This window comes from Megascapheus bottae, chromosome 24, assembly GCF_031878675.1.
Source record: "Megascapheus bottae isolate mThoBot1 chromosome 24, mThoBot2.hap1, whole genome shotgun sequence".
In the NCBI taxonomy this organism is placed as follows: Eukaryota; Metazoa; Chordata; class Mammalia; order Rodentia; family Geomyidae; genus Megascapheus; species Megascapheus bottae.
Window position 1 is genome coordinate 19,262,261 of NC_143532.1, and position 138,205 is coordinate 19,400,465.

Here is a 138,205-nt window from a genome sequence, read left to right on the forward strand (position 1 = left end):
TCTCAGTCTCCTGAATAGCTAGGATTACAGACAGCTACCAGTGTTTGGCTCAGCAAATAGAGATTCTTATTTAGAAATCCTAACAGACTCTTAGTTTGAAATCTCAAGTAATTTTGCTTGCATACAGCCTTGCAGGCCTGTTGGGGAATGGATTGGTTTCTAGAGGGAGACTTTGATATGGCTTTTCTCCCCCACAGAGAGGGCACCCTATCCATAGCCTGAGCTAGAACTCTCCAGGGGCCAAATTCCATGAAAGTCGAATTTCCAGTCTATTAGCCTTAGGAATCTCAGAAAATAGCACAGGGCAGCTGGGGAATCCTGACTGACCTGCTCTGGCATCCGGGACAATGATGCCCAAGCCCTTGGTTCTTCTCTGGTGCAGATTCTCCACCACCAGCTGAATGTTGGGCAGCCAGTAGAAGTCAGGCCCACCTGGTGGTGTCGTGCCTTCCAGGGCCTCCTGCTTCTGGGCCCCATCCTCTGCCAAGCAGGAAGGGGCAGGCTCAGCCCCCCCCCCCAATCCACTTATCTGGGGATCATCAAATTGAGCTGTGCTGGCTGTAGAGTTATTTCTTTCCCCTCCTTCCGCTCGCTAGAGGGGACAGACCCAGGCTGACTCAGTGCAGAACTAAATGCCTCCTCTGTTCAGGAGACAAAGAACAGAGTGGCTCCTCTTGGTCAGCTGTCTCTCTTGGCTGGCTGGGCCTGCTCTCCCCCGTGCCTCTTCTGAGCCACGTGAGGAGGTTTTTAAAGATGGGCTGGGAGCTGCTGCAATCCAGCCGTGTTCTCACCTTACCCCAATCCCAGCTCTGGAAGGTGTTCATTGGCTGGGGGTGGGGGTGGGCAGGCCCTGGGTGCCGCGGGGAGTGGGCACCTGTGTGTGTGCATGGCATAGCAGTGGGAGCCCTGTGCCCTGGAGCTTGTGACAGCGCCAGCACGTGGCGGTGTGCACCGGGCGTGCAAGCCAGTGTGTGCTTAGAATGGGAAGAAGGCATGGAGTCTGTGAGCTGCGTGCCAAGAGCCGGCCGAGTGCGCGAAAGTTTCGTGCTTGGGTTTACGGCGGCGCACGCGTGGGTGCACAGCGTTTCCCAGTGGATCGGCCCGGGTGGGAACCAGGGGGCCTGGCCGACAGCGGGCTCGAGGACGCGTGTGCAGGGGTGCGCCGCGCAGCCGGGTTGCACTGTGCGGGTCTAGGTTTCCGCGCCGGGCGTAGCTCGGGAGGCCGGCAGCGTGGCCGGCGCGCCCCCGCGAGTGCGCGCGCCCCGTGCTCCACTCGGTTGCCATGGGAACGCGCCGCGGCTGGAGTTAATCATTTCCTGTGGAAAGTGTGCGGGAGGGGCGGGGAGCGGGGCGGGAAGCGGGGCGGGGCGGGCGAGGCGGGCGAGGCGGAGGCGGAGGAGGCGTGGAGCGGCCTCCCGCCAGGCGGGCTGGGCCGGGCCGAACCCCGGGCGCAGCGGGGACGCCGAGATCCTGCCTCCAACGGGTGGTGAGTCGAGCCTGGGGCCCCCCGGGGGCCAGCTGGGCAGCCGGGCTCCGCTGGGCCTGCTGTTCCCTGCCCCCGCGCGCGCGCCTCGTCCAGGATGGCGCTGCCCGCAGGACCCCACTGCCGGGACCGGCGAGGGGCACGATCGGGCTGGGACCCCCAGCCCCTGCCCCTGGGCGCCGTCCAGCCCAAGCCATGGACTAGGCTGGGAGCTGGTTGTCGGGGCGGCGCGTCCCCTGCGATGGATCGCGGGAGCAGCGGAAGACCGGGGTTTGGCTCCTCCGGAGGGGGAGGGGAGGGGAGCCCTTACCTGGGGGGCTGCCAGTCCTGGGCACCGCCCGCACACCCCCTCTGCTGGGTGTCTCGCTGGGAGGCTCACCAGGCTACTCGGGGGGTCATTTGGCCCCTGCAGTCCAGGGCTGGGGTATGCCAGCTCCAAGGTGAGGAGGGAGGGCCTGGGCCCCACAGCCAGGAATTGAGCGTTGACAGCTGTAGCTGGGGGTCCCTTCAGGGGGCCCTGCTCGGTAGCCACCCCCTTTAGTCCCCTGGTGTGAGTTGGGGCTGAACTTGGGCTGGCCTTGTGAAGGCCCTGGCCTGGGAGATTTTAAGGAGCCAGCTACAGTCTTTTAAATTCTCAAGCACTCTGCCACCTCCCCCCACCCCCTTCCACCTCTCAATAAAGCATCTGAAGCTTGGGATTGTGACCACGGCTGGTCTGGTACCTTCCCTGGCTTTTCCTCTGCCCTGGGGCTGGGTAAGAACCTTGCTGGGACTGCTGCATTGCCCCTGTCCTTGATGAAGTAGTCTCTCCTTGGCCAGGAATGCAGCCCAGAACCAACGCTGGGCAGCCGCAGTGTTTGGACCATAGGGGACATGGGGTGGTGAGTTGTGCTTGTATGGTCACCAGAGGTCAGCGGGGCTTGAAATGGGGGTGGCCTGCAAAAGCTAGAACGTGTGACTGCATGCCGGCAAAGTCTCAGCCCATGCTGTCTAGTCCCCCCCCCCCCCCTACACACACACAGTGCTGTCCCCAGCAGCAGGCTTTGGGTGACTTATCTGTTCTCCACTTTTTGCAATGTCTCTAGTCTTGGGTGCTTGGGTGCAGTGTTGACTGTAGCTTGGCCACCCTCCCCTGAACCCCTGAAGGCATCGGCCCTCTGTATCCCACCAGCATTAGAGTAGAGGCACCAGCTGAGTTTCTTGCATATCCCAGCATTGTTGAGAACGGAACATGCGTTGCCTAACCTTGTATCAGCCTTGTCAGGTGGAGTTTTTCCCATTTTATAGATAGACATAATAAGACTCAGAGCAGCAAAGGAATTTTCCCAAAGCTCACACTGGGACTTAGCAACAGAGCCAGATTCTAGACAGGTCCCCTGAATCCTAGGTTGGTAAAAGTCCTAGGATACCAGCCTGGCGTCAAAACACTAATGCAAATGAGGAGGAGAGGGTGTCCTCACTCTCTTGGCCTAGAACCCTGGACTTGAGATCCCGTGACACTTGACCTTCGCACCCTCCCAGTAGCCAAATTTAGCAACTTTTTCCTTTCAGGGTTTCTTACACACCCTTCCTCTTTCTTCTGGACATCTTCCTGACTGTGTCTCCAATTTCCGTTTCTGATAGCATAGAAGCATGGTCACCCCCTGCTCCTGTCCACCCACTGGATTGAGCTGATTTTACCTGACATCTTCTCTGTCAGCCATTGAACAGCCCTGCCAAGGAGCTGGGCTTGCAGGGGCCCTGTCTTTCTTGTGTTTTTCCTTTGATCTGAAAGGTTGGTTCTCCATTCAGCTCTGTGTCTAAAGCCTTAGGGGTTCCTTCTATCCCCCTCCATTTTTTCACTCTACCCTGCTCCATTTCTGGGTGTTGGTGGTACTGGGGCACGTATTTGTATTAGCCAATATCCTTTAGCTCATATTCCTGTCCCCTTTCCCACCTCCTCCAAGCTGCTCTTCCTCAGTTAAGGAAGAGACTCTGACCCCGTTCTCCCAGGCTCAGCCCTACAAGCACCAGACTGCACAGCTTCAGGCTTCCTGACCCAGACTTGGACTTCCTTGCCTCCCCATGCTTCATTCATTCGTGTCCCTCTGCCCATTAGGTTGCTTCTACTTGTTCTAAATAGCAGATCCTCCACCTTCTTCCCCTCTCCTTCCCATGCTAGCCAAACTTCCCCAAAGAGAAGGAAATCATTGTTTCCTCTGGCTCTCACCCCACTTTTCAGCCTTCCTGAACCTTCCTGAAGCAAGAAGTCTTGCTTGGAATCCTTCACGTGTGTGTGTGTGTGTGTGTGTGTGTGTGTGTGTGTGTGTGTGTGTGCGCGGGCGCGCGTGCGCATGTGCTGTTACTGGTGTTTGAATTCAGAACCAGGGCGCTGACCCTGAGTTATTTTACTCAAGGATGGTGCTCTTTGAGTCATAGCTCCCTTTCCAACTTTTTGGGAGTTCATTGCCCTGGCTAGCTTTGAACCACAAGTCTCAGATCTCAGCCTCCTGTGCAGCTAGAATTATAGGCATGAGCCACTTGTACCTGGCTTTCTGCCTGTTATACACTTGGATATGACCATCTGACCATCTCCTCTTTTCCACTTGCACTCTGGTGACTTCTGAGGACTCGGTATGTACCTGGGCACCTGCCACCTTCTTGACCTTCCTTCTCCAGCATCTTCCCACACAGGACAGTGGGCCCTCCTCTAGTGCTTCTCTTCTTGCTCAACCTTTGGCAATTGCATTCTTAACCTTTGACAGTGCTTTTGTTCCCAGCCTTTAGCTCCGAGTCTTGATGTGTAACCCTGACCTCTCCTCTAGCCCTGACCTCTTTTGTATATATAGTTCAGGACTTTCCTCTGCTAAGCCTCTGGTGTGGGTGTAGCTACAGGCTGTGGGGCTAGGGGGCTTCAGAAATAGGTGTGGTAAGCCTCGTTCTCAGGAGCCTAAGCAGGTCAGGGAAGGTAAGTCCTGTTCAAGGACATGTTTTTGCTGGCAGACAGGAAGTACTTGCCTCAAGAGCAATGAGGAGAGTGGTCCACAACCCAGATAGCTCCAGAGGAAGTATTTGGCTGCCCGCAATTTGGTCTTTTCTGTTGTTGTCTCACCATATAGCGCAGGCTCACCTTGAACCCATTGTGTATAGGCTAGGTTGATCTCAAACTCATGATCTTCTTGGTCCAGCTTTCTGAGTGCTCAGATTATAAACATGTGCTCCAAGTCAGTATGAAAGCAAAAGTCCATGTTGCCTCTCCGACCTGACTTCAGTTCTGTTGTTGGCACCACTGGCTGGTATAGGAGTATAGCTCAGTTCATTTGAATGCCCTCAGAGCTGCTCTGCACACAGTTGGTGCTCAACAAAGACTTGAACTACAGAAGAGGATTGTGATTTGACGCCAGCCTGGACTATATAGTGAATCCCTGTCTCACAAAACAAACCACAGAACCCTCCTCCCAATCCCCCCATGACCCCAAAATCTTGTGTGGTGAATGAAGCTCCGACAGGGCTTTTACTCCTAAACGTGCTTCCCACCTCACCTCCATTTCCACACCATCTGTTGGCGTCTGGCACACCCTTCAGTTTCCCTGCCTTCTACTCACATTGTGAGGTCTCTTACCTGTGTCTTCTTTTTTCTGACATGGAGCTTTGAAACCAGATTTCTCAGATTAAAAAGGATCCCTGGTGGGTTCCTAGAATGAGAGAATCTTTGCCTCTCACACCTGGCAGGGTGTCTGCGCCACCCGGGGTGCAGAGTGGTTATTCCAGTGTGTGACAGAGCTGCCTGTAAGAGAATTTGCTGTGTATAAACCCAGTTTATCACAGCCAGGGTCCCCAGGGAGCCCCTCTTCAGTGCAAGCTAATAGAGCGTTGTCCATTGGGCCACAGGCCTGGGTCAGAGGAGCATAGTGGCTGAGGGTTAATTTAGCATACCACAGAGTGCAATTAGAAAACGCCACGTCTTGCAGAAAAGGAATTTAAGACTTACCACTGGGGTGCTTCGGGCTCCTGGCGCTTCCTCTGTGTGAGGCTTTGGTCTGGCATGTGCCCCTTCGGGAGATAAGATGGAGATCTCCATAGCAATGGCAGGCCCTCCCTAAGTCCTGTTAGGACTTAGTCTGAGCACCATCAAAATGAAGAGTGAAGAGGGTCCCTTTCCCTCTCTGAACCCAGGGTTCCTGGGGGATGCTGGCCAGATCCTTGTCAAGCCCGTCTCCCTTTGCTCTGTTCCACAGGCTGCCCGGACCCCAGAGGAGGCCGCCGTGCCTCGGGCCATGGTCCCCTCCCGCAGGACGTGGAACCTGGGAGCCACGCCCTCACTGCGGGCCCTGTGGAGAGTGGGCCGAGCCCCGGAGCCCGAGCTGGGGATGGCTCGCCCCGCCCCAGCCAGCCCAGCCTCCCGCCCTTTCCCACACACCGGCCCGGGGAGGTTGAAAACTGGTGAGTCCGCATTTTTAAAATGCCTCTTTATTTCCCTTCCTTCCTCCAGATCCCTGAGATGAGACTGAGGTTTCTTGGTTCCTAAACTCAGAGCTGTCAGGTAATTACAGGGTAGCCGGCAGCCGGGCCGGGCGGGCGTCAATCTCCAGAGCTCCTTCGCTGCGCCCTGCCCGGGAGGAGGGCAAGGGCTTGGAAGCGGGTTAAACTTTTTTAACAGTCTGCAGTGCCCGGGGAAGCAGCCACGTTCTCCCTGGCACAGCCAGGTCTAGGGGGGGGTCCTGGCGATCTTGCTGGGGGCTCACCGGTGTCTACCGGAGGCTGGTAAACAAGGTAGGTGAAGTGGCAGCCCGGCTGGGCGTCCTGTGTGGCACTGACACCTGATCCCGCCCAGGCTTGCCCCGTGTTGGTATGAGATGTGGGTGGACTCCGTCGGGATGGGGTTGCGCTGTGCTCTGGCTTAGTCCTGCGACAGCCCCTGGTGGCTTCTGTAGAGACCCGGACAGCAGGTGTTCAGGAAGAGCGTCCCCCTGGGTGTGGGCCCCTGCTGTCCTCTGGGGAGCTTTCAGTGCCAGCTCCCCTTTCTGGGTCATGTCCCAGGTGCTGTGAAGGGAGCAGCATCTCTGATTGGGGGTGAGGCCTGGATTGCCCTGAGACCCTCTCCTGCCTCTGCTAGCTTGGGTGGATGTCACTGGTTGTGTGGGGAGATGACTCTCCAAGCCAGCTAGACTTCCGGAGTTTGCTGACTTTGGCTTCTGAGCTGAAGGGAGAGGGTTCAGATTACTAGTCTGTCCCTCTGGGCCATCCTTAGGTCTAAAGCCATCAGGATACAGAAAGGGAAACTGAGGCATGGCATACTTTGTTTTCTTCCTCTACATTTGCTCCTTCAGTGGTGGCCACAGCAGTGCCTTACAAGGTCTCCCAGCTTCTGTACCTGTCTGAAGCAGACACTGGGTTCTCCTTAACATTAGACGCAGGCTGGGGGCGGTGGGGGTGGGTGGATGACCCTGGAAGCCTCCAGGAACAGCCTCAGGCTTGTGACTAGAGAGACCTGGTCATCTGAAAGAGGCAGATGGTTTCTCTTGCTCCCCATGAGCTATCCTAAGGAGTGCATAAATGTGATATGAATATGGCTTCTCTGGTTACAAAATAAAGCAATAACATTTCCTCTTGGAAAAAATTTAAAACCCTACAGAAAAATGTCACAGCATTTTACATATTTCTTTCCAGTTGTATTTATGTATATGTGTGCAAATACATGTGCATGTATAGATCTTTGAAAATCTGTATAATGGCACATAGACTTTTACTTTTTGGGTGGGTCAGTTGTGGAGCTTGAACTCGAGGCCTGGGTGCTGTCCCTGAACTTGTTTGCTCAGGGCTAGTGCTCTACCACTTTGAGCTACAGTGACAATTACAGTTTTCTGATGGTTAACTGGAGATGAGAGTCTCATGGGCTTTACTGTCCAGGCTGGGTTTGAACCTCGATCATTACATCTCAGCTTCGTAGGTAGCTAGGATTATAGGTTTGAGCCACCGCGCCTGGCTGACTTTTGACTCTGGCTGGCTTTTAGGCGAAGGCCAAATAAAATACCCCATATGAAATGCAAGCCTAGCACTGGGGAGGGGCTCAGCCCCTGAGCTCTGAGGTTTCCCCCCACCCCTCACCACCCACTTTCTCCCTTATTGCCATCTTGAGAGGGGTGATTACAAGAGTCGGTGCAGGGGATTTGTGTGCTGGCTCGGGCTGAGCACATCTTTGATCTTCTGGTTCTTTGCCTGTGAGACAGAGAACATTCTCCTCCCTCCTTGGTAGTCATTAGATTGTCACCCTGATGACCTGTGCTGACCACTTCCTGTGTGCTTGGCTTGGCATCAAGTAGGCACTTTGTCTTGGCACTGAGTAGGCACCTTCTGTGTTTGATCTTATTCAGGCCTCACCTGAGGGCTGTGTGGCTGGTTTGTTGTTCCCAGCTTCCAGATAAACACAGTGAGGATCCAGAAAGCATTGGGTCCAGTGCCTGGCCCTCAGAACCTCTGTCCACCCCGGGGCAGTAGTCCTGCAGTATGCCTTGTCTTGGCTGCCGTGGGAGTGTCAAGCCCATAAGCAGAGCCAGGTGCCAAGGCCCGAGGGAACTCAGTTTAGCTGGCTCTCTAAGTATGCTCTTTTGGTGAAAATGGGAACCAGGCCACCCAGTGTGGGTTTTGGTCTTAATAAAAGCTGGGCAGAAATTGCCACCTAGAGGCAGCTTGGGTAATGATGCCACAACCCTGGGGTGCACCTCACTGCTGGCATTGGCTTCTGGCTGCTTTCCACAGAGGCTTATAAGCAAGTGGGAGTCCCTAATGCTACTGTGTGGGAGGGGAATCCCTTAGAGGTATCTTAGCGCCCTCCAGAAACAAATCTCCAGGGGGGCATTTGGCAATGCCCAAGTGCCTTTGCGCGTAAGAGCATGTGAAGTGAGGGGGAGGGGGGACCTGATGGTCATGGTGCACAGTGGTCCGCAGCCAGCTGTCCCACTTACCTCTCTGTGCTGGGACAGGGCGTGGAAGAGACACCCCAGTCAGCAGTGACGAGGACCCCAGCACCCGGATTGCCGCTCGCCCTGCCCTGGCACAGTGCAGAGCCCTCAGTGTGGACTGGGCGGGCCCAGGGAGTCCCCACAGGCTCTACCTGACCGTGCAGGTAAGCTCAGAGGCCCTCTACAAGTGTGTGTGTGTGTGTGTGTGTGTGTGTGATTTTGGGGGTGTGAACTGGAAGGCGCTGGCTCCCCCGTTCCTCTGGCATGCCTGTGTGTGGTGGAACATTTGTCCCATCCTGCGTGCAGCAGTTGGCTTCCTCAGCTATCACTGGGCTGATCTTTGGGGAGGTGACCCGGTCTTCCAGCCACGCCCTGGCTGAGGTGTTGAAGTGGGAAGCTGAGATGGGCTGAGAGGAAGGAGGTGCCGGGAGAACAGGCTGGTGTGAGGTAGCTGTTCCTGTCTGCTCCAGCCTGTGAGTCTGGACCATTGATCCCATTTCCTTGTTTGAAGTGGGAATCACATCTAGACAGGGTCTTTATCAGAACTCCGGTTCCTTCCTCCTGCAGTTACCATTGACTTTCTGCCTGTATGTGCTGGTACAGGGGCTTGGTACTGGGCCTCTAGCTTGGTTTTTTTGTTCACAGCTGATGCTCTCCCATGTGAGACATGAGCCATGCCCCTGCTTCTATTGTTGTTGTTTTGGAGTTGTTTTTTTTTTTCTGCTAGTGAATTGGAGATAAGCATCTTTCCGATGTGTCTGTGCAGCTGGTTGTGAACTGTGATCCTTTGAGCTCAGCTTCCCGAGTAGCTACACTTTCAGGCATGAGCCCCCATGCCCGGCTTATCATTGACTTTTATAGGCACATCTTAGAGAGCTGTGTGTGCTTGGTGGTAGAAAACAGCAAATAAAGATAGGTGCTATCACGAAATACAGACATTGAACATCTGATTGGTTCTTTTAATCTAAATTTCAAGATAAAGGCACGATATTTTTCTGAATTGTGTGCGTGAAAGAAGGGAAACTCAAAAGTGAAGTCACTTGCTGCTGGTCACACAGTGAGCCCCAGAGCTAAACCCCTGAACACAACTAACTTTATAATCCATGGCATTAAATCACTGTGCAGAGATACAATCTTTACAAACTGAATGCCCTCAGTTATGGTCTTCTATCTTTGAAGGGTTTGGTGTTTATGTTTTCAAGACAACCTCTTTATTACATTTATATGACTTCTATCATTTCTACATACTATTCTGTGATTGGCTTTTCCCCCCAAGAGCCTATCCTATGGATATCAAGGTACAGAAAACTACCTCTTTTTTTCTATTTTTCCAGTCCTGGGGCTTGAATTTGGGGCCTGAGTCCTGTCCTTGGGCTTTCTCAAGTTTAGAGCTCTACCACTTTAGCCACAGCACCATTTCTGGCTTTATCTGTGTATGTGGTATTGAGGAATCGAACCCGGGACTTCACACATGCGAGGCAAGCATGATTCCACTAGGCCAAACTCCCAGTACCATCCTCATGCTTTTGAACTATTGTATAATATTCACTTGAGGATTAACCATAAATTACAGTTGGGTTGTATGTATGGAGCGTCTACCTAGCATTCTTGAGGCCCTGTGTTTGATCCTTAGCACTGCAAATATATATGTATTTTATTCCTGGTCCTCTGTGGTCTTCTGCCTGCAGAGAGCTCCTAAAACTTCACTGAGATGGCTTTGAATGTTTTTGGGGCATCCCATTTTTCACTAGTGCTCAGGAAGTACCAGTTGTGTGCCAGGCACAGCCAATACAGGGAAGGAGAGAAATGAGCGAGGCTATCTAGTGGGGGCGCCAGAGAGTCAGCCGAGAATCACAAATCAGTGGCAGACAATGAAGTACCAGGGTTAGTTGGGGTATTGCTCAGACACCCTGAGAAAGGTATGGCTGAGAGAGACCACCATCCCTCACAATCTTCCCATGTTCCCTGGGCACAGGTCTGGCAGGCAGGGCATTTACACATGGGCTCATGCACCTGACCGGGGCAAACCAAGGTCTTAGAGCCCCTGATGAGGGTAAGGTCACAGTTGATGTTTCTGGAGACCGTCTGGTGTTTCACAGCATTTCCTGGGCCTTCTACAAGAGGATCTTCCTCAGGATCTGAAAGGTCTGGGAAGAGAGCGGCTCTGGCAAGAGGAGGGTTAAAGAGCTGTTCCTAACCCTGACTGGCTAGAGCCACTGGTAGTTAAATCGGGAGGCTGTGGTCAGGAACCTCCAGCCCCCAGCTGGGTGGTGGCTCTGTTCTTGAGTTTTGATTATGGGGTGTTGGGCTGTGGTTGTAGCCAAACCCTGGGGTCAGCAGATCTGCTAAGGATTCATCTCAGAGGCTGCCTCCAGCTATGGCTTCCAAGTTCACATCCTTCCACGCCTCTGTTTATGAGTGTGGCAGGGCCAGGGATGTAGAGCCACTGAGGTGACCTGGGCTGGGAGTGGGGGGGGGGGAAAGAAGTTACACTTGGTGACCTCAGCCTCTGCTTCAGTAGCAAAAACCTATGGTGCTGCTCTGTCCCAAAGGCTCTGCAGAAATTCCCCACCTCCCAGGCCACCCACCCTTCCAGTCTCTCGGCGTGCAGCCCAGAAATAGTGTAACCTTTGCTCCGGCCAGTTAGCAAATGGAAACTTCCAGATGCTGCTGTCATTGCCACCTCCAGCCAGCATGGTCGTGATGGGGTGGCAGTTGGTCAAAGGGCAAGGACAAAAATAAAGTCAAAGGGAATTGTCTTTTAGGTACAAGAGGGGAAGGAGAGCTAGGGGTGGACTAAATGGCCCGCTCAGGCCACTTTTCAATTCTTTACAACTTTTGATTGGCCTTTTAATGTGCACAGATGGTGAGCACAGCCTCATGTCTCTTCGGTGTGAGGGCTAGTTCTTCAGTTCCTCTGCCCACTAGTGCAAAGAGGTGGGGGTTATTATTATTTCTAGATGAGCGAAGGAGCTGCAGGGGTGGTGCTTGTTCACAGCCACATCATACAGGTGACATGCCACCTCCCTGGTTCATCTCCCATTCCAAGCTGAGTTCTGTTGCTTCTTCCCTCCCCCCTGTACTGAGGGTTTGCTTGCTTGGCTGGTACCTTAACACTTGAGCCATGTCTCTCCTGAATAGCTACACTTAACAGACGTGAGCCACGGGTTGGGTGCCTTGGTTGAATGGTTTCTGTTTTTCTTATAATGTAAAGCTTCTTTGTTTTTGACTAGAGGATGCAAGGTTACTACAAAACAAAACAAAACAAAACAAAAAACTATCTTCTTTTTCCCCCCCCAGGCCTGGGGCTTGAACTCAGGACCTGGGTACTGTTCCTGATCTTTTTGTTCAAGGCTAGCACTTTGTCACTTGAGCCACAGCGCCATTTCTAGCTTTTTTGTGTATATGGTACTGAGGAATTGAACCCAGGGCTTCATGTATGCTAGGCAAGCACTCTACCACTAAGCCTTATTCCCAGTCCCTGTCTTCTGCCTCTTATTCCAGACATTTCCCAGGACTTTAAACAGTAAACTGAGATTGTTTTATAAGGAGAAATATTCAAATGCCGGAAGAGGCTGGTGTAGAGGGATGAGCTACCTTTTCTCTTCTCCCTTTCCTGTTTAGAAGTTTCTTTGTATTCTCTGAAGCTGAAATGTCTTATCACCCTAGCCCGTGCAGAACTTATTACTTTCTGGGTGACTTCCATGGGCCGCCCTTCCCAGGCCAAACCACTACTGTCAAGGCGTCGCCTTGGGTGAGCTGTGGTGATGTCTCTGGACAAAGCTCCCTGCCCTGTTTTCTGTCTATCTGCTTGGCAACAGCTCCCCAGCCTTCTTTGGTTCTGTCCCTCCTTGACTTGGAGTCCGATGCAGCATCTGGATAACCCCATGAGGTGGGGATTGAAGGAGGCAGGGCGAGCTGGGGCGGCCATCTGTAGGCTGGGCCATTTGCCAAGGGGTAGCAGCTACATCGGGAGTTGTCTTGTGATGGATGGGGGGTAGAGGGAGATATTGGACAAGTGCCTCTGGACAGTGGCTGGTAAGTGTGAAGACAAGCAGATTTCTGTATTGGTGTTTCCTGTTCCATGGAACCTAGGGACAGCTGAGGGTCCCTGGGGTTCTTTAGACTGTGCTGCCAGTGGCTTGCTGTGGGCTCTCGGACATGGGGCCCCATCTTCCCCTCCCCACACAGTGGAGGGCTTGGCCCAGTGGGTTCCTGCCCACTTGGGCTGCACCAGGGCCTCATCCCTCCTGGAGAGGGTCCCCTCTCTAGCTCTGTCCCCTTCATGTAAGGATTCTGATTGTGTCTTGGCAGCAGGCCCTGCAGGACAAGGGGTACGAGAGCAAGAGTCAGGGGACAAAAGAAGACAAACTCCTGAAGAGGCCAGCCCCCAGGCGGGACCGTGAGGCCCCGGAAGCTGGTGGCAGAATGAATATAGAGAAAACAGGTAAAGGAGGTCAGCCCATGGGCCTGGAACGCTCTGACCAAGCCAGCACAGCTCCCACAGCTCTCAGCTGTCCCTACGCCCTGCCTTTTCCACCTGGAGGTGGCCCAGCCAGACTACCTGACACGAACTCGAGGTCCCAGCTTCGGGCTCCCTGGTCCAGGGGCAGTGTTGTCTGTCCCTCATCCCTCTGCCCCTGCCAGGGCTACCAGGGCCCCACCCAGTGATAAGAGGCCTTAGCCAGCAGGGGCTGGGGTTGTATTTCCCTACTTTTTTTTTGTCTTTTCCGGGTGCCTGTCAAAAGCAGGGCATGGGTGGCAGCCTCCCAGACGCCACCACGGTCCGCAGAGAGACCTGGCTCACTTGCTGTCTCTGTGTCCTGGCCTCAGGGGAGGGGTCCAGAGGCTCCCCCTCTCCCAGGACAGGGCTTTGATTCTACTGCCTGAGCACTGAGGAGAAGGAGCTGGCAGCTCTGCTTTCCCTTGGCAGTACTGCACTGTTCTGGAAAAGCTTCCTTGGCTCCCAGAGGCTGCCTGTTTCTGGAGGATTCTGTGGACCCCTTTGTAATCTAGGGAATGTGTGCCAGGATTCCTCTAAGCCCAATGACCCCTGGAGGGACCATATTGGGGCACCTGGAAAGCTAGGAGTGCACGGAGGAAGGCACTGGTCTTGCGATTGCCTCCTGTTGACACGTGTGGGTGAATTTGCTGGCTGCTGGCTGTGGTCACTCAGTCCTCTAGGCTGACCCCCAGCTGTGTCCTCCAGCTTGGGCCCTCCTGTGTTCAGGCAGGTGTAGGAGTCTGGCTGAGGGACACCCCAAAGGGGAAGATCATCTCTCTTTCGCAGAGAGGCCGGGCCTCCCCACCCCTCCTGAGCCCCAGGTCCTGTGCTGGCTGGCACCTTAGAACACAGCCCTCAGGGGTGGTGTGTGGCACCTCTGCCTGAGTCCCTTGGGCCTCACTTTGTCGTCCTCCTCCCTTTCCCTTCCTAGATCTCCCTTAGCTGCTTCTGGATCCTTCTTCCCCTCCAGGGCCCACAAGCCCCTTTTAGCTCCTGGCATCTGTGCTGAGGTTCTGTTGAGGCTCACTGGGATGGGTGCAGGGTGGTCAGAGCCTCCTACGTCAGGAGCTGTGCCCTGAATGACGGGGCTCCTGAGGCTTGTGTGTCCCCCAGCTAACCACCTAGGCTCCTTTCCCAGCCCTGGCTTCAAATCAGATACACTGTCCCCATTTCCCATAGGAAGCCCCCAATGGGGCCCTGTATGGCCCTCTGAGGGACAGAGGTGGCTCTCTCGGGTAGAAGCCAGGGCATTCTGTATCACACTGCAGCAGTCTGTGGAGGGTCACACTGGTCACACTGTACCCGTGGCAGCCCCGTGTGTGGGTCTAGAAGCATCTGTCTGTCCTCACACTTTCTAGAACAGATCATAGGAGCTTGGCCAGTTGTGTGTGACTAGTGTGCTAGGTCACATGCAGGCCACACAGCCAGGATCACTGTCCAAGCAGAGGGCTCACTGGTCAGCAGAGTCCTCTCTACTCTTCACTCTGGGGAGCTTTGTGGGTTCAGCCCTCAGCTCTCTGGAAGAAACTGGCTCCTGGGTATTCTTCCTATCCCCAGCCCTCCCTCCAGCCCCCGCTGGGACTGTCCAGTGTGTCCCAGCTGCAGCCACTACTTCCATTGCCTTTTGCTGCTGGCCAGGGGGCTCTGTAGACCCAGGCCCCACTTGCTCCCTGCCATTAGATACAGGTAGTCTCTTTCCACCGCCGTGAAAACCAGGTAGGTAGGCTCATTGGCCAGCAGCTACCCTACCCCTGCACACTTTGCTCTGGGAAGCTTTGAGGGGCCACTGTGGGGAGGAGACAAATCTCTTCCTCTTCTTCCCTGCCACCCTCACCCAGCTCCCGTGAACTGCTACCAGCTCCCTCACCTGCAGGGGCCAGGCTCCTTCTTGGCACTCTAGGAGCAGGCTGTGACAAGTGCCCCAGGCCCCCCTAGCAGGTCATGGGCCTTGATTCCATGTCTTCGTCCATTGTCCATGTGTCTGTCTTCTCTCTTGCCCCTGGTGACAGGACAGTGGAAGGCGTGGGAGGAGGAGGACTCAGGCTGAGGCCCCACCTGGCTCCCCGGTATTTACCCCATTCCTTGTGCCTGTGTGGTCCCCACGTGCAGGCGTGTCACCCCCCCTCCCCCAGAGCTGGCCTGGCTGCTCCTGCCCCATGGGCTGGTCTGTCTGTCCTGGTCTGTCATGCTTGCACATGCTCCCCTTGTCCCCTCTCTCTGCACAGGTGACTACTTCCTGCAGGGGCCATCTGGGGAGCCCCTCCCCAAGCCTGTGTTTTCTGGGTGGAATGTCTTTGCCAGAGGCAATTGGCCTTGAGTCCATCCATGGCAGGGGGGCCTGGCCCCTAAGTCCTGGAACTCACTTTAAGAGGAATCAGTCTTGGTTTAGGGGCAGTTTTGTCTCCCCTGAAGGACTTCCTCTGAGGCGATAATGGAGGTCCCTGCTGACCCCCCCGTCCCGCTGCTGCCTCTAGCCCCTACTCCTGCTTGCATTTTCCCCAACCCCAACCGTCTGCCCTGCTGTGATGGGCCCTTGGCCCATGCAGGACCTGAGGCCCTGCTCATCGCAGCTCCTTTGCTCGTAGGTGGGCGGCTCTTTGGCAGCGGGAGGTGCTCCAGCCTGTCGGGGTCACCAGGTGCGGCCCCTGTGGTGCACAGGATGGTGGAGGCCATGTCCCAGCTCCAGGAGGAGAAATGCCAGCTTCAGGAGGAGCTGGTGGTCCTGCGGGAGAGGCTGGCCCTCCATGACAGTGACCAGCAAGCCACATCTATCCAGCTGCAGAACCAGGTACTGGGAGGCAGGGATGGGCAGGGCAGGTCAGAGGTGACCGCCTGGCCGCCTGGGCTGCACCAGGCCCTTGGAATGATAGAAGATAGATGGAGGCTCTTGTCCTCTTGGGAGGATGCAGGAGGGCGGGCCTCTGGTTCCTGCCATAGACCGCTCTCCCGTCCTGCCTCTCCTGCTCTGTTTCTTGGGCCTGTACCTGCCCCTCAGAAGTGCAGTCTCCTGGAATCTCCTGTCTCTCTGGCTGCCTGTGTCTCCTCCGTATGTCCGCATCCCCGACCCTGTCAGCCAAATCATCCTCATGTGGGCTCCGGTGCCATGGCCAGGTGACAGGATCCCTGAGCAGGGCCCTCTATTGACAGTGCTGCTGTGAGGTGGCCCCTCAGTCTTTTTCTGTCCCATGAGCCAGCAGAGGGACACCACTGGGTGCCATGGCTTGAACTCAACTCAGAGGAGGCAGAATATGCACATGCATTTCTCCTGGCTGGTCCTGGGCTTGAACTGGGGGCTTGGACACTATCCCTGAGCTAGTTTTTGCTCAGGGCTGGTTACTCTACCACTTGAGCCACAGAGCCACTTGTGTTTTTTTTTTTTTCTGTCATCGGAGATAAGAATCTCACAGACATTTCTGCCCAAACTGGCTTCAAACCACAATCCTCAGATTTCAGCCTCTGGGGTAGCTATGATTACAGGTATGAACCACCAGCTTCTTCTGGCTCTTCTCCAGAGCTACTCCTCATGTACCTCTCCTCTCGCCGTACTTGACTGACACCCCACTAATGGGCAGCTCGTGGACAGCTCTGTGTTCCTCCTACCTGCCTCGGGCCTACTTCTGGTTTGTGTAGCTCTAGATCAAGGCACGGGGCTGGGTACCAGGGACATCCAGGAGAACAGGTGGCTCCTGCTCTGGGGAGGCTCAAGTCTGGGGAGGATTGTGCACCTGTTGCAGACTTGTAAAGGGAGAGGGACAGGGCTCTGCAGAACGGGAATCTGCGTGCTTGGGGCTGCCACTGGGGAAGGTATTCTGAGCAGCCAGGGAACAGCCAGTGCGCAGGCCTGGTAGAAGTGGGAATGGTGGTTAATGCAGGCTCCGGGTGCTTCTCTGGGGGGCTGGGGTTGGTCCAGGGCCTGTCCTGCAGCACACACCCTTAGCCCAGGGCAGCTCTGCCCCTCCTAGGGTGGGCTTCCTAGATACTGTCTTTCACATGAGTGTGTGTCCATTGTTTCGAGACAAGGAAGGATTCACTGTGGATCCCAGGCTGGCTTCACACTCGGTGATTCCCCCTCCTGAGTGCTGGGATTACAGGAGTGCACCGCCATACTTGGCTCTAGTCTATTGCTGTTTTGAACAGCTTTGTTGAGGTAGAATTCACATGGCCAAAAAATTCATCTTTTTAAGGCAGATTAGTGGTCCTAAGTATATGAAAATCAGGAGTACCTTTGGCGTTATCGAATATTTGGCTGTTTTTTTAATCACCTTCATTTTTAATTTAGTTATTTAAAAGTTAAATAATTTTATTAGTATTTGAATTTTAAACCTGCAAGTCACTCTTCTGCTGACCCCTATCTCCAGCCCTGGGCATCTGATAATCTACTTTTTTTTTTAAAGCGGATTTCCTTCTGATGTTTCATATAAATCACTGGAACTTGTGAGTGGCCATTTACAACTTCCCCTCGGGGAGAAGTTCAGAAGGTCTTTGCTCAAGTTTTAGCCAGGAACTTTTCTGACTGCTAGCTCTCTTCTGGAAATTTCTCAGAATGGCTCCTGAAGCCACAGGTCTCTGAGCTGCTCTCTCTCAGGCCCTACCCTGTGGCTACTGCTCTGGGCCTCAGTTTCCTCATCTGTGCAGTGCTCAACTAGATGAGTCCCTGGTGCTACCCCGGAGCCTGTTACTATTCCCAGGAATTCTCTGGGATCTGAACATGGGAACAGTTTAGTCTTGCTGGGCCGCTGGCCAAAGACCCAGCCACAGGCCATCACCTCCAACCCTCATTTCCTAGTCGTTAATGCCATGGCTAGTGAGCCCGGCTTTGTGGTTGTTGGGGCGTGGCCAGGAACATGGATGACAAACTGCAAAGCACGGTGCCTCACCCGGTGGCACTTGCGGAGCCTCTGCTTTCCCAGAGCTTCATTGCTGCTTGACTCTGACGTTGACTTACTAGGTGTTAGGAATTTGCTTTGCTCAGGAGCCCCCATGCCAGGCATCTCCCATTTGGTGGTTGCGGTGCCTGGGTGCTGACCATTGCCAAACGTGTCTGCGTTCTGTGGCCACCTTCCTACCCCACGAGGCCAGGACTTGGGGAGGGGCAGTTAGACCCAGCGCCAGTTTGAGGCCTGCCACTCAGCAGTCAGGTGACTACAGGGAAGTTACTCATCTAAGACTTCCCCTGCAGAAACCCTGCCCAGTAAGGCCCGAGCACCCACCTCTTGGGACAAGGCTTAGGGAACTTGTGCAGGCATCTCACTAATGGCACAAGGGTCTGCAGTGTCCACCACCTGGTGGACCCATGCCACAAGAACAGGATGGACCCTGGTAGGTGAGGGAGCGTGAAGCCCTGGATTCAATTCTTCAGTACCTTATATACAGAAAAAGCTAGAAGTAGCACTGTGGCCCAAGTGGTAGAGCGCTAGCTCTGAGCACAGAGAAGCTTAGGGGCAATGCCCAGCCCCTGAGTTTAGGCCTCAGGACTGACAAAAAAACACAAAAACAAAAACAAAAAAAAGCAGCCTCAAAGACTTCTTAAATTGCAGCATATGACAAGATTTTCTTCTTTTGTTATTTTAAAGTGCTGGAGCTCAAACCCAGAGCCTTAGGAAAATTCTTGTACTGAACTGCATTTCAGCCTATTTATTATTTAGTTTTTTGAGATAAGTCTTTCTGTGTAATGCAAGCTGGCCTCTAGCGTATGATCTTCCTGCTTCTGCCTCCCAATACTGGGACTACAGGTGTAACCAACACACCTCACCTTTTATTTGTTTTTCTGTTTTGTCCATTCTAGGGCTAGAACTTGGCAAGGCACTGTCCCTGAGCTCTTTTGCTCAAGTCTTATCGTTCTACCACTTTGAGCCATAGCTCGGTTTCAATTTTTTAGAGATAAGAGTCTCGAGAGGACTTTTCAGTCTGGGTTAGCTTTGAGTTGTGATCCTCGGATCTCGGCCTCCTGAGGAGATATGATTATAGGCTTGAGCCACCGATGCCTGGCATTTGTTTCTTTTATTTATGTTTTGGAGATCATATCTGGGATATTGCTGCCAAATTCAGTGTTATAAAGATGTATTTTTTATGAGTTTGAGTTTTAGGTCTGTGATACAATTTGAGTAAATTTTGGTCTCTGGTATAAGGGTCTGCTGATTGCTTTGAGGCTATTTAGTTTTCCTGCACCACTGGTTGAAAAGACTAGTCTTTATCTGCAGATGATCTTGGTACCTTGGCAGGCCACCTGGATTTACTTATGGGATTTATGGGTGTTATGCCAGTACAGCAAAGCCTTGGTTACTGTAGCCTTGTATGTTGTGAAGTCAGAAGTGAGACTTCTCCAGCGTTCTTTCACAGAGTCATTTGTTCACTTAATATTCCTTGAGAGTTCGTATGAATTTTCAGTTTCTTCAGAAAATGTCAGTACTGGGGTCTGAGTTCAGAGTCTTGTACATGGTAGGCGGGCACTCTACTGCTTCGCCATACCCCAACCCCTTTTAGCTTTTAGGTTATGAATCTCAGAGTGTCTCCTTTTATGTGCTCAGGGTCAGGCTTAGATCATGACCTCCCCACCCCCCAACCTCTTGAGAATCTGAGTTCTCTTATGCATGCCGCCATGTCTGGCTTGTGTTTGTGAGATAGGCAACTTTGGACTGTGATTTTCCTGATCCACACACCTTCTGTGTAGATGAGCATGAGCCACCATTACTAGCTAGAAAAAAAGTGAGATTCTGATAGAGCTTTTGATTTTGAATCTGTAGATCATGTTGAGCATTATTGAAATCTTTGCACTGCTGTGAAGGTGCTGAGGTTGAAACGAGGGCTCTGTGCATGCTTGGCCAATGAGATACCACTGAGCCACACCCCAGCCCTGAAATCCTAACAGGAACTCTTCACCAATTGCCCACAGATGTCTCCCATTCAGTGGTGTTGCCTTGATCTTCCAGCCACACTGTCTAGTTGTCAATGTTTAAGTCTTTCACCTTCTTAGTTAAATTTATTCCTAAGCATTTTACTCTTTTGCATGCGATTGTAACTAGGATTATTTTATTATTATAAAAACAGCAGTTTTGTGTGGATCTAATGTCCTACAACTTATCTCAGAGCTAAGCTCAGTTTATTAGCTCTAACTAGTCTATCTTTTAAAGTCATATTTGGTGTGTGTGTGTGTGTGTGTGTGTGTGTGTGTGTGTGTATGTGTATGTGTCTATGTGTACTGGAGCTTGAACTCAGGAATTGGGTGCTCTCCCTTAGGTTTTTTTCTCCTTAAGGCTAATGCTCTACCACTAAAGCCAAAGCTCTACTGTAGATTTTTTTGGTGGTTAATTGGAGATAGAGTCTCAGGCTTCATAAATGGCTCACGCTTATTCAGGGGGCTGAGATCCTCAGATCATGGTTGAAAGCCAGCCCGATCAGGAAAGGCTGTAAGACTATCTCTAAACCACCCAGACACAGGAAGTGGTACCGTGACTCAAAGTGGTAGTGCTAGCCTTGAGCAAAAGAGCCCAGGGGCCATGCCTAGGCTGAGTTCAAGTCTCATGACTGACAAAAAAGTCTCAGATTTTCCTGCCCGGGCTGGGTTTTGAACTGGGATCCTCATATATCACCCTCATAAATAGCTAGGATTACAGATGTTGCCAACATTTGTGAAGTTCACATGAAAATCAGGATGATTTTTTTGTTACGAACAGTTGGGACATGTTGCCCCTTTGGCTGGCATTCCCACATGGCAGCCACCAGCTGGACTCGAGCGGGGTGAAGGTCATGACCGGGCACACTGCGGCCCGCACTCCTCCCTGCCTGTCATGCCCTGTGCCAGCCTCCTCCACAGACCCTGCCCTGCCTGCACCCTCAGCCATCAGCACTCATCCTACATGGACTAAGCCCTTCCCTGCGTAGGCACTGGGAACCCGGCACGGAGACTGCAGACAGAAACCCTGCCTGCGTGATCCTCTTATTCTAAGGCACACTGCAAGCCTGAATCCCAAATCCTAAACCATCACCACATTATGTGGCAGGTTAGACGGCTGAGGATGCACAGATTATCTCATGCACAAAATGGCTAAAGGATGGTAAAAAGTGACAATATTTTGACATTTAGCCCATGTGTGTGGTATGTATCTGTGCAAGGCAACTGTGAAACACAAATGAAATTTGTACTTAGGCTTGGCTCGTGTGTGTGTGTGTGTAGATATAAATATGTGTGAATATTCCAAAATCTGAAAAACAAAAGCATTGTCTGGTCCCAAGCACTTCAGATAAGGGAGACTTGGTATTTAATGGAACATACTAGAAATGCAGGACCCTCCAATACAATTTAGGCCTGTTAGTTCATTTGATCCTCAAGACACCTGGGGCAGATAGCCTCATTAGATGAGCGTTAGATGAGGAAATCAAAAGGCATGGAGAGGTGAAGAAACATGTCCATGGTTATGGGTGGGTAAACTGAGGCCGGGATTAACCTAGGCAGTCACCTTGCAAATTGGCAATCCTGTCATTAGTGTCAGAAGGACCCATGTGAATCCTTGGAGGTAGAGATGGCTGTGTGGCAGTGGCCAGACAGTCCAGGCTAGCAGCATGTGGGCAAGATCTGGCCTCCCTAGGGTGGGGTGAGTGGCTGTAAAAGGGGAGCTCTCCTACCCCCCCAAAGAGGGTTTCCTGTGGGCTGTTTTCCTGTGCTGGCTCAGCAGTGCTGTTCAGAGAGCCCACTCCCTCTTCCCCCTACCCCCCCACCCCGGCCCCCAGCTACTGACTGCACCTCCCTGCCCAGGCATGGTGGGAGGTTGGGAATAATAGGCAGGTTGGTTCAAGAGGCTGCCCGCCCTGGAGCAGACAAGCTCTGAAAGCACAGACCTGAGCGGGCGTGCCCCTTCTCCCTTTGCTGAGTCTGTTCCACTGGGGTGTATAAATATAAATGTAGGTTTGTGTCAGATCAGCAAACAGGCTGGCCTAGGCTACTTCTGCCCCCAGTAGGGCATGGCCTCACTTTCTTCAGCTTGAGCAGGGAGGCAAGGGGTCACCTCAGCCAAGGCCAGCAGCCTTCTCAGCTCTGGATTGTCCTCGGTGCTCTCCAGGGACAGGAGGCTGCTTGTCCCCTGCTTGCTGCTGCAGGAGCATGCATACTGCCCCTTGGTTGTCCCTATGATATGTATTAAGCATCTACTGGCCACAGGCTGTGGCCGGTTCAGCTGTGGTGGTTGTGGGAAGGTTGTAGGGCTGGAGAACCATTTTTCTACTTGGATATTTATAACCTCCTTTTACAGTCTCTTCCTCAGCCTCAGTCCCTTCCCTGCCTCCTTTCCCCACCCCCACCACCAGCCCACCCTTAGCAGCTGCCCCCTTCCAGGGGTGCCTCACAGGTTTCAGCAGAGCAGAGCACCCCATTATGATGTCAGAAGGGGGGGCTAGTTGCTTACAGGCTGGGTGGGAAAGCTCCAGCAAGCAGTGAACCCCACTGGAGATGGCCTAGGGAGTCAGGGGCTGGCGTCCTCTTAAGTAGAAGGTGCCCCTCTTCTTTCAGGGTGGAGGACCAGTCTTTGGGACAGCATAGAGTAGTTGCCAGCTCTCAGTGCAGCCTGGAGACTGCTTGTTTTTATTAGGTTTAGTGTTCTCCCCCCACCTTTTTTTTTTTTAATTTGGTTGTTTTTAGTGCTAATACTGGGGCTTAAATTCAGGGCCTCACACTCTTTGACTGTGGAATGAAAGGATGCCTCTGGTGAGCCTCCCTTCCCTGCAGCCAAAGCACCCCTCACTGCAGGCTCTCAGCTTCAGATTAGGCAGTGATCCTGGCACTTGGGTCCACTGATCCAAGTTTGTCCTTCCCTGCTCAGCCCGTGACCCTTGGCTGTCCTAGGAAGACTCATAGGCCACGGTGAGTGGTTGCAGGTGACTGCTCAGGCTCCGAGAGGCCCTGAGCAACTGTTCTACCTTGGAATCCCTTCCCCTACCATCAGCGAACAGCACCTGGCTGGTCCTGGTGGCCTGGGCCTCTGCTGGGAGGTGGAGACGCACCCAGGACCGTCTTCCTCATTCATAGAGGTGGCCAGCCAGAGATCAAGGGCCACACACAGACTCGAGGTCTCGGCCATAGAGAGTGGGGAGAGTTTATACCCCAGGCATCAAAGTCTGGCCTTTCCTGAAAGACAAATCAGTTTCGAGGTGCAGGGCCTGTGGGAGCCCAGTGCAGCTGCCTCGGGCAGCCCCTCCCTCACCCACCTCGCCTGGCTGGCACCTGTAGGTTAAGGCTTCCTGGAGCAAGGTGGCATGAAGGTCATTGTCATTTAGTCATCAGCACCCAGGGCTTTCATGGACAGTTGATGGAAACCTTCCACCCACTGTGCCTTTTCCAAGCCTAGATGTGGACTTCACACAATGTTGTGCACCAGGAATCCCAGCATGCGGCCCTGAAGGCTGCCACCAAGGTCCTGTCTGGCTTTTTCCCCTATGGCGCCGTTTTTGGCTGGGCTGGTGTGGACCAGACTCCTGGGCCTTTGGGGAGAACAGAGGTCGATGCCAGAGAAGGGTCACTGTTAGCGGCCGAGTCACGGTGCCCACAGGGTTGGCATCATGGTGGTGTGCCCCCCTTAGTTGCTGATGGCGTCCCATCCCCTTTTCTCACAGCCTGGTGAGTAGATTGGATGGTGGGGGTGTTCACAGGCCCTGAACACACCCTCACTGAAGAGATACGGGCTTCACAGGGCAGAAAACACCCAACATAGAACATTCTGGGGGTTGGGCGAGGACAGAGGCAGTGCCTGCGGGGCCTGCAGTCCATGTAAGTTGCAGGCTCTTTATTAAGAAATTATAGACAGGGCCCTCAGATGGGGGCCCAGTCTCCCTGGGAGCTGCTCCTGGGGCAGCGGGCTGGGCTCCCCTCCAGCCTCCCGAGAAGCACAGGCTGGCTCTGTTCCTGCGGGAAGAGCACCCGGACTGCGCTGTCAGGAGCAGACTGACTTTCTCTTATCTGGAGTGCCAGGCACAGTCTGGTGCCTCGGCTATGGGATAACCGGTTACTGGAGCCACCCAGCAGAAGTCTGGCAGTGAGGACCCAGGCTCCCAGTGCCCCTAACCCACCCTTCTTTATGCCTGTAGGTGGAGAATCTCAAGGAGAAACTCATTAGCCAGGCCCAGGAAGTGAGCCGACTGCGATCCGAGCTGGTGAGGCTTCCTTCTGGTGCCAGCCTGAGGAGGGGGCAGGCGCCCAGTCTCTTTACCGGGTGGTGCAGCCCATCGCTGACCCCCGCCCCCCTCTCACCCCCTGTCCTTTACCATGAATTCTTGCTGGCCGTACCCTCAGTGGGCATGTCTGTCCCAGGGGCAGGAGGTTGGATCTGATCTGCTGACGTACAATAGGAGCGTGAACGCTGCATAAATGTGACTTCTTGTTATTTTCACACTCAGGAAAATAGACCTAGACAGGCGGGGCAGCGGGAGTGAGCTCTCGCCTCCCCTTCCTGCCTCCCCTCTGCTGTCTGTCTCACTGGGCTCCTGCTTCTTCCCTCTCCCCTGCTCACCTTCCTTGTCTCTCCTGGCTGCTCCTGTCTCCCTGCCCCTGCCCCATGCCCCCGCTCGGCCCTGGCTCCCCACAGGGAGGCACAGACTTGGAGAAGCACCGGGACCGGCTGATGGTGGAGAATGAGCGGCTGAGGCAGGAGCTGCAGGAGCTACAGGCACAGCCTGCAGCATCCTGCCCGGGCTGTGAGCACAGCCAGGTGAGCTGGCAGGCTGTGCACGCCCCCCCCCCCCCCACTGACCCAGTGACCCAGCCCCTCCCTCTGACCCCTGGGCCTCCTGATTATCTACAGGAGAGTGCCCAGCTCCGAGACAAGCTGTCCCAGCTGCAGCTAGAGGTGGCGGAGAACAAAGGCATGCTGTCAGAACTGAACGTAGAGGTCCAGCAGAAGACAGACCGGCTGGCCGAGGTGGAGCTGCGGCTCAAGGACTGCCTGGCTGAGAAAGCACAGGAGGAGGAGCGGCTCAGCCGGCGCCTGCGGGACAGCCACGAGACCATCGCCAGCCTGCGGGCCCAGTCACCACCGGTCAAGGTGAGCCACAGCTGGGCAGGCTTGAGCAGTGCCCATGCAAACCCTGGACTCGGGTCAGGACTGGCATGGAAGAGTGGCTGGTGGTGATCACCTGGTATATGAGGCTAAATGGGATCCTTGGGGTTCCTTCCTGTCTGGGCCCATGCCCTCTTGCTGCCTACAGTCAGGCAGAGGGAACCAGTGCCTTGAAGGGTCTCTTAGTGCCGGACTCAGCTGCACCAGAGCTTCTGGGTTCTGCTCTTCTTGTCTGTGGGTTCCCACGTGGGGCTGCAGCCGGCTCCCAGCAGGCTTTCGTTTGGATGAGCGGCTCCTGTGGTTTCCACCAGGGTTTCTTAGTGGATGGTTCTTGGTACATGGCCCCTGGTGTCAGAGGGCGCCCATGGTGAGGTCCTTCCAACGTCTTGTAGTATGTCATCAAGACAGTGGAGGTGGAGTCACCGAAAACCAAGCAAGCCCTCAGTGAGTCCCAGGCTCGGAACCAGCACCTGCAGGAGCAGGTGGCCATGCAGCGGCAAGTGCTGAAGGAGATGGAGCAGCAGCTTCAGAGCTCGCATCAGCTGACAGCCCAGCTCCGAGCTCAGGTGTGCAAGCCCCTGCAGGGAGCAGATAGGCTGGGTGGAAGCCAGAGGCTAACCCTTTGGGGACCCCACAAGCGCAGCGTCCAGTCCTTTCTCCTTTCCCTAGCTGTAGGGCCAAGGGAAAGTTTTGCTCAAGTCTGTTTCCTCATCTCTAGCGTGATCTGGTCACAGACGCTTCTTTCCAGTGGGGGCTCACGAGCATTACATAGGAAATGCTCCCCGTCTGGGCCAGATTGGGTTGGTGCCAGGCAATGGCTGGGTGGTGGTGGGGAAGAGGAGGCCATTCTACTCTATTCCAGTGTGTGCTAATGGGCTTGAAGCACTGGGGGGGACTTCCTTCTGTGTCCACCCCTGAGCCTTCCCATGGCCTGGCCACCAGATTGCCATGTATGAGGCAGAGCTAGAGCGAGCACACGGACAGATGCTGGAGGAGATGCAGTCCCTGGAAGAGGACAAGAACCGGGCCATTGAGGAGGCCTTCGCCCGAGCCCAGGTGGAGATGAAGGCTGTGCACGAGAACCTGGCAGGTGAGCCTGCTGGCTGGGCTCCGCCTGCTCAGGCCTGGTCTCCCAGCCGGTCCACCTCACGGCTCACCTTGTGTTTCCACAGGCGTCAGGACCAACCTGCTGACACTGCAGCCAGCCCTACGGACCCTCACCAACGACTACAATGGGCTCAAGAGACAGGTGCGCGGCTTCCCTCTGCTGCTTCAGGAGGCACTCAGGAGCGTCAAGGCTGAGGTGAGCAGGGGTGTGGGGGCTGGGTCGCCGAGGCTGCCTCCCTACCCCAGCTCCCAGCATACAGCCCCACCAGGCTCCCAGCACGTGTGCCCGCATGTTTAGAAATAGGTTGGGAGGAGATCTGGATGTTTGTCTTACTATGATTGTTTATCCCCGCCCCCCTTTCTCTTTGGACCCAGGGGCTCATTTTGTAGCTCAGGCTGACCTTAAACTAAAGATCTTCCTGCCATAGCTTCCTGAGTTCTGGGATTGTAGAGCATGTACCATCACACCTGGCTCTGTGTGTGTGTATACACACGTGTGTGTGCCTATGCCCATGCTCACACACACATGCACCCATAATGGAACTTACACTGTATCCCTGGAGCTTTTTCATTCAAGGATACAGCCACAGCTGTACTTTTGGCTTTTTGGTGGTTAATTAGGGATAGGAGTCCCATGGACCTTTCCTGCCTAGGCTGGCTTTGAACCATGATCCTTAGGTCATCACATGATTATAGGGATGAGCCACTAGTGCCTGGCTTATGCCTAGGTAGGGTTTTTGTTGTTTTGTTTTTTGTTTTTGCGGGGCATGGGACTTGAACTCTGGGCCTGGGCATTGTCCCTGAACTCTTCAGCTCAAGGCTACCACCCTACCCTTGAGCCACAGCCCCACTTCCCGTTTTCCAGTGGTTAATTGAAGAGTCTCAGATTCTTTAGTGCCCAGGCTGGCTTTGAACCGCAGTCCTCAGATCTCAGCCTCCTGAGTAGCTAGGATTACAGATGTGAGCCACCTGTCCGGCTCATGCCTACCTTAATGATCTTTTAAACCAAATATTTCTATATCACAGCCATATCCTTAAGTTTGTGTTTAATTCCGCGCCCCCCTTGAGGCGTTGCTGCCTCAGCCTCCTGGCTGAGTGCTGGCATTCTAGGCAGGCACACCATGGCCCAAATGTCTGTGTTTAGTTTATCCCTCACCTTGATGCTAGGATGGAGTCCAGAGCCTCATGTGTACCAGGCAAGCATGGTGCCGTGTTCCCAGCCCCTCATTAAGTTTCTAAAGTTGTAGCTACACAGTGTGAGGATAGCCATTGTTTCTAATGTGCCTCCCCTGTGCTGAGCCTTTATAGCTGATGGCTCCTTGAGTTTGTGTGACTTCTCTGCAGAGACTTAATCTATTTGGAGAATAGAAACGTTTTTGGCTGGGTACCAGTGGTCCACACCCGTGTCCTGTAGGGTAGCAGTTCAAAAGCAGCCTGGAGAGAGAGAAGTCATGGCTAATTTGCAATTAGCCAGGGAAATGCTAGACTGGAGGCATAGTTCAGGTGGTAGAGCACTAGTTGTGCATGTGAGCCCAGTTGAATTATGTAACCAAGTGTTTGTGCTGGGCAGTGAAGGCTTCTTGTACTCAGCTCCTGGCACTCAAGTTTCCGCATCTGTAAAATGGGATTCTTGAGAAAATACGGAGGTAATGTATGGCAAACTACTCAGCCGGGGCAGGTGACGGCACCTGTGATTGATAAGGTGAGGCTGACGGAGCTGGCTCCTTGATGGCTTTGTCATCAGAGTGTGCCTCCCCCCAGATCGGCCAGGCCATCGAAGAAGTCAACAGCAACAACCAGGAGTTGCTGCGCAAGTACCGCCGGGAGCTGCAGCTGCGCAAGAAGTGCCACAATGAGCTCGTGCGGCTGAAAGGTGAGCGCAGGGGGGCCCTGCAGGGCGGCCCTGCAGGGCTTGCACCAGGTCCTCCGCCCGTACACCACATACCCTGTCACCCAGGCACCATCCCAGTCCTCTGTCATCAAGGGAACCGGCACAGAAGTCCAGGAGCTTGGCCCAGAGTCATGGTACTGGTCATGGTCCATTTTGCACTTGAACTTGAGTCAGTGCTAAAGCTCATGCCCATGGCAGTTACTCCCAGGCCTTAAGTAGCTGAGGGGTAGGGCTGACCTGGAGCCTGCTCAACCCTGAGGCTCACAAGCATCTGCTCTGCCCAGTACTGGGTCCATGGCAGATAACAAATGCCCCTGCCTTCTTCATGCTCCTGAGTAAGGTGATCATGAGTCACTCCAAGAACCCGAAAGGAACTCTTGAGAGCCAGCCCCTGGGTGCAGGATGGAGGGAGGCTGTTGGGAGCTTTTTCAAGTCGCTGCAGCCAGCACTGGAGGGAAGGCAGAGCACCCGTTGGCTTGGAGCTAGACCAGCTGGTGTCACCAAGTGCCCTGTGCTGCCCCACTGCTAATGCCCATCAATCAGCTTTCTACCTCCCGGCTGGTCTTGTTTGCTCATCAGGTGCCCAGGCCCTGTACTGGCATTCAGTACCCTTTTAAATCAAGTCTTAATGCCCAAGGAGCCCAGACTTCTCACTAGGTGGATGAGGAAACTGAATCCACAGAGAAGAACCCTACCAGTGGCCTGCCCTCCCCTCTAAAGGCACAGCATCCCCCCCCCACAGCCACCTGAGTGAATCCATTCTGAGACTCACTAGTATGGCTTTGGGGCGTGGGCATCTTGCCCTGCTGAGCTTTTCTTTAAAGATAGGGGCATCTAGTGGCCGCCGATGGGCCCCAGGTCAGACAGCATGGAGGCATTCTGTTCTTGACCCAGCTCCATCTCCATCCATCACAGGAAACATCCGCGTGATTGCTCGTGTCCGGCCAGTCACCAAAGAGGACGGGGAAGGACCTGAGGCGACCAATGCTGTGACCTTCGACCCTGACGATGACTCCATCATTCACCTGATGCACAGGGGCAAGCCTGTGTCCTTCGAGCTGGACAAGGTCTTCTCCCCCTGGGCCTCACAGCAGGATGTGAGTAGATCCTGTGGGGACAAGGGCAGAATGGATGCCCAAGGAGAGAGGGGACGGGACTAACGATGAAGCGTAAGAGCAAGGAGCGGGATGAAGTGTGAAACGGTTCTCTCCCCCTCTGGAAGAGAGGCTGGGAAGCTGAGTCTAAGGACGGAAGGCGTGGTAACCCATCTCACCCTGCCCACCTAAACATAGCTGCTTTTACTCACAGCCCTGCCCAGCTCAGACCCCACCCACCAATCTGGCTCCTCGTGGCCCCATCTAGTCCACGAAGGCTGGCTCACCCAGGGACTGTGGCCTCAATCCGGCCTCCCCAGCTAAGAGCTCCCTCCTGTAGCCATCATCCTGGAACCCCAGCGCTGAGCCTCAGCCACAACAGCACCATGTGGTCACAGCTTCACGCTCACACCTTTGTCCAGGACCAGCCTGCCGGGCTGTGTCTTCCTTTCCCTGTGTCTGGCTTTTCCTTTGCTGTTTCCAGGCAGGCAGGCCTGCCGGCCGAGGCCTGAGGAGGTGCCAGGTACAGAGTAGCCACTGTTTGTGTTTTCCTGCACACTCAACAGCAGAGGAGCTGAACTCCATGATAGCATTGGGGAGCAATAGCCAGGCTGCTTCCCACTGCTGTCCAAGATGGTGACTGATCATGAGCTACTTTTAGTACCACATGCTGCTACCAGTGGAGGAGGCAGAAGGTGGCAAGGCCTGGAGCTGGTGGGGCCTCTGGTCCCAGCAGCCTTGGAAGCTTTCTCCTCACTGTCTCCCATCCTCCAGGTGTTCCAGGAGGTACAGGCCCTGATCACCTCTTGCATCGATGGCTTCAATGTCTGCATCTTCGCCTACGGCCAGACAGGCGCAGGCAAAACATACACGATGGAGGTATGGAGGTGGGCACCTGCCGAGCGGGTGCGAGAATGTGGACCAGTCCCATTGCCACCCTAGGGAGGTGGAGGGACCTCTGCATAGTTCTGTGGCAGAGGGAATGCTGGGCCTTGAGCAAGGTGGTGGCACACTTGGGCCAGAGGAATGGAACCCCAGGCAGGACTGGGAGTGGAGAGGCTTCTAGGGCCCAGGCAGGGACCCTGACTTCTTCTAGAAAAGCCAGTGAGCCCAGGTTCCTCACACACTTCTCCACCTCTATGGCCCTTCCACACCCAGAGCCCACCTCATGGCTCCCTGACATTGGAGCCATGGTGGGTAATGGGAGGGAATTCAGAGCAGCTCAGCAGGGGCCTTGAACCCTGTGCTGTCCAGTGGTGTGCAGGCCTTGCCAGGCCCTTCACCCCTTGCTTCATGTCGTCTCACAGGGTAATAGTGGTCTTCCGGTGGGGAGATTGAGACCCAGGGAGGAGGTGTCACTTAGAGCAGGTCCAGGGCACTTGGAGCCTCGGGCCAGCAGCTGGCCTGTGAGGACAGCTGAAGACATGGGGTTGGGGGGGAGACAAGACGTGCTGTGTGAGCGTGAGCAGGGTCACGCATGTTTTCCTTGCAGGGAACCCCTGAGAACCCTGGCATCAACCAGCGGGCCCTGCAGCTGCTCTTCTCTGAGGTGCAGGAGAAGGCCTCTGACTGGCAATATACCATCACCGTCAGCGCAGCCGAGATCTACAACGAGGTCCTCAGGTGGGCCTAGCCACTGTGGGGCCATGGTGCAGGGGAAGCAGAACCCTTTTCCTGGTGTCAGGTTCTCTGCCTAAGTGAGGCTGACTCAGCCCAGGGGGCTAGGTGGTGGTGGTGGTAACAGTGGGCAGAAGAGGGCCTTACACCCAGGGGGGGGGGGCTTGGCATACCTCCATAGAGCTATGGGCCTATTCAGGGGTGATGGGGGGGCATGCTCTAGGCTGTAGTCAGGTGCAGGGCCACCAGAAGCCACATACCTCCCCCCCCCCCACTCTCCAGGGATCTGCTGGGGAGAGAGCCTCAGGAGAAGCTCGAGATCCGGTTGTGTCCGGATGGCAGCGGGCAGCTGTATGTGCCGGGTCTAACCGAGTTCCAGGTGCAGAGCGTGGATGACATCAACAAGGTGAGGGAGGGCCCGGGGTTTCTGGGGGTTGGGGAAGTGCCGCAGCAGAGCTGCCCTGAGCAAGGCAGAACCCCAGTGTTGGGCCTGCCATGGCCCATCGGTCACTTCCATCCTACCAGCCCTCAGCCTGTTTGCTTATCTGAAAGGCACAGGGTGGTGTTGGCCTTTAGAGAGCTCAGGAGTAGGGTGATTCTGAGGATCCCCTACTTCTAAGCCTGTGCTCTTACCCGCCCCCCGGCCCCAGGTGTTTGAATTTGGCCACACAAACCGCACCACAGAGTTTACCAACCTGAATGAGCACAGCTCCCGCTCGCACGCCCTGCTCATCGTGACTGTGCGAGGCGTGGACTGCAGCACGGGTCTCCGCACCACTGGTGAGGAGCGTGGGGGGTCCCCTGGCACTCCCTCCCAGCCTCCAGCAGTCTTAACCTACCCTCGACCTCTCCACAGGGAAGCTGAACCTGGTGGACCTGGCCGGGTCTGAGCGCGTGGGCAAGTCCGGGGCGGAGGGCCACCGCCTGCGGGAGGCGCAGCACATCAACAAGTCCCTGTCCGCCTTGGGTGACGTCATCGCTGCCCTGCGCTCCCGACAGGGCCACGTGCCCTTCCGCAATTCCAAGCTCACCTACCTGCTCCAAGACTCGCTCAGTGGGGACAGCAAGACACTCATGGTGGTGCAGGTGAGCTGTGGGGAGCAGGTGCCCTGCCCTCGGGCAAGGTTTCCCCTTTGTCTTGGGCTCCTGGCCCCTCCGACATCCCCAGGGATGGCAGCTCTCCTGTCCCCTAGGTGTCTCCCGTGGAGAAGAACGCCAGTGAGACTCTATACTCCCTCAAGTTTGCTGAGCGGGTGCGCTCCGTGGAGCTGGGCCCTGGGTCTCGCCGCACAGAGCTCATGTCCTGGTCAAGCCAGGAGCATCTGGAGGTATGGGGGCAAGTGCAGGACTGTCCCTAAGAGAGGGCAGCAACTTGAACCCAAACCTATCAACCCCAGTTGTCCATCTTTCCTTAGTCCTAGAAACGGGGAGAGAGGGGTTGAATTTGAGGTGGGTTTGCAGCCTGGCATACAGTGGCAACTGGCTTCCTTCTTTGTATTACTGTGTTTAATGCATGCAGCAACTTCTCCAGGAATGCATGTCATCCCTCATGCCCACTTTGCAGATGAGCAAACCACATTTGAAGAGTGGAGGGATGCTCAGTGGGGTGGGAAGGGAAGAGCCAGGGCAGCTTTGGCCCCCAGCCCTCCTGTCCTTCCTGTTCACAGTGGGAACCAGCTTGCCAGACTCCACAGCCCTCAGCACGAGCCCATTCAGCCCCCACATCTGGGACCAGTAGCCGCCCTGGCTCCATCCGGAGAAAGCTGCAGCCCTCAGGTGAGCTGGTGACCCATGGGTAGGGGTGAAGTATTGAGACTTCCCAGCATGATCACAGCCACAGGGTTGCTCATACTTAGTTGAGCTTTGCCTTTACCTCTTAGACTGGTGGCACACACCTACACAAATTAGAGCCAGCCTAGGTAATCTAGACCCTGTCTCAAAATAAAAATTCCAGCTGGGTGCGGTGGCTCACGCCTGTAATCCTAGCTACTCAGGAAGCTGAGATCTGAGGATCGAGGTTCAAAGCCAGCCCAGGCACAAAAGGACCTGAGACTCTTATCTCCAATTAAAATCTAGAAACTAGGAAGCGGAGCCTGGCTCAAGGGTAGGGCGGTAGCCTTGAGCTGAAGAGCTCAGGGACAGTGCCCAGGCGGGGTTCAAACCCTATGACCCACAAAAACTAAAATAAAAATTCCAAAGGGCTAGGAAGGAAGTTCAGTGGCAGAGGGTTACCTATTATCGCATGGTACTAAATTCAATCCCCAGAATCAGAAAAAAAAACTTCAGAAACTTCTCACACACACCACCCTGTCCTGCCCTAGCAGACAGTACTGTGGAGAGGATGCTGGGAAGAGCGGGGCCCACCGACTCCAGGCCCCTGTGGCAATTCTCCTTCAGCATTCTCCACTCCGCTCTGGGTACTCCATGTCTTAGAGTGGGTCTAGAACCTAGGGCTGAAGCGCCTGACTGGGCATGAGGCTATGGGGCAGGGGCAGCAGTGTCCTGTGTGGGGACGAGCCCACCACTGAGACAGCTGTTGCTTTGATTTCAGCCTGACAGCTGGGGCTGACATCTCCAGGTGAGTGGGGCCAGGGGCCTGGGCTGCCTGCCTGCCACCCAGCTTAGGTTGCAGGGTTCTGTGGGAGCTCAACTGCCCCGGATTGGGCTGCCTTTTGCTGCCTGCTGTCTGTGTGCTTCTGCTGGCCTTGGTTGCCCTCACCTGCCTTAGGCACATGTCCACCATGGCAGGAGGCAGCTGACAGCTTGCCTTCCCCTTCTGCAGGGAGGACGAGACCAGTGCCAGTGTGAGGATGCAGCACCCTGCCAGACCTCGAGTTAGGCCCACAGGCCTGGCCACCTGATCCTGCTACAGCGCCAGGACAGCAGGAGACGGGCCCAACGGACACACTCCCGCCCTGCTTGATCAGTTGAAAAACATGCACAGCAGGAAGCAGTGTGTATGTGTGTGTGTGTGTGTGTGTGGCTCTGGGCACACACGGCCCAGGCACCATGGGAATGGGGTTCAGCAGGGGAATCCCCCCGCCCCCCGTGGGGCATGTACATAGTGTTCCTAGGTGTACATAGAGCCCGGCTCTGCCATGGGCTGGACTGTATTTATAGACGCACAGCCAGTGGGTGGGGTCATTGTCCCCTCGGCTGCCTGGCACGAGGCGCGCTCCCTGCTCCCCGGCTTCTCGACATGCTGCTCTTCCCTCCACAATCCTATTTAAGAACTTTTGGAAGCTTAGCCATTTTTGTTAAAAATAAAAGCTTTTTTACACACACGTTGTCTAGCTTGGTCGTCCGTTTTTGGACCATCACTTCCGCTGGCTAGTTACCACAGCCCTGCAGGACCTGGACTCCAGGGTCCAGAAGTCCTCACAGCCCCACTCAGGTAAGTACCTTCTGCTTAGTGTCACAGTAACCTTCCTGACCCACAGTGGCGTCGGCTCCAGGGAGCTTCAGCCCTGGCCTCCTGTGCAGCCCTTGTGCTGGGGACCTGTTCCAGGCCCCAGGGGACCTGGGCAGGGGCTACCTTCAGGGGTGGCACCAAGCCAGCCAGCTCCTGTAGAAAGGGAAAGTTAGGGCTCCCATGGAAGACAGGCAGCTGTCCTGGAGGCCTAGACTAGGGTCTTGGCACCCTGTGGTGGGCAGCTGCTGGCTTTGCAGGGTCTACACTGGGGAGCATGTGGGACCAAATTGGTCTTGAAGGGAGGAGGGCGCCGCAAGGAGCTTGCCATACCAGTCTTTTCCTGCACCACTGTCACTGCTGTCCCCACCGCTGGTCCCCCCCTTTCCCAGGTCTGGAGGGAACATGGGCTCGTCCTCTTCAAGACTTGGAGGGCCACGCTGGCCTGGGAGGAGCCTTTTGGCCAGAGATGTCCCTCTTACAAGGAAGACAGGGAATAGTTACAAATTTAATAAATTTCACCTTATAAATTACAGCAGCAGCCCCAGAGCTCGGTTTGCTGTCCCAAGAAGCAAGAGTTGGGCAAAGCTGGGCAGCCATCGCTGGAGAGGAAGTTGTCTCAGTTCGGGGCTGTGGAGGTGGCCAGTGGGCCGGTGCTGCGGCCTCCAGGCTGGCCCCAGGAACAGCCAAGGGATCTGGGCAGAGGCTCACTGCCAGTGGGCACACAGGGAACAGGAGTGTGGAGGCAGATACTGGGGACTGCCAGGTGCCCCCACCCCTGCAGGGCTCCTCAGTCCAAACTGGCCATGAGCAAGTGCAGCTCGCGGAAGGCACTGCCGTGGCGGCCGCTCAAGCCTGACTTGGTCTTGACGAGGCCACTGATACTCTTGAGCTGCTTGTAGCAGAGCCGACACTTGTGCAGCCTGGGGGCCGAGGGGCGGCATCTGAGCCTGTGGCCCCAGGGCCACCACGACTGCACCAGGCTTGGACCTCTGCCACCCCTCCCACCAAGGCTCTGCAGCCTAGACATGGGGGGACCCAGCCAGGCTGTGGGGCCAGGGCTGTCCCCCAGGGAGGTCCAGGCTTACCTCTCCTCACGGCTGATGTCCACCCCCACCGAGGGCGGGGCTGCCAGGATGTCAGTAATGAGGGGCAGAAACCGCTGCAGGATCAGCTTCAGGGAGGTACAGCCTGTCTGCACGTAGCTGTGGGGAGCCACAGACAGGTACAGCAACAGCACAGTGGGGTGCGGCTGCACATACACGGGCCCAGTTTCACAGTGGCCACGATGGACGGGGGAGGGGTCATCATTGCCTGCTCCCTACCTCTCGTACTTGCTCTGCAGGAGCTTCTCAATCTGGGGCAGCACTGTGGTGCACAGGTCCAGCTTCCACAAGGAGCTGGGGAGAGGCGGAGCGTGACGCAGTCAGGCTGGGCCCGCCCGCCCTGTCCCACCTCCCGCACAGCCACTTACGCCTTCTGGTTGACGATGTTCAGCAGGTCCACGACCACAGACAGGTCATTGATGGCTACCGCAGAGTCCACCGACGTCTGCAAACACAGCTCCGTCAGGAGGAGGGGCAAGGGCGGGGATTAAGAAAGCAGAGCTGGCCAGGAGAGGGGGTGCTCAAAAAATGGCAGCGTGTAGTGAGAAGGCAGAGCCATGGATGACTCAACCACTGGTTACCTATTTGCCCCCGACCCTGTGATCTCTGCTTTGGCCCTTAGTCTGAGTGGGAGGGTGGGGGTCGGGCCAGACCTCCACAGGGGCCTTGCCTTGATGTCACCTGTGGTCCACACGGCCCGCACGGTGTCCAGGTTCTTGTGGCGGCTGGTGAGCACTACGCACATGGTGTCGTGGCCTTTACGAATCTGGGACATGGCATCCTCGTCCACCAGCTCGGCCTGCTGGGGGATCTTCACCGCCTATGTGGATAGCACAGATGCTGACACAGGGAGGGGCTACAGCTATGCCCTCACCCACTCCTCAGACCGGGTCCCCACTCACAGGCAGGAAGTCAGAGGCCTTCAGCCCAATGGGCTCATTCCGCGTGGCAGGGATGATGGCAGGCTCACCTTTGGGGGCTGGTGTGGGAGTGATGGTTGGTGGCCGTGATGGGACCTCGAGCTGAAGGGGTAAAGGCTCAGCAGATGCCAGCACGAGGCCCTCTACCTCCCATCAGAGGCCCTGGGCTCTGCATGGAGTTCCAGCCCCCTCCATCCCCCACACCATGCTTCCACTTGGACCTACGTTTGGCACCGGAACCTGCACATCCATGGGTGGGCTGGGCTTTGAGGCCTCCTTTGCTGTGGCTGTATCTGGGGGCCAAGGAAAAAAGCTCATTGGTTCAGGCAGAAGAGGGTCTGCTAGCAAGGGGACCAGGCTTGGAATGTGCCTCCAGGTGGCATATGGGGGGAGCTGGGTACACGAGGAGGCCAAATAAAGTGCTGAGGCTTCCTCCTGTCCTCCCGTCTGTGGTGGTAGGGACCAAGAGCTTCAGGGCGATTCTGCCACCGGGAGTGGTGCAGGTGTGGTAGGTGAAAAGGTGACTGAGCAGGGAGAGGAAGAAGGTGGAGGCTTAGGAAACACAGCCTCCAAAGGAGAGGACACCATGCCTAGAGAAGTCAGGAGAGGCTATGGCAGACAGGGCGGCCCAGCCCAGCCCCTCTCCATCCTGAGGCAGATGATGTTTGCTACTTTGCAAATCCCAAGTTCCCAGCCACAGCCCATTGGCTCCAAGCCCTGGGCCTGACCTTTTTCCTGCCTCTCTTCCAGGCCACCTCAATGTGCCTCACTGTCCCAGACAGGCCCTGTCTGCTATTCCTCTCCACACCCTTGGGTGGGGCTTATGCTCAGGGCCTTAGGAAGGTGCAGGGGGAAGCCAGAGATCATGCTGGGGGAGACCTAGTAGAACCAGGGCCCCTAGAGGGCAGAGGCCTCTGTCTGACTCACCATCCTCTGGGGGTGCTGGGAAGGGTTCGCTCCTCCGGGGTGGTGTCCGGCCTGCCGAGGCAAAGGGAGCTGAAGGCTCAGGTGCCATCATGAGTCCTGGCTGGACATATGTGACCCTTCTCTGGCCCATGGAACCCTAGGGTCTGCCCCGTTCCTGTAGCCCTTCTGCCAATGCAGAGACTGCAGGGTGCTGAGCCTGTGCTGGGGACTCCTGCCCTCACCTTAGTCCCATGGGAGCACAAAGCGGCATGGGGCCACAGGGACTCAGTCCTGAGGAGACTTTGGGGGAGGGGGAGGCTCACTGATGCTGTTCTTGGGCTGGAAGATCTCATTGTAATCCTCAGCGTTCTGGATCTCAGCCTGGGACTCCCGTTCCTCCCGCTCCTCCTCACTGCTGGGGCTGCGCCGCTCGCTCTCCGAGTTGTGCTTTACCCTATGGATGCCCAGACCAGCAGAGGGAAGCCAGTGCCCCCAGGAAAGCCAGAGCAGTCCCATGACTGGCCCTCCACTCGCACACTCCTTGCTCTCTTAGGGCGGAGCACCCACCTCTGAGGTTTGCTGCAGGTTGTGTTGGGCCGCTCATAGATGCGGCGGAGAGGGATGCCGGGGTTGGGCAGCTGCTGGGTGAGGTTCCGGCTGTCCTGCACAGGGTCCTGGGCCACCGTGCCTGTCCTCGTGACTCGAGTCAGGTCCACCACGTAAGAGGAGACGTTGCTCTGGGAGAAGGCCACACCTATCTGCAGGAAGCAGCAGGGCTGGGATGGGGCTGGGGGCTGAGTTGAAGAGCCAAACCCCAGCAGGGTGGGTAGGGGAGAAGGGGCACGAGGTGGAGAGTGGGTGCTCTGGCATTCCTACCAGCTGGTCATTGCAGATGGCCAGGTCAGCCACCTTGCCCCAGTTGACAAGGACCACGTCAAAGCAGCGCTCCGGCTCCCAGCCGTACACCCGCAGCGAGTCCTGGCAGCCACTGTACAGGCAGCAGCCGTCGGGGTTGAAGAGCACACTCCTGGGCCAGGTGAGAGCTGGCTTTAAGTCCTGCAGCACCAGCCTCACCCCTCACACCCCAGGGCCCAAGACAGAGCAAGTGGAGGCGAGGAAGGCCACCCTCAACTCACCCCACTGCCCAGAGCAGAAGGGCAGGGGGATGACGCCTGCCCCACTGGGAAGCCAGTGTGCCGAGACAGGCCCGAGCGGCCCGCGTACCTGACAGGCCCTGGCTCCCCTTCAATGCAGCTCACTACCTGGAATTTCTCTAGGTCCCAAAAGCGGATCGTCCTGCAAAAGAGCCATGTTGTGCTGGGCAGTCAATCCCCAGGCTGCCTCTAGCCACACCTAGGGCCTGGGAAGTGAGCTGCTTTCCAGAGTCCTCTCCCCAGCAGCCAGAGCTACCAGAGATGCATCTGGGACAAGGTCGGCCACACTGGCAGAGGGAGAGCAGACACAGCCTAAGGCGACAGGATGGGACGGCAAAGGCTCCCTATCCTGCACGGGCCCATAAAAGTGGGGCACAGGGCCAGGGTCCAATCCTGTTTAATACAGGCCCACACAGGCATGCACTACAGGACAGACACACAGGACAGCGAGGCAGAGGGATGGCAGTCTCAGATGTGGTGGCTCGCTACCTGTCAGAGCTGCCGGAGGCCAGGAGGTACTCATTGGGGTGAAATTCCACCACGTTGACAGGCCCTGTGTGACCAGGGAACTCAGACATCATCTTGCCAGCTGTCAGGTCCCAGAGCTAGGGCAGGGCAGGCGGTAGTCAGGGCCAGGCTGGCACCTGATCAGGAAGGAGACAGAGTCCAGCCTAGGTGTGATGAGAACCCAGCCCCTGCCCCTGGGCCTAAGTACCTTCACTGTGTGGTCATCTGCAGCTGATGCCAACCACTTCCCATCAGGACTGAACCGCAGACACCGCACAGCCTGGCTGTGTCCCTGCAGACAGAGCACTGAGTTCACCCCAGGGCCCGGGCCCAACTCCACCATGCTCCCCAACACCTCTCCTTTCTCTACTGCACAAGGGCAGAGGCCATGCCAGAGGTTTCTTCATGTGCTCCCAGAGGACTCTAGGAAATTGAGTTTACTTGCTCCCATCAAAAACAATGTATTTCATAGCCTCTTTTAATGTCAAAGCCTTCTAATGTAACTCTACTCAGCACAGTGTGCCTATGAACAGGCGTCCTTCAGTGACATTAGTTACCCACCTAAGAAGCTCAGTGGAGGCATAGAAGACTAATCAAGGCAGCTATACAGGGCTTTGGGGAGATGGGGGACCAGGTCTCACCCCACCCATAATGGACCACAGCCTCCCACCCCTGCTGGGGATGCAAGTGATGCCTGTCCTTACCCTGTACCGGAAGACACAGCCTTTTCTCCTGATGTCCCAGAGCTGTGTGGAAAGGAGCCAAGAAGCTGCATTAGGAGTGCACATGGCAATCCCAAAGGCCAGGCCAGGGGGCAGTGTGAAGGCCGAGCACCGCAGGCTCTGGGCACTGCCAGGTGATCACAGCCACAAAAACAGACATCAGGGTGCCGGGAGTTTGGCCTAGTAATAGAGTGCTTGCCTTGCATGCACAAAGATCCAGGTTTGATTCCTTGGTACCATATATATAGAAAAAGCCAAAGTGGTGCTGTGGCTCAAGTGGTAGAGCCCAAGAAAGCCTTGAGAAAGCAAAAGGACAGTAGTGGTGCTGTGGTTCAAGTGGTAGAGCCCAAGAAAGCCTTGAGAAAGCAAAAGGACAGTTCCCAGGCTCTGAGTTCAAGCCCCAGAGGACTGGCAAAAAAAAAAAAAAAAAGAGGTTGGCACACTGCTGAAATGACCCACACATCCCCACACCTTATATGCACCCCAGAAAGATGGAAGACCACCCATCGTGCAGACCGGCTGCTGTCTGTCTGTCTGCCTCACCTTGATATTTGTATCCTGGGACCCGGAGGCCACAAACTCGCCATAAGGGTGGAAATCCAGGCTGCAGATGTTGGCTTTGTGTCCCATGAGTGTGCGCAGGACTGCCAAGAGAAGACAGCAGTGATGGGGGGACAGAGATGGCATGCAAAAGCAGGCCACGGGCCATTCCTCTCAGTATTCATACAAAATTGGGGTGCCACTTTAAAATGGGGGAACCAACTAGAGCCTTGCCACTCTAATAAACTGTTTTTCTGGAGATGACTGTTATGTCTGCTCTTCCTCGAGTCTCTGGAAAAGGTGCTGTGCTTCCGCATGGCTTGTGTGAAGGCTAAGGAGTGGCGTATGTGCTGTGTGGCTGTGAAGCCTTCTGTGCAGAACCAACCAACCTCAGGGAGTGTCAAGAGGAGAGTGGTCAAGAGGGCTGCTTGACTGAAAAAGAACCCAGGGAAGAAATGAACATGTGGCTTATGCTTACAATTCCAATTATCAAGAGGAAGAGATGGAGAAGGTCGTGTCTGAAACCAACCCAGGTAAAAAAGTGCACAAGACTCCATCTCAACAAAAAGCTAGGTGCAATGTTGTGTGCCTGTATGCCAGCTCTGGGTAAACAGGAGGGTTGTGGTCCAGCCTAGGTGTAAAAGTGAGACTTTACTAAAATAAATAAATAAATAAGTACAAGCAAGAAGGGTATGCCTTTAGTGGTAAAGTGCCTACTTAGCAAGCAAGTAATGCAAGGACCTGAGTTCAAACTCCACTGAGGGGGGGGGGGGGAAAGAATCCTGGAAGGCTTTTGAGAGGTGTTTGAGCAAGAATTAGAGGGTGGAGTATGGGTCAAGTGCTACTGGATGAACAGAATGGAGGGACAGGGGAGTGTGCCTAAGAGTTCCACACTCCCCCGAGGTGACATCTATCTGGGGATCTTGAAGGTGCCACAGGGCAGGCAGGAGACCTGTGAGAACAGAAAGGATCCAGGAGGTCACTGCTACAGAGGGACAGGTCACCAGCCTAGTGGGCCTAGGACCAGGTCTCCCATCAATGAAGGTGGGGCCAGCAAGCTCCAAGCACAGGCTGGAGGCAAACCTGTCTTGGGGAATTCTCTGGAATCTCACAAACTTGTTGCCTTTCACTGCAAGACTGGAGTGCTGGGGCCATGGGATATAGGAACCCAGCCAACCTTAGGCCCAAGCCTTGGTGACATATGGTGAACTGTGAGGTCGTGAGCTCTGCTGCAGAGGTGTTCAAGACTCCAGATCCAAGCACTAACTTGTGATTTTTGCCTATCCCCATCAGGCTGTGGGCTCAGGAGACAGACAAAACCAGACTCAGTACTGGCTCTCTTCAACTGCTGTGTGCTGGACAATCTGCTGGGTGATGATTAAGAACTAAGAAAATGAGCACAGTCCAGTACTGTCCAGACACATTCGGTAGTCAATAAATGGCAGCTCTAAGTCATTCCATTTTAGTTTGTCCCTACAGAGGCCAGTCTTTCTTCGTCCTTCCTGTTTGTCCCTGGCTGACCTTGCATCCTCCTTTTCAGGCCTCAGTGGTGATTATGGCCATCGGCACGTCCGGTGTCCCCAGATGAGCGCTGTCAGCTCTGGTGATGGGCAGGTGGGGGACTTTTCCACACTAGATCACTGAACCCGAGCTCAAGAAAGTGCGGTACTCAGGCCACACTGTAGGTGCATGGCTGCAAGTCAGTGCAGACTCTGCCTCCTGGGCAGCAGCCTCGCCAGCCTGGGCAGAGGGAGCAAGTCTGGGTCACAGTTGCTGGGCACAGGTAAGAGCAGCAGAAAGGGAGCTGGTGATACCCTGAGCAGGGAGGCTGTACTCAGCCCGAGTGCCTTTGGCAGAGGACTCTGTTGTCACTAGAGCTGGGGTCATGAGGCCCAAGCCTGAGGAGCTGACCGGGCCCTGCCACCTGTGCTGGTGAAAACCCAAATTCAGCTGCCCCCTAGGTTGGGCAGCAGCGCTGCTGGGGCCTGGCACATGCTGACCAGCTCCACATTGGCACCTGTCCCAGTCCTCTCCTTCGCAGTGTTCCTGTGGGATCTGCGAGGTGGAGTGCCCTTATCCTCCTCACCCCCTTGGGCTGTGGAAAGCTGGCAAGACCACATTCCTCTGCCATGACTTTGGCCTTTGCTCATCCAGCCCAAAGGTGGAGAGTAAGGGGCACTGGCTGCCTGTGCATGCAGGGTTAACTACACCCTGCAGAGAGGCACTTAGCCCCTCCAGGATCCTCCAGCGCTAGCGTCTCATCCTGTCACCTGTACCCAGGTTAGTGGAAAAGTGGTGGACCTGAGGTCCCCAACCTGGGAAGCAGATGGCAGCAAAGGAGTCCTGCCAGCAGTTTTGATGCAAGTGCCAGGCGGGGCCACCTGCAGCTAGCAGGTCCTCACCAGACACTGCACCTTCTTTGGTTTCCACTTTCCCATCTATCAAATCAGGGAGCGCTGCCAGCCTGGCTCTGCACCTGAACACCAGAGGCTAACCAGCGAGGAATAGGCTCATGGGTAAGGTTCCCCACAAGCTGCAAACAGCCCCAGAGCCCCGTGGCCATTGCTTCCCACTGCTCAGCACAAGGAATTGCTTGTACTTCCCTGAAACAGAGTGGCTCAGGAGGCCTGGACAGAAGTGCTCCCTCTGCACTACGGTATCTGCTGAGGACAGACAGGGCAGATGGCACTGTTCTCAAGCAAAGTGGACCTCAGACTGGGCATGTGTGGCCAGTGGTTACCATCCACACAGCATGTCCCTGGAGGGCCTCTCTCTTGAAAAAAAAAAAAAAAGGGCAAACGCTGTGCTCTGGAGCTCCTGGCTGGCTGGCTGGCTAATAGTGTAGACTGAAGCAAGCAGCAGCAAGCAAACAGTCTCAGCCTGAATCTCCAGGAATGCACCTGCTCCACTGTATGCAAAACACAAATTAGTGCTCCACCTGAAAAATGGGTGCTTCTAGGACAACTTTGGGATTTCTAGCTTCCTTGGTAACTGTGAAGTTGGCAGCACTGCATCACTCAGCCACATGGTGGCAGCCCAGAGCCAGGGAGGCAGCTCACCTGCAGACACCCATGTGGCTGAGGGCTTAGCAGACAAAGAACCCTGCAAGGTCCCAGCTGGGAAAGGTCAGAAAGGTAGGACAGATATCCTAGGAGGTTGCAGAGAAAAGAGATGGGGAGGACGCACAGTCCCTGGGAAGGATCCAGCCTAGGGGCACTGACCTCCCAACAGCAACCCTGGACCCAGAACAGCGATAGAGTAGATGGACGGTGAGCCCCTTCAAAAAATCCCAAGGGGATAATAAATACCCCAACTACAAAATAAAGGATGGAGGAGAGATACCTTTTTTAGCCACTTGAGGAACAAGATCCATCACACAGACCAAAACCAAGAATAAGGATGCCATGGGACTGTTTAACAGGAAAGAGTTTACAGGCCAAAGTGCTCCCACACACTAGGACTTGGGGACAGAGGCTCTGAGAAGAGAGGTGGATTATGGGATGGGCTTGAGGGAAAAGGAAGCTTACTCTTCTAGTAGAACATTCAGGATGCACTATGCCAGAGGTATAGAAAAGGTGGAAAAAAAAAAAAAAGGTGGGAAAAAAGTGACCTATGGAAAGCAATCTAATCAGTTCTAGATAGCACCCAGGGGGCTGGTGAGAGTGATGTTGAGAGTGGAGGGATTGGGATAGCCCTAGGAGTCAAATCCTTATCTTCTATAGTATGGAAGCAGTGTTTAATGTATGTGATTTTTAAGAGGAAAAACAGAGAAGTTACAGTGTCATCGTGTTGTTCAGAAAAGTGGAGGGGACCAGCACTATGACAAGTTAAAAGAAGGCTGTGGCTCCTAGAGAAGGGCTGGGCATGGTGGTACGTACTTGTAATCCCCAGTACTTGGGAGGCAGAGACCAGAGGATCACGGTTCAAGTAGCCCAGGGAAGAAACTTGGTGAGATACTATCTCAACCAACAAGCTGGATATGGTGGTGCATACTTATCCATCCAGCTATGTGGAAGGCAAAGGTTAGAGGACTAGGGTCCAGACCAGCTCCAGGAAAAAACTGGGAGGACCTGAGATCAAAACCCTAATACGACCAAAACCAATAAAGAAGAAAAGAAACCAACAAGCAGGAGGCAGAGACTTTCTGGATCCATCATGATTAATTCTACACCTCCTATTTTTTTTTCTAGTCTGCCACTGAGCCACGCCCCCAGCCCTTTTTTGCACTTGTTATTCCTTAGATAGGGTTGCATTTCCTGCATGGACAAGCCTGGGCTGGGATCTGCCCATTTCAGGCTTCCGGTCCTAGCTAGCATAACAATTACCCAGCTTTGAGTTGAGAAGGGGGTCTTGTGAACTTTTCTGATCATTTGGCCTTGAATACAATCTTTCCAATCTCAGCTTCCCAAGTAGCTAGGATTACATAGGTGTGAGCCACCAGCATCGGGCTGCTTAGTTTTTAAACTACGTGTTACTTCCATAAAGATAAAAGCTAAACAAAAATGAAAACAAGCAAATAGATCCGGGCCTGCCCTGAGTTTGGTACAACATGGTAAACGGCACTTATCCACGTGCCCTGCAGGACTCCTCCCAGCATCTGACTTTCTTTTAGATTCTGAATCTACACCATTGTTCACTGAGGCATTTCCTGGGTACCACCTGAGGGCCAGCTACTTGGGGCAGCAGTGCCCACTGCAGCAGGCAGATGCACGCAGGGTGGGGGCTGTGCCTCCAGCAGTGAAGCACAGGTTTCCTGGAGGAAGCAGCAGGTTACACAAGGACGAGCTAGTGTGCACACAATTGGAAGACTGGGGAAAGGCAATCAGAGGCCTACTTTTGGCAGCTTCCAGGTCCCAGACGCGGATGGAGCCTGACTGGGAGCCAGCTACGATGAGCTCCTCAGGTGTGTTGAGACGGACACTCTCCACAGGGGATGTGTGGCCCGTTAGGCTCTGTGGAGAGAAGGTGGCAACTTCAGAGTAGCACGGACATCCCTAGCTGCTACCACAATTCAGGATTCCTGGGACAGGCTTCAGCAAGCAGCAGCTAAGTGAGGAGGCTGCTCTCTGGGAACACATCTGTTCCTTCAGCAATCAGGGCTGAGAGTAAGCCAAGCCTGTCACCTTCCAACCACCTTCATTTCCCATGATGCTCCTGATGTGGAGAGTACCTGCAGAAATGGCCCTTGGCTCCTTGGAGAGGTCAGTGGACCAAGATAAGGACACAGGACTAAAACACACACAGAAGATAAGGAGGTGCTGACTCATTGGCCTCAAGTTCACATTTGAGCCACATCTCCAGTCCTATGCCCAATCGTTTTAACAAGAGACTAGAAACAACTTAAACACCCCTTGTAGAAAACTGGTCAGCTAAGCAGGAGTCCTCATGGTTTCCCATGCGATAGAAAACCACTGAGCCACCGAAATGGAAGAAACAATCCTTCAAGATTGATCTCAGCATGGTAAAGAGGTTGAGCACCTATCTAACATACATGAGGTCCTGGGTCCAATCCCCCATATTGTAAACATAAACAACAAAAAAGAGCAGCTTTTGCACTTTGGGATTAAAAACAGGGTAGAGGACTGCAAACAGAGCATGACACATGTGTAAGTGAGAGGGGAGAACAGATGTTCACTTTTTTTTTTTTTTTTGCCAGTCCTGGGGCTTGAACTCAGAGCCTAGGCACTGTCCTTGGGCTTTCTCAAGGCTAGAGTTCTACCAAGCGAGCCACAGCACCACTTCTGGCTTTTTCTGTGTATGTGGTACTGAGGAGTCGAACCCAGAGCGTCATGCATGCTAGGCAAGCACTCTACCACTAGGCTACACTCCCAGCTCCAGATATGCACCTTTTCTCAACTATTCACAAATAATTCTAGAGGAACAAAGAAGGCATTTGGCACTATGGTCATCTGAGGGAAAGAGGGAACTTTTGGAGGTTGAGCCATATGCGTGTATCCTACTCAAAAATAATTTAAAAATAAATAGAAGTGGATTGCCAGCAGAGGGGAACCACAGGTACCCAGACCCAGAGAAGAGAGAATGTGGCAGGTTTACAGCACTGAAAGGCCTGAGGGGAGGGGGTGGCATCAGTGGTGAGGCTAAGGACAAATAGAGGACCAAAGGCTGAACCTAGCACCTAGAGAAGTCTGAAACCAGCCCTAACACCCAGGGCTGCTCTAGGAGGCAAGGTGGGTCAGATCATGCCCTGTGTGTGGTTGCTTTTTACTGATTCTTTTTCAACTTGTGTATGTTAATTTGTATTCTGAGGGAAAAGGAAACAATTGAACACTAACTCATAGAGTAAAATAAAACAAACCCCCCTCGATTCCACCCTTCCTGAGCCCTGGCCCAGAAACTGCTATCTGGGTACATCTTGGTTCTTCTTTGGACCTCACCAACAATGAGTCCAAGTTTCTGTCAGCAGCATCACTCCCACCCATTTCTCCTTTGTCTATTTGACCAAGAGTGAAAAGCTGTGGTGGTAAGGGAGGAGGGCTGAGGGGCACAGATTTCTAGCTGTTGGGGGAAAATGGAAACTGGCTTCTGGAATGCACTTTAGCAGCATATCCGGATGCTTTAAACAGTACGCACAGTCATGGATAAAACACAACAGCCACACATCTGCCCACAGGTTTGGGAGGATGAGACTGCCCACTGCAGGGTGGTTTAGCAGGGCCCAAGCAGAGGGTAGGGCGTGGCCACACAGCTAATTGCAGCTCAGCCCCACAGTACACATCAAGGAACCAGTAAAATGCATATTGTAGGGAATTATTTGTTGACAGGGGAAATCCTCATGATACTGACATTCTAAAAACCTGGGCTACACAAGAGAAAATACTATACCAATATGTTTTATATAGATGTGTATGCACTTGCGTATGCATTTTCATGTGCACACATGCATGTACAGGCATGTGCACTCATCTCACTATCTAGAAAAGCATAGACCTCATACCAATGATAGTGGCTTTTGGAAAATAGAACATCTGTAAGAACATCTTATGTCTCCCTTCCTTGGAGAGCAATTAAGTGTCTAGCTCAGAAGATGTCTGTATAACACAGGTAACTGCTAGATATGAACTAGCTCCTAACCTGCTCTAGCCAGTCCTCTCAAATTCTTTTTGTGGACCATGCTAGGAATAAGTTACAATCAACACCCATGGGTAGGTGACAGGCAAGTAGATAGGCAAGTGGGATGGAGGACATAAGCGTTCTGCTCAAGCATGGGGCCCACTGGAACCATCCTAGTAAACTCGAGTCCTGTCTATTGTAGGGACCCCATCCTGAGGGCTAGCTATTATCCCAGCCATCCTTGGCTGGTGGGGGCCTTATGGAATAGAGAGTAGAGGTGGCACTGATGGTAGTGCCTGCATAACCCACCTGCATAACCTATCCTCAGCCTTTGTTGCCACAGGGCCCTCCCAGCCCATGGCTAGTTCCCACTGCTGGCCCCACTGACTCACCATGATGCAGTTGGGTTTGTTGATAGACCACAGGTTGACACGGCAGTCATCCCCTCCTGTGGCCAGCAGTCGCCCAGAGGCCTTTCCCAGCACCAGCGAGGACACATTGCTGGCATGGGCAACGATCTCCTCTGTGTGGAAAAGGAGAGAAAAGGCAGTTAGGAGGCTTGGATGGAGACACCAGAGGAGGGTTGCCCTGCTCAGGCTGGAAGCTCAGATTATAGGACCAACAACATATCAAGATATGGGCATTTAAATGACCATGTCACAACGTCAGGCCTGCCTGTGGGCCTCCTGAGATTCTCCTTTTTCCACACATCCATTGGCAGTATGACCTCCACATGCAGACCCAACAAATATTGGAAGAAATGCATCTGTAATGCTAGCTGTAGTGGCACATGCTTGTGATCTCAGCACTCAGGAGTTCAAGGTCAGCCTGGGATAAATAGTGAGACCCTGTCACTATGTACCTGCACTTAGCTGTACAGGAGAAGTATTCTCTTGTCTGTCAGTATGCCACAAATGTGCAGTATCATTCCAGCGCTCTCACTGTGCTGGGCGGTGCATGTAATCTACAGGTGATGTAAGGCACAGGAGTACACACCTGGTTTCTTGTGTAGACACCCTAGGTATAAGGGATTCCAGCACCCACGGATATTCCTATCCTTGCACAAGGGTCCTGGAGACAATCCAATGTAGATATGGATGTCTACACTCAATTTTTTAAATTGACTTGCTATTTTTAGCCACCTTTGTCTTAAGTACTAATAATGCTATACATTCCAAAGACCATCTATGACACAAAACAATAAAAATGTACTAAAGTGGCCAGGCACAGATGGGTCATGCCTCTAACTTTAGCTATTCAGGAGGAAGAAACATGGAGAACTGTGGTTCAAAGCCAACCCAGGTAGAAAATTCTGAAAGACTCCCATCTCCAAAACAACCATCAAAAAAGCAGGGTTAGCCAGGCACCAGCGGTTCACACCTGACATTCCAACTACTTGGGAGACTGAGATCTGAGGATGGCAGTTCAAAGCCAGCCCAACCAAGACCATGAGATTCTTATCTCCTATTAACGAGCAAAAAGCCAGAAGTGGAGCTGTGGCTCAAATAGTAGAGTACCAGCTATGAAAAAAAAAGCTAAAGGACAGTTTCCAGACTTGCGTTCAAGCCCCAGTTCTGGCACATGCCCAACCTGTGTGTGTCTGTGTGTAAGCGTGCACACATGCGCACCCCCCCCACACACACACATAGTTAGAAGCATGGCTCAAGGGATAGAGCACCAAGTATGAGCAAGAAAAGCACTGAGGCCCTGTGTTCAAACCCCCAGTAACTGAAAAAACAAAACTGAATAATAATTCAACTCCAAAGTACCTCTCAGCTGCCAGTAAGTCTACAAAAAGCCTGACTAGGGGCCCTCACAGCTCAGAATAAGAACCAGGTGTGGGTCTGAGCTCCGCTGTGGAGCCTCAGACCCGGGAGGAGGGATCTTAGGAGGGGTGTTTATCAGGTGAACGGGATGACAACATGGTCTGCCACATGGGCTCTCTGGGCTGCTGATTAAGGGGCAGGTCATCTAGAGACAGTGGCCATGAGAGCCCAGTCTGGGTGGGCTCTGTGAGAGAAAACAAAAAGCCACTGAGTTCACATTTTCTGGGGGTTGACAAATGCATGGTGCTATATACTTGCCATTAGAGAGGATGGCACGATATAATAGTTCCGCTGCAGAAAAAAAAAAAAAGAAAGAAAGAAAGAAAGAAAGAAAGAAAGGGCCATAGACTAAGAAGATGGGGTGTGTGTGGGAGGGGAGGGGGGTGAGCTGACCAGAGTGTGAGATAAGACATCTGGAGAAAAGGTACATGGCCCTTCTTTACTTTAACTCAGCTTGAAAGACATCAACTAGCAATACCCATTATCCAAGTGCTAATATTATTATTGCAGTTGCTATTACTATTATTATTATTTTAGACAGCATTCTACTATGCTGCCCAGGCTGGCCTTAAACTCACAGCTTTCTTGCTCCAGCTTCCTGAGTGCTGAGACTCTATCTCAAATTGATGAACCAAAAAAAAGCTGGAGCTCAAGTGGTAGAGCACCAGTCATAAGGAAAAAAACCCAAGCAAGAGCTGGAGGCCCTAAGTTCAAGTCCTAATAGCAACACATCAACATACACACAGAAAAGTCTTAGACATTTAGAACCATTAGTATAGAGTAATGGTGGTGGTGGGGGGTGGTCAATGCTCCTGCTCAGTTATATTCCAGAGCCCAGAAGGCATCCTTCTCCCTACCCTTCTCTCCCCCTTCCCTATCCCAAGACCCAATCATCTGTCAGAGAAAGTCTGATTTGTAAGATACTGGAAATGCCTTGAACATCTTTCAGGATTTCTCATTCCATTCTGCCCACCTAGAAATCCTGCACAGGATAGATCCACAATCTCACTAAATCTCACAGCAACTAAAGAATGCAATCTCATTATATGGAGGAAACAGCCCCAGAGAAATGAAATCACCTGCCCACTTAAGAAGCGCCACAGCCATGTATGGAGAAGAGACACCAAGCAGTGAACCAATAGCAGAGCCATACAGAAAAAAATGATAACTACTTACGCAACTTCCAAGCTGTCTTGGTGACCACAGGGGTGGCCATCCTTCAGGAGCTGGCAACCTGAAGCTCTACCCACAAAACGGACTTGTATTTTCCTCTTGGGGTGGGGGTGGATCCCCCCCAGACCCACCAATCAAGTTGGCAGGGAGTTCCCACACATCCAGGCAGAGGGAGTGCCTCTCCTGGCCCTGGACTGCCCGGTGGCCTAAATCATCCACAGTAGTAACAGCAACAGCAGCAGCGGCAGCCAGTGTAGGATCCTGGATCATGGAATGTCAGGCTTGGGCCATCTCAGCTCAACACTAGGCTAAAATACAAATAAAAGCGAGGGCTCGTGAGGAAGCCCAAAGTCACCAAGGTCACTGGATTAAAGGATCCACACCAACCCGTCATCAAAGCCAGGAGCTGCAGTGTGAAGTGGGGGAGGGGAAGGCACACCTTCAGGTAGGATGACTGGGAGTCCAGGGGCAAAAAAAAAAAGGGTCCAGAAGCTGAGATAATGGGAACCCGGCACTTGCAGTTCACAAGGATCAGTGGGAGTCCTATTCACCTCCCTTGGGGTGAGAACTCAGAGGCTAAGCTTTGGGGGTCCGTTAGAAACACCCTAGAGATAAGCCGGTGAGGTCCCCTCTCTAGGGAGGATCTGGAAGAGGAGCCGAGGGTCCAACCTATATTTATCCTGGCAAGGGAACTCCTCCTGCTCACCGAAGTTAGCAAGGGCAGGGCAGGGAGTGGGGCCTCAAGCGCGGTGAGATCATCTCGAGGACCCCTGCGCGGGTCCCCGGGCCTTCCATCCGTGCACACCTCGGCGCCCAAGCTTCCCAGCTCGGCCGCGGCCTTGCCGGACTGCCCCCCCCCCCCCCCCCCGTCCTCGTCTCCATTCATTCTCTCCCTGGCTACAAGCGCCGTCCTCCCGCGGATCCTCGGCTCTGCTTCCGGTCTCCGCGGTCGCCCCGATCCCGCTCCGCCTCCACGCAGGCCCCGCCGGCCCCCCCACCCCGGGCCGGAGCCGGCCCCTCCGCCGCGATCATCCCTCCGTCCCTCGGGCTGGCTGGATACGGGCAGTACCCTCCCCGCGTCCGGAGCCCGCTCCCCAGCCCGGTCGTCCTCGCCAGCCCAGCCCAATTCCGGGGCCACCTTCGCCCGGCCTCCCCGCCTCCTCGCCCCCAAGCCCACTCACCTGCAGCCGCGGCTCCCGAGGCCGAGGCTCCGCTCCCGGGAACGACCCCTACTTGCCTCCATCCCCTGCCCTGATTGGCCGCTGCTTGACAACCGACCCTCACAACAAAACCTCCGGCCCAGCGTCCCGCCCACATCACCCCGGGCACCAATCAGTCGCCGCGGCCACTGCGCCTCTCACCAGGATTGGCCAATGGGAGCACGCATGTCTGCCGCTCTGGGTTAATTACCCGCCCTCTTCGTCCTGAAGCAGACTAATCACGAGGAAGAAGCGCTCAAAGAGCCACCCTTCCGTCTCCAGTGAATCCACGCGGGCTGCCAATTTTTTGGGTTGTTTTCTCCCTTCCCTCCCTCTTGCCTTCTCTTCCTAGGTCACTCAGCATTTGAACATTTTGCTTTAGCAACCGTCCTGGAGGGACCAATCAGCGTTCTCGTTATTGGAGCGCCACTTCCTAGCTAGCCAATGAGGAGGGGATTTCTGGAGCAGCGTGAAGCCGCGGACCTTCCATCTTGGAACCGGGCAAAGCGGGACAGTGGCCTTCGCCTACGCTTTGCCGTGGTTCCTGGTTCCCTTTGACTGAGGACTGGTGTCTGGATGAGGCTTCGCGTCTTCGATCCGAACGTCGGCTTGAGCTCCCCGCGGGACGCTTGGAGGACAACTAGCTGGATTCCCGGGCCGACCTGGGCCCACGATGGGTAGGGGGAACCCCCGACCCCAGCACAGTTGCAGGCCGAGCAGTTCGGACGAGGGGCCCCAGTCGGGGTGGGCCTCCAGTCGGGGTGGGCCTCCAGTCTGGGGGGGCGAGGGGGGTGCCAGCCCCGGCACAGCTGCAGCCATTCGCCCGCTTATCCTTCCTCCTCGGGGCGCTACGCGGTGCCACGCCCAGGTCGGCCCGGGAATCCAGCTATAGGTGCTTATAAACAACCCGATGAGGGGAAACAACCCCAGAAAGGCTGGGGGCGGGGGGGGGGGGGGGGGGCTTTGAGGAATGCATGAGGAGAACACCGGATCAGAACAGTCCAGCCCGAGAGTTCCCTCAACTTTAAATATAAAAACTTAGGGAAATCTTATGACTATATTGATATTACCTAGATTTTTTTTTCTATGTATTCCTCCCCCCCCATTTGTAAATTGTAGCCATCGTGACATTTCCATCTGGACATTAATGGGCCTGTAGCTCTTTAAAACAGAGCCCTTAGATCCATATTGTGATTGTAATCCCTCAGAAAACAGTCATTTTCTAACATTCAGACCATCATTTATGTCCCCAGTCATTCCCTAAATATGGAATGTTTTTGGCTAGATAGAAAACAGGCTACAGGTATAGCTGATCTAGCATAGAGGCACCCCTGAATTCAAACTCAAGTAGAAGAAAGAAAAAAACTCCTTGCCAGGCACTAATCCGGATTTAGGAAGATTTTTGTTTGATGTCATTGATCTCATGAAAATAGTCATTTAAGAATTGGCCTAATCAATGTATGTGAATTAATGCACCTTCTATCTGGCAAATATCATGTAACCCTTTTACTAATTACAATAAAAAAAAAAGAATTGGCCTAATGATGGATTAGTATGCTACCATTCTGATTTGAAATGTGGCCTTCCTGTTCAGGGTGTTCAAAGTCCCATCTGTAGCTGAAGGTGCTACTGAGAGGTGATTGGATCATGAGTTCATAGCTGTGTGGGCTCTGAGGAGGGCTTAGCTGGAGGCAGTTGCTCCCTGGGGGCATGTCTTCCATCGTGTATCTTGCCCCTGCCCTTTGTCTGTCCGCTTCCTGTCTGCCATTAGACAGGAGTTTTGCTCTCCCATGTCCTCCCTTCTATGTTTTTTGTGTGTGTGTGCTGGTCCTGGGGCCTGGATGCTGCCCCAGAGGTTTTGTTTGTTTGTTTGAGGCTAGTAGTGGGCAGCAGCTGCACTTTCAGCTTAATTGGTTCATTGCAGAGTCTCCTGGATTTTCTTACTCAGGCTGATTTTGAGCCCTAATCCTCAGATCTCAGCATCTTCAGTCGCTAGGATGACAGGTGTAAGCTATGGGTGCTTGGCCCTGCCATGACTTTTTTTTGCCTTGCCACAGGTCAAAGCAATGGAGCTTGTAGTTATAGACTAAAACTTTTGAAACCATAAACAAAATCTTGGCTCCTCTGGTTTTTGTCCGAGCAGTAACAAAGGAGAAAAAGATTAGGCCTGGAACTTGTGAAATCTGAGGCTGCAGGTGGCAAATTAAATGAAAGTATGTTTATTTAAAGGGAAACTGAGAAAAGGGGGAGTGGTAATGAAGCCTTATGGATAGTGTTAGGCAGGTGTGGTGAATATGCTATCTCTGGCAGCTTCCAGGATAGTCCTATTAGCGGTGTCAAACATAGACTTTCACCAGTTCCATTAGCCGGGGGTCCTTGTAGAGCTTTTCCTCCAGCGCCAAGTACTTGAGCGGGGCTAGCTCCTTGTGCCTACGGTGGAAGGAAAGGAGTGATGTTGTTCAAAGCTGCAGCCAGATGAGCTCCAAGGGCTCTTCCTGGCTCCCACTTCCCCCTTACCTGTTGAGCCGTTGCTCTAGGATGCGGATGCGGAACATGGCCTGGGAGCAGTAGCTCAGGTACAAGTCTTCGTCCTCGGGTGTCAAGGTCACCTGGTTCTCCTGGTACCACTGCTGCTTCTTCTGAAGCTCCTGAGTCTCCTAGAAGATGGGAGTGGGGGATAACAAGAACTAGCCCTCTAGAATCCAGGCTGCTATTTCACAGGTCAACACACAGCCCCCACTCACACAAGGAGAAAGGGCAGAAGCAAGGGTCACAAAGGATGGGAGCCTCCAGGATCATGTTTGGAGAGATAGTCAGTCCATGAGGTCAGAGTAAGGCTAGAACAGCTGACCAGGCAGGGGATGTGGCTCAGTGACGCTGTTTGCTTCATTTGCATAAGCCCTAGATTTGATCCCCTGCACCACAGAAAACCAAAAACATGACTGAGCAAGCTACCAACATTTCCAGAGCCTTTGAGTTGAGGAACATTATACAGTTTGTATAGAGCTCTGTGGGTTCTAAGTGATATACTACATAGAAGCTAACTGGTGTGTGCCTATTCTACAGGAACAGGGCAAGGAAGCAGAGTTGTTATGCACCATCCACCTATCCATCCGTTCCTTTGCCTAACCCTCCACCCACCCACCCATTTACCCACCTGTCTACTCACCCATCCATCTATCCACCCACCCATTCACCTCCACAACCATCCAGTAGACACATGAGAGAAAGAACACTGACATCCTAATCTGTCCACCAATCCCTCACACATTTGTGAGGTGCTGGGCAGAGAGCCCCAAAAGCATTTTCTGGAGAAAATACCAAGGTCCCCTACCCTGCCAGGCTCTGGGCTTACCTTCTCGAAGCGAGCCTGGATGAGGTTGGCCTTGTCGATGAGCCGCTGCTTGAAGTCGTTGAGACACTCATCCTTGAGACGCATTGCCTGCCACCTTGTCAGCTTCTCGCCTGGAGGGAGCTGGGCCAGGAATGGGGCCAGGTAGTCCAGCTGGGTCTCCACCTGTCGCAGGTGCTCCTCGTGTATCACACGCTCCTAGGGAGAGCCCGCTGGGTCAGAGGGGACTTCAGGAGACCTCCTGCCAGCTCCACATCAACAGTGGGATGCCACCAGGCCAGGTCCCCACCCTGTGCAGGCACCTCTGAAACAGGATTGGCCATGCTTGTGGCCAGGCGATTCATGTCTCTCTACCCAAGACATCCATCTTCCCAAACCTGTTTCCTCCTCAGGCAGAATCAGGTCTATAAATCACACAGCCAGGTGCCTGGCAGTCTACAGGAGATGCTTACTCAGTAATGGCAGAAGCTAAAAATGATAAAACTTCATATATATATGTATTACGTCTTGGAGTCTTATGCCTTGCATAGGAAGGAAAGCTGGAGATTTGAGCCAAGGCCTGCCCCTAGGGATCTGAGAATTGTCATCTGACTGGGCCACCAGCTCTAGCCAGACCTGATGGTAGCCCTGTGGAGGTAGACATACCATTCATATTCTCTGCCCATTCACTCCAGCCCTAGGTCCGAGAACTGATCTGAGTACTTTGAAGGGGACCCAAACAAGGCTGATCACCCAGCATCAGTGACATGATCCCCTTTTCTGGCTCATACCTATAACCCTAGCTACTCAGGAAGCTGAGATCTGAGGATGGTGGTTCAAAGCCAGCCCAAACAAAAAAGTCCATGAGTCTCTTTATCTTCAGTAAACTACTCAGAAAAAGAAGTGGTGCTATGGCTCAAATGGTAGAATGCTAGCTTTGAGCACAAAGAGACTCAGAAACAGGACCCAGGCCCTGGGATCAAGGCCCGGGACCAGCAAAAATATTTTCCCAGCCAAGTCTCAATGGTTTTCCCCAGCCTCCGGGGACGAGGGGGTGGGTGGGTGGGGTAGTCCAGCAAAAGCCAGCCCTGGGCAAAGGGGTGATTCAACCATAAGGCTTACCATGGCCTCCCGATATTCCTTGCTCTTCTCGTTGCGCTTCGTGTCATAGATGGAGATGGTCAGTGTGTGCGCCTCATCCTCCTCCTCTCGAAGCTTCAGGATCTCCAGCACCTGAATTGTCAGTCAATGGAGGGGATGACCAAGGCACCCCCACCCCTGCCATTGCCCATCTGCCCCCTCTCCTTGGTTCCTTGCCTCCAGTTCTGACTCCCAGGCCTGATGGCGAGACAGCTTTTCCTCAGCCTTCAGTTTCATCATGGTCTCATACTGGTAGAGAAGCTTCTTGGTGTGCTCCATAGGCTCCACCTGGGACCAGAATGACCACAGTGACAGACCCCACTCCAGTTACTCCCACCTCTTCCTAGCTGCAAGGCAGTTTCCTTGCCTATTAAAAATCAGATATCCAGTGGCTCACACCTGTAATCCTAGCAACTCAAGAGGCTGAGAGCTAAGGATTGCTGTTTGAAGCCAGCCTAAAATTTAACCAGCAAAAAGCTAGAAGTGTAGCTGAGGCTCAAGTGGTAGAGCCCTAGCCTTGAACAGCAAAGCTAAGGGTTAGCACTCAAGCCCCCGACTAGCACAATAGAGATAGATAGATAGGTAGCTGAAGTTGCAGAGGAAATATGGGATGCAGGGATTTCACTAGGAAAGCGAGCCCCTCCAGCATAGGCCCGAGATCCAGGGTCTGTGCTGACCAGGGCTGGTCATGGCAGGGACCATGAAGTAGCCTCGGCCTGCTAGATTCTCATTCTGATGGGAAAGGGGGGATTTTTCAGAGGCTTTGCAAAAAAGGAGAGCCCCCCAGGGGCAGATTTGATTCTCCAGAGGGCCAGATGGATTTCCTGGCTAGGCTTCAAGTGCATCATCATGGGTCCCCCAAGTTGCTGGAAGGGTTCCAGGGCACAGTCCCCTCCCTGCAGGGGCCACTGCCCACCTCAAAGCTGATGCACATGTCCGGGGTCATGATGACCTTGTTGCCCTTGCTGTCCACCTCTGTGCGCCGCAGGAACTCCCGCTTGGACGTGGTGATATAGTCGTCACGGCAGTGGTAGCGCAGCTGGATGCGTTCCTCAGTGATCAGAAACACGCGTTCTGCCACATCCTCATCTGCGGGCTTTGCAGGGTTGCGGTGGAAGTACTCCATGATTTTCTGTGTGGCCAGAGGGACAACAAGGGGTGGCTGGGTATACCCTGTGCAAAGGGTGGTCAGGGCTCAGGGCCCTGAGCTCAGGGGTCTTTTTATGGGGAGGGGGGCAGTTTATGATGGCAGTGTGAGCTGAGGGCCAAGCCTCCTCAAGCCTCTGTAAGTCTTCCCTAGCTCCCTCAACCAGGCTGCCTGCGTGCCCCGGTGGTGGGGAGCTCACCACCTCTTCTGCCCAGTCATCTCTAGAAATCTGCTAGGAAAGGCATTTTTGGTACACATAGCCAGTAAGAACAATTGCAAAATCATCTGTAATGACTTGGGGAAAGAGGAGGGGGGAAATCAATTTACTGTACAATGAGTAATACAAGGAATTGAACTCCCAGCCCACCTTGGATAACCACTTAGAAAAAGCCTCTTGGGACCCAATCTATGAATCCTCGGTTAATATTTGAGAGGCACCACTCTGAGATATTTTGAAGATGGATTGATTGACTTTTAATAAGAGTTAAAAGCAGGGCTTTGTTGCATGCTAGGCAAGCACTACCTCGAGCTGTCTCCTCAACCCTTTTATTTTTATCTTGTGCTGGTCCTGGGGCTTGCACTGCCCCTGAGCTTTTTTGTTCAAGGCTAGCACTCTACCACTTGAGCCACAGCTCCACTCCAGTTTTCTGGTCCTCAATTGGAGATAAGAGTCTCACAGACTTTCCTGCTCTGACTGGCTTTAAACCTCAATCCGCAGACCTGCAGCCTCCCGAGTAGCTAGGATTACAGGAATGAGCCATCAGTTTATGTTTTGTTTCTTCAGCCAGGGTCTCATTACCTTTTGTCCCCAAATGGCCTCAGATATGAAGGCCTCCTGCTTCTGCCTCCTGAGCAGCTGGAATTTTCGGTATCACCACAATACCTGGCTTTTCCAGATGATTAGCCAGGAATGTGAATTCCTATATAAAAACAAGCTACTACACTCTTGGCTCTTACTTGAAGGCACGATCCAGCACCATGTGGGTACGTAGTCTCCCATCAATGTCACACACCTGGATGTCACCAGAGATGGGGGCTGTGCCCCACCCAGGTGACCTCTGCCTGCCAGAGAAGGTGAGTGACCTGGTGCCCAGGGCAGGTGCTCTCTTACCACCATGGGCCTTGGGTTTGATTCCGCAGTGCACTGAGTGGGCTTCTTCACCCTGGGCCCAAAGGTGATGTGGCGGTAGAAGAGGAAGTCAGGGCGCCCACTGTAATACTCTGTCATTGTCTTGGGGGTCTCCTCTCGCTTTATCAGGCCATCCACGCGGGCCGACTCATAGAACTCCATGACACGGTCCATCTCAGGCTGCATGGTCTTGTAGGAATGTACTGGGTGGAAGGTAGGGGAGAGAAAGAGGAAGATGATTGAGGGGGACAGCTGTGACTGCTGGCCTGTTCGCCACCCAACTCTGGCAGTGTCTGGCTTGCCATCCAAGGACCCAGTCTACAGCCAGTGTTGGTTCCTCTACCACACCCACGCCCCAGCTCCTGGCTAGCCCAGCCATGGGGTTCATATACATACCACGAAGACACTGGGGGTGGCCAGGCTTGAAGTAGTCAGTATATAAGCCCGTGACCTTGTTCATATACTTTAGCTCCAACATGTCCTCACGATTCTGGTACCACTCCTTGATCTCTAAAACCTTGGTACCTGAGATGGGGGTGGAGGTGGGAGAAGGTGCCTCCCACAGCCATGTCAGCTTCCCCAGCCTCCCACCCACGGCTCCCTGCAACACCTGAGAGAGTGAACATGATGTGCTCAAGGTCCCAGGCATATAGGGGATCATGGCTCTCCCCATAGCTCTTCTCTGCAGCTCCCCACCCTTTGCCCTTCAGCGGGAGCTGCGCCCTTACACTCTGTGTCCTGGTAGACGGTGAGGCGGCACACGAGGCCGTTGTTGTTGAGGTAAGGGGCCCACTTCTCCACCTGGGCCTTTTTGTACTGTATCACCTTCTTCCCACTTGGGCAGCGGGTCTCAAATGCTGTGGACATAGAGAGAGCTGGGGTCACTCCTTCCAGACTGCCACACCTACCCCCCAGACCCCAAAGGAAGGAGAGGATGGGCAGAGACCTTCTGGTGGAATTTGGATTTGCATCACCCATGAGGATGGCATGTCAAAGCTCTTATCATCATCTTCTTTGCCCTGTGGGGAGAAGGGTGATGGCCAGTGCCCTGGAGGAGACCTTGGCAAAGCCTCTTCCGCCCTTCACAGCCCAGCTAAGAGGGTTCAAGGGCTTGGGAGGGGGTGGAAGATGTCGCCCCCCCCTCCCAAACACAGCAATACCAACCCATCCTCCCCTCTGATCAAGGATTCTTGTGGCAGGTCCTTCACTAGAAAAGCTCCTGGAGTCCAGTAGAGCCCATTTACCACCAGCTAGAAGCCTGGGGATGGCTCCTACAGGGCTGGACTCCCTGGACAATAGCAGCTCCAGGCCTTGTAGTCAGCGGGGGCGTCCATGCTCAGGGAGGAGAAGGTGTTCCTACACTAACCACAGCTCACCAAGCCTTGGCCCAGGAGGTAAACCAGAATCATTGCTGGGATTAGAGCTGCAATTTCAGTTCAGACCCCAGTTCAGGGGCTTACTGGGTGTGTCCTTTGGGTGTGTGACTTCACCCCTCTCTGTGTAAGTTGTCCCTTCTGTAACAGGGACAGTCATAAGGGACAACATACCTGTCCCTACCTTGCTGGGTGGTGGTGATTTGTTTTAGTAATTTATTTTGAGCCTCCCAAGTAGCTGGGATTATAGGTGTGACCCGCCAGTGCCTGGCTTGTGGTTTTGCTGTTGGTGGGGTGGTCATACGGCTTGAACTTGAGCCTGGATGCTGTCCCTAGCTTAAGGATGGCACTCTACCACTTTGAGCCACAGCTGTACTTCTGGATTTCAGGTGGTTAGTTAGAAATAAGAGTCTTGTGGACTTTCCTGCCCAGGCTGGCTTGGCACCATGATCCTCAGATCCCAGCCTCCTGAGTAGGTAGGATGTATAGGCCCAGCTTGGTGGTGATGATTTAAATGAGTGAGCTTGGGTCTGACACTTGTTATGGAGCCTGATGCTCAGAGAGACCACACCATTCAGGTTCTGCTTTGTTCTTGTGGACAATCCTGGGTACCCCTCCAAACTCTCCAAGGCCCCTCGTGCCTTGGAGAACATGGCTGTATTTGGAGGTGGGATTGTTAAAGAGGTAATGAAGTTGGAATGTGGCCCTTAGGATGTCCTTAATCCAGCCTTCAGAACCGGGAGCCAAGCCTCTGTCATGTAAATCCCAGCCTGTGGCCGCATCAGTAGGCCAACACATCTGATGCTCTGGTATGACCACGACCCCTCCCTCACTTCTGTGCAAGTGAGGAAAGTTCCCAAAGACCCCCAACACTTGTCCTAGGGTATGCTGACATGCCTGTAGCTCCAGGGGACCCTGACCTTATGACTGGAAGGCCCTGGCTTGGGAAAAGGGAAGCTGACACCATGATCTTTAGAATATCTGAGAGGACAGATGAAAAATTAGAAGAGTGACCAGCCTCGAGGTTTCCCCCAGGCTTGTAGAGAAAGTGCTATGAGCCAACTTTCAGGGGTGTACACTCTAAAGAATCAGGACAATCCCCGAACCCCCGAATTCAAGTTTCAGCCCTCCCCTGACCTACTGGAAGAGTCTGGGCCTCAGTTTACACATCCATAAAATGAGGGCAGAGTCCAATCTTCGAAGAACCTATAACTGGTCTGCTTAGATCCCCTCCCTCACATACACAGGCTTTTAGGGATGTTTATTGGGCACAAACTTTCCTCACCGCACCCCCACTGCCTCCCGTACCACCGAGGCTCACCAGCTCTTCAACATCCTCATCATCGTTCATTGTCTCCTCCTCTTCCTCAGACACGGACAGTCGGTGCTTCTCTGAGCCCTGCAGCATATACTCCCACCTCACAGGGTCACCCAGATCAAAGACCAAGTCCTGTTGGGGCCGGGAATCAGCCAAGTGCACCCCATACTCTCCACACCCCCAACCTTCTCTGAAGTGATGGGAAGCAGCTCCTCCCAGATGCCAGCAGAGGCCTGGACAGAATGTCAGCTCCAGCTGGCCTGGAACTTGCAATCCTCTGGTCTCAGCCTCCTGAGTGCTGGAACTACAGATGTGTGTGCCATCACACTCAACCAAAAATTATATTTATATATGTATATTCATGCGTGTATAGTGTAATCTTAACGGAGTATAATTATATATTGTACGGGATAGGTAAAATGAAAAAGAGAATACCTAGAGTGGACAGGACTTCTAGAACTCTCCTTCACTGACAATAAGAGGGCACATCAAGACAATCGTTTGGGAAGCGGACTGGCTCTCCTAGAATGGAACATGTGTCTTTCCAAAGTATGACAACTATGTGTCAGCCATGTAGCTGCAGAATGGACAAGTTCTGGTGTGCTCTCCAATCATCAGAAATGAATAGACAATGCACGTGAACACACCGTGTCTGCACCCAGGTCATGGATGAATCTCAGGAGCTTGATGATGGTCGTGAAAGATGTGTACTGGGCTGGGCACCTATAGTTCACACCGGAAATCCTAGCTACTTAAAAGGCTGAGCTTTTGGGAAGATGGCTTAATGGCAGAGTGCTTGCCTCACATGAATGAAGCACTGGGTTTGATTCCTTAGTACCACATAAACGATAAATCAATAAAAAAAAATTTTAAAGGCTGAGATTGAGAGGATTGAAATTTGAGGCCAGACTAGGCAGCCAAGCCTTCAAAACTCCATCTCCAAAATAACCAGCAAAAATCTAGGCTGGAGGCATGAATTAAGTGGTAGGGGCACCTCCCTAAGCAAATACAAGTTCCTTCATCTAAACCTCAGCACTGACCGGTGAGGATGGCTCACACCTGTAATATTAGCTACTCAGGAGGTAGAGATCTGAGGGTTGTGGTTCAAAATCAGCCGCAGCAGGAAAGCCTGAAAGACTTTTATCTCCAGTTAACTATGGAGCCATGGTTCAGGTGGTAGAGAACTAGCCTCAAGCAAAAAAAAATGCTCAGAAATAATTCCCAGATGCAAAAATTAATAAATATATTTTAAAAGACACAGTACTACCAAAAAATAAGTCAATAAATAATGATACATGGAATGGGGAGTGGAAAGATAGGCAGATACTGGAGTTCAAGCCTGTGGCCACCAGTGTGGAAGCAGCAAGGACAAGGCATCACCTGAGTTTAGCTTCTCAGCTGTAGGGACCGTGCACTGTTCTCCTGGCTCAGTGGCCCTGTCTCCTAGGACCCTATCCCTTCTCTGCCCCTTTCCCATCCCTCCCGCTCCTGCCCCGCCTGGTACCCCACTGCCCTCTGGTACCTTGCAGCAATTCCAGCAGTCCTGCATGTTAATCCAATAGTTCTTGTGGTTCCACAGACTCTCGATGCCCAGGAAATGGTCGTCCTGGGTGGAATAGCTGCGGCCCGTAAATGGGTCGATGAAGAAGCTCTCCGGCACCTCTCGCTTCCCAGACAGCACCAGGACCCAGCAGAACACACGCAGGCCGTACAGTGGGTCTGGCTTTCCCGTCTCTCTCTCCTGCAGCAGAAAGCCTGCAGGTGACCACCAGGCAGCCAAGAACACATCCTGGGGCCAAGGAGCTGCAGGAGGGCTCTGCTTGCATAGCCACCTCTGAATCCCAGGTTTCAATCAATAAAATGGCAAAATCTATGGTTTACACGGAGGGCTGGGCATGGCTCAGGAAGAGCACTTGCCTAGTCAGTAAACATGAAGCCATGAATTTAAATCCTGGGACCACCAACGATCGAAATCGACTCTCTTGGGCTCAAGGTGTCGGTTGTGTGTGACACTCATCTTTGGGAAAGAATTGGTAGATCTGAAGGAAAGATCAGAGTGGCTTCCTTATCTCATCCCGGGGAGCTGTGTCTGCGATGCCAGACATGGTGGCCTCCAATCTCTTCCTCCTACCATAGCAGAGCCCTCAGACCCAGGCCTACAGACCCACCAAGAGTTGCTCCTCCTCTGCCTGGAGCCGCTTCTGCTCCTCTCTCTTCAGCTGCTGTTGCTTCTTGAACTCCTGATCCTGCTCAAACTTGCTGTTCAGGTCTCGGGGTGGTTTGATGGCATACTTCTTAGGTGGCTCCTTCTCCTTGCTCTTGACTGTCTGTCACCCAGCAAGAGAGGATGGGTCAGTAGCTGAGAGTTGGACTCAACCAGCCTGGCCTGGAACCTGCAGGTCTTCCTGCTCCTCCAGCCTGCAGACCTGAAGTCCTGACAGCAGAGGGTGCTGTAGCACCAAAGCCAGGACTTCAACACCCTCCCTTGCCTGTCTGGATTTCAGCTGCTGTCAACCCAGAATCACCCAGATCTGAGCCAATAAGTAGGCAAACTGTGAGGGGCCAGCTGTAGGGCTTATATCCATGTGTGGGAGTCTCAGGTCCTGGGAAACACTTTCTGTCTGTAGTATGACCATTTTGTGGATCTAGAGATGCTTTTCCCAGAAATGTGTTCTTAATTTCCGAAGGATTCTTGTATCTGCAGCAGCATGGGTCATTGCAGAGCTCAATGCACCCACGCAATGCTCGATACCACTCACCGAGGGAGCCTTTGTACCTGGGTAGGGGAGGACTGAGACTCAAGGTCTGTTCTCTGTACACTTGTCTATTATTTCCTTGTGTGCAAATGGCTGCTCAAGCTTTATCAGACACTCAGGGGGCACGTCAAACAAGGTGACTTTGCAAAGGAGCCCTGTGTATAACATTTGACCCTAGGAAGGCACAGGTGCTCAAACTGAGTTTAAGCCAGTGTGGCACTGAGGACAGAGAAGTCACCATGGTTTGGCATAGGGGCCCTGGAGGATGGGTGTGCAAGCCTGTTCTTTGGGCACCGTACAAGCAGCATGTGCAGGCCATACCTCTTTAGGCTTCATGGTGAGCGGGCACACCTCCAGGGATAGGTCCATGTGGCACAGGTCCTGGGAGCCATAGCCATTGACACAGTAGGCATCGTAGCCAGAGCCGATGAGCATGGAGCAAAGCAGCGTGCTGAAGTCGAACGAGTTACCCTTCTGGTACCGCAGCACGGTGGTGGAGGAGTACAGGTGCGAGGGCTGCACCCACGTGGGGCTATTCAGCATGGGGTCTCTGTGACCCCTCATTGTCCTCCCCTCCCACAGTCTTCTGGGGCGGGGCAAGCAAGCTGCATCCCAGGGGCCCCCAACTCTTGACCTGACCCTGTGCAGTCCAAATGCGCCTGTGACTTTAAGGGACTAGATAACTTCTTATAAGACCATGGAACTCTAAAAGCTTCTGCTCTAATGACCCTTATTTATTTATGTTTTGGTCATTTTTATTACTTTCCTCTAATCTTCTCATCTGCCATTCGTGTCCTTTATCAAGTTCTCCAGGTCCACCCTTTCTTCTTCCCTCCCTCTGTTGTTCTCAGTGAGAAGCTGACCAAGCTGGCCAGATATCCAAGGATGCGCGAGAGCACAATGGCACACACACAAGTAGTCTCAGCTACTTGAGAAATAGAGATACGAGGAGCACGGTTCGTAGTCTGCATCGAGAGACCCCGGTCTCAGCCAACAAGCTGTGTGTGGTGGGGCATGCAGGGCTGTGATCCCAACTCCATGGGAGGCTATAGGTAGAGGAGGATCAAGGTCTGAAGTGAAAACTGAAGCAAAATGGAGGCTAGAGACATGGTTCAAGTGGTAGAGCAACCGTCTAGCAAGCATAAGGGCCTGAGTTCAAACCCCATACCATCAAAACAAATAATAAAAGAACTGGAGGCCACAGGCAGCTGAACACCTAACGTCATGAAAGGGAGATTGGGGCAGAAAGAGGCAGGGGTCAGTGGAAGTGTTGCTCTGTGTCATCAGTTGTCCCCCTCTGGGCCTGTTTCCTCCTAGAGGTCTCAGGAGATGTGGCCTGAGCTTGGCTAAACCTCTTTCCCAGATCTTGCCTAGCTTCCCTTCTTAGGTCTCCTGGGCCCACTGATGTGAGTGGCACTTACCGGCTTGAGGGGGTCTGGCAGGAGCACCATGGTGAGGAAATCAGAAACAAACTGGGCACACGTGTCCCAGTTGTAGAGTTCAGGGTAGGGCATCAGTGTGGGCCGGATGGTGGTGCTTACAAACTTCTGCAAGGGGAGAGAGATTGGGGGGAAGGGAGCATGCACAGTTAGGCCCTGGTGGGGAGGGGGTGTGGGGGAAGATGGCAAGGAGAGGAGCAGTACTTGCAGAGCACATGGCCACAATTAGTGGGGATGTCAGTGGCTGGGAGACCTCATGGCTTCACCACTCCATGATGGTGCAGGCCTGTTGTGGGCTGGGCTGGGCACCTGAGAGGCAGAGAAGCCAAGCAAGCTGCCCCAGAAAGGTAGGGCTGAGGGAGGAGACCAGAGCCTCTGAGGTGTGATGGCCTTCCAGCCCCTTCTGGTCAGGGGGACCTCATGGTGTCCTTATTGGAGGCTTGGCCATCTCCAGCCCCAGATGTAGGCCCCACTCCGGAAACACAAAGAAACAGCACAGAGTGGGCCAGGATAGACTCCCCACCTCTCCACACACACGCTGGCTTCTTCCTTCCAGAGGCCTTTCAGGTACTTCCTGGAGTCTCCCTAGATCTCAGTTTTCCTATCTGTAGATGGGGGCTGCGCGGCAAATCCAACTCCCAGGCTGACAGGGTTCTGAAGACCTACAGCTCACCAAGCAGCTTCCAACATTTGTGTTCTACTGCTTCCTGTCAAGAGTGCTGGTGACTCTCACCTAGAACTCTAGCTACTCCAGAGGCTGAGATCTGAGGATCGTGGTTCAAAGCCAGCCTGGACAGGGAAGTCTAAAAGACTCTTGTCTCCAATTAAGTACTGGAAGTGGCACTGTGGCTCAAAGTGGCAGAGCACTAGCCTTGAGCCCAAGGAGCTCTCAGGGACAGTACCCAGGTTCTGAGTTCAAGCCCAGCAATCACCACCACCACCACCACCAACAACAACAACAACAACAAGTCAGCTCCCATTCCAATGCTTGATCTAGACATCTAGACCTGTGATTCCCCACTGGAAACCTGTGATTGGCTCAAAGACCTTGGAGGAGAGACCTTCCCTCTATTCCATCTCCTCCGCCCCGGCTTCCACATCCCCACTCTTACCGGAACATCACACTCATTCAGGGGGTGCAAGAAGAGAGGCACGCGGTCAGGGCACAGGTGGCTGTACTGGTGGGAGTAGTTTTGGGCCACCTGCAGCAGGTGCTCCTCCTTGGTAGAGTTGGTTTTGTAGGAAGGGGGCAGGTTGGACGTGTCGATGACATCCTGCGTTAAGGTCCTGTGAGGGCAGCAGGGATGGCATGAGCGCAGGTGAGGCTCTGCTGAAACCCCTGGGCCCACCTGAGCTGACTTTGGCTCCACCTCTTCCTCAGGTAATCCTGAGAGGCAGGTGTCTCATCGGTGCCTGCACTTTCCCACAGATTGAAGATACTGCCTCAGAGAGGTCAAGTGATTTGTCACATACACAGCAGAAGGGATGCCATCAGGAGAGGGGGTGTCTCAGTCCCTGGTCCTGAGTCCTTACTCTGGAGGGGAGGTTTGAACTCAGGACTTCTCACTTGCTAGTCAAGTACTCTACCACTGAGCACTGAGACACACTGGTTTGCTTTGTTTGTGTGTGGTTTTTCTTGTTTTTTGTGTGTTTTGCTGGTTGTATGTGAGATAAGGTCTTATTCCCTGCCCCAGTGCCTGCCTGGACCACAGTCTGCCTATTCCAGGCTTCTTGCTGTTGCTGGGATGACAGATAGTGTGCCACTGTGTTGAGATGGAGTCTCAGACTTTTCTGTCCAAGCTGAACAACAATCTCAGCCTCCCAAAGTAACTTAGGAAAACAGGCATGCACCTTGCCACCCAGCTACAGGTTAAGAAGATCTTGCAAGCTTTCCTGGGCTGGCCTCAAATCTTGATCCTCCCCGATTCTCAGTCCTCCAAGTAGCTCAGATTTCAAACGAAAGCCTCTGGCCTCTAGCTCAGAGCACTCACTCCTAACTGCCTCCTTCTGTGTCCTGGTGCCCTTCTCAGCCCAGCTATCACCATTTTGCCTGGCTCTGACTGTGCCCAGCCCTCTGTGCCTGAGCAGTGACTGGGAAGGAAGCCCCCATTCCCACACTCACAGGGACTCTTCTACAGGGGGGACCACAATCTCCGACATCTTCTTCTCCAGGTCTCTGAGCATATCCTGCGTCATGATGCTCTCATCCTTCCGGGGCTCTCCGGGCCTTGTCGTTTTCTCCGTCTTAGCTCGTTCCGCGCGCTCAGCAGCCTCTTCTCTTTCCGCTGCCTCCTCCTCCTCCACTTTCTCCTTCAGGACCTCCATCTTGGCGTCTTTGGCTGGCTACCTAGGAACAGACGTTTCTATGAGGAAGGGAAAAGGGGGTCATCACTTTGCCACCATCACGCACGTCTATCCCTTGGGGAAGTGATAGCATCTTCAGCTCCATCTGGTGCCAGCCCAGGAGGAGTGCCTTCTAACCACTGCAACCCCCTGACAAACTGAGACAAAGCGGGAGTAGGTAGGCAGTGGGGTCAGGGCAGGAGCAGGGCATCCCACAGTCACAAACACAGCTTTGAGGTTGTTTCATTTCTTTGGACAGTTAGCTACTGCAATCCTATTGCTGTTAACTTTCCCACTTAGATGTCTTTATAAAAGCCAATAGGAATATGGCTTAAAAATACTCATAGTAGGAAGTGATTGCTTATTAGCCAACAAGTGATTTGACTTTACAAAGTACTCATAACAAGAAGGTGCTAGAACAGAGCAAAAGGGACCGGGAAGCTGAGGAAATAGCTCAGTAGCAGAGAGCCTTGCCTAGTATATATGAGGCTGTGTCATCCCAGCTATTGAAAAGAAAAGGAAAAAAAATGAGGGGCTGGGAATACTACCTAGCAGTAGTACCCTGGGTTCGATTCCTTGGTACCACATACAGAGAAAAAGCTAGAAGTGGTACTGTGGCTCAAGTAATAAGCCTTAAGAAAGCTCAAGGACAGTGCCCAGGCATTGAGTTCAACAATCAATCAATCAATCAATCAATCAATAGAGGTGAGAGTTGCTTCTCCCTCCTCCCTGCCCAGGCTACAGCCTTTTGAGACTCTGAGCCACTGTCTGGCTATGGGAAAAACTGTTGGTTCTGCCATACCTCTGGCTGAGCCTTTGGGCCACTGTTAGCCCCTTTCTGGCCTCGGTGTTCCTTCTGCCACATGAAGGGAAGATGTGTTTTCTACCCAGTCTAACATTCTGGGATCTAGGCTCCCAGAAAGGCTGGAAGCAGCTGTAGCTGGAAGTTGGTCCCAAGTGAGTCCATCCACAACCCAGCAGCTCATTCAGGGCCCCAGGCAAGCAGCCTGGCTCCAGCAACAGATCCTTTTTTCAGCCTCTTGAGCTCAGAGATGGGGAAAGGGAGAGCTGTCAAGTTTACTGTTTCCAGTGTGGCAGCCCCTGTAGAAGGGCTGCATATGAGAAGGTTGAGGCCTGAAGGTGTTCAGGGAAGTGTCTAAACCACAGAGAGTAGTGGCAGATCCAAGATTTGGAGTCACCTTTGGAGGCTAGTGAAATGGGGACTCCTCAAAGGGCAGGTGTGAGGGAGGGGAGTGGCAAGCAAGGAAAGAAAGAGAGTGAAGAGAAGGCCATCGTGTCAGTGGGCATCAGGGACACAGCTGGCACAGGCCCTGAGCAGGCCTTAAGCAGGAAGTCACAGAATATGTAGAGGTGGAGCTGGAAGCCAGATCAGACCCACTACTATATTCTCCATTCAGGCTGCTTGGGGGTGCGGGGTTGGGGGGTGGAAGGAGCACAGTCAAGTCTAGGGGAGAACAATCCTGCTCCCCAACTCCCCAAAGTCCTTAACCTCTTTCCCTGCCATGCAAGGTCCAGCCACCCCCAACCCCCTTGGCCCTCCTTACCCTCCAGGGACAGCCTTACTAGCTGTTTGTTATCTCCATGGTAACCACTGAGGGCAGGTCTTGGGAGAAGAGGCTTCTGGGAAATGTAGTCCTCTGTGAGTGCTCAGGTCCAGGCAACAGATTTTTTGTTGTTGTTTTGTTTTTTGTTTTTGCCAGTCCTGAGCTTGAGCTCAGGGCCTGGGCTCTGTCCTTGGGCTTTCAAGGTTAGAACTCTACTACTTGGGCTTCAGCACCACTTCCAGCTTTTTCTATATATGTGGTACTGAGGAATCGAACCCTAGTCTTCGTGCATGCTAGGCAAGCACTCTACCACTAGGCCAAACTCTCGGCCCTGAGGCAACAGTTTTTGAAGGCTGCCAGAACAGGGCTCTGCAAGAGCAGATTGCTACAGTATTCAGAAAGTTCTTGAAAGCCAGCTACCACATATAGTTTTATTAAAAATTAAATAATGAAACCTCCTAGGAAGTAACTATAGTAAAAGCAAAAGCAACAACTCAAAAGTCCCCATTTACTAATTATTAGTTTATTGCCATTCGTGCGCATGGGGTGACTTTTCACTTGCTATTGCAGCCCATTGGCAATATTGCATGATGATAAACCATTCTGCTTGTCTTCCCAACTTCTCTTCAGCCTAAAACAGGCCAGGAGATTATTCACACCTTGCAAATGGGCAAAGGCTGTAGACCAGGGAAGCCAGTGGCCAGAAACATTTGCCACGCTGCCTGTGTGTTGGCGGGGGGAGCGGTGAGCAGAGTCAGGTTGCCTGAAGGAGCTCTGGGCCTCTGATTGAATGAATAACCTCACAGGACACAGGACAGGAAAAGCCTTCAAAATTCAAATGGAGGTTGGGGATATAGTTCAGTAGAAAAACTAGGCTTGCACTGCTTGTGGAAAACCCTGGGTTTGATGTCAAGGAATGCATGCATGTGCACCACACAAACACAATCAGAAGAAAAATAATAGAGCAAGGAGCATAGCATTATGAGTTTACTCTGGATTATATTCATATTTGTGCTACTGCAACCATATACTTTTTTTTTAGTGTTCCTGGAACTCAGGCTTGAGCATAGTAGGCAGATGCTTGACCACTTTTGAGCCATATCCCCAGCCTTACTTGTTTTAGAGAAAGAGGTCCATTAAAATCTTAATATGATGCTTTGTAGGGCTGCATATGAGTTCAAAGAAACACTGTCAACATCTTAAGAAGGTTGCATTTGATTGGGGAAACTTAAGAATTGTCTCAATTCTGTTTTTTTGTATTGTGGAGTATTATTCAGTCATGAGAAGGAGAAGGTAGAGACTGTAAAAACTGAAAAAGTGGTAAAGTTTATTTTGGTTTACAGCTTTGGAGGTTTAGCTGGCTTTGCTTTTAGGCCTGCATGGGACAGTACATTAAGATGGGTGTGCCTGGCAGAGAAAGCCTATTTGTACCGTGTCTGGGAATGAGAGAGGAGAAAAAAATCAGGATCCTACAATCCCTTTCAAAAATACACCTGTGATCACCACCCCACCAATGTCCTACCAGACCCCAGCTCCTAAAGATTCTACGTCTCAATGCAGCCACGGGCTGCAACCAACCTTAAGCACACATGCCTTTGGGAAACATTGACAATAGCATTGAGGAGTTAGACAGGGACCCGGAGCTCATGAAATGGGAGGAGGGCCTGGGAAGGGGAGGCCAGGGGAGAGCAGGGAACACTGGTAGGATGTGGAGTGTGGGGCTAAAGGAATGACAGATGTCACTCCTCTCAAGTACTCATTTACACCTCTGCCCACTCCCCTCTCCCTTCCCTAAAGACAACCACTCTGATGTGTTCTTTTTCTAAAGTGTGTATTTTGTGGGCAGATGGGTGTGGGTCCATGCTAATGACCCCTCATTCTTCCAGTGACTCATACCAAGCACATAGCATATACACATACATATGTGTATATATATATATATACATATAGTTGGTTCTGAGGCTTGAACTCAGGGCCTGGGCACTGTCCTTGAGCTTTCTCGAGGCTAGCACTCTACCACTTGAGCCACAGCACCACTTTTGGCTTTTTCTGTGTATGTGGTACCAAGGAATCAAACCCAGGGCTTCATGCATGCTAGTCAATCATTCTACCATTAAGCCACATTCCCAGCTCCTCCCTGCCTTTTTTTAACCGAAAAATACAAAGAGTGCTCTGGGTTTTCTTTGATCCACAGCTGCCTACTTTCCTTCTGCAGACTGGAACCCAGGGAGGGGCCTGGAATATTTCAGTACCCTGGTAAAGTTGTTTTGGTTGCTGTCTGCAATGATTTTCAATCATTTAATATTAAGTTCCCTAAAATGAGAGCCTAGGGCAACTGGGTTCTATTTCTTATATATCTTCTATATTATATGAAAATACTGGGTGTGAAGAAACTTAGGCATGCCTTGGCTTACAGGCTCAGTGGGGCTGGGGAGTCACTTTGGCATTGCCCCAGGTAGGGAAAGGACCCAGCCCCTCAGCCCCTGCCTGGCCCTGGGCTTGCAAGGTATGGGAAGTGGGGCGGGGGTGGGGGGGGACGGTGATAAGGAATGGAGATTTCCAGAAAAAGAGTATCACCAGTGTTGTTTATGCCTCCTGCCTGTGCTAGGAAGCCTAGCCTCCAGCTTGTGGACAGACAGCCTACAGAGCCTGCCTGGGGAAAGCTACTGGAGTAGGAGCAAGATGTCAGATTCTTCTTTTTCCCTTGGGGTAACAGTTCCCAGAGAAGGAATCAGTACCCAGGGAAGCCCAGTCTTGGTTTCAGCCCAGCCTGTGTTGGGCAGGTGTCTGAGACCCCCTCCCCACCCCACCCCTTCCCACCACCTGCAAAATCCTTGTCATGTCTTTGGCAAGTCAGATGTGGGAGGAGGCAGTCAACTAATCCTGAATTGATGCTGGACACGAGTGTTGTTGTCACTTTTTTCTCCAGATAAGTCAAGGACTTTAACACCCCTGTTCTGTGAAGGGACAGTGGCTCTCAGGAAGGTGACTTGGCAGGCCTGGGGTCACACAGCTCCTGAAAAGCAGAGTCAGGATGGAAACCTAGCCTGGCAGGCCTGAGCAGATGTTTCTGGAACTACTTAGGTCTCCAACTTGGACAACTTAGGAGTAAGGGAGCCCTAAGAAAAACAGATGTCTGAGAAGATAGGACCCCCAGTCTGTCCACAAAAACAGACTGTGGCTCCACAGATAGTGTTTGCAGCCCACCATATCCCTTCTGAGAACACAGGTCTTGCACACTTGCACAGTGTGGCCTTCCTGACTTTGATGCAAGGAAGGAGGAGAGGCCCTGGTCTGGGGAAGAAGAAACTTCGGAGGCTAGGGACACCAGGGCCAGGAGTGGGGGGTTATGTAACTTCTATGCTGCCACCTGCCTGTGCTGGTACACAAAGGAGACTCTTCTCCCCCTCCCCCTCCCTCTCTTCCTCCCTCCTTTCTCCTCTCCATCCTCCCCCTTTCACCTCTGTCCTTGTCATTTCTGCTGCCTTTTGCTTCTTACTGAGGAAACCTGCCAGTGGCTGGACATGGAGGCCTAGCTACTGGAAATGACTTAAACCAGCTGGGTCCAGCCTGAAGTGGCCACCTTGATGAAAGAGCCTGCCATGATGGGGCCAAACTCACACGTTCATTTGCTCAGCTAATGTGTATTTATTGAAATCTTTGTGCCAATATTGGGTTGGGCTGGGCAGACATCGTGAGGAAGGCAATCCAGGAGCCCTGACTCAGGAGACTCATCTCACCCTCTCCTTACTTGCCTCTTGACCCCACACACTGACCAGGTAGTGAGGGGGGCTGGCCTGGAATGACTACTTCTGTCCACACCCCTGGCACCTATGGAGGGAGGGAAAGAGGTTCCAAATAGCATTGGCATGGAGTGGTATTCTTAGAAACTCAGTTCCCCAGGCACTGGAGGGGCCACGGTCACTGCGGGTGGGGGCAGGAAGAGATCTGAGCAAAACACACCTCCAGCCACGGCAAATCCAGTGTCCCAGAGCATAATGGGCCCTGCCTGGCCCTGGGGTGGGAGTAGGGATGGGGGAGTAGAGCACTGGGCTCCTGCAGGCTTGCACCAGTGACTCTCCTCTTTGGGCTCAGGCCCCTCTTTGAGACCAAAGGTGGGAGACCACAGAGAAAGGCTGCTGTGCTTTGGGGGTAGGGCAGAGGGTAAATGTGACTTCAGGAACTTGAGCTTCCTGAAGACTTGTGCTGCTGGCTTCCTAGATCCACAGACCTATCTGGATGGGACCTTCAAAGCCATGGGGTCTAACCTGGCCCCATTTTCTCCCTCCCCAGGCAGCCTGTACAGAGAAGGCCCAGAGAGAGGCAGGGAATTGCCCAAGGTCACGCAGTAAACCAGAGCTGAGAGCCGAGCTGCAGTCTCCTACTCCTGTGACACAGAGTGCACCTGGTCCAGGCGGGCAGTCCCAGAGGATGAGGACATGGTGCTCTGCTTTGGGAAGTAGAGGCTGATGAACCAGCAGAAGATGAAGACACCTGTCATGGAGAGAGGGCTTCGATGAGCCTGGGGTAGGCCACAAGAGGTGGAGGTATGCAAGCACTTAAGAAAAAAAATTAGGCAAAAATGGACCTACTCCTTAGACCCAAACAACACTCTTAGAAATGGTTAAAAAATGACCTTGAGGGCTGGGAGTTTGGCCTAGTGGTAGAGTGCTTGCCTAGCATGCATGAAGACCCAGGTTCAATTCTTCAGTACCACATACATAGAAAAAGCTGGAAGTGGTGCTGTGGCTCACGTGGTAGAGCTCTAGCCTTGAGAAAGCCCAAGGACAGCGCTCGGGCCCTGAGTTCATGCCCCAGGACTGGCAAAAAAAATGACCTTGAAATAAAATTGCCACATATATCTATTGCAGACAAGAAAAGGCAGATTAAAAGCAGTTCTAGACCCACAAATGAACCACTAGTGGATTCCCCCCCCACTATCCTTCTATAAAGGATATATTTCATCAAGAAGAGGAAGACATGGAGCAGAGGAAATTAGGTGCCAAATTGGAGAAATACAAACTGAGTATTTAAAGAGAATTTATAATAAAAAAAAGCCCCACTATACAATAGGAACAATATTGAGAAGAGTTCAATGGGAAGTTGAACTGACCTGAGGCTTTTGCTGTCTACCAGAGGAAGAGAGAAACCCTGAATAACTCAGGGTAGACTTAATTATCATAACTTAGATAAGAATAGTAGCATTATATAGTATTTCAAGATGTGTTTCTCCCAGGCCCTTAACCTTTGTGATTTTCTCAATGTGAACTCGTAATTCTTCAGTTGGAGTCAGTCTCAGATAACCCAGAAATAATAACTTCGATTGTTATTAATTTAGAGCCCCTGTTCAAGAGGCAAGACCTAGCTGGGGCGAGTGCTAGATAGAACAATCATTTTCTTCCTTCTGGGAAGCTCTGGAGACTGTATCATGTACCCATCCAGTCACCTGACCTTGCTCATGTGATTGAATCTCACAGTGCTCTGATTGGGCTAGAGATGGCCACCTGATAGGTCCTGGAGAGTTGAGGCAGCCATATTGGGTTGACAAAATAATTCAAGAGTTTCTACATATGCTAGGAGAGACAGCAACCAACTTGGGAATGAAAGATAGGAGAAAGTATGCCTTGGGTTCGAGTGGCTTTTTCGGACCTGAGTCACAGCCCCCACTGGGTCAGCCCCTCTTGCTGCCCTGGATTCTAAGAGAACTTTGGAGACTTACAATCAGTGTCTTGGGATTGAGCTCCTCTGGGCGGGATCCTGTTTCATGTAAACCCCTCTCCCCCACCTCCTGAGACCTCCTTGGCAGGGAGCCTTACCTTGCAGGGAGTTGAGAAGGGCAAAGATATAGATGGTGGACAGGCCCAGGGGCGTGAGGATGGCCAGTCCCCAGGTCATGCCCACCAGGCTCGAGAGGCCCAGCACGGTGAGGATTGCCTTCCAGTTCTGCCCCGGCTCCTTGCCTGCCGTGACACTGGACAGACTGAAGATCTTCCAAGCCACCATGGCTAGCACCCCGGCACTGAAGAGGAAGATGAGGAGGAAGTAGCCGTGGACGGTGACATAAAGGGCCACTTCTTTCTGGAACCAGCACCTGGAGGAGGTGGGTAGCCACTGTGACCAGAGGAGGTGACCCCTGACCAGCAAGCCCCAGAAATCTTAAACTAACCCTAATGACCAAGTAGATGCCCTCTACCCCCACTTTCCTACCCAGCCACCCTCTCCTGCTGGGTACGAGCCATTCACAGGTCCAGTCACCATTGGTATGAAAAGATCAAGTCAGCCCCAAAGGCCATTGTATCGCCGCAAATGATGGAGTCAAACCCTGAACTAGCTGCCACCCTGTAAGTCAGAAGATTGGGTGAACACTTCCAGCCATCTGCTCATCCCATGGAACCCTCCAGAAGGACCATGATGACAGCTTTTCCATGGAAAGTGACTCTCCGTCCCGTGTAGTCCTCTGACACTCACATGCATTTAAGTGACCCATTCCTCCTGCGTCTGGGACAGGCCTCAGGCTCTACCAGCCCATCTAAGCACAGAGCCCTGGCCCTGGAGTGGGTACTACAAGAGATCACTAGTAGGGTTCTGAGCCCAGCTGCCCTGCTCCCTGCATTACAGGAGGCCTGTAGGACTCATGCTTCCCATTGGACAGAGGGGGAGACTGAGGCTTTGTGGGAACACAGACAGGCTTGCCCAAGGCCCTGCCCGTGGCACTCAGCCGCAGAGCCTTGACCCATCCAGGACTGCTTAGACTTGTGGGTGGGTGGTGTCTTGCACAAGGTCACCTGAGTATGGGACAGGTGGTTGAAATCCCAGTTTGCCTTTTCCAGGCTGATCACTGGGCACGGGGCAGGGGCTGCTTCTACACATTGCCCAAGTAGGGGGATCACAGAAGCTGTGGGTGGCCCAAACTAGGGAAAGGCATTCTGCCTCCTGGTTCATTCCCTTCTCCCTGTCCAGAGCCCCTCCTCTCCCTTTCATTTTTCTTTCCAGGCCTCAGTTTACCCAGCTTGGCCACTAGCCAGCAGGATGTGAGAAAATCTTGTCCCCCTGGACAGACTTGCCCTTTCTTCCTAGGATACCCTCCTCCCCAGTCTTGAGACATGAAGCCAGGTTCTGACAGCACCCCCCCACCTCCACCTCACCCCCACTCACAGCTCCAGTGAGGTGCGGTTTTCCTGGTCACGGATGGTGTAAAGCCCATAGCTGTTGGCACTCCCAGTTCCAATGACCACAAGAGCAGGCAGGCCTGGGTGTGAGGGGAAGACATGTGGCATTTTCTGGGGCATGTGCCCCTCTGACCCCCTCCAACGTGCCATTCCCTCCTGCCCTGGGCTTATTGAAAAGACATTTATCTCTCTCCTTGAGTGATCTGCGCTCTCTGCCATCTCCAGTCTCCCCCACCCCTGCAGCTCCTACCCCAGCCTAGCAGGCTTAGCTTCAGGAAGTAGTGTCCAAAGTAAGTGTTGAAGACCCGGATCACGAGCAGGTAGAGGTGAAAGGCTTCCAGGCCCATCCAGGTGAAGGTACAGAGTAGGAGGTAATGGAAAATGGCAGCTCGGACCCAACAGGAAGCAGGGGAGCCTTGTGCGTTGCTCCCTGAATTGACCAGGAAGGCTAGATTCAGGAGGAACAGGCTGCTGCTCAGAGCTATGTGGATCTTGGGGGCATCTTCAGACTTGAACCTTTGCAGGGAGAGCCTGGGGTGAGAAACAGTAATGAGAGACCCCAAGGAATGGCGGCTTCTGTGGGAGACCCCAAGCCCAGCCACCCCACCATCTTGGATCCATCCTTACAACCCTGGCTCTCATTCCAATGGCCAGATTGTACTCGATGGTCCAGATAAACCCCTGCCAGCATCCAGCATGGAATGTCTGACCCCGACATGCACATGCACATGCACACATGTGCATGTACACACACGTGAGCGGGTCTGTACGAGTGGGTCTATGCTACTGCCCCTTTTCTGATTTTCCTTACTAGATTTTGCATCATAGCAGGTATTTGGAGAAGGGGACCACACACTGCAATTGTTGCCATCTCTAGTTAGTCTATAATTATTTCAGAGTGAACTGCATTTAAAGAAAGTCTTCAATTTGCGGGGTTTATTTCTGTCTGAGCATCTATGCCACTGTGACATCAGTCTGGAGCTCCTGAAGCTCTGAGTGGGGCATGTTATGACATGGGTGACTAGGAGAGGAATTTGTGAGAGGCAGAGAAAAACAAGTCCTGGGGTGGAGTGGATTGCTTAAACTCCTGGATCTAACCCTATTTGAAGGCCACGTAACTTGGGTTTTTCAGTTATATGAACCATATAGGCTTTAATGTGATTAGGTCAATCTTACAACTGAAATAATGGACAGGTGGCCCTCTCCAGCCCTCCTTTGTCATGGAGACTTAAGCAGAGGAGGGGCTAGGCACTCGTGCCTCATGCCTATAATCCTAGGGTGAGATCTGAGGATCTCAGTTCAAAGCCTGCCCAGGCATGAAAAGTCCATGAGACTCTTACTTCAATTAATGATCAGAAAACTAGAAGTGGTGCTGTGGCTCAAAATGACAGAGCAGTAGCCTTGAACAAAAGAGCTCAGGGACAGCACCCAAGCCTGGAGTTCAAGCCCCACAACCAAAGAACAAACAAACAAACAAACAACAACAAAGGAAGAGGAGCGCTATGGGTAAGAGACAGTACATTCAGGGCACCTTTTACTCAGCCCTCTGTCTCCCTGGGCTAGGAGGGGGCTGGGGGCGCAGGGTCACCCACCTCAGGATAACATAGAGAAGCATGGTGAAGGCCAGGAAGATCATGGAGACACCACAGCCTGCCTGGGAGACGCGTGTGAGGACCTGGACAGTGGCCATGTCCAAGACTGGCCTCTGTGGATGACCCCAAAACCAAGTCTACATTAGTTAGAGGCTGGGCTCAGGTACCCCCCCAAAAGTTCTACCAGGCAGCTTTCTTGGGTTGCTGGAGGTCTGGGGGAGGCCTGGGGGCAGGACAGGGCAGGCGGTTACCAGTAGCAGGGCAAAGAAAGTCAGGTGGTCACAGCGGCAGACGGTCCCCTCAGCCTTCAGCTCAGTGGAGCAGCCCCTGGAGTTCCAGTCTCCTGTGGACCACGGAGGGGAGGTGAAGGAAGAGGAAGAGAACAAGATGAAGGGTGGTAGGGGCCTGGCCCCCATAGGAGCCCCCAGCTTCCCACCCAGCTCACCCCAGAGGGTCCTCCAGGCCCTACCTGTAGTCCTGTCCCAAAACACACAGGTGATGATCATGTTCTGAAACCAGAGAGTGGGGCTCAAGAGGAAGGAAGGCCTCCCAAGGTGTAGCCCACGTGTACGTGAGGTGGAAGGTCCTCAAGTGGTTTGCATGGGAAAACTGCTGTGTGTGTGTTGCTACTGGGGCTTGAACTCAGGGCCTGGACAATGTATCTGAGCTTTGTTGCTCAGGGCTGGTTGCATGCTACTTGAGCCACAGCTCCATTTTTGGCCTTTAGGTGGTTAATTGGAGGTAAGAGTCTCATGGATTTTTCAAACTATGATCCTCAGATCTCAGCCTCCTGAGAAGCTAGGATTACAAGCATGAGCCACTGGCATCTGGCTGACAGCATCATTTGCTGGACCCTGGACCAGCATGTGAGGGGTGTGAGAGTGCTGTGAGCTGTGGTGGGGGGACAGCCTGTCTGCGCCTGGGCCCATGGGGAGTGTTGTATGAGTGCCCACAAGTGGGTGTCTATACAGGAGTGAGCACAGGAGACAGGACACAGTGCATGTGCACATATATTCCTGGGCACTGTGTATATGTGGCTCTAATGGCTGTTCCCAGGTTTGGGGCCCCTGGTGTCTGCTCTGAGCTCAGAGCGTGAGTGTGTGTGTGTGTGTGTGTGTGTGTGTGTGAGTGTGTGTGTATGTGTGTGTGTGAGTGTGTATGTGTGTGTGTGTGAGTGTGAGTGTGTGTATGTGTGTGTGAGTGTGTGTGTGTGAGTGTGTGTGTGTGAGTGTGTGAGTGTGTGTGTGTGTGAGTGTGAGTGTGTGTGTGTGTGAGTGTGAGTGTGTGTGTGTGCGTGTGTGTGCGCGCCCAGTATTCTGGCCAGCCGAGGGTGGAGGACTCACAGGGGGTTGACGCCGGTGGGAGAAGGTGATCTCCAGAGGCTCTGACAGTCCCGTGATGGGTGTGTGGCCCACGCTCAATCCCACCATGTGACTGTTCAGCACACGACTGTCATTGTCCAAGCGGAGCCGGGGGCCCTGCAAGGATGATAGGGGAGGCCAGGCTGCAGCTGCAGGAACTGGGGGCCATTGCCTAGAGGGCAGTCTGAGGCTCAGGGACAAGGGGACAGGGCACATGGGTCATCTTCTTCCCACTACTCTGTCATCTTGCTTGCCCTAGCCTGGGCTCTGCAGACCAAATCACCTGCGCCAAGCTATGCACCTGGCAGCGCTTCATTGCTGAGCTTCAGAGCCCCTCCGCCCTCTTAGCTAGAAGGACACAGGCTGAGACTAGCCAAGAAATAGGGAGTACCTCCAAGTGAGTGAGTGCCCCCCATATCTGGGGACACACATACAAATACAGGGGGACAAGCACCCACCTCTGAGTCTACACACCTGACACATACTTGCAGGGTTGCATCTGAGGCTAGGCAATCGTAGTTACCAGAAGAGAAAAGGGCATGCATGCTTTACACAAGGATATGTGAACACTTGCACCCCACTCATTAGTGGGGGGCACTGGAGTCTGCAGTCCATGAACTCTAGAGACCTGGGTGGGCAGTTGGTGTGGGGGTAGGGATGCTCACCCTTTCCTCCATTGACACCAAGGGAGGGCAGGCTAGGTCCTGAGACCTCTGGCAAAGCTAGCATTGAACCTGACACCTGCCCAGAGTCCTCCTACCTTGAACACATCTCCCATGCTGATGTCCAGGACAGTTATGGCCAACCAGACCATAGACCCATTGCTGGGTAGGGCTGCAAAAAGGCTCTTGGGAAGGCGGACTCGGTCGGGGGGCTCATCCTCACCCTTGGCCACCAGCCTTGGAATCTGTAACCACACACCCAGAGCTGTCATCTTACCCCAGGTCCCCACCACCATGCAAAGCTCTCTCCCAAGGGACCTGCAGAATTAAGCTTTGCTGGCTTTCTCTGCATGCTGAAATGCAGGCCAAGGATGAGAAAGTCAGGCCAGATGAGGGGTCTGGGGGCCTCTTCTGCTGCTCGGGGGTCTTCTTACCTGAGAGGACTTGAGAGAGAAGAGCAGGTCTTCTGAGATGTCAGTGCTGATATTCTGGACCAAAGCCTTCACAAATGGCATGTCCACTGTCCCCATGGAATTTTTGTTCAGCAGGTAGGACTCATAGTACAGCCAGTACCTGCAAAGGGCCAGGGCTCAGGAGAGTGAAGTTCTTGCAGGTTGAGTTGCCCACTCATCAGAATCAGGTGATAGCTGCTCACTCAGAATATCTAAGACTCACCAAGCCCTGGTGGTTCACACCTGTAATTTAGCTACTCAGGAGGCTGGGATCTAAGAATTGTGGTTCAAAGCGAGCCAGAGCAGGAAAATCCATGAGACTCTTATCTCCAATTAACCACCAGAAAATTGGAAGTAGTGCTATAAGCTCAATGTGGTAGAGTGCTGGGCCGTGAGTTTGGCCTAATAGTAGAGTGCTTGCCTAGCATACACGAAGACCCCAGTTTGATTCCCTGGTACCACATACATAGAAAAAAAAAGCCAGAAGTGGTATGGTGGCTCAAGTGGTAGAGTGCCCAGCCTTGAGAAAACCAAAGGACAGTGCTCAAGCCCTGAGTTCAAGGTCCAGGACTGGCAAAAAAAAAAGTGGTAGAGTGTTAGCCTTTATTGTTGTTGTTGGTCATGGGGCTTGAATTCTGGGATGCATGCTGTCCCTGGGCTCTAGAGTTCCTGAGTTTGAATCCCACAACTGACAAAAAAAAATCAGGGCCGGGAGTTTGGCCTAGTGGTTAAAGTGCTTGCCTAGCATGCATGAAGACCCGGGTTCGATTCCTCAGTACCACATACATAGAAAAAAACCAGAAGTGGTGCTGAGGCTCAAGTGGTAGAGCTCTAGCCTTGAGAAAGTCCAAGGACAGTGCTCAGGCCCTGAGCTCAAGCCCAGGACTGGCAAAAAAAAAAATCAGAGGCTCTGGGGTCACCAGAAAGGAGAATGATGGCTCGGGAGCAGCCAGGCTGGCCTTGGGGGATTTCAACTATGGCTTCCACTAAGAGCTTTTAAATATGTAAAACACTAAATTTACCACTGTAACTGTTTAGAAGTGTAATATTCAGTGGCAGTAAATGCCTTCAGATGTTGCATACCCATCACCACTATCTAGTCCCAGGGACTTTTCTTCCACACAAAAGCTCATGAAGCAGTCACCCCTTACTTCCACCCCTTCAGACTGCCAATCTGCTGGATGGCTCTGTACATTTTCCTATTCTGAGTATCTCATGCATGAGGAATCATGCAATATGTGGCCTTTTATACCCAGTTTCTTTCACCCAGCAGAGTGTTTTCAAAGGTCATCTATCTAAACATGTGCTATCACTATTGTATTTTCTGTGTGTGTGTGTGTGTGTGTGTGTGTGTGTGTGTGTGTGTGTGTGCACGCCCGTGCACGCATGTGCACTCTGCTTGAGCCACAGCTCCACTTCTGAATTTTGAGTGGCTAATAGAAGAATAAAGAGATTACAGATTTTGCTGCCCTGGCAGGCTTGAAACTGCAATTCTCAGATCTTAGCTTTCTGAGTACCTAGAATGATAGGCTCTTGGCTGAGTTTAAATTCTTCCTTCCCTGTCCCATTTCCTAGATTTCGATAAATATTATTTTATATGATTGGAGGTACAGAGGCATTGTACCTTCAGGTTCCTCCCCTAAGACTGGGTTTAGAGTCTTGAGCTGCCCAACTGTCTACAGCAATGGCCATACCTGCGGTGCATGGTGGTTTCAGCTCCTCTCCCCCTGCTGCCATGCTCTCCCTTCATTTAATTGTTTTATTATTTATGATAGCCACCCTTACAGGTGAGAAGTGATTTTTCTTACGAAGTTTTTCATTGAGTTTCCTTAATGACCAATGCTATTGAACATCTTTTTATGGGCTTGATGGCCTTATATATCGTATTTGATTAATCTCTCAGAGCATATTAGCAAATTTATTGAGTTCTAACTATATACTAGGAACTTGGTCTTTGTACCAGTACTGTGGCTTAAACTCAAGGCTTCACACTCTCACTTTTGGATTTATTGATTTACTTTTTGTCTGTCATGGGGCTTGAGCTCAGCCTGGGTACTGTCCCTGAGCTCTTCAGCTCAAGGCTACTGCCCTACCCCTTGAGCCAAGCCCCACTTCCTGTTTTCTGGAGGTTAACTGGAGATAAGAATCTCCATTTCTTTGTTCCTTTTGTGTCAGAGCTGGTGAGCTGGCTTTGAACCTTGATCCTCCAAGTAGCTAGGATTACAGGCGTGAGCCACCTCACTGGCTTTTCACTTGGGGTTTTTTGCTCAAAACTAGTACTCTACCCTTTAAGCCACACCTCTTCTTCAGAGCTCCACCTTTGAAGCTGAACTGTGTATGAATGGACTGCTTGGGAACCCAGATGGAAAAGCAAACAAAGCCACTGGCTCTCTCCGTGGTGCTGAAATCTCACTACACTCTGGCAGGCAGAGTCCTGAGAGATGTTGCCCTTCCTTCCCTTTCAGGCAATCCTGAATGGATGAGGGCTGAGGCACGGAAGGAGAGAAGGGGAAATATATGTGGACTAAGGCTACTGGACAGGATCAGCTGCAGAGACAAAAGGCACCTTTTATTTGCTGCACTGAGGATCAAACCTAGGGCCTTGTGCACACCAGATTAGGCCCACCATGGAGATATACCTTACTCTGTGTATGTGACAGACAGTGAGTGAGAGTGAATGAGTGAGAGTGAGAGAGAGGGGGGAGTACTGAGGCTCAAGCTCACTAAGAGGGTACACTCAAGGCTAGTGCTCTATCACTTGAACCACAGTTCTACTTCAGGATATTCACTGGTTAATTGGTGATAAGAATCACAGATTTATCTGCCCAATGTGATTTTGAGCTGTGATCCTCAGATCTTATCCCTGTGAGCAGCTCAGATCACAAGCCTACATCCCTGGACATTTTTTTTGCCAGTCTCAGGGCTTGAACTCAGGGTCTAAGCACTGTCCTTGGGTTTTCTCAGGACTAGAGCTCTACCACTTAAGCCACAACACCACTTCTGGCTTTTTCTATGGATGAGGTACCAAGGAAAAGAACCTGGGTCTTCATGCATGCCAGGCAAGCACTCTTACCACTAGGCCAAACTCCTGGCCCCCTGGACATTTCTGAACAGTCAACCATTATCAAGGAAAATAAAAGAAATTCCAAAAGAGACTACAGAAAATGTATTCTCAAATGGAGAGCAAGTTGTGTAACTATACAAATACATGCAACCATTCTAGGTAAAGAGCCTAAGAAAACCACTCACCCAGAAACGAATTGTCCTGTCCATTGCCTGTTGATCCTAGCTTTTATTTGCCCTTCAGACAAAGCAGTAATATAATTTTTACTGTTGCCAAGTAAAATAGTAAATGCGTAAGCTGGGTGTGGTGGCTGAATTCAAGCCCCATGACCCACAAAAAAAAGGAAGGGAATGTGACCAGAAGACATACATAGTTTTCCTACTTCATGCATTAAAATATTCCTGTCAGGTGTGATGGTGTATGCTTGTAATTCCAGCACTCAGGAGACAAAAGCAGGAAGACTGAGAGTTTGAAACCAGCTCAAGCACACAATAATGTCACACACACTTGTGTTTGTGTGTGTGTAACACAACCCCACTCACTTGCCTGAGGAAATACCCCCCTGACCAAGTCCACAGGTGTAGACAGTCCATACAATGGTCTATTGTCTTGGCACCTGTTTTAATTTGTTCAGGTAGGGTTTTACTGTGCATCCCAAGCTGATCTCAAAGCTCCCGAGCTCCCAAGCTCCTCTTGCCTCTGCCTCCTGAGTACGGGGATTACAGGCATGGATCATGACAGCCTCCACATATGTCTTCCTAATCATTTTCAGGACTTGCTACTTCCTGCTTCCTGGGTGTGATTCACACAATGTGGACAACGGCTGGACTAGGGGGTGCTCTGGAGAATGGAGACATTAACAAGGTCTGGGAACTGGATTTTGACAGAGGGCTGGAAAACTGACAAAGCCCCAGGAAAGTGCTGGCAGGATACAGCTGGCTCTACCACATGAAAAGTCAACCGATTACTTGGACATTGGTAATGAGGAATAAACGTGAACCATGGCACCAGCTTGCCAATTGCCCAAGTTTGTGTAGATTTGTAGAGTGAACACCCCTCAGTACCACAGGGGCACCTGATTCTGTTTTACCATCACCTGGGCTCCCTCTTTAGGCTGCACCCCACTGTGGGAGCACCCCATCTTCACAGTCTCTGCAGCAGCCTTAATCCTGGCAGCTCCACCAGAGGTGGGGCTTCCCTCTGTATGATTCCTTGGTGGAATGCACTGCAATGTAATTCCACAGCCCAAACAACTAGACAGCCCAATGCAAAGCTAGTACAAATAGCAATAAGAATAAAGGCAAGATGAGGGCCAGGAGTGTGGCCTAGTGGTAGAGTCCTTGCCTAGCATGCGTGAAGACCTGGGTTCAATTCCATGGTACCACATACAAAAAAAGCCAGAAGTGGTGCTGTGGCTCAAATGGTAGAGTTCTAGCCTTGAGAAAGTCCAAGGACAGTGCTCAGGCCCTGAGTTCAAGCCCCAGGACTAGCAAAAAAAAAAAAAAAAGAAGATGAAATTAGAGCTGGTAGATGAAATCAGTCTGGTAGTTCATGCCTGTAATCCTAGCTACTCAGGATGTTAAGATCTGAGGATCAAAGTCCGAAGCCAGCCTAAGCAGCAAAAAGTCTGTGAAACTTTTCTTTCCAATTGACCACTGAAAAGCCAGAAGTGGAGCAGTGGCTCAAGTGGTAGAGTACAGCCTTGAGCAAAAAAACTCAAATTACAGCATGCAGGCCTCGAGTTCAAGCTACAGGACTGTCACATCCCACCCCCAAAAAATAGATGCTCAGTCTCACAGAGTGAGAAAAAATAAATTGTAACTGGTAACCTAATTAGAAGAGCTAAAATCCTATTCCTACAGAGAAAAAACAGAAGAATGTGGGTATCTGGGCTAGGTGAGTGCTTCTTTGGTTTGATATTAAATACACATACGAATTTAAATTGGGCTGCATTAAAACCAAATACTTTTGATCTTCAAGATACAGGGCTTAGAAAGTGGAAACAAATAAGATCAATATTTGAGGATTGTAATTTAATAAAGGACTTGTTCATAGTCTGTAATAAGAATACAAAGTCTTAAGGAGAACAAAGAAACCAGTTTAAAAGGGGAGCAGGAAAGAGGAAGGTTTAAAGAGTATTTCACCAAAGAAAGGTTGCAAGAGGCTCCTGAAGATATGCATGGTGGCTTCATTACATATTTATGAGTTGCAAATTAAAACCAGAGCCAGAGTGACCTGCCCCCCCCCCCCCGCCACTCTATGTCACTGCAGAGATTGCAATGCTACAAGTGGCACTGAAAGGGACTCTCCTTCCATTCTTCCTGAGAGCGCAATTAGCAGTCTTTCAGGAAGCAAAATACATAAACCATACTGCTGAGCAGTTTCTTTCCTGCAGATTCACTCAAAGAAATGGAAACATGTCCTCCAAGGATTTGGATTTCAACGTCCTTATCAACATTAGCCATGAGAGTCTAGCAGTGGAACAGATTCAAGCTCAATGTAACACACACAGGGCAACAATGCCTACTAAAACAGGAGGAAAGCTGGGGGCAGTGGCTCACACCTGTAATCCTAGCTACTCACGAGGCTGAGATCTGAGGATCTCAGTTCAAAGCCAGCTCATGCAATAAAAAAAAAAAGTCTATGGAGCAGCTATTTTCATGGTAGGCCTACCTCAGAAACAAGAGAAAATCTTACAAACAGAAGAGAAAATAAATGCCAATATATTCCAATATATTCATTGTGCAAAATACTATACAGCTATGAAAAGTACAAACTGCTCACATCCAAAAAAAAGAAAAGACATGAATTTTATAGGCATAATGAAGACACACAAAAGAATAAGTGCTGATTGTATTTGTAGGTATGTCTAGCTTGAGAACAGGTAAAATTTCTGGGTGCCAGGGGAGGGAAGCATTTTCTGCTCTCCCCTCCCTTCCCCATTCAGAGGGCCTCACCTCTGCAAATTTTCCACATCACAGGGGTTGCCTCCCTCCTGACTGCATTTGGTGAAGCAGTGAGCAATGTCCTTCACGGAGAAAGGGTCATACTGGTACCCGGTGGAGAGTAGGCAGGGGTTTCTGGGCTGTTCAGGGGTCTTCTTTTTGCCTGGGGAGGGGGCAGAGCATGAATAGGAGGCTGGGGGGTAGGGAGGAGGCTGGTGATGTAGATAGCGCCCAGCTGCCTTCAACCACAGGTACTGCCCACCTAGGTGAGATTCAACACCGCCTCCCTCCCAAGCCTTGGTTTCTCAGGTGAAAAGTTTTCTATGTTAGCACTCAGGAGAAGGTTTCACAGCCAGGCATCGGTTCACACTGTAATCCCTGCTTCTGAGGAGACAGATGTAGCAAGATTGTGATCCAAGGCAAGCCTGGGCAAAAAGCTAAAACATTTAAAGATTAAACTGAAAAGCAGGGCTGCCGCCGACCGGTGGCCCACACCTGTAAACCTAGCTACTCTAGCTACTCGGGAGGCTGAGATCTAAGGATCAGGGTTCAAAGTCAGCCCAGGGAGAATACTCTGAGAGTCTCTTATCTCCAATAAACTATTCAGAAAAGGCCAGAAGTGGCATGGTGGCTCAAGTGGTAGAGCACTAGCCTTGAGCAAAAGCTCAGGGACAGTACCCAGGTATTGCATTCAAACCCCAGGAGTGGGGGGCAGGGGAGGAACTAAAGTACAAAAGACTGGAGGTTTGGTTCATATGGCAAAATGCCTGCCTAGCAAGCACAGGACCCTGAATTCAAATCCTAGTAAGGCTTCATTTGTCAGTGCTGTTGCTTCTTTACTATCTCCTCCAGGGAGTCTGCCTGAGTTTTTCACCTCTGCTCCTTATCTACCATACTCTCTGGTGTGGATTCTGTGTTGTTTTGCTGTGACCCTCCCAGCCACACCTCCTGGGAAAGTAGAGAATACATGGCACTATGGCTGCTAGACCACCATGAGCCAGGCCAGGTCACCAGCTGGGATAAGCTCCAGTACTACACACCAGCTTTCTGGTGCTGAGATAGGGGCCTGGGTGTGTAGAGGGGTGTAGCAGAGCTAGAAGAAGGGCTCAGAAGGGCCAGGTGGAGTGAGGCACGGTGAGGGACACAGAGGGCAGCTAGGACAAAGCCACGCCCTTCAGCTGCCCCTGGGACCCCCTGGATCTCCAAGGGTCCAAAGGCCCTCAACTCTGCCCCAGGGGCTCAGAAGGTAGCAGAAAAGCTATAGTGAGCCTTGGCTGGGGTGTTGAGGAGCTGCCTCTGTCTCCCCCATCCATAAAGCACTGTCAAAGGGGAAAAGGGACCCTGGACTGGCCCAGAGAGACAGGTACCTTGTAGAACACCCCAACTTCCCACCTCCTGCCCCTGTCCCTGACTCTCTGCTTTATCCTAGGTCCCTTAGCAGTACAAGGTCTGCTGGGGGAGGCAGGAGGAGCGGGAAGCAGCTCACCTGAGGCCAGCAGTAGAAGAAGCAGGGCTCCCAGGCCCCTGAGGGTCGGTGACTGGCCAAGCCCTGCAGCCATCTGGTTCCCCGGTCCCAGGCTCTGTCCGTCTGCCCTGCCTTATGCCTTCCCCACACACTACTTCCTGCGGCCTCTTCTTCCCCTTCCTGATCAATGTTGTCAACGGGTGGTGATGCAAGGCAGGTGTGGGGAACTGTGTGCGGTTCCACCTGCAGAGGAAGCTGGCTGCACCCGTGGGGGGTGGGGGGAGCTCCCAGGGCCCTGCAGGGTGGGCACTGGATAGCCTTGGGGACGAGGCTTTAAGGACAAAGTGACAGGGACTCTGAGTCCCCCTCCAGCCTCTGTGAGCAGCCACAGCCCCGGGCCCCCTCAAGCTATGTGGAGATATCACAGAGCATGGCCATGGGGATGGGTCAAAGACTCAGGTGGTGCCTTGGTTTATACAAAGAAAGATGCCTGGGAGTTTGGCCTAGTGGTAAAGTGCTTGCCTAGAATGCACAAAGACCCTGTTTCCATTCCTCTGTACCACAAGCAGAAAAAGCCAGAAGTGGCACTGTGTCTCCAGTGGTAGAGCTCTAGCCTTGAGAAAGTCCAAGGACAGTGTTCAGGCCCTGAGTTCAAGCCCAGGACTGGCAAAAAAGAAAAAGAAAAGAACAGAAAGAAGAAAGAAAGAGGCACTCTCACCCCTGCAGGGAGCCTAGCAGGGCAGAGAAACTGACTTTGGGGTACTAAGCTTCACCCACAGCATGAGATAACAGGAAAGACAGAGAAGCAGGAAAGCGGGGGACAGGTCCTGAGAGTGGTCAGGCCTGAGCCACTTTCTAGCTGGATGACCCTGTATCATGTGTCACCCAGAGTTTCTTATGGGGTGTGAGGATTTCTAGGGGTAAGAGCATTGTCCCAGTATTGTGAAATTATGTCACCCTTCCTCAGACATAGTGAGAAGTAAGGGCAGCAAACACACCAGCTTTGTGGTAAGAGGGGAAGGGTAGGATAGCTAGTGGGGCTCCAGCTCTGCTGGCTCTGAGGAGGCCATGAATGAAGCCTGGCACTTGAGAGCTATTTGGGGATCAGAAGGTGAGAGGCACCCTGTCACCAGCTTCCCCTCCCCAGTCAGGCCCCAAAGGCCACCCCCACAGGGTATAAGGATTCCTAGTTTGCCTCTAGTTCCTCTTCCTCTTACGCAGTCCTCTGCTGGGCTCTCAGGGACCCAGTGGGAGTGAGGAAAGAATGTCAGGGGAGACTGGAGGGAATCTGGTATGGAGGTCAGACCCCCAGTGTTCTGAGCCCCTGGCCTCCCTTCTAGCTGTAGTGAGGATGAGGTGAGATGTGGGCATTGGCAGAGTCTGCCCTGGAGGTCTGTCCTGATGGCAAGAGGGCCCATCTCTCAGGGAGGTGGCAGAGGGTGAGACAAACCAGAGGGTCACACATGACAGCTCTTCTTTGAAAGGCCCCACAGGAACTGGAGAGCTGGTCTTGGCCACTCTCAAAGCCCTGGGGCTCCCACACTCCAGGGCCAACAGAGCTTTATTGTCAACTTCTGCCACTTCCCCCCTACCCCCCCCCAAAAAAAACTCCAGCGACAAGGGCTCAAAGCCTCTGCTAAGATCTGACCAACATGTATCCCTGAGCTGTCCCATCCACTTCTAGATGCACCCCTAGTCTTGTGCTTGTGGAGAGAGTGGTCCTGTCATCTACAGCCCTTGCTCCCAGTCCAGGAAGAGCCACCTGGGCCCAAGAAACACTCGCAGGAGGGTCACATGCTCATGTAGGACCCAACCCTAGACTCCATCCCTTTACCCAAGCCCACTGGAAACTAGCCATTCAAGAGAGAGAAGCTGAAAGCTGGGTACTGGTGGCTCACACCTGTAATCCTAGCTAAGGCTGAGATCTGAGGATCATGTTTCAAAGCCAGCCTAAGTAGAAAAGTCCATGAGACTTATCTCCAATTATCCAGCAAAGAGCAGGAAGTAGAGCTATGGCTCAAGTGATAGAGTGCTAGCCTTGAGGGAAAAAAACTAAAGAACAGCATCTAAACCCTAAGTTCAAGCCCAGAACCAATGCACATGCGTACACATACACACACACACACACACACACACACACACACACACACACACACACACACACGAGAAGTGTCTGTGATAGGGGTTTATGGGGAGGAGACCCATTGCAGAACAGAGGCCTGGAGTACAGAAGCCAGCTCTGACCACATTGTGCTACCCAGCCAAGGCCCTGTGTATGTGTGGTGGGGGAATTGGCTCTGTTTTCAAGAATAGAGGCATAAGACACCTCCCACACCAAAAGGTAGGAGCCCAGGCTTCCTGAGTGTGGGAGGGATGGGTGTGGGACATTCAGCAGGGCATAGGAGACCTCCATCTGTCCACAGCACTGTAGGTCCCCCAAATCTCACACTTGTAGCCCACCATGGGTACTGCCAGCCCTGGGGCTGTCAAGGCAGCTCTGACTCACCACCTCCAAACCCAGAAGCCCCATGTTCATGGTCCCAGCAAGCCCTGGAGCAAACAGGGAGGAGGGAGGAGAGGGCAGAGGGACCCCCTCTAAGTGCTGAGATTACAGGCTTGTGTTACCACACCAAGCCCAGAAGTGTAACTTGACACCTAAACACAGTGATGACCAAATGTAATCTGATGGAATCTAGTAGGGCTACCTGATCTGTTGCAGGATGCTGATGGAGGATTTGGAGGAACAGGCTGAAGGCAAGGACGTGAGAGAAATCGTCATTTCACTCTTACAGCACCGCTGGATTGGGCAGGTCACCAATTCACTCAGCTCGGGGCTGAATTCAGCATTCATGTATGATCATTTGGCTGAGCCTATTTTGGACTTACCAATAGTTTTGAACCACAGATCCCTATTGCCAACCTGGATTTCTCCATGGGTTTCTTTCCTGCATGGCTAGAACTGACTGGCAACTGTCACTCAGCATGGTGTTTGTAATCTGCTCTTTGCCACAAACCCTGCTTCTCTTTGCATCCCCACCATGAATGCCAGTTTGCATTTGTCCCTAGCTTGCCTGAAGATATTTTCCCTCACCCGCTGCCCTCCTCTCTTTCCCATTTCCTGGCTGGTCTGAAACACTAGTATCCTTGATGTTTTCAAATAACACAAGACACAACACCTCTGAAGGAAATTCTCCAAAAGTTTGTTAGGCAAAGACAATTGATTTTTATTTCTCCTCTTGACAAACTTCTACAGTTTCCAGAGTCTCTACGATAAACACGCACTCTTCTTTTTAATATCAAAAGACAACTGAATGCTGAGCACGATGGTCAACATCTGTAATCCCAGCTCTCAGAAGGCAGAGGCAGGAGGATCACAAGATCAGCTGGGGGCTCCAAGTGAGACCCCCTCTCCCCCTACCTCCCCCCAAAAAAACACATCAAAATAAGATGAGCAAATTGATACTTAAAAAGAACATACTCTTCACTGTGAAGGCTGAGGGCAAAAAGAAATGCTGCATCCTCCAGGAAGATATCCTGGATGCCCATCCATGAATAGCAGCTCCTACCTTGTACCTATAGCCCCAAGGCCTTGTGTTCACAGGAAGAGCCACGAAGTCTGTCAGTGTCCCTGTCACTTAGCACAGGCTGGTGAGTGGCCAGTGAGTGTTGAGCAGAGTCCCACACAACAGGCAGCCATCTGCAGGGATTTGAAGACCACCTCAGTGGTAAGAGGTGGGGGCTCAAGCCAGTGTCAGCAGAAGAAATGTCCCCTTCTTCTGGAGTGCCTGTCCTGTCCCAGAGTTCTTGCCAGGAGGGCCCCTCTGAGGGCTGGTCCAGGACAGCGCTGACACACAGGCCACTTGGCCCTGCCCAGGTATCTACATCAGGGACATCCAAGGCCCCTGCAGTCATGGGAGTTTACAGCAGGCACCAGGAAGCTGACTGGGAACGGCTTCCCGAGATAACAGCATTGGTACTGGGTGCCCAGGCTGTGGGCAGAGGGTAGGGAAAGCTCAGGAGGAAAAGGGCTCTGGGAGTCTGGTGGAGGGAGATGTTCTGGGCTCTGGAGGTAGCCTTTGAAGGAGGGCCTCACCCACTGTAGGACTCCAGTCCAACTCTGTCCAGCCCTCCTTGTCCTTGCTGCTGCCTAGATCCTTCTCACTAGCATGGCAGTGTATTCTTGAGCCCTTGGGAGTTGAAGCTGGATGCTGACTGGTCTTCAATGCTAGCTTGGCATCTGGTTATCACGGCAACCACTCCATCACTCCATCCATCCATCCATCCATCCATCCATCCATCCATCCAGGAAACAGGGCCTTCTTTAGTCTGCCACTGCCCAATTGTGGGCTGAGCCCAGTGGTGGGTGTAGACAATGGGGGAGCCACGTCTCTACCCCTCACATAGGGGTGTCTAGGCACGGCTGGATGAGGTGCTACCCGAGCTGATGGGGAGCCGAGCGCTGTCCGAGCTGTTCTTCAGAGGGGAAGGACCTCCCCGAGCCTGCAGTCGCATGGACCAGTACCAAAGGAAGATGAGGAAGCCTGCAGGCAGAGAGGCAGGGGCAGAGGTGAACAGGTAGGCACCCACCATGGGCCCAGCATGCACCTGTGGAGGCACTCGACTGTGCTGCTCGGGTTTATTAATGGTTTTTTTTTTGTATAATGGGGTTTGAACCCAAACCTTGTATTTGCTATGCAGATTCTCTACTACCTGAGTTAGGCCCCAGTGCATTCGATTTATTGAGCTCAGTAAGTGTGTGTGTGTGTGTGTGTGTGTGTGTGTGTGTGTGTGTGTGTGCACGCGTGCACACTTCATTTATGGCCCCCAAGCTTTAGAAAATGAAGACTTTAAATCTGAGCTGGGTGCAGGTGGCTCATGCCTCTGATCCTAGCTACTCTGAGGATCCATGATTTGAAGTCAGCAAGACAGTATGTGATTATCTCCAATTAACCACCATAAAACTGGAAGCAGAGCTTGGCTCAAGTCATGAGCTATAAAAAAAAAAAAAAACTCAGGGCAAACAAGACCAAAAACAAGAAGCTCATGGACAGTGCCCAGGTCCTGAGTTCAAACCCCAAGACTGGCAAAGAAAAAAAAGTAATCCTGTGTAGGAAACAGACCTCATGTGAACTCCTGGCCTGGCCACACAGCCAGTCTACAATCTGCATAGTCTAGAATGGAAATGTATGTGCACATGCACGTGTCTGAATGTGAGGAATGCAGGAAAGATCCTTTGGGCCTCCAACTAGGATCCTCCCCTCTTCCTTGTCACTCACTGGCCTCCCCCACTTCCTCACCATCCTGACCTCAGGGTCACTGCTCTTACGAGGAGGTCTTTCCTCTAGAGCAGGGACCATGCATCTGTGACGTGCAAGCCACGGGTGAATTGTTAAGGGACAGATGGGATCTGCAGGTCCAGGTGGACTAAATTCTGCAATCGCAGCAGACCTTGGGGAATACTACTAGGTGCTCTGGAGAGTACACAGGCTCTAGATCTCTCTCTCTGTGTAGATCTCTCTCTCTCTCTCTCTCTCTCTCTCTCTCTCTCTCTCTCTCTCTCTCTCTCTCTCTCTCTCTCTCTCTCTCTCTAGATCCACAGGCATCCTACGCAGAGAGGCTCTGGGCCATGCCCCACAGTAGCACTCACCCCACCTTCACTGTAGCGACAATGCCCACCCTGACATCCCTACCGAGGTTACCTGGTGGCTGCAAGCTGGCTTTGCACATGACCAGCCCTCCCTCTCCCCTCCTTCCCTGCCATGAGCCCATACTCAGGACTGTAGCCCCAGGAGCAGCACAGGGCTGGCAATGTAGGCCTGGGGAGTACCCCCATTTCCAGGATCGGAAGACGGAGGCCCAGAGAAGGGAAACCCCAGACTTTCCTACATTATTGCCAGGGTGGCTCTTCCCATGCTCACCTTGGAAGGAAGTGATGATGCTGAAGAGATACAGGACCACAAGTTGGAAGGTGCCGGAAGCAAAGGAGAAGAAGATCAAGGCCCAGGGCAGGCCAAGGACCAGGCTGAGGCCTAGCAGGGTCAACACGTGGGGCCACTTCTGGTTGTGTGATCGCAGCCGCAGGATCTGTACCACCATGGTGACCAGCATGGCCACGTTGAACAGGAACACCAGGCTGAAGAGGCCCAGGTTGGTGATGTAGCTGACCAGGGAGTCACGGATCCAGCACCTGGAGGGGGAGGGGAGGGGAAGAGGAGGGGGGAGGGAGGAGAAGGGAGGGGAGGGGAAGGGAGGGAGTCAGCGCATCACTGGGGGAAACAGCGTGTTCCCTGCTGAGTTCTCACTGTTTATGGATTCCTATTCTGAGGGTTGGTGACATTCCTTTGCAAAATGCATTACATTAACAAGTCAGATCGTTTCAAGTACTATGTAAATATGGTACCAAGGAAAATGTTGGTGGTTCACATCTATAATCCTATTTACTCAGGAGGCTGCAACCTGAGAAGAAAAGTCAGTAAGACTCCATCTCTAATGAGTAAAAAGCCAGGGTGGAAGCATGGATCAAGGGGGAGAGCATCAACCAAGGCCCTGAGTTCAAAACCTAGGACTGACAAAGAATATATTTTTTTTAAATGCTATAGAGGGGCAGGGAATTTGGCCTAGTGGTAGAGTGCTTGCCTAGCATCCACGAAGACCGGGATTCTATTCCTCGGTACCACATACATAGAAAAGCCAGACGTGGTGCTGTGGCTTAAGCGATAGAGCACTAAACCTTGAGGAAAGCCCAAGCTCAGGCGCTGAGTTCAGTCCTCAAGACTGGCAAGAAATAAAATAATAAAAATTAAAATGCTATAGAGGTATAGCTCAAGTGGCAAAGTACTTTGTCTAGCAACTGTGAGGTCCTGAGTTCAAAATAAAAATAACAGTACTAGACATTGGTGGCTCACACCTGTAATCCTAGCTACTCAGAAGGCTGAGATCTAAGGATCACAGTTCAAAGCCAGCCCAGGCACAGAAGTCCGTGAGATTCTTATCACCAAATAGCCACCAGAAAAAAAAAATACAGAGTGACTCCAAGTGGTAGAGAGCTAGCCTTGAGCTAAAGAGCTCAGGAACAGTGTCCAGGCCCAGAGTTCAAGCCCCACGACTGATGAGATAAAAACAATAATAATGATAACAATGTGCTGAAGGGAGCAGTGAATAAATAGCACCACCAGGTCCTAAGAGCTAAAAAATCCCAAACCCACTGAACACATGGAAATCTTTTCTTCCCAGCCTGGAGATCAAAACTGGCTGACTGCAGGGCCAGCCACAGGGAGGGCCCCCACCAGCTAGGAGAATTAGGGGAGCAGGGGGGACTGGATTTTTGCCCTACTGATCCCCTGTGGCTCTCACGACTCCCAGCCTCAGGCTTTCCATGTACTTGGGAACCAGTGTGCTGCGGTCCAGAGTGCCCTCAAACAAGGAAACTGAGGCTCAGAGAAGGACAGGTGTAAGGAAGCTTGTAGGAAGGGGGTGTAGGAAGCTTGTAGCTTGTTAGGAAAGGGAGGGACCCAGGCCTCTGACCCCGCTCCCTCTTCCACACTCACATGGAGGGGTGGATGACCTGCTCTGGAGTCCTGCGCACTGCCAGGATGATGGAGCCATAGTTGTTCACGTCCACCAGAGCCACCAGTGTCACCAGGAAGAGAGGGAAGCCTGCGGGAAGCAAAGAGGCTTGTCTTGCCCCTCAGCCAACCCCTCCCCAGCCCATCCTCCCCTGCCCTGCGGGGCCAGGGCTCCTGTCCAGGGGAAGGCCTCCAAGTTGAGCCACCTTCCTCACTCCAGTTTGGCTGTCCCATATAGGGGAGGACTTCTGCTAACTTTGTTCCTAACTCCAGCCTGGAGCCCCAAGACCTCAGCAGGGCCTGGGGTCCCTGCTGAGACAGAGAGACTGGATGGAGGGGAGAAATGAGAGGAGAAGACAGGACAGTGTGGGGAAGGGGGAGCGGGGCGGGACAACAGAGTTCTGAGCAAAGGAGCTGTCTGGAGCTGGTCAGTCTGGGACCAGCCTGGGTCCAGCCCAGCCAATAAAGGGAAATGAGATGCGGGCAGGGACTTTGAGGCCAGAGTCTATGCCATGCCCCAGATGGCTCAAGGTATCAGTGCCTGGACATGGCTCAGCCCCAGCTGGGTGCCCTGGCTGCTCTGTACAAGGTGCTTAGCCACCCTGCCTGTGGAGCCCTTCTCGAAGGAGCAGCAGTGGGAAAAGTTGAAAGTATATCTTGGGGCCAGGCTTGGCCCAGCCCAGGTGTGAGACCTTCAGGGACTGGTGGATGAAGGAAGTTCTGGCGGCAAGGCTTCATCCCTCCACTCACCCCAGCCCACGGCACTCAGCTTGAGCAGGTAGCCAGGAACATAGGTGCCGAAGACCTCGATGACGAGGCGGTAGAGGTTGTAGCCCTCCAGGCCCATCCAGGCCAGGCAGGCCAGCAGGGAGAAGTGCAAGAAGATGGCACTGGCCCGGCAGGCAGCCTCAGAGCCTGACAGCGCCACTGGCTCGCTGAGCAAGAAGCTCACATCCAACAGGAAGACAGCCAGGAGCAGGTTCATGTGTACCTTGATGGTGTAGTCTCGGGGTTTCTTCCTGCTGGGGATGGGAGAGGAGGTTCAGCTCTCCTCTTCATCCCCTCCTTCTCCTCTGCATTCCTTCTCTCCCTACTCCCCTTCCTCTCCAGCCCTCCTCCTTCCTCTTCATTTCTTCTTCTTCCCCCTCATTCTCTTTTTTTCTCTCCCTCCTCCTCTTCTCCCTCCTTTTGCTTCCTTCCCCTTCTGCCCTCTCCATCTCTCTTCTTCCTTTCCCCCTTCTTAATTTCACCCCAGGCCCAGCGGGTCTACCTGGAGCACAGGTAGGCAGCGATGGTGAAGACACAGGCCAGGGCGGAGATGACACAGCCCACGTAGGACAGGAGGGTGAGGTAGTGCTTGTGGGTGGCGTCCACCTCCACTGAGGACACCTGGGCAAGGATGGGGAGGGGCTCAGCACCCCACTCCATGGGGGTCTCCCTGGAGAGGGGGCTACGTGCCCTCCTGGGCTGAGGCCTTCCCACCACAGGCATTCTTCTAGGGGAACCTGGGGCCCAAGTGTGACCACAGGCCAGAACCCCTGGTTTCACCAAAGAACTCGCGCTCAGCCAGAATGATAGGTGTTCCCCCCACACTGGCTCCACCTACGAGTTTTCAAGATCATACTGGTGCAAGGGCCATAGGCACAAGGCAGAGGGCACGTGAACTTGTTTTCTCCTGGCTATTGAATGTCTCACTGTGCTCTCTTGAGGTACTAGGAAGGGAGCCACAGCTCTGTTCCCGCCACAAAAGCTACTGTCACTTCCCCTTTACATTGGCTTGGTGTGTGTGTGATTTGCAATCCTCTTGCCTCAACCTCCGAAATGCTGGGATTACAGGCATACACCATCGTGTCCAGATGAAGCATTTTAAATGGAAGATATGTTCATTTCACAACCCTCTGGGCAAGCTCAGAGGAAAGTGTGGATTCAGAAGGGAGTTAATGATGAGTTGATGAGCACAGGCCTGGTGGGTACAAAGCCTGTGGGGGGGGGGGGTAAGCTACGTACCATCAGCACTGCGAAATAGGTCAGGTGGCTGCAGAGACAGGATGTCTTCGTTTCTCCCCTGTGGGTCTCACACCCAGCACTGCTCCAGCTCCCCGGGCTGCCAGCTGAGGAAACAGGGGGTGTGGGCCCTGATCAGTTCATCTCCCAGGGTCCTTCCTCACACCCCCAGAACCCCATCTCTCCAAACACTTATCCACCCAGAGATCCCTGCACACTCACGTGCTGCATCTTCAACCCAGAACACGCACTGGAGGGTAATATTGCTCTGTGAGGACCAGAGAGAAGGAGCATGAGCCCTTGCGGCTGCATCCACCCCACCAAGAGGGGATCCCCCACCCCCAGCAGGCAGGCAGCCTTACACTGGGACAGATGAGAGGCCCCGCCCTATTCTCAGGAACCCCTCCCCTCCCATCTAGAGGCCCCGCCCACACTCACTGGCTGGGGCTGGTGCTCAAAGGTGAGCACCACAGGCTCCGTGAGGTTGGAGACTTTGGTGTCCTGCACAACGATGCCTAAGACCTTCTCGCCCAAGACTTGGCTGGAATTCTTGTCCTAGACATGCACAGTTGGGCAAAGAGAACAGGGAAGGGCAGGGCTCAGGGTTGGGAGAAAAATCCAGAAGACTCCTTTGCCTCTCTAGACACTTGTCTTTCCCAGCATTCTCTGAGAGCCCAAATCTCCCATCTGGAGCCAATTCTTGAGTTCTGGGGCTTGCACCCAGGGCCTGGGCTCTCTCCTCGAGCTTTTTTACTCAAGGTCAGCATTCTACCACTCGAGCCACAGCTCCACTTCCAGCTTCTTTGGTGATTATTTGGAGATAAGAGTCTCAGAGAGTTTCTCCTGCCGGGTCTGGCTCCAAACCCCAATCCTCAGGCCTTAGCCTCCTAAGTAGCTGGGATTACAGGTGTGAACTGTTGGCAAGGGAGATTGATGGCAGTCTCTCCTCCCCTGTCTCCACCAGAGGACAACTGATTCCAGGGAGCACAGAAGGGGAGGAGCCCCGGTACCTGGAACAGAGCCTGGCTGCTAAAGTCCACCATGAGCAGTCTCTTGGCCGTCTCTCCACGCCGGCCTTTGGTCTGCTGAAAGAGGGCTCGGGGCAGCAGCACGGAGTACTCCCGGACCTCGCTCTGCTCCTCCTGCGTACAAAGGTTCTGTTCAGGCCCGGCCCGGAGCAGACTCTGGATCCAGCCCTTCCGGAGCGCCTTCCCTGGGAGGCTGTGCCTGGCATCTGTGCCCAGCCTTGCCCTTCCATTCTTAGCACCTGCCATGACTGGGGAGCCTTGAGATGGGGACAAACAGGTCCTGGGATCCATATGGTGTGATCTGTGGCCCGCGACATCAGGTGCCAGCTCTGCCTGTGGGCCATCGACCTTCCAGGGAGGCCCCAGGGAAGACCGTGGGGAGCCCTACTCTGAGTGACCCACCTCCTGCCGGGAATGGATGTGGAGGTCCTGGAGGCCGGCTGAAGGCTGCAGCTTCCACACGGTGGCATTGACCCGGTCCTCCTCAAAGGACATCTTGTCCCCTGGGAAGTTCACAGAGGCCAGCTTTGTCTCCAGGCTCTGCAGCTGCCTGGCGGAAAAAGAGCATGGTGGGTGATTGGGGGAGACTGAGGCTGGAAGCAGGGCCTCAGGCAGGTACAAGGGTGGAGAGGCAAGGACAAGGGAAGGGGCAGACCCGGAGGGATGGAGGCGGCTAGGAAGGCACTCAATGGGACTCAGCGTGGGACTCATGCTGTTAAATAGTGGGGTGATGATGGCTCCTCAGCCTTGGGGTGACACTCACTGACTTGCCAGGGTGGCTGAGGGCCGCCTAGAGGCCTTGTGCGGCTGCTGCAGGAGCTGACTGAGCCGCAGGAGGACGCTCTTTACCTCGCACATGTCCACTGAGGCTGATGCATTGTGGGAGGCGTGGTGGGGCTCTGCGGAGGGGCAACAGACAGGCCAAGGTCATGACGCAGGGCCCCATCCAGCACACCCCCCTGCAGTCGGCAGCAACTCTGTGCTCTCTGCCTTGCTTTGCCAAAGAGGAAACTGAAGGTCTCAGGGGGCACCCTAACTCCTCTGCCAGGCAAGGCTTTGCCTGAGGGGCCCCTCCTAAGGCCCTCCCAGGCCCACCCTGCATGGGCCTCCAGCCTCTCCCAGTTCCTCCCCCTGGGGAGCTCCTTACTATGGAAGGAAAAGGTGAAGCGGGAAGCCCCAGGCAGGCTGGTATTCTCGGGGTTCCTCCAGGAGCTGACAGAGGTGGCCAGCAGCAGGGGCCCCTGCACCCAGCTCTCCCGGTGCTGGAGGCAGAGGAGGCTGGAGGCTCCATCACTGAGCAGGAAATCATTCTTGCCATAACGCAGATAGAACTTCCCAGACTGGCGACTCCAGTACAGGCAGAAGTGGTAGATGCCCCTGGGCTCTGGGAAGGCCCGAGAGGCCTCCGAAGTGGGGGGAAAGGGGGCGCGGATGGAGAGAGCCTCCTCCCAGTTACTGATGGTGATCTGCAGCTCTGGCGTCTGCTCATACAGGAGGTCACTCTTCTGGGTCTGGTTCCGCTGGCCACAGAAGCGGAAGTCCTCCCGTGGACCCCCACCGTGGGCACCTGAGGAGGCAGGGGCTGCAGGTAAGCTGTGGCAGGGACCAGTAGGGGCCATGGGAGAGAACAAAATTTGAGCTAATTGCCTGTGAGCACAAAGCCTCTGGGACATGGTCTTATGGCCTCCCCTTCAAGAGTTCTACAGATTTCTGTGTGAAGCCTGTTCAAAAAGTCTTGACTTCAAGAATCATTTGATTTCAGAGGCAATGTATATTTTAACAGCAATCAAGTATTTAATGAGGCACGGCCACTACTGACAGTTGCATAGACCATGCACACCAATGGAGAACACTTAGTGCAAGGTAAGCTGGGCTGAAACCCAGTTCATGCTCCCCGCTCCAAGCTGCTCTCTGTCAAAAAGAAGAGGTAGGGATAGGAGTTCGGCCTAGTGGTAGAGTGCTTGTTTAGCATGCACAAAGACCCGGGTTCAATTCCTCAGTACCACATACATAGAAAAAAAAACAAAACAGCTAGAAATGATGTTGTGGCTCAAGTAGTAGAGCTCTAGCCTTGAAAAAGCCCAAGGACAGTGCTCAGGGCTCGAGTTCAAGCCTCGGTACTGGCCAAAAAAAAAAAAAGTCGGGGGGGGTAGATGCTTTTTTCTTTACTCCATGATTCCCTTCACCTGCTAAGCTGTGCCCGCATACTGTGCCTGCAATGGCTGGCAACAGCTGTACTAGATATAATGGCATTTACCAAAAGTCACAACAGCCCCAGACCCCCTGGAAATGCTGCTACCTTGCACTAGGGAGAGCAGACTGAAGAACAGCGCCGCCCGCTGAAGCACTTGGACAGCCATTGTCATCCCCAGAGATGTCACCACCTAGAAGAGACTGGAGCATTAGCTGGAGCCACCACAGGGTGACTGGGCTAGCCTAGCAGCTTGTAGGGGTGGGCAGGGGTCAAAAAACCAAGAGGTGTTACAGCACTGGTGGCTCATGCCTGTAATGCCAACTACTCAGGAGGCTGAGATCTGAGGATCAAGGTTTGAAGCCAGTCTGGGCAGGAAAGGCGGTACAAACTCCATAATTTCCAATTAGCTACCAAAAAGCGGGAAGTGGAGCTGTGGTTCAAGTGGTAGAGTTTCCAGTCATGAGCGACAAAGCTAAGAGTCAGCACCCAGGCCCTGAGTACTGGCACAAAGAGGAAGAACCAAGCACTCAAGGCTGTGCAGAGCCCACTGAGTGAGAGCTGCAGCTCTCTCTCCCTTTGCCACTGCAGGGTGTGGGGTCAGTGGCTCTCTGTGGTGGCCAGAAGTGGTGGGAGAACTTGTCCAGCATCCACCTGGCCTCACTACCTTACCCCTGCCACGTCTGGGGTAGATGCAGACAAAAAGGGGTCTCCAAGTTCTCCTCTAAGACCACACTTCATCACCCCTGAGACAAGGATAACTCCTCAGGGAAGCCTTCCTCGCCATCCCCCTCTGCTTAGTGCTATTAGCCACTGGTCCTGAAAATCAGCCAGGGAGCTTCTCGCCAACTCTAAGGTCCACAGCACCCACTAGGGGAGCCACAGGAAAGTGTGCTTCCCATTACCACCACTAGCAGGAGCCAGTGGCCAGGGCCTGGTGGAGGACCAGAGAGGACTGACAGGGACAGGGTGGTGGGTCAGGACAGGGAGGCCCCTCTCTTCCCATGCTGCCCTGACTAAGTGGCACTTCTGAGCTCAGCCTCTGCCATCAAGAGCACCTGTGTTTACCAGGCCACACCTGCCCCTCCCCACAGAACCTGCATGAACCTACCCTTCCTTGGGAGGTGGGCACCACTGCTAGTCCGTTTCACAGATGGGACAGCTGGGGCCCAAAGGGTTAAAGGACTCACTTCCCCTGCCTGGGCAGAACTGTGGTGCCTGGCACTCCACAGACACACCAGGTGGCTATGCCCATCCGCAGTAACCACCCTAGGTCCTGACAGATCAGAACAGCCACCCCATCCTGTGGGAAGCTGTGTCTGCTGCAGAGACGGATACAGTCATCTGCCACAAACCAGGTGAAGGGAAGCCCGACAACCCCAGGACATGCAAGGATCCACGTCTGGAAGAAACCGAGGTGGGCTTCCAGCAAGAGGTAGCTTTTGAACCTAGTATTTGAGGGTAGCAGTGAAGGCAGAGAGAGCCCAAACGGGATCTCACTGACCCAGGACTACCTCCACCTACCCTGGCCCCTGCATAAACCAACAGGAAGAACTGAGCCTTGGGATCCACTCTGAGGTGGACGAGGTCCTGGTTCTGCTCTGGTGGCATGCCAGGCCCCCGAAGGAGGAGGACATTAAAGCATTTTAAGGAAGGACGCTCTTTCCTGTGCTGTGATTTTAAAGTTTCGGTGTCTCCTCTCTGTGGTGGGGTTCTTGTCAGACTGCTTCCCGCCACTTCAGACCAGTGGAAGGAAGCCCAGCCTTAGACACAGGGGTGTCTCCCCCACCGCCCCGCCATCCTTCTCCTTCCCGCAGCCCACCACTAGCCACCTCTGACTCACACTCCACATGTCACTTCTTCTGGGAAGTCCCCATCCTGTATCCTCTGCTCTATCTGGGAGCTTGATGCTCAGAGGTCATTGGGCAATTCTGCTTCACGTTCCCCACCGGCCCAGAGAGGGCCAGCCTGTGACTTCCTAAAGTCACACAGCAAGCCGTGGAGAGTGACTAGAACTCATGGATCTCTCTCACCCACTGACCTTCACTAAGTCACTGCTGTTGACAGACATGGCCTCCAGACGGGGCCGAAGCATCTGCCCTGTGCCAACCCTCGTAGGCTGGCCCTAGAGAGTAAACAAAGCAGGGTAAAGCGTGAGAGCCTCATCACCCGAAGGGTGCAGACCATCATGGAAGGGATTCAAGCACACATACGGGGCCTCGTTATGCCCCTCCCTGGCTTGTGAGCAGTCAGTCCAAGAGCAGCTGTGTCCATCAATGAAGAGGACTAATGAGGAGTCTGGGTATAGACTGCCTGAGCTCAAATCCTGTGGTGCTCATTTGCTAGCTGTTGTGTCCTCAGACTGGGTGCTCACCCACTCTGGGCCTCATCTGCCTCACCTATAGAGAGGAATGAAATCGAGCCCACCTCCAGTTGAGGTCCTTGTGGGTCCTCAAGGGTCCCTGAGGTCCCTGAATCTGGTGGCTGTAAAGGGCTTCAGCAGGAGCTGGCTCTGCCCGCCTGTCCCATTCCTGTCCCCAGCCCTGCCCTGTGCAGAGGCCAGCTCAGCCCCTGGGGGAAATTCCTGGAGCATGAGGCCTACCTTCCTGTGCTGTGGAAGACTTCAACCCCACCCAGAAAACTTCCCTCCTCAGCTGCCCAAGTGGCTCCAGACCCCTAGGGGGGCCGCATGGGGACAGCACTCACAGTCCAGGCAGTGTCACCCATGGAGCTCGCTCTGGGGTCTACCCTGTGGCAGGATGCAAAGAAGGGGGCTGTGCTCTGGAGACTGAACCCCAGAATGAGGAGTGAGAAGTGTAGGGGCTGGGGGAGGGGAGGGGCATCCGTGGAACGATGCCACAGCCTCATGGACCTGGAGTCAGGAGGCTTGTTTGGGGAGATGGTTGGGGCTCAGCAGCACCCCAACAACCATAGCAGCAGTCACATCTACAGAGCCCCCAGCAAGGCTATTTGACTGGCAAGGAAACTGAGGCAGGAGAAGACACACAGGGATGGTGTCTCCCTCCTGGTTGACCTTGGAAGGTCTCAAAGGGACATGATGCTGATTTGGAAAGGTCCCCCTAAACTTAAAAAGTGGGGGACAGTGGCAATTATAGGTCCACAGAACAGACTGGGGGGGACTAAGATGAGCCCCTCAGCCCCCCCAGGCTCCCCTTCCGGAGGAGAGCCACCCCTGACCTCGGCCTTCCGTAAACATGCTCAAAGAACAGAACAGGCTGTCCAGTCGGATACAATGGACCCGTGGGGGATCCCAAGGGCTCTTCAGGCCCAAGCAGAGGGAGAGAGGGAGGGCGGGGGCTTGTCAGCCCTGAGCCACCCCTGTCTCCCACTCCAACCTGGGGCACAGGCAAGGGGCCCATTCCTGGGCTCTGCATGGTGGACAGGGGACCCAGTCTGGGCTCACTGCCCCACTACACTGGCTTGAGTCATTTCCTCTGCCATTCTGCCCAGAGCCAGAGTCACCAGCCACCGTCACCACTGGCTCATGAGGGAGCAGTGCCTGGAAAAGCCATTTCCTTGCGGATGGAGGTAGAAGGGGAGCGGCCGGCCGGGACCTGGAGGGAGGGTTAACCCTCCCTTCCTGCTCAGCCCCTCGATGCCCAGTGTGGTGGAAACCAACCCTGAAGGTCTTTCTGAAGAGTTGAGCTCCAAGCTCCCTGCCTCCCCAGCCACCAGGAGAGGCCAGCCGAGGTACCCCCAGAACACCTGTGGGTCCAAACCCTGCCCAGCAGACGTACCAAAATCCAGAGGCACAGCTGCACCACCGTCGGGTGGGTTGGTTGTGGGAGCAGAGTTCACAGTGGGGGAGACAACAGTGAAGATGGCAGAGGCCAGGGGCCCTGACCTGCCACACGGCTCTAAAGGTAGGGCCTGGGCCAGTGCCTAGCAGCTCCCAGGGGCCCTACTCCAGCCTCATTAAAGGACCAGGACTCGAGTCTCTCCAACCTCCAGCATGAGGCTGGTAACAGGCACTGGATTGCCAGGTCTCAGGAAGGAGGGAGGAACCCCAAGAGAGGGAAGGGCCCAGAAGTGTGTGAACCCAGGATAACGCAGGCTTGCGCATGTATGCAAGGGGCAGCAGGAAGGGAGCAGGCTAGCTCTGAGAGGCCAGGGCAAGGAAGGCAGGGGGTCAGTGTGGAGCAGGCTCCAGCAGGTGCTTCCTGGAGGAGGGGGTAAGAGGAGCCCCTCCTCCCTCCAGTGGTTTCCAGAGGTGGTTAACAGACTGTTGCATTCTTGAAAATACCACATACCCAACAGATCGGAGATACCCACCACATGGGCAGGACCAGGGCCAAACCTCTTCCAGCCCAGCCCAGCACTCAGCCACAACACAGCAGCTCAGCCCTCAGTCTAGCATGTGGTTCGGTACTTAGCTCAACACTCAGTCCAGCACTCAGCTTAGCACTCCGCACAGCACAGTGTACAAATGCCAAGCCTCATTGTCCCTGTGGCCACCCCCCCTTCACCAAACTGATGACTGATGCCCACACAAGGTGACTGCAGAGAGCCGGCCTCCACCCAGCCTGGCGCTTTGTCCTGGGAAGCAGTGAGCTCAGTGCTCAGGAATTTTTGTATACTAATAGATAATAAAAATCAAACCTGTACCCTCCCTGGAGGCTGGCGGTGCCCCGTCTGCATTCTTCTCCTAACCAACTGCTAGGCACCCCGCCAGCCCGGACCTCACCTCCCGGTGCCAAATCCTAGGATCAAGATGTGCTTCACTTGCCCAGGCAGGCCCTGCCCTGTGGGGAGACTGAGGAAGGGAGGAGAAACGGTACCCATACCTTCATCCCCTTCACCCGGGGCCTGGCACGAGGCTGTCCTGCCACTGAGAAGGGCCAGGCTGGGTCCTGGCTGTGCCACCTGTGAGCCTGTGCACACTGCCCACCTCCCTGTGGCACCAGCCCAGGACCTGGCTGCGAGGGTCCCAGCCTCTGGTGCCCAGGAGGTGGGGGTCTCCTAGGGTCTTGTTTAACCCAGCGGAAAAGACACTGGAGTGGCAGGAGGGTCAAGGACCACCTTGGCAAGTGCCAGCCACTGCCCTGCCGAGCACAGTCCGTACATGGCCCCGCCAGTCCTCACCATGGCCAGCTGTTCACAGAACCCACACGACCACTCTCTAAAGCAATGCTGTCTCACAGACAAGAAAACTGAGATCCAAGCCTCGCGCCAGTGGCTCACGTTGTAATTCTGGCTACTCAGGAGGCTGAGATCTGAGGATCATGGTTCAGAGCCAGCCCGGGCACAAAAGTCTGAGAGACTCTTATCTTCAATTAATCACCAGAAAACCAGAAGTGGCACTGTGGCTCAAGTGGTAGAGCACTAGCCTTAAGCTGAAATGCTCAGAGACAGTGCTCAGGCCCAGAGTTCAAGCCCCACAGATGACAAAAAGAAAAGAAGACTGAAATCCAAAGCAGCTCATGTCACCCAGAAACTGTCAGCCACGCCATGATTCATTCCACGGCTGTCTAACCTCAGAACCTATAGCCCAGCCACTGTGCTCCCCTGAGACCCTTCCCTATCTTTACCATGAGGGAATTGTCATTACACGGTGGTAATAGTTCAGGCCTTACTTTCTTTTGCAACTTAACACATGGCAAAGGCTCTGATAAATCCTGCCACAGGGAACTAGCCACACAAAGCTCGGATGGGCTATCTTCCAGCCTACTGTAATGAATACATAGACATCCAGCACCCACGTGAAAATGACAGGCCCTCAGACACCTTGATGCCAATGGATAGACACCTGCCCTCTGTTCTGAGCTGGCCCTGAGGCCATTAGTCAGCTGACAGGGGCCACAAGGATCCATTTAGAGGGTAGTGCCCTTTTCATTAAGTGCCAGGCAGGCCTGTCCCTAAGTGGGCTGTTCCGTCTGAGCCAGCCCTACTCACAGGGTGGGGGTTGCTGCTGAGATGCTGGGAATGCTGGAAATGGCGGGCCAGGGGAAAATGGAGCATGCAAGCACTTGGAGCTGAGACTCAAAAGCATTGGAATTTTGGAGCTGATTGAAGAGCCTTGGAGAGACAGAAAGAGAGACATCCAGCTCAGGGGCTCCAGACCTGCCCTCAGCCACTGGGGTTCTTATGAGCGGCCTCCACAACGATTCCAGCCCTCACCAGCTGTGTGCTTCTGGGCAGCCTCTGCTCAGGCAGACAGAAGCTATAGCCAAGTCTCTAGAACATGAGTCTCTGTGGCTGCCTCCTACATGCCAGGCACATGCCAGCCAGCACCTGCCCAGGAAACAGCCTTCCCAGGGTGGCAGGGAAGAGACTGGCACAAGGTCTAGACAGGCCTAGCTTATCCCTTCTCTGAGCCTCTGTGTTTTCCTGGCCAGGTGCCAGTGCTTCATACCTGTAATCCTAGCTACTCAGGAGGCTGAGGTCTAAGGATCAAAGTTGAAAGCTGGCCCGGGGAGACAAGTTCATGAGATTTTGATCTCCAATGACCCACCAAAAAGCTGGGAAGGGAGGTATGGCTCAGGTGGTGGGGCATCAGCCTTGAGCAAAGAAGTCAGACAAGCACAAGAGGAGAGGCCCTGAGATCAAGCCTCAGTCCTGGGATACACACACACACACACACACACACACACACACACACACACACACACACACACACACACACACACACACACACACACACACACACACACACACACACACACACACACACACACACACACACACACACACACACACACACACACACACACACACACACACACACACACGCCCCACAAAGGAGATAATTACAACCTATCCCATTCCTTCTCTGTCCCCGAGGCTCCTGGGGGCCGGGCTGATCTTACCTCTGAGCTGGCCTGGCTGGACAGAGGATGTTTAGTCCACTTCCCCCAGCGCAGACTCTTCCCTCTCCAACTACAGCCCTCCAGCCCACCTCCACTGTCTGGCTGAGGTTCCCCTTCCCCAGCTGTGTCCTGTGTTGCCCAAGGCCAGGCCACAAGGCCAGCCCAGTGCCCTCCCTGCTGGTTTTCTGGGGGCTGCGGCTCAGCTCGCCTGGGCCAGGCAAAATGCCCATCTGAGTTGTGTAGAATCTTCCAGTTCTCAAGGTCGGCCAACAATCCTCCTTTCTCCCCTCTTCCCCTGCCCACTCCAGGTCTGGGAGGCCTGGCTCCCGGGGTGGAGGGGACACAGCACTGACCCGCGTCCCCTCTCAGTGCACTGAGCACATGACCCCGTGGGCCCCTACGACCCCAGTCACCCTGCAGGGCCCCAAGGCGGGGTGCCCACATGTGTCAATAACTCAATGAGCATTAGTGAAGCATTCCAAAGCCGCCAAGCTCTTCCACCTACTACCATTGTTCATGTTAAGAGTCGGGGTCTCCCCACTGGCCTCCAACGCTCCATCCCCTTGCCTCAGCCTCCTGAGTGCTAGGATTACAGGTGTGCGCTGTATAGTAACATACTTGTTCCTCTTAACTAACCGGAGACGAGGACTGTGACACCCACTGAACAAATGACAGCACACGAGCACCCACAGAGATCAAGTTGCCCATCAGCTCTAAGAATGCCAGTTCTTGCCTTTGAGGCTCTTTCTGAGAACTTCCCTGTTACAAAGGACTTCCCTTTTAAAGTGACTGCTGCTTCCTTGGCTTGAGCTGACCACTGTCCCCACAAGGGTCCAGGCCAGGATGCTCTGGGAGATCGGAGCCCCAGCACCAGGGGGCCTTTCCAGACCCCTCCTCCCATGCCTCTGCCACCCCCTTCTCAGATACTTCTCCCTAACCACTGAAGGGGGGGGGCTGGAGATCAGAAATGAGCCTGTCAGTCTCTGATGAGGAGAGGGTACAACCCCCCGCTTTCAGGTACTGGCTACAACTTTCCCATGCTGACCACCTCACCCCTACACACACACACACACACACACACACACACACACACACACACACACACACACACACACACACACACACACACACACACACACACACACACACACATTGTTAAAGAGGAGCGGGAGCATGAAGGGGGGAAAGGGGTTATGGAAGAAGGGAGATAGGAGGAAGGTTTTGGAGGAGGAAGGAGAGGGGAGAACACAGGGAACAGAAAACAGTACCTGGACCTGTCCTGCAAGCAAACCCCAGCACAAGGGAATAGCCTCTGCAAGCTCGTTAGCAGGCAGTTAGCAGGCCGGTAGAGACGAGTCTCCCCAGCTTAAGGGGCCAAGGGCCCGTGGAAACTAGGCCCCCAGCCGCTAGCTGCTCAAAGCACTCTCAAACAAAGGGGGTAGCCAGGAAAGAGAAGCCCGGGCCCCCAGCACCAGAGGGGGGAAGGGGCGCAGGTGACAGAAGCCCCTGGCAACCGTTTCCCTGGCAACCGTTGGCAGCTGCAAGGACTACGTCACTGGGCTCTGAACCAGCAGAATAGTGAGAGCTTGCTCCTTTCTGTGCTCATCTCCTGCCGGGGCTGGGCAGGGGCTGGGGAGACAGGCAGAATTTCTCACAGCAAGTTATGGGGGAGGGCGAGAGGGACCTGCCTCTTTTGGGGCGACCTTAGAGAACCAGTTCCCAAGTTCTCAAAAGAAGCAGAGCCCCAATTCATTGACAGCAACTTTAAAGGCAAATCTTTGGCCAAGCATAGTAGCCCATGACTGTCATTCCAGTTAGGCTTGGAGGCTCAAATTGGCAATGGGAGGGAGAAAGGTTTGGGCCCCCTCTTCCCATCTGAGGAGGCACAGGGACAGAAGCCTGGCTACTGAACCTTCATTGCATGGGTGAAACTACTCTGAACTTTTGTACACTTACTTCCACCCCTCTATAGGGGAGTCCGGTAGCCTCATCTATGAGGTGTGGAAACTGAGGCTTGGAGGGGTGAGGTGACTTGCTCAAGCTCATCTAGCTGGGAAGGGCAGTGTATGGCATCCAAATAGATCTTCCCCGAGACAGAAAGACATCAAGCCAGTGTCCAACAGACCTTGGCTGGCCCTTCCCCTAAACTTGGTTCACCTCTGGGACAGGAGAGTCACTTCCTTGAGCTGAGTTCAGCCCCTGGGCCTTTAAGTCCTCTACTGAACCAAAGGGAAGACAGGAAACCATGGCTCCAGACAGGACACTTGCACAAATGGGCTTTATGGGGGCTGCATGAAGCCCCAGGTCTCTGCCAGGCACTGTGGGCCTTTTGCCCAGAGCTCGAGTGAGAGTGGGCTGTGCTGATTGCCCACCTGGGAATGGAGGGGCCATGGGAAAGGCAGAAAGGCCCTGGGCCCCCAGCTTTGCACCTACTGGCTCGCCTGCCTGACTGCCTGATGGAGCAGGGCCAGGAGGCGGCTATTGTCTCACTGCCGCCAGAAATCTCAAGCCCATTCAGGCACTATTTTGAGAGGGAGGAAGAGGAAAAGAAAGCAAAGAAAGAAATTGCTGTCCTAAGAGGGACTGTCACTGGTCAGCCTGCCAGAAAGGGTTCCAGGGGCTGCTGGGAAGGCAGCCCCTGCGGATCTGAGGCTCGGAGCAGAGACATCACTGGCCCAGGGAGCTGGTGAAAACAAAATGTAGATCCAGCCTGTGCTATCCTCCAGGAACTCCATCTTCCTGTCCTGCCACTCACTCCTGCCCAGGCAGTTCACAAGCACGGAGAGTCACCACACCAGCCTCCCTGTGGAGGTCTCGAGGGCTCACAGGAACAAGGGCAGACCACCCTCCCCAGGTCTGCAAACACCGCTGACCTACCTGGACCGACCACAGTTGCAGCTAACTCGGGTTCCCCAATCCCAAGGTGGGGGAAGACAGAGATGGACAACTGTTTGTCTGCCCCCACTACAGCTGGCCTTGAGTGTTGTGCCTGGTCCCCAACTCAGGGACCCAGAACCCAGGCAGGTGAGGAGGTGCAGCCATTGTGATGGTGCCAGCCTGGTGGTCCTCTCTCTCACAGCCCAGCATGCTTGTTCCCTAAACAACATTAGGCCCATTCAGTGTAATTAGCTACCAACCCCCTTGGCCTGGGACAGCCCCCACGGGCAGAGCTATCACCAAGCAGGCCAGCAAAGTTCTCCTGTATCTTATCCATCCTATAGGTCACCTGAGGTGATCAGACTATGACCATATAAGGCAGCAGGGCCCTCCCAATCCCTACAGGTTATAGAGGTCATCACCAAACAATAACCAGCGCTTCTTCTCCAGTGTTCAACTATGTGGGAGTGGGTCTGCCACTCCCTTTCCAGCTATACACTTGTTTGTTCCCTGTGTGATATGGTGGGGAGTGGGGAGATAAGTAGGATTCTAGGTGTCACCCCAGGTGGCTGGGAGGGGCTAGGGACCAGATTACTGACCAAGGTTTGGATCTATTGTATAAATGCAAACAGGAGTCTGTGTTGACTTGGTAGGTCAGAGGGTACCACCCTTTCCCACTCCTTCCCAGCTCAGCTGCCCCAGCCCACCGGCCAGCACCCTCCTAAGGCTGCTGGGGGGATGGGGGTGGGCACTCAAGGGAGAAGCATGCATGGTGACCTGCAAGCCTGGCAGTATGGTGTTTGTGCTGGGGGGGAGGGGGGAGGGAGAGACAGGGTCCTAGATGAAAATACCCCTTGCCTACAACACTGATCGATGCCACTGGGACAGCCCATGTGCTGCTTAGCCCTTCTCCTGACAAACCTGAACACTTCTGGCCAGGTGAGGTGTGAGGGGACAAGGCAGTACCTGGGTCCCCACTGCTGCCAAAGCCAGATCAGATCAGAAATGTGCTCAGATCAGAAACGGGGGCACAGATAGAAATCCTAGGTGACCAAGTGAGGGTCTCTGTGGGAGGCCATGGGGAGACATGGGGCAGGGGGCATTCATGCCCTCCTCATTTGGCACATGCTCAGGGACCACAGCAGAAGGCAGTGGGCAGGACACCTGGCCCAATGTGACTCAGTGGCCCCTGACAGATGCTGAGGTTCATCCCTCACATTTGTCACCAGAAGACAGGTGGGTCTATCCCATCCAGAGTCACAAACCTGCAGGGCCACACTGGGAGGGCGAGCTCCAGCCAGAGACCCACAGGTGTGAACCTGGCCTCCACGGGACACAGGAGTCCAGCACAATAGCAGAGAAGCCACAGAGTGTGGCCCAGGCCATCAGCCCAGCCTCAGGCCTCCCCTCTAGGCCTGGGGCAGTGGCCAAGCAGGTGAGGCTCAGCTTCTTTGGGAGTTGTCCTTACAAGGTGACATCCCCTCCCATGGTCCAGAATTCTAGATTCTAAAAAACTACACAGAAATGAGATGGGAGCTGGAAAAAATATCTTTCTCAACGAATCTAAAAGATCTACCAATGCCAGAACATACACGCCCCCCCCACACACATTCTTCTTTTTCTTTCGTTTTGTTTTTTAATGGGTTATGGGGCTTGAAGTAGGTCTGGGTGTTGTCCCTGAGCTCTTCAGCTCAAGGCTACCACCCTACCCTTGAGCCAAGCCCCACTTCCCATTTTCTAGAAGTTAAATGGACATAAGAGTCTCAGGTCCTTTTGTGCCTGGGCAGGCTTTGAACCTCGATCCTTAGGTCTCAGCCTCCTGAGTAGCTAGGATTACAGACATGAGCCACCATACCTGGCTTTATTGTTGTTGTCATTTTTTTGTCGGTGATGGGGCCTGAACTCAGGGCCTGGGCACTGTTCCTGAGCTTTTGCCCAAGGCTAGCCCTCTATCACTTTGAGTCACAACACCACTTTCAGTTTTCTGGTGGTTAATTGGAGATAAGAGTCGCACAGACTGCCCAGGCTTGCTTCAAACTGTGATTCTCAGACCTCAGTCTCCCAGGTAGTTAGGACTGCAGGTGTAAGCCCAGCCCTTCTGTTATTCTTCAGCTGTTTCTTGACTCATGCAGAAAATAGAAACTTCTGGGAGCCTTAGAAATGCATGTCTGTCTAAAGAAAGAACTATATGCCTAGCACTGGAGGTCAAGATCAAGCGCCATGATCCAGTCACAAAAATAGAAAAATGCATACCCTGAATAACAAGGCCTTAGATCTTGGTTAGCAGGAGGGAGCCATAGGACAACAACTCAGACTAGTAGATCAAGACTCCTGGGATACGGTGTGTCCCAGGACAGTGCTCAGGCGCTTAAGAACTCCTAAAATCAAGCTGGGGGCAGTGGCTCAAGCCTGTAATCCTAGCTACTCAGGAAGCTGAAATCTGAAGATTGCAGTTCAAAGCCAACCTGGGCACTAAAGTCTGTGAGACTCTTATCTCCAATTAGCCACCAGAAAACTGGAAGTGGCACTGTGGCTCAAGGGGTAGGGTGGTAGCCTTGAGCTGAAGAGCTCAGGGATAACATCCATACCCACAGTTCGAGTCCCACAACCGACCGGGGAGGGGTGGGTGGGGGGAACCCTCCTAAAATCTAGTAGAATCTTTATTTCTCAAGGTTCCAGCTATGCCCTGGTTTTATCTTAGTTATTTGATTTTTGACATAGGCTCTATGTAGCCAAGCCAGCCACAAATTTATGGCCTTCTTGCTTCCACCAGCCACGTGCTAAAAATATAGGTGTGCATCCATCCAAGCCCATTCTTTTCTGTTTCTGCCAGTACTAGGGGGTTTAACACAGGATCTTGTGATCTCAGCCTTTTCACTCATGTTTAGAGCTCTATCATTTGAGATAAAACTCCCACTTCTGGCTTTTGGCTGCTTATTTGGAGATATGCGTCTCAAATTTGTCTGCCCAGGCTGGCTTTGAAGCATGCTTCTCAGCCTCCTGATTAGCTAGGATTACAAGTGAGAGCCATCCACACCCCTCGCCCCATCCTCATTTTTACAATTAGGAAAACAAGGCTCTGAGAAATTAACACACCTCTCCAAGTTCATACAGCTGGTAGATCTGAGAAAGAGCGCATGCCCCAAACCACCCTCTGGTGCTGCCTGTTACAGGGGGCTTCTTGACTGGGAGAAGCAACAGTCCTGAGATAGCTGGGGGTGGGATCCTCTTAATCCCTAGCTGCAGATATCTCATTTATATATCAGATACCTTTATCCCCATTGTGCTGGAGGCAGGGCTCCGTGGTAAGTGCTTACCTTGAAAGTGCAAGGCTCTGAATTCAAACCCCAACACGATTACTATTTCAAACAGCACAAAACAAGGAAAAGGTGATTCCCCCATTTTATAGCACACATTAAAAGGCTTTCAGAAAGCAAGCCACTTGCGCAGGGCACTGTTTAAGGACATGAACCTCCTTCTAACTCAACCACCCCATGACCCTGCAGAAGAAACTCAGAGCAGGCTCACAGTGGAAGCCCTCTGTCAGGTCAAAAGCATGTTTTGCAGCCAGGTGTGGCCCTACATTTCAGTCAAAATGCTGCAGGGAGTGGAGGTGGGGAAATGGAGGCTCAGAGAAGCTGAAGCCTATGGTCTGTGGGCTGCAAATGTCCAGTGCCCATCCATTCTCACCCACCCCAGCCCAAACCCTGCAAATGCAGGCCCAGGTCACTGGGAAGAGGAGGCCAAAGGCTAGGGAGAGGGGGAGGACGCTGAGAAGCGGCCACAGTGGTATGCTATCTCACTGTGACCTGTTTTTAAGTTAAAAAGTGGCCCTGAGCCTGGGAGCCCGGCTGGAGCCATTAGCTACAGAACCACAGAGCCATTGGGGACCAGAGCTGGCTGGTTCCCAGATGGTGAGCCCTTTACCCCCAGGCCATTGCCATCTCCCACTAATGCACCACTGCTGCTGGAAGTTCAGCCAGCACCTCAGCTGAACCCTGTCTGGAAATGCCAAGTGAGTGCACCGCAAGCCACTTACTTAAGCCGGCACAGCCCAGGAGCCTGCTGTCTACCACCCTGGCCTCTCGGCCAAAGCCCAGGTCAGGCTGGAAGCCAGGGAGGTGGCATCCATGAGTATCCAAGTCTCCCCACAGTAGCAGGGATGGGGAGATGTGTGTCTGTCACATGCTATCTTGGGCCCTTAGAGTATCCATCAGGCTAAGCAGTCCTAAACATTTCCATCCCATAATAGGTCAGTCCCATACATTTCTATCCCATAACACATCAACCCCATACCTTTCCATCCCATAATTGATCAATCCGCCACATCTTACAAAGAAGGAAATTGAGGCATGTGCCCAGAAAATGAGGCTGGCCTGGCTCTCTCCCTTGACCCCCTAGTAATGGGGGTGTGGTAGTTGCAGGGATGGGAGGAATTCCTCCCTCCACCAAGAAAGGCAGAAAAGTACAGCAGTAAGAGTGTCCCTTAAGATTCAGGCTCCCCACAGGGGAAACCACTAAGTGGGCAAAGAAGGCCAGGCTTTCACCAGTACCCAGGAGTGAGGCCCTAGAGGCTTCAGGATTGTTCCAAGCCACCAGGGACCTCTGGGCAGGAAGAGCCACCTCGTACCAGACAGAGCCACACTTGAAAGTTTGTCCCAAGCTTTTCTCCCTGCTCTTGGCTGGTCTCCCTAGCAGCCCCAAAATTTGTATGATTCCCCAAGAGACCCAGGAGACCCAGATGGGTCAGGAGGGCCAGGGGCAGGGGCCAGCTCTCCATAGGGATGGGAACGGAGGCGCCAAGGCTCTCCTACCCAGCTGAGAGGCCCCTTTGTGCCAGCCCTGCTCCATCCCCCACGTGCCATCTGCCTGGTCCCTTGAGACTGGTCACCCTTGGGCTGCCAACTGGGCTCACGTGATGCCCCCATCTGCTGTGAGTCAGAAGGCAGGGCCCACAGGGCTACCCTGAACACAGGGATAGTGTGGAGCTGAGCTCGGGCTGGGGAGACAGCATGACGAGCGTTTGGGAGGTATCGGGACATTTGTTTGGCCTCAGTCATCCCTCCTCCCATCCTTGGCTTCCTCCTTTGATGCCTCCCAGAGCCCTCCTCCTGCCATCTCTGAAATGGCACCACACATGGCACTTGCCCAGGAGAAGTGAAGCTTATGGTGTCTTCTCCACATCTGCCCCCATTTGCCCTCCTCCTGTCCTTGTCACTCCTGATTCTGTAGAAAGGCCACCTCTCTCCCTGCCTTTCCCCAAGGCTGGCCTGTCACTTCCACATCATTACCTAAGCACATGGCACAACCTGTCCTCCCCACCCTGCTAGTACTTGTAGCTCCTCTCACCCCTGAATCCCCCATGAACAGACAAGGATCTGCCTGCCTGCCCCCAACTGTCCTCTGCAGCCCATGCCAACCTTCCAGTGCTACCACCCATCCATGCACTCCCTGTCTGCTTCCTCAAACCTTTCCTCTCCTCTCAATACCCCTCCTATCTATCCAGTGGTCCCCATGCCATCTTCCTCCTGAGTCTCACCTTCTCCCAGACCTGTTTGTACCCCTGACAGCCTGGGGGTGGCCCAGCTGAAGGCACCCATAGTGTGGGCTGCTCTGCATACATTACATTGGATTTTCCCCACCCACCTCTGAAAAACAAGCCCCAGACCTGATGATAACACAGCAGGAATCACCTCTGGATGGCCAGCCATTCAGCAGCTGGGACAACTGAGACCCAGAGGACAGGACAGGTAGCCAGCAGTGCCTAGACTGAGGCAGGGCTACATCTCAGCTCCTTGGGGTTCCTGAAGCAAATTGAGGTCAGATGTGACTCCTGGAGCTGTGAGCTCCCTGGACAGGGCAGGAAAACCCCAAATGAGCTCTGGCCTGGCTTGGGGAATGGTCTATGGCTCCCACTGACCCTAGCTACCCCTGTATCAAGACACCAACCATCTGCCCACAGGGGAACCACAAGCTCCAACAGACCCCAGGACAATACAAAACATACAGTAATAAATGCTCAATAAATGCTCCAATAAATAACTTCCTTAGCTCCCTGAAGGCGGCACAAGGGCCTGCTCTCTCCACTTACCCAGGCCTCAGAAGGGGGCCTACTACTCCAGAAGGAGAGGGAAGATAAGGTGACCCCTGTCAGGAAAATGAACCACTAGAAACTCCAGTCCAACACAGACAGCTAGCTGGGGAGCAGGGAGGATAGGAACCCTTATTTCCTACCCCAAGGGGCAGATGAGGAGTGTCCTATCAGTCCCACAAACCTGGTACCCTGAGCTCCGGTGGTTAATGAGCTGGAGAGGCTGGCAGGGGCCTGAACAGTCAGCTCTCAGCCTGGCTTCCCCAGATATCTGCTCTGGGGAAGGTCCCTGTCACTGGGAGATCCTGACTGCCTGCCTGGTGACAAAGAGAGGGATGGGCTCTGTCATGTCCTCCCCCACCCCAGAGAGTGGCAGGAAAAGCTACTTCCAGGTCACCATGCCAGCCCCTAATAGGACAGAGGAGTCCTAGAGAGGTGAGTCCCTGGGTTAAGCCACCAGCCCTCTCAGAACCTCGATCCTCCCAGCAACACAGAAAAGTGGGGATCAAGGCTCACTTTGAGACTGTTTCCCCAGCTACCAAATGACAAGTGACTTTAAAACATTCCCCATCTGCTGGTCCCCAACCCCACCCCAGGCTCCTCACAGTCCATACTCCACAGACAGCTTCACTACTATCTGAAGTAGTCTGAAGAGATTCAAAATCCTGGGTCCCTTCCGCCTTTTCAAGCATACACCCCCACCCTCCACAGCCACACGCCCCCAATACCTCCTCCCACCCACTCTTGAACCCCAGGTCCAGTACCTGGCACCAGGTTCTGTGGATGACTAGCTGCTGGAGCCCCTTTCGGGACCCACCTCAGAGGGTCCACCTGCCTGTGCCAGTCCTGCAAGCTGCCAGGCTGTGAGCAGGCTGGGGAGCGAGCGTGGAGTGTGGGAGGCGGGGAGCCCCTCTCCTGCGGCAGAGCAGGGCTGCAGCCAGTGTAGAGCCAGGGGGTGGGGCCGGGGGGGGGGGGGGGGGGAGGACCCTGTCCTGCCCCAGCCGGGCTCCTCCCAGATGGAGATCTCTGGAGGTGTGACTCATGGATTTCTCCGATGGAGGCTGGGAGAAAGAAGGGCTGACAGAGCTGGGGGTAGGGGGGGTTGCCCATGACTCAGGCTGGACAAAGAGGGGGATCTTGGCCTCAGCCCTCAGCATGACTGCATACAAGTGCCAGTCTTCAGAGCTGTGGGCCGGGGTACCTGCCACTTCACCCTTCCCCTTTGAAGTTCCTGCAGGGCCCAGGGTTGCTATAACAACGGGCCACTCCACTCAGATGCTGCTCCCTCTTCCCCCCTCCCCACACCCCAAGCCAACTGCCCCTTCCTGAAGCAGCATCCAGCCTCCTTGGCAGCAGTCAAGAGCTGGCGCTGACCGGCAGAGCGGAAGGCAGCCAGGAGGAAGGGGGTGTCAGGCAGCCTGGCATGGGGCCACAAACCTCCGACCTCCAGTGCTCTTAAACCTTGGTCTTCCGGGCAAGGGAATCACAGCAAGGCGCCCCTCCCCCACACCACAGGTCCAACATTCCAAGCCCAAGTCCTGGCATTGAATCCCAAGGACACCTGAAAGTGCCTCCTTTAGTTTATCCTCCAAGCCAAAGGGAAACTGAGACCTGCACAAACGGCCCTACCCGATGGTTCCAACAGCTCGGGGGCAGCAATTTGGAAATGGGCCAACATTACCAGCCCCCTCTGGCTACTGTTGGTCACAGCCCCTCACAGGGCCTGGGGAATATGTTTGTGTGTGTGTTTGTGTGTGTGTGTGTGTGGAGGGAGGTGCTTCAGAGAACCATGCACCCTTCAGTATAGGACTCCCGGCAGCATGACTAAAGTATGGATAAAGGATCCCCAAGAGACGAATGTGGTGAAGATTTTGTCACAAGTGGTGGTGCCATCACCCTTGCTGTGACTGCACCCTCCACAGCCCAGTCTTGGAGTCCTGGGTCTTCTCCCAGGACTCCTGATGAAGTAGAGAAGCCCAGGGCAGAGAAGAGAAGCTCAGACAAGAGAAGCCAACTTGCCCAGGGGGTGGACACCCAGTGGTCTGGTGATTGCCACCCTCCCTAGGCTTCTGGCATAGCATCTGGAGACCAAGGATGCTCAGGGACTTTGGGTCCCCTCTCTGTGGCAAGTGGGGGCTGGGAAGCTGTCCATGTCACAAGCAGGTAGCACCTGATGGCCAGGACTGCTGGGGCAGAGCTGTGTACTCTCCTGTCTGCTCCCAAATTAAGCTTCAGGAAGGGTTTAGCAAAGCAGCCCCAGGGTATATGGCTTTCAGAAAGCCTGCTGCGCTTACCAATATGCCCCAGCTATTGGCAGATGGCCCCATGGTACCACATGGTAGGCGCTGGCTCATGCCAGCCTTGCTGCTCCTGAGGCCACAGTGGATACTGCCTTGTTGCCAGGGCAGATAAGGCAGGTACTCAAAGGAGCAGAAGTGAGTTTTCTAGGAAAGGTCTGGGAAGTCCCTGACCTACCTCTTCCCAAGGCAAGTCATCCTCTCTAAGCCTCAGTTTCCCCAAGGTTGTTCCTTCAAGGTCCAGTGAGCTGAGGTCATGAATGCTGACCCAGAGTGTACCAGCCAGCAGGACCTGGATAGAGAAGGCAAAGCCCTACCCAAGCCTGCAGCCCTCCATAACCAGAAAGGCCCCTGGGAGTGAGGCACAGCGGCTCACATCTACTCAGGAGGCTGAGATCAGGAGGTTTACAGCCCAAGGCCAGGCTGGGCAAAAAGTTCACAAGATACACCTCCCCTTAGCTCAACTAATAAAAAGTTAGTAGTATACACCTGTCATTCCAGCTATGTGGTTAGCATACATAGGGAAAATGCAGTCTGGGCTCGCCTGAGCAAAAAGTAAAATCCCATTTCAAAAGTAACAAAAAGTAAAAGGGCTGGGGATATGATTCAAGTGGTTGAGCGCCTGCTTAGCAAATGCAAAACCCCAAGTTCAACCCTAGTATGACCAAAAGAAGAAAAAAAAAAAAGACGGAAAGAAGGGAGGGAAGGAAGGAAGGAAGGAAGGAAGGAAGGAAGGAAGGAAGGAAGGAAGGAAGGAAGGAAAGAAGGAGGGAAGGAGGGAGGGAGGGAGGGAGGGAGGGAAGGGAGGGAGGGAGGGAGGAAGGAATTTAGAGCAATCATGACAGAACAGAAGCTCGCTTGCCAAGCCCTCTGCCCTTCCCATCACCCAGCATTTTAGAGAATTATCCTGTGCTGTGCACTGGAACAGGTGAGCCTGTTCTCATCTATGGCACCTGGGGCTGCTCATCATCACCACTGGATGCCTGGAAGGCTCCCAGTCAGAGGAGAGAACGCCTACCTGTTGCTGGCTCCTGTACAGGAAGGACAGGTGACCTGTGCAGGCTGCTCTGCCACATGTGCACCAGGCCTGGGTCACCACAGCAACTCTGGCAGGTGGCCACCACCACCAAGGTGAGACCATCAGAGAAGAACAAAGCCACACAGCTGGGACGTGGCTGGGCCTTGCATGCATGGACTCTCCAAACCCACAGCGTCAGGTCCTTGCTGAGCACTGTATCTCTATCATGTTCATTTTATACAAGAGGCCTCCGGCATGGGGAAGGAGAGGAGTTTGCCCATTCCCCTCAGCAACAGAGGGCTACAATCTGAGCCAAGTACATAGGCCCCAGAGAGAGAGAATGAGAGAGAGGAGAGAATGCTGGTGTGCATGTGTTGGTATTAGCGTTCCATTCAACTCTCACTTGGCTTTTTGATGCAAGGCTGCAGTCTTGAGCCACACCTCCACCCCCAGCTTTTTGTGGGTTAATTGTAGATAAGAGTCTTGCACACTTTTTTTTTTTTTACCTCAACAGGCTGTGAACAAAGGTCATATCTCAGCCTCCGGGGTAGCTAGGATTATAGGCTACAGTAGCTAGGATTATAGATTACTGGCACCAGCTGAGAGGTAGACCTCCATTGAGGGCCAGGACAAGGGGAAGGGAATTCCAGGAAGAGGGAACAGCAATCCTCAACAGAGAAGAGGTGAGAATGGAGTTGTATTGAGAAAGAAGTAGAATCTGTAGTGTGTGCATGGGGAAGGGGGAGCATAGCTTCTAGAAGACATTCAAAGTGTGGAGTCTGGGTTAATCAAAGGGTCTAGGGCAGTCACAGATGTTTGGGTAAGAGAAGAGTATGATGATCATGCAGAGTGGTCCAGAGAGCCACAGCATAGAGAATTTACAGGGAACCCAGATGCATGCTGGGTGTGGCCTAGACCTGCCCAATCAGAACCTGGAGTTTCAGATGCCCAGATGGCTCCAGTCACATAAAAACATAGGAAGCCCTGAGCTCACCCAATTCTACAAATCTGAACTACCTCAGTGGGGTGCGGTGGGGTGGGGTGGGTCAGTATGGGGTAGAGGAGTGGGACAGGTAGTTGGAGTCCAGCTGGAGCCCTGGACTTCTCTGGTGACAGAGAAGTCTGAGGAGAAGGCTTTGGTTCAAGAGCTCAATTGCGGGGCTGAGTCCTGGTCCTGACCCTTTCCCCCCAACACTCCATCCTGTCCCCCACCACTACCTCATCCCACCACTGACAGCATCGGGTAGGCTTGAGAAATATCATTGAAGTGTAGCAGGCAGGAATGAGGCCCTGTGGCATAGTGGGAGGACAGCCACGTGTCCCCCACCCTGCCTTGCTTCCAAAAGCCCCAGGAAAGACCCTGCGAGGGCTTGGCAGTGAAAGGATAGACTTCAGAGCCCCACTGACTGGTGACAGATAGGCAGAGATGAGGAGGGAAGCTCCCAGGACAGAGAGATGAAGCTGTCCTTTCATCCTAGGGGAAAGAGCAGAGCAAGCAGTGCTACCATGGAAAGCCCTGGCCCACTGGCCTTCATCCTAGCTCTGCCAGCAGGCCTGAGTCTCTCTGCCCACCCATCCTCACTGCCAAGTGAGGCTGATGAATGAGACTGCATGGGTGACACTCACAGCCCAGGCCTGGAGCACCTGTTGTCCTGGCTGTGACAGGATGATTCAGAGCTACCCGCTGCCACAGGACAAGGTTGCTTGGGGGCCAGGGATAGGAAGGAGATCACCAGTAACACTTGGACCCCAGGACAGGAGTAAGAAAAACACTGGACAACCCCTGCTGCCACTGTGTCTGAGGCCTTAGAGGAAGCCTGCATGCAAAGGGCATGGTGGGGCTGTAGGGACCTCTGATCCTTGCCCCTTCTCAACCCCACTGGCCAGAGCCACCATGGTTGTACACCAGCCTAGATGGTGGGATGGGCCTTGAGCAACCATGGGTAGTTTGTATGTGTTGTTAGTTTGAATTCTTTTTGTGCAGCTCCTGAGGTTTGAACTCAGGACCTTTGTGTGTGTCCATGCCAGTTCTGAGACTTGAACTCAGGGCCTGCATGCTATCAATAGACCTTTTTTTTTTTGGCCAATCCTGGGGCTTGAACTCAGGGCCTGGGCACTGTCTCTGAGCTTCTTTTTGCTCAGGGCTAGCATTCTACCACTTGAGCCACAGCTCCACTCTGGCTTTTGGAGATAAGAGACTCATGAACTTTCCTGTTGGGTTTGCAGTGTGATTCCCAGATCTCAGCTTCCTGAGTAGCTGGGATTGATAGTTGTGAGCCATCAGTGGCCAGCACACTTGGCTTTTCCTTGGCATTCTAACACTTGAGCCATACCTTCATTGCCTGCCCATTAACTTTGTCTGGGCTGGCTTTGAACCACGATCCTCAGAGCTCGGCCTTCTGAGCATCTAGGGTTACAAGCATGAACCACAGCACCCAGCTAGGAAAGTTTTTGTTGTTTATTGGTATTGGTGTGTGTGTGTGTGTGTGTGTGTGTGTGTGTGTGTGTGTGTCTGTGTGCTGGTCCTGTGGCTCAAGGGCCAGAGGCTGTCCCTGAGCTTCTTGCTCAAGGCTAGCGTTTCACCACTCTACAACTTGACCACGATGTCACTTCCAGCTTTTTCTGAGTAGTTTATTATATATAAGGGTCTCACAGATTTTCTCCTACATGGGCTGAGTTTGAACCACAGTCCTCAGATCTCAAGGATTGCAGGGATGAGCCACTAGTGCCCAGCGATATGAATGAGTTTTATTAGACAAGAAGAATTCAAGTCTGTGCTTCTCCTCTTACAAGCCGAGTGACTGTAAACCCTTGAATTTATTGCCTAGCATACAATAGGAATGCCATCAATGTCAGCAATCATCTTTTTTTTTTTTAATTTTTTCCAGTCCTGGGGCTTGAACTTAGGGCCTGGGCACTGTTTCCAAGCTTCTTTTGCTCAGGGCTAGCACTCTAACCACTCGAACCATACCACCACTTTCAGCCTTTTCTGTGTATGTGGTAGTGAGAAAATCAAACCCAGGGCTTCATGCATGCTAGACAAGCACTGTACCACTAAGCCACATTCTCAGCCAGCAATCATTGTTTTTATAAAGGCAACATGGGACCTAAAAGACCAGCCTCCCCTTCCCAGCCCTTCCCAGCCACGGATGGCAGTCTTCCCTTGGAAACTAAGGCCCAAGAGCCCACTGTTTCAAGGCTGCCCCCTACCCCACATGTCACCCACCAGCCATTCAGACCTGTGCTGCATGCCCAGTCACCCCCAGTCATCTCTGTGCGCATTCCCGCATTCCCGTGGGAAAGCCTCCTGGCTGCAAGCGTGGGGGTGGCCCAGCCCCATGATAACACCATTTCCAGTCACATCCCCCCAGGGCCTAGCAGGATGGTGGCGCCATGTGACTCAGCTGGCTCACAAAGGCAGCTGTGTGCCCCAGCACCCTGGGACCTGCCTCCCCCACCCTCAGCCACCTTCGACCTTGCAGGAGCCTGATATGCCAAGCCTTCAGGGGAACCAGGAACAGCTCTCAGCCCTTAGAGCCGGCTGAGTCTTGTGGGGATTCAAGCCTGGACTTGGGGGTTCAAGAAGCTGATGCCATGGAAAGAAATGCCTGGCCAACAGGAGGGGTGGACAGTCCAAGTCCACAAAGCCTCGGGTCTGAGACCTTATTTGGAGTTTCAAGGCCAGGCCCCATGGGATGGGGCTTAACAGCTGCCCTGCCCATTTACCTATATCAGAGTTCAAAAGCACTAGGCTTGTGGTTCAATGAGAGGCCAGCCCTGTCCCTGTGTCCACTGCCTCCTTACTGCACACCCATCCCATGCCAGGAAAGGAGCTTGGTTTTCTCTCAACTCCAGTAAGGAGGCTTCGTCCATTCTCCAGAAAGGGAGGAGACCCGCCAAGTGTTGCATAGTACTGGAGGCAGGACGTACGTGTGTGTGCAAGGCTGCATGCCAGTACTGGGGCTTGAACTCAGGGCCTTGTGCTCTTCCTTAGCTTTTCATTCCAAGCTGATGTTCTACCACTTGAGCCACAGCACCACTTTCCAGAATCTATTTCCTCCCCCATTCTCTTCCTGGTGCCTGCTGTGCTTTGACCACATGCCAACAAAGAGTAGCCTTGGGCTGGTGTGGGCAGAGACCATGCTTCTGCTTTCTGCGGGGGGGGGGGGGGGGGGGGGGGAGAGGGGGGATTGGGTGGGACTGTTCCTAAATGTTGTTCCTTAGAAGAGTTCTGGCTGGCTAGCCTCCAGTGCCAGCCCATTGACCTCCCTGGGAGGTAGGCATGCCTGGGTGCCCAGCTGCTCAAGACAGAAGGGAGTCATGGCATGACGGAATGTCTGACACCCCAGTTCAGCCCCCTTGCTTGGCAGGAGGACTGGAATGAACTAGAACTGGGCCTTCAAGGTCATTTAGTCTCACCCCGCCTCTGAGCCCAGGATGAAGCACCACAATAGGCCCTCTTCACCCAGGCCACATGCCTGCCCGCCTGGCCCCCTCTTGAGTGCACAGGACTGGGTGTCCAGAGCCTCCCATGAGTCTCCAGCTGCCTCTGGACACGAGTCTCCTGTGCATCTCAGGGGACTTGGGTAGACTGGTCAGGATGGGAGGGTCTTCCTGTTCTGCCTCTGGACCCAACAGTGCATCTACTCCTGGGGTTCTGACCTGGGACCCCTGCCCAGCAGCAGCTGAGCCACAGAGGCCCCAGGAAGGGGTTGCGGTGGGGGATCCAAACCACTCCTCACTCGAGAACCTCCTAGGGTTGTCCCAAAGGCCCCCACTCCCGTAACTGGCCTCAGAACCTGGCATCAAACTGCCCTGGCCTGACCTTTCTGCACCTCAGTTTCTCAAAAGTAAAATAAGCAGAGCTGCCTATATCCAGGACCTCTGTCCTGTCACTGCAATCCTCCTTCCCACTGTGTTTTCTCTTTAATTACAAACGTCCCGCCTATAATCCCAGCTACTCAGGAAGCTCAGATCAGAGAATCAGGGTTCAAAACCAGCTAGCACAGAGAACTCTGCAAGACTCTTACCTGTAATTAACCACCCAAAAGGAAGATATAGAGGTGTGGATGAGCTGGTAAAGTGCCAGTCTCGAGCAAAACGGCCAAGTGAGAGCTGAAGGTTTTGGGTTAGATACCCAGTACCCACAAAACAGACGCCACTGTACTGTGCGTTGGACCTAAGGCACTTCTGGGTTCTTTGCAGTGTCTCTTCTTTGGCTAAAGGCCCACACCTGGTCTGGGACCATCAGTACCCACCCATCTAAGGCCATCCCAGCTGCTGCTGAGGTCGACACAGTTGTGCCCTCCCTAGACACTGCCTGGTGAGGTTTGAGTGACAGCTGCTTAGATGCCAGACGAGGGCCAGCTGTCTCTGATCAAGCCACAAGGGATTATCATACTGTGCCAAGGGAGGCAGAGCAGGCCCAGAGAGGCTTAGTGACTGTCTACAAGGCAGAACAGTGGTTTGCAAAGGTGGCAAATCTTGTTGTATTTGGGGGGAAGGCAATGTACCATCTCACTGCCAAGTCCAGCATCTCAGCTCTGATTTTCCCATGTCCACCTCCACCCACCCAGGTAGGACTGATGCCCAGCTCTGGCATGTTGAAGGTGTTGGCTGTAGGAGACTCACCTGAGAAGAAGTCACAGAAGGCCCCTTCGATGGCTCACCTGGAAACCTGGCTGCCCCACTTCTGTTCTGGCAAAAATGAACATCAGGAATTGTGACTACTTTATGGAAATCCCACTCGGCACAAGAGACCCCTCCCAGGCTCAGGAGACCCTCCCACCCCCAATCTTCTAATGAGCTTCTGCCTAGCAGCCAGCTCCCCCATCTCCCCTTAAGCGTAGGGGCACAGATGGCTCAGGAGGCATAATGGAGTGATGATGTACAGTCACTCATTAGCAGAGACCACCTCATTCACAGAGAGCATGGAAGTCCCCATTCTGCTGCCCACATGCCCCAGGGGGGCAAAGCTGCTAGACAGGAGAAGTCAAGCAGCAGGCCCTTCAATTGTCACCACCCACCTCTGTCTGGCAGGGGTAGTAGGAAACTGGGGTAAAACTCCAGTCTCAAAGTATGTTTTAAAACCCATCTCCACCCCCTTCTCTGGAGGCATGATGGAAAATGGACCCAGATAGAAGGAAAACCTATGGCGGTGCTGCCCTTTTCTTGTCTGTCCAGATGTGTCTGGAGGGCTCAGAGTGGGGGCCTACTTGACCTTCACTTCCTACCTTGTTGCAGCCAGGGCAAGAGGGCCCAGCTGCCAGGGAACAGGGCTGGGGAGAAGAGTCCCTCCTCCAGTCTCCTCCAGGACAGACTGCCTTTTCTCTTCCTTGTCAGAAGTCAAACACTCAGGGCCAACTTGCTCCGGAACCGGTTCCGCATGGAAAGCTGGGGCAAACAGGCCTGAGGCACTGGGAGACACAGGTATGAGATATTGGGGTGGGTGGGGTGCACGCCCATCTGCCTCACCATCTGGATTCAGCCTGGCCCACACCGTCTGTGGACTTCTCTAAGCAAGGGGAACATGCTCCCCCCACCCCCTGCCAGGGACCCAGTGCCAGGAGACTACCAGAGAAGCAAGCCCAGCCCATCCTCAGAGCAGCCATGGGTGAGCCCAGAGCAGACTGGGCCTCTAACTCAGCCCTTCCTCTTGCCAACACCCAGAACCTTGAACAGAGGGAGAACCATGCTCTGAACACACTGAACTAGATCCCAGGAACTGCCAAGGTCAAGTGGGCCAGGCTGGCCACCCCACCGTGCTTCACCCTTGTCCCTCCACGGTCAACAGCACTTTCTTACCTCCAGCGCTGGCAAGAACCCTGCAACCTGGCGCCTGCTGCCTGCCTTCCTCTTCCCAGGCCAGCTTGTTGGGACAGGTGAGCCCCAGCCCAGGTGAGGCTCCGCCTGTTTGTGATTGCCCTAGGTTGTTAGGCATGCGCAGCACCCACCTGCAACCCGCCAGCTCCCTTCTGCCCTTCTCCCCGCCTCTTCCCTGAGCCAGGCCCTGCTGCAGTCTGGGTCAGACACACCTGCCCCCATTAAAAACCAGTCTCTCTGGCGGCCAGCCCGAGGCAGGAGAGTCAACTACAGTACTGCGGGATTGGGGGTGTAATGGTAGGTTCTGCTCCCCAAATGCCCACCCTCCTGTAAGACATAGAGGTGGGGGACCAGGAGGGAGGCTTAGGGAGAACGAGCTAGTGGTTGACCAGGTGTCTTGGAAGGGTGTCGGGGGGCGTGGCCTAGGAAGGCTCCGCCCATCGCCAAAGGGCAGGGTCCCCAGCAGGCCCCACACCTCATAGGAGGGACAGGGACAGGGACAGGGTCCAAGCAGGCCCCGTCCTGCAGACGAGGGGTGGGACGTAAGTGGTTGCTCTGGCCAGGACCTAAGGAGCTGGCAGAGCTGTGTGTGTGTACATAAGGGGCACATGGGCATTCTCGCTGCCACACCACCCCAGGGACCCCTGTCCCTCAGGGCCTCGATTATGTCCCATCTCAAATCCCATCCCCTTCATCTGCCCGCCTCTGCCAGATCACCAAACCTAAACTACAAAGCAGGGCCTGGTCCACAACTACAAATAAGTTGCATGAGACAAAGCAAGGAAAGCTGGGTGACAATGGCTCCCGCTGTAATCCTAGCAATTTGAAGCCAGCATAGGCAGGAAAGTGCATGAGCCCCCTTATGTACAATAAATGACTCAGAAAAAGCCAGAAGTGGTGCTGTGGTTCAAGTGGTAGAGTGCTCGACTTGAGTAAAGGAAACCCAGGGAGGGGCTGGGAGTTTGGCCTAGTGGTAGAGTGCTTGCCTTGCATGCATGAAGACCTGGGTTCAATTCCCTGGTGCCACATACATAGAAAAAAGCCAGAGTGGTGCTGAGCCTCAAGTGGTAGAGCTCTAGCCTTGAGAAAGTCCAAGGACAGTGCTCAGGCCCTGAGCTCAAGCCCAGGACTGGTTAAAAAAAAAAAAAGATAAAGAAACCCAGGGACAGCACCCAGGCCCAGAGTTCAAGCCTAATAATAATAATAATAATAATAATAATAATAATAATACAACAAAGCAAGGAATGGGAAGTACAATGATGGGGTTCAATTTTCTCTGAGAAGTGACTCTTGAAATGGAAGCATTCCAAGTAACAGTGTATGCAAAGGCCCTGAGGTGGGTGGATGCTTGGAACAAAGAAAAGGCCATTCAACTGTGTAGCTGAAAGAGTCAAGGTAAAAGTGAGACCAGGTGCTGGGTAGATATGATGGTTCATGCCTGGCATCCCAGCTACTTGGAAGCCAGAGAAAAGACTGTGAGTTCCATCACCTGACCATGGTCTTCATGGGTTTTTGTTTGTTTGTTTTTGCCAGTCCTGGGCCTTGAACTCAGGACCTGAGCACTGTCCTTGGACTTTCTCAAGGCTAGAGCTCTACCACTAGAGCCACAGCACCACTTCCAGCTTTTTTTTTTTTTAATGTATGTGGAATTGAACCTGAGTCTTCGTGCATGCTAAGCAGGCACTCTACTGCTAGGCCAAACTCCCAGCCCAGTCTTTATGTTCTGACAGAAATATAATGTTAAGGTCTGGGCAATGGTAGATGGAAGATTGCAGATGGAGGCCAGCTCAGATAAAGGGGGAAAAAATCAATAAGATCCTATTTCAAAAGCAAAATATAAAGGAAGGGGTTGAAATGCTGTGCAAGCATGAAGCCCAGAGTTTAAACCTCAATACTGCCTAAAATTACATCCGTCAAGGGTAAATAATAAAGCCACTGTATGCAGGATGGATGAGCAGATGAATGAATATAGCATGAGGACAGGGAAGGACGCCTGCTGGTGTGATGGGGAGGGAAACCCACCCTTAAGGTGATAAAGGAGTCTGTGTACTGGCCACAACTCTTCCAGGTCCTGCTAGGGTTCCTGGCCCCAGATCCTTGCCATCCCCAGGGAAATTCCCAATCACTGGGTATGGGCCGTGGGCACCTGCTCTACCCACCCCTTCCCCAACCACTGAGCAGAGATGGGGCACCAGGAGGCCAGTGTCAGAGACCAGCCTGCAGGGAGATGCTGGGCTCCTCAGCTGTGGAGTTCCCCAAGGCCCCACAGATGCTGCCTGTCCTGATATGGCACCAAGAGCCAGGACTTCTTGTGTACCACTGCGACCCCACCACATTCCACTCCCCCTCTCAGGGCCCTGGTGCCAAGGCAGAGGGAGCTGGGCCTCTTCCACTGGGTGCACTGAGGAAGGTTTCTTGACCTCTCTGAGCTTCAAGCATCTATCAAACAAAGCTGTCCCTGTCTTCCCGGCTGGCCTTCAGTGACAGGCAGGGGGGTGGGCAGGGACATTGCTTTGACATACCAGCAGAACAGACACCTGAGGAACAGCTGTGGGGGTCTGAAAGACCTCCTAGGTCACCCCTGGACAGCCGGGCACTGGTGGCTCATGGCTGTAATCTAGCTATTCAGAAGGTTAAGATCTGAGGAACATAGTTCAAGCCCAGGCCAAGGAGGAAAGTCTATGAGACTCTTACTTCCAATTAACCACCAGAAAACCAAAAGCAGCACTGTGTTTCAAAGTGGCAGAGCACTCGTCTTAAGTGAAAAAGCTCAGGGATAGCACCCAGGCCCTGAGTTCAAGCCCCACAACTGACACAGAGAGAGAGAGAGGGAGAGAGAGAGACAGACAGACAGACAGAGACAGAGAAGGCCATGGTTCTGGTAGCTGAGCAAGGTGGCTGCCCCTTGGCTCTGTGAGGTAGCAGTTGAAATCCCATAGGCTCCACTGTGGACTCCAGCATTCACCCCAGACTCCTGCGTCAGGCTGGCCTCCACCACTCACCCCACCCTGCTTTATGGGGACCCAAGAGAAGCAGACCCTCCCTCCCTGGCTAGACACACAGGGGTACCGGAAGGCTTAGCTCTGTATCCCTGAGCTCTGCTCCTGGGTCCCTCTGAGACCTGGCACTGTCTAGTTCAGGTGCAAGGGAGGCCTACATTCTTACTTTGTTGTCATGGCAATGCTTCCCCTCCTTCCTCAGTTCATCCACTAAGCTAATATTTGCTCAGTAAGTACAGAGTGCCAGGACCTTGGACAATAGAGTTATGGGGCCCTCCGGCAGACTTCCCGAAGGCCCTGGCTCCACATGAGCAAACCAAACATGCAAACTGAGGATTGGGTGGCAGAATGCTAAAGCTCCCAGCCATTGCTGGCACAGGGTGCCTCCCCCCTGGGGTCTTTAGAAGCCCTTCCTGTGTTAGGTGTTACCTCTCCTCCCAGCCACACAACAGAAACCTTTCTTCCTTCCCGCTGCTCTGGCACAGTGGGGTCCTTCGGGACTGTGTGGCAGGAGAGCTGTGGGGAAACAGAGCTCACAGATTGTCTGCCCTGAGATTCCCACTTGTGATAACTTCCACCTACACCCTTCCTCCAGCTCTAGCCAGCTTCCTGGGGTGTGTGTGTGTGTGTGTGTGTGTGTGTGTGTGAGTGTGTGGGTGCAGGTGTGTATGCAGGTCCCAGGGCTTGAACTAAGGGCCTGAGCACTGTCCCTGAGCTTTTATTGCAACTTTGAGCCACAGCACCATTTCTGGCTTTCTGGTAGCTAATTGGAGGTAAGAGTCTCACAGCCAAGCTCCTGTGGCTCACACCTGTAATCCTAGCTACTCAGGAGTCTGAGATCAGAGGATCACAGTTCACACAGTTCAAAGCCAACCCAGACAGGAAAGTTAGATTCTTATCTACAACTACCAGAAAGCCAAAAGTGCTGCTATGGCTCAAAACAGTAAAACATTAGCCTTGAGGTGAAAAGCTCAGAGACAGTGTCCAACCCCTGAGTTCGAGCCCCACAGACAATAAAAAATAAAGAGTCTCGTGGCTTTTCTATGGCTGGCTTTAAGCCACAATCCTCAGATCTCCTGGGTTCTGATGACATGGGGTGCCCATCGGTGCCCTGGCAGGCATGAGGAAACCTGCTTCCTGGCCTGGGTCTGCCACACCTGACTGCAGTGTTGAGCAATCAGGGCCTTCTCTGAGTTCAGCCTCCCTCGTGGCTGAAATGGGGTATTAAGGCCACCTATCCTGCAGGGGTTTCAATAACTCTCCTAAAGGGCTGGGATAGGGAAGCCCTGGGCAACGCGAGCTGGGCTTTTCCAGAAGCTGTGAGCTGTGTCTGTCCCATCAGGGGGAGGAGGGGGAAGACCACCCCACCAACCTCCTCCCCCTCCCCCACCTCCTCAACCTCCCTCCCCCACTCTGAGCCCCGGGATGCAGCTGTGGGTGGGAGGAGCGGGGTCTCACAATCTGCCACATCCCATCACAAATTCATCTCGTCCTTTGAGGTCAAGATCAAGGTAACTGAATCACTGTTTGCTGGGGCATTTCCCCCCCCCCTACCCCCCGCTGAAAATGGAGGCAATGCCCTTTGAGTACGCGAAACACAGGAAACAGGTGGAAACCCCATGTCAAGGCTTCAGGGCCCACAACAGGGCACCCACCTACTGCCTTACAGCTGGGAGAAACCAGAGGGCTGCCTGTCCCACTTTATGGCATCTGGTCCCCATTGCGCCCTCTTCCATGGAGCCTTTTTGGAGCTCCCCTCCTGCCATGGAAGCCAGCCTCTGAACCTCAGAACCCCCAAAGCTTGCATCACTTTTCCTACAGGGTAGTCACCTCCTCGCTGGGAATGGGGATGCACGCCTGGAATCCCACAGACTGTGCTGCACAGTGAGACACTGGTGCACGGGACCAGTGAACGCCTTCTCCTTGGTGCATCCCAGCTCTGGCTGCCACTGTGGCACACTTAATCCTCATAACAACCCCGTGAAGGAGATTGCAAAAGGGACAGTTGATGGGGAGGGGCCCACCGAGAGGCAGAAACCCAGTGCCACTGGCAGGATTTGAATCAGCATCACTGTTCCCTCACAGGTCCCCATGCAGCTTCCCCAGCTGAACAGTTCCAGAGTCATTCAACAAACATCTGCCAAGTGCCGGACAGGTCTCAAACTTGTCTCTATGGACACAGGGCAGACACCATCCCCGCCTCTGTGGAGCTGATAGTTTGTGAGGTGATGAATTAAAAAAATATATCAATGAAGCAATGAACCCAGTAATCCCGTAAAGAGGAAGACAATAAAGACATGATGTAAGATCCATGAGTAAAACATGAAACGGGAGACTCCCTGTAGCCAGGTCATTTGGGAAGACTTCTTGAAGGAGGTGATGTTTCTAACAGGGAGCTGAAGAATTAGAAGGACAGAGGCTGGGGCCGGGAGTTTGGCCTAGTGGTAGAGTGCTTGCCTAGCGTGCACGAAGACCCGGGTTCGATTCCTCAGTACCACATACATAGAAAAAAGCTGGAAGTGGTGCTGAGGCTCAAGTGGTAGAGCTCTAGCCTTGAGAAAGTCCAAGGACAGTGCTCAGGCCCTGAGCTTGAGCCCAAGACTGGCAAAAAAAAAAGACGGACAGAGGTTGGAGAGCCCAGCATCCAAGTAAGAGGAACAGCATATGAAAGGCTGGAGGGCGGGCAAAAGGGAGGGGGGCCTCCGCAAGTGTGAAGAACCTGCCCCTGGTACGGATGGAAGATACTGACTTTGGTCCAGCCAGCGCAGCTAGAAGGCAAGTATCAGTTCACAGATGTCTGCGGGTTTCATCCTAGAGGTCCCAAGCAACCTGGAGTTTGCCACCCCACTCCTCACCAGGGGTGGTTACTAAATGCTAAACAGTCCCTCTGAGTGTGGCTCTGAGATGAATACCCACGTTTTCATGCGCTTTAAATAAGAGGGACACGAAACAAGGGGAGTGGGTGTGGAGATTCAGTGACCCACTGCTGTGAAGGACACTTTGCTGAACTGGAGAATAGAGCTGAAAGTCCCAGAGCATGGCTGAATGGAACCATCATTTCCCACAGTCTTCTTGTTCATGACACAGAGGCTACAGGGTTGACACATGGCCAATGGTGCCAATTAGCATCATACCACACCCTCGGGTCTACCCAGACGATCAAGAAAAAGGAAGGCTGAGTTCTGCAGAGTTCTGTGTTGCAAATATTCCCACTATAGCCAGTTTCAAAATATCAAACCTCGCTGGGCACTGGTGCCTCGTGTTTGTAATCCTAGCTATTCCAGAAGCTGAGATGTGAGGCTGGGAGATTTGAAGATTGACAGAACAGCAAGGCCTAGGAGACTCTTCTGGCTAATTAACCAGCAAATAAACAAGCAAACAGAAGTAGTAGATCACCAACCTTGATTGAAAAAACTCAGAGCTCAGGCTCTGAGTATAGTACCTGTACACACACACACACACACGCACGCACACACACGTGATACTAAACAATAAATACAGAATCAGACAAAGATGCTCAGTGGCTCAACATCATATTACATTGCATTTCTATACCAAGGCAATACACGTCTGTCACCTCCACCTGCCCTCTTTGCACTCCTTAGCATGTAGAAACATCATTCTACATCATGCTCCATCTTCCTGTGGTATTCTCCCTGCCTGCCAGCATGTGCATGTCTGTGCCCACATCTCCCACCTCTCTAAGAACACTGGTCATGAGGATTCAGGTCCACCCTCAGAGATTCCAGTTTACAGGAGTTTCCACTGAACTTCCCCCGCCAGGATGTCCAGAGAGTGGAGAATTAGGACTTGAGCCTATGATTTAGGGCCAAGGGGAGACACAATTCAACTGGTAAAAAGACTCTAGCCAAAAGCGATCAGGAAGTAGCACCTTTTGCTTTTCAATTACCTTGTAAAGTGCAGTTGAAATTTATATTTGTGATAAGGCATGTTTAACAATCAACTCACAAGATGGCTAACCTCGAATTCCTTTGAAGCTAGAGCAAACAGGTTCTAACACACTACCCCACCCCCACCCCCAAGCTCTGCCCTGGGTCCCCAGACAGCTTCCTGTAGGCTTAGAGTACAGACAAGTTAGGAGAAACTCTCAAAAAAAACACAGCCCAGCTCTGTCCCTGGGATATTTCTGCTTCATTTTGCCAGGATTGACTTTAGCATGGAACATTCTACATTAAAAGTCCTGGAAACCCATTAAAGTCCTGGGAAAATCAGGACCTGGAGCCTCCACCACACAATCTTATTTGTTTTGTTCACTAGGCCTCCCAGGAAGAAAACTAAGGTTGGAGAATCCCAATCAATCCATTAGAAGCCACTTGGGCAAAAGCACAAGACCTCACCAGCAAAACAAGCTACAAGCAGAAGAACTGAGGCTATGGCTCAAGTGAGAGGCCCTGAGTTCAATTCCCAGGGCAACTGGAAAAGCAAAAAAAAAAAAAAAAAATCAGTGAGAATAGCAGACCATGAAGATGCTCTAGTCTTGAGCCTCTGTCTCCCTCTAGAAAACAGGACTGGAAGTAGCCACCCCACCAGGTTCTGCATGGAGCCAGCCATGGTGTGGGTAGAGCCTGTGTTTCAGGGTCAAGTAGAAGATGACAGGGATAGAGGACAACCAGTGGTGACCCCAAGGAAGGCTAGGACCCTGGTGTCACTGCACTCAGACCCTGCTCTGCTACACATACAAGGGATCGCTTAACCTTGAGGCAGTTGAGCCGCCATTGAGTGCCTCTGTTTCCCCAGTGGCAATAGGTTCTGTCGGCGGCCCAGCTTTGGTAAGATTGTCCCGCCAGGCCTGGCTTGTCATAGGCACTTAGACAATGATTTCAAGAGGCAGAGCCTCCCCTCCCCCCAACTTGACAATTATTTCCACCAAGGATGCTATAATGTTCACACACTCAGAACAAAAACCATGAGCTTCTACATACACAGATAACAAAAACAGAGCCTGAAACCAGCTGTGGTATCGGTCTCGTAGGGGTTGTATTTGGAAGGCCCTCAAAACATGGGGCCCCAAAACATGCCATGCCTGGAGGTGCATTCTTCCAACAGCTGGCCAGAGCGGTAGCTCTGCCAGCTCACAGAGCACTGACCCCCTGGCAGGCAGAGAGAAAGGAGGTGGCTGGACGCACTTCCAAGCTCAGAGAAGGTGTCTGTGTTTGCAGGGAAGCCTAGTACCTCCAAGCCACAGAGTGCAGCAGGGCCTCAGCACCTTGGGGTGCCACAGTCCCCAGAGGAAAAAAGGTGTGCCTCATTGCACAGAAGGGCAGCCACAGCCCCTCCCCATTGCGTGGGAATGAAGTCTATTGTGGTCTCGCGAGGCCAGTTGGTCAGAGGGACCCACCACAGAGCTGAAGTCAGAGCACTTGCTGTCCAGTGCCCACAGTCCTTAGGTGTGGGACTCGGAGAGGGTAAGTCCTGTTGCTCTCCATCTTATTCTGAAATTGAAAAATAAGGAGGTTCAGAAAGCCAATGTCCTTCACATGGCAGACTCCTCCCTTCACCCCAGCTCCAGCCTAGACTCTGCTGGTGCCCTGGCAGCAGAGAGGACAAGCAGCTGGCCACCTCCTGCGGCTGCCCTGGGCCAGGTACCCAGCTTCCCATGGCCTCTGTGTCCTTTCCTGCCATACTAGAGCCCAGCTTACAGGGTGTAGTGACTACTGGACTTTCCTGGCTTTGGACTGCGATCCTCAGATCTCAGCCTTCTAGGTAGCTAGGATTACAAGCGTCTGTCTACTCTGACTCTTGATTGCAGCCAAGTAACAGCCGGCCAGCTCCATGGTGTAAGGAATTTTCTGCAGGGTCATGATTGGTTGATTGACTGATTGATTGATTGTGGTGGTAGGGATGGAACTCAGTACCTTGCATATGCAAGGCAAGCACTCCACCACGAGCTAATCATGGTACATAATTTTAAAACCTCAACCCCTCCCACACAGCCCCATCCCTCTCATCCATACACCCATTTTACAGCTGGGAAGATTGTGGTTAGAGAGTGGAACTGTCTAGCTCCCTGAGTAAAAGCCTCTCAGACTATAGACACAGCAAAACAGGGCAGGCTCAACAATGCTGTGAGGACTTCACTGTCTAGGAGTACACAGGCCACAGGGGCAGACAGAGCCTCTCAGGAGTCACTACGTAATGACAAAGCCCCCCTACACTACCAGGTTCCTAAAGAGCCCCAGGTTTGACCCCCATTTCCTTGGCAAGAGTTCAAAACATTCCTGTGTCCCAATCCCCCAGGCTGTGTGAATCTGGGGGGATCACTGCCCTCACTGATCTCACCAACTAGACCCAAGGCTCCCACTGAAGTCTTCTGTGGGTAGCAGATGGAGTAGGGGCTTCTCTCCAGAGTACCAGCCTTTCATACCCCAGCCATAGGCTCAGCCTTTCCCTGGAGGAGTCAGAAGGCTCTGGTGGTCATGAAAGCCAGTTGTGCAGAGGCCCTGAAGGCCATCCGAGGTGGAGAATAAAACCCAAGGTTGGCCAACTACCTAAGGTTTCATCTGCTATGCTGCCAGCACCGCTGCTCCTGCCTGTCTCCAAGCAGCCAAGGCCCAGCCTCCAGGGCATTGCGCCAGCCAGACTGAGAAGCTCCCCACCCCCAACGAGCCCCCACCACACCCCCAACTGGATTTTACAGGCAGATCATGAGGCCAAGGGGAGATCCATGTTACAAGCTCCGGTGGCCTGGCCTGGAGCCTTGTAGATGGGTCCTCACTTCAGACCAACCCCTCAGGACCAAAGAACTTGACCTGGGTGAGTTCTTTCAAAGCAGCCCAGTGGACCTGGCCAAGCCAGAGCAGCCAACGGTTTCTGAGTAAGGAGCCCCTTAACAGAAAGGGAAACGGAAAAAGGAAACCGATAGATAGGCCCCAAAGCTAATAAATCAAGAAATATCAGGATAAGCATGCTAGCCATTGTTTTTGGGAACTACCATGAGAACTAAAACCGTTAGGGGTAACTATATAGACATAAAACCCTATGACTCTATAGACATAATGTTTTATTTCTTAAATTAATATGTTTCTATGACATACAAACCGTTAGCCTAATTTTGATTAAGTTCTAAATACTAAGTCCCAGTGATTGTAAATAGAGATTCCCTCCTTGAACACTTGTTTGTTAAACTTGTCATTTAAAATATGATGTAAAAATCAACATTAATAAATTATTTTTAAAAAATTAAAAAAAAGGGGCCGGGAGTTTGGCCTAGTGGTTAAAGTGCTTGCCTAGCATGCACGAAGACCTGGGTTCAATTCCTCGGTACCACATATATAGAAAAAAGCCAGAAGTGGTGCTGAGGCTCAAGTGGTAGAGCACTAGCCTTGAGAAAGTCCAAGGACAGTGCTCAGGCCCTGAGCTGAAGCCCAGGACTGGCAAAAAAAAAAAAAAAATTAAAAAAAATAAACCGTTAGGGGTTGTTTGTGGGGAGGGGTCTGCAGGACTCTGTGCTTTTCATCCTTAATCCTATTTTACTAATCTATGTTTTAAAAATTGTTGTTTAGAGGGGCCAGGAGTTTGGCCTAGTGGTAGAGTGCTTGCCTAGTATGCACGAAGACCCGGGTTCGATTCCTCGGTACCACATATGTAGCAAAAAGCCAGAAGTGGTGCTGTGGCTCAAGTGGTAGAGCCCTAGCCTTGAGAAAACCCAGGGACAGTGCTCAGGCCCTGAGCCCAAGCCCAGGACTGGCAAAAAAAACAAAAAACAAAAACAACAAAAATTGTTGTTTAGATTACTTAAAAGTAATTTGACAGGCCAGGAGCATAGCTTAGTGGTAAAGACTCAATTAGCAAGCATGAAGCTCTGGGTTCAATTCCTCAGTACCACATACACAGAAAAATCTGGAAATGGCGCTGTGGATCAAGTAGCCGAGTGCTAGCCTTGAGCAAAAAGTGTCCAAGGTCCTGAGTTCAAGCCCCAGGATTGGCAAAAAAAAAAAAAAAAAGAAAAGAAAATAGCCCAGTACCGTGGCTCACACCTGTAATCCTCGCTACACAGGAGGCTGAGATCTGAGGGTGGCAGTTCAAAGCCAGCCCGGGCACTAAAATGTCCATGAGACTCTTATCTCCAATTAACCACTAGAAAACAGGAAGAGGGGCTGTGGCTCAAGGGGTAGGGCGATAGCCTTGAGCTGAAGAACTCAGGGACAATGCCCAGGTCCAGAGATCAAGCCCCATGACTGACCAAAAGAAAAGAAAAAAATGTTGATTTGAGAGGTCACTAGGATACATGAGATTAAGTGCTTGAGTTGTGGAGTCTGTCCAACAGGAGTCAGTCAGCCTTGCTCGGTAATTTACTATCTGTGCCACCACAGGCATACTGTTCAGCCACTCTGTGCTTCCATGTCCCCAGCTGTGCATGCTCCTGGTATGTATAATCAGTGCAGTATCTATGACACTGAACTATTTGTGCCCTTAGAGCTCATGCAGAACAAATATGCAAAATGGCTTTTTTTTTCATCTTGCTTTTCTTTCTCTATTTCACTCTTTTTAATTGGTGTAAGAATACCATTATACATAATAAGAAATTATTTAGGAAACTAGGGCATTTTCCATTTTTACACATAACATATCTTGTAATCATTGACATCTATTTTGGGTATGCATATGAGTATTTCTAGTGGTTAGGTTACTAAAACAGAATTCTAGGTCACAGATTTTGTACAAGTGAACTTTTTAGTGAGCCAAGAATCCTAGCTACATGGAAGCTGAAATTGGAACGACTCATGTTCCAGAATAGCACGGGCAAAAGTAAAGTCTTTCCCATAGTGGAAGAAGATGGGCACTGTTGTGAGTGCCTGTCTACCCAGCTAACCACAGGAAACAAAAACCTGGGCACATGCCCAGGTAAGAAGTGAGATCCTATCTCAAAAATAACCAGTACAAAGCCGGGTGTCGGTGCCTCACACCTGTAATCCTAGTTACTCAGGACACTGAGATCTGAGGATCATGGTGTAAAGCCAGCCCAGGCAGAAAAGTCCCTGTGAGACATTTATCTCCAATAAA

At 53.1% G+C, this 138,205-nt stretch overlaps 5 protein-coding genes across 9 annotated transcripts; 1 reads left to right on the top strand and 4 right to left on the bottom strand.

Moving 5' to 3' along the window:
* Positions 1-1,410: 1,410 nt before the first annotated feature.
* On the top strand, positions 1,411-33,957 carry Kifc3 (kinesin family member C3). 2 transcript variants are annotated; one of them, XM_090357574.1, is made up of 21 exons: positions 1,411-1,486; positions 5,701-5,905; positions 8,446-8,588; positions 12,739-12,871; positions 15,514-15,716; positions 24,002-24,067; positions 24,499-24,621; positions 24,715-24,954; positions 25,362-25,535; positions 25,912-26,059; positions 26,142-26,272; positions 27,838-27,949; positions 28,883-29,064; positions 29,836-29,940; positions 30,554-30,684; positions 30,961-31,084; positions 31,329-31,458; positions 31,535-31,764; positions 31,872-32,006; positions 32,346-32,454; positions 33,461-33,957. In XM_090357574.1, the coding sequence occupies exons 2-21, from the start codon at positions 5,740-5,742 to the stop codon at positions 33,484-33,486; spliced, it is 2,811 nt and encodes a 936-aa protein (XP_090213700.1). In that variant the 5' UTR covers positions 1,411-1,486; positions 5,701-5,739; the 3' UTR covers positions 33,487-33,957. The 2 variants fall into 2 exon arrangements, with proteins under 2 accessions (XP_090213700.1, XP_090213701.1); XM_090357575.1 differs by lacking the exons at positions 1,411-1,486; positions 12,739-12,871; positions 15,514-15,716.
* A 625-nt stretch (positions 33,958-34,582) lies between these two features.
* Katnb1 (katanin regulatory subunit B1) lies at positions 34,583-51,299 on the bottom strand. Its single transcript, XM_090357576.1, has 20 exons — positions 51,194-51,299; positions 50,016-50,320; positions 47,406-47,536; positions 44,777-44,894; positions 39,946-40,046; positions 39,385-39,426; positions 38,889-38,972; positions 38,663-38,778; positions 38,244-38,315; positions 37,896-38,046; positions 37,587-37,777; positions 37,343-37,473; positions 37,041-37,091; positions 36,339-36,406; positions 36,096-36,215; positions 35,864-36,013; positions 35,562-35,638; positions 35,413-35,487; positions 35,176-35,292; positions 34,583-35,010 (listed from the first exon to the last, which is right to left on the bottom strand). Exons 2-20 carry the CDS (start codon positions 50,053-50,055, stop codon positions 34,878-34,880), a joined length of 1,968 nt encoding a protein of 655 aa, XP_090213702.1. The 5' UTR covers positions 50,056-50,320; positions 51,194-51,299; the 3' UTR covers positions 34,583-34,877.
* A 2,115-nt stretch (positions 51,300-53,414) lies between these two features.
* On the bottom strand, positions 53,415-68,792 carry Drc7 (dynein regulatory complex subunit 7). 3 transcript variants are annotated; one of them, XM_090357579.1, is made up of 18 exons: positions 68,753-68,792; positions 66,967-67,191; positions 65,957-66,131; positions 64,827-64,952; positions 63,727-63,921; positions 62,818-62,976; positions 62,172-62,390; positions 60,653-60,781; positions 58,905-58,977; positions 58,687-58,815; positions 58,355-58,483; positions 57,941-58,161; positions 56,599-56,814; positions 55,860-55,970; positions 55,665-55,775; positions 54,567-54,761; positions 53,729-53,868; positions 53,415-53,641 (listed from the first exon to the last, which is right to left on the bottom strand). In XM_090357579.1, exons 2-18 carry the CDS (start codon positions 67,167-67,169, stop codon positions 53,548-53,550), a joined length of 2,625 nt encoding a protein of 874 aa, XP_090213705.1. In that variant the 5' UTR covers positions 67,170-67,191; positions 68,753-68,792; the 3' UTR covers positions 53,415-53,547. The 3 variants fall into 3 exon arrangements, with proteins under 3 accessions (XP_090213705.1, XP_090213703.1, XP_090213704.1); XM_090357577.1 differs by lacking the exons at positions 53,415-53,641; positions 53,729-53,868; positions 54,567-54,761; positions 55,665-55,775 and having other exon boundaries at positions 55,784-55,970; positions 66,967-67,207; positions 68,753-68,789; XM_090357578.1 differs by lacking the exons at positions 53,415-53,641; positions 53,729-53,868; positions 54,567-54,761; positions 55,665-55,775; positions 68,753-68,792 and adding an exon at positions 67,990-68,080 and having other exon boundaries at positions 55,784-55,970.
* Positions 68,793-73,049: 4,257 nt separating this feature from the next.
* On the bottom strand, positions 73,050-87,556 carry Adgrg3 (adhesion G protein-coupled receptor G3). The gene is made up of 12 exons (XM_090357027.1): positions 87,484-87,556; positions 86,010-86,160; positions 79,971-80,109; positions 79,635-79,781; positions 78,857-78,991; positions 77,983-78,022; positions 77,765-77,856; positions 77,514-77,626; positions 76,172-76,452; positions 75,908-76,001; positions 74,569-74,843; positions 73,050-73,246 (listed from the first exon to the last, which is right to left on the bottom strand). The coding sequence occupies exons 1-12, from the start codon at positions 87,554-87,556 to the stop codon at positions 73,134-73,136; spliced, it is 1,653 nt and encodes a 550-aa protein (XP_090213153.1). The 3' UTR covers positions 73,050-73,133.
* Positions 87,557-90,661: 3,105 nt separating this feature from the next.
* On the bottom strand, positions 90,662-100,550 carry Adgrg1 (adhesion G protein-coupled receptor G1). Of its 2 annotated transcripts, none has more exons than XM_090357581.1 (13): positions 100,359-100,550; positions 99,207-99,626; positions 98,823-98,958; positions 98,462-98,609; positions 98,042-98,173; positions 97,470-97,586; positions 97,254-97,299; positions 97,035-97,138; positions 96,298-96,416; positions 95,778-96,046; positions 95,010-95,118; positions 93,381-93,649; positions 90,662-92,003 (listed from the first exon to the last, which is right to left on the bottom strand). In XM_090357581.1, the coding sequence occupies exons 1-13, from the start codon at positions 100,423-100,425 to the stop codon at positions 91,873-91,875; spliced, it is 2,067 nt and encodes a 688-aa protein (XP_090213707.1). In that variant the 5' UTR covers positions 100,426-100,550; the 3' UTR covers positions 90,662-91,872. The 2 variants fall into 2 exon arrangements, with proteins under 2 accessions (XP_090213707.1, XP_090213706.1); XM_090357580.1 differs by having other exon boundaries at positions 95,778-96,049; positions 100,359-100,545.
* Positions 100,551-138,205: the final 37,655 nt, after the last annotated feature.

Excerpts from the sequence above, each read along its gene's own strand:
- Adgrg3 (XM_090357027.1), bottom strand. The coding sequence starts at position 87,556 with ATGGCTGCAGGGCTTGGCCAGTCACCGACCCTCAGGGGCCTGGGAGCC. Across the intron at positions 79,782-79,970 it reads TCTCTCTCAAGTCCTCTCAG|ATTCCAAGGCTGGTGGCCAA; the intron begins GTAAGAAGACCC and ends GTGTGGTTACAG. Across the intron at positions 77,857-77,982 it reads GTTTTGGGACAGGACTACAG|GAGACTGGAACTCCAGGGGC; the intron begins GTAGGGCCTGGA and ends CGTGGTCCACAG.
- Kifc3 (XM_090357574.1), top strand. The coding sequence starts at position 5,740 with ATGGTCCCCTCCCGCAGGACGTGGAACCTGGGAGCCACGCCCTCACTG. Across the intron at positions 25,536-25,911 it reads CAGCCCAGCTCCGAGCTCAG|ATTGCCATGTATGAGGCAGA; the intron begins GTGTGCAAGCCC and ends CCTGGCCACCAG. Across the intron at positions 32,007-32,345 it reads CAAGCCAGGAGCATCTGGAG|TGGGAACCAGCTTGCCAGAC; the intron begins GTATGGGGGCAA and ends TCCTGTTCACAG.
- Katnb1 (XM_090357576.1), bottom strand. The coding sequence starts at position 50,055 with ATGGCCACCCCTGTGGTCACCAAGACAGCTTGGAAGTTGC. Across the intron at positions 37,778-37,895 it reads CCATCTGCAATGACCAGCTG|ATAGGTGTGGCCTTCTCCCA; the intron begins GTAGGAATGCCA and ends TGCTTCCTGCAG. Across the intron at positions 37,474-37,586 it reads ACCTGCAGCAAACCTCAGAG|GGTAAAGCACAACTCGGAGA; the intron begins GTGGGTGCTCCG and ends GGGCATCCATAG.
- Drc7 (XM_090357579.1), bottom strand. The coding sequence starts at position 67,169 with ATGGAGGTCCTGAAGGAGAAAGTGGAGGAGGAGGAGGCAGCGGAAAGA. Across the intron at positions 58,162-58,354 it reads CCACCCCCAGTGTCTTCGTG|TACATTCCTACAAGACCATG; the intron begins GTATGTATATGA and ends CCTTCCACCCAG. Across the intron at positions 53,869-54,566 it reads TCCAGGCTCGCTTCGAGAAG|GAGACTCAGGAGCTTCAGAA; the intron begins GTAAGCCCAGAG and ends CCCATCTTCTAG.
- Adgrg1 (XM_090357580.1), bottom strand. The coding sequence starts at position 100,425 with ATGACAATGGCTGTCCAAGTGCTTCAGCGGGCGGCGCTGTTCTTCAGT. Across the intron at positions 98,610-98,822 it reads TCAGCCACCCTGGCAAGTCA|GCAGCTGCAGAGCCTGGAGA; the intron begins GTGAGTGTCACC and ends TTTTTCCGCCAG. Across the intron at positions 95,119-95,777 it reads GCTGAGTGCCGTGGGCTGGG|GCTTCCCTCTCTTCCTGGTG; the intron begins GTGAGTGGAGGG and ends TGCTTCCCGCAG.